This window comes from Xyrauchen texanus, chromosome 25 (assembly GCF_025860055.1).
Source record: "Xyrauchen texanus isolate HMW12.3.18 chromosome 25, RBS_HiC_50CHRs, whole genome shotgun sequence".
Lineage (NCBI taxonomy): Eukaryota > Metazoa > Chordata > Actinopteri > Cypriniformes > Catostomidae > Xyrauchen > Xyrauchen texanus.
Window position 1 is genome coordinate 36,265,641 of NC_068300.1, and position 144,179 is coordinate 36,409,819.

General features: G+C 40.3%; 2 protein-coding genes and 1 long non-coding RNA gene across 3 annotated transcripts in view; all 3 read left to right on the top strand.

Moving 5' to 3' along the window:
- Window positions 1–20,088: 20,088 nt before the first annotated feature.
- On the top strand, window positions 20,089–49,591 carry LOC127619094 (uncharacterized). Its single transcript, XR_007967524.1, has 3 exons — window positions 20,089–20,152; window positions 49,302–49,387; window positions 49,562–49,591. It is a non-coding gene; the product is annotated as an uncharacterized LOC127619094 (long non-coding RNA).
- An 8,299-nt stretch (window positions 49,592–57,890) lies between these two features.
- On the top strand, window positions 57,891–85,045 carry LOC127619132 (syntaxin-binding protein 3-like). The gene is made up of 19 exons (XM_052091903.1): window positions 57,891–58,031; window positions 58,818–58,867; window positions 59,340–59,421; window positions 62,114–62,190; window positions 62,286–62,358; window positions 68,476–68,576; window positions 68,660–68,805; window positions 68,913–69,006; window positions 69,260–69,384; window positions 69,692–69,790; window positions 71,459–71,516; window positions 71,633–71,698; window positions 71,873–71,953; window positions 73,201–73,336; window positions 73,880–73,986; window positions 75,470–75,571; window positions 76,192–76,277; window positions 80,180–80,328; window positions 84,076–85,045. The coding sequence occupies exons 1-19, from the start codon at window positions 57,944–57,946 to the stop codon at window positions 84,192–84,194; spliced, it is 1,839 nt and encodes a 612-aa protein (XP_051947863.1). The 5' UTR covers window positions 57,891–57,943; the 3' UTR covers window positions 84,195–85,045.
- A 41,792-nt stretch (window positions 85,046–126,837) lies between these two features.
- The window catches only part of LOC127618732 (protein-glutamine gamma-glutamyltransferase K-like), a 25,240-nt gene continuing 7,898 nt past the window's right edge, over window positions 126,838–144,179 (top strand). Inside the window, exons 1-10 of the mRNA XM_052091347.1 lie at window positions 126,838–126,968; window positions 129,418–129,647; window positions 130,843–131,034; window positions 131,707–131,958; window positions 132,245–132,363; window positions 133,761–133,868; window positions 137,891–138,068; window positions 138,170–138,308; window positions 140,714–140,906; window positions 142,799–142,952. Of these exons, the coding sequence (XP_051947307.1) occupies window positions 129,419–129,647; window positions 130,843–131,034; window positions 131,707–131,958; window positions 132,245–132,363; window positions 133,761–133,868; window positions 137,891–138,068; window positions 138,170–138,308; window positions 140,714–140,906; window positions 142,799–142,952 (1,564 nt within the window). The 5' untranslated portion in view covers window positions 126,838–126,968; window position 129,418. The remainder of the gene's footprint in view (window positions 126,969–129,417; window positions 129,648–130,842; window positions 131,035–131,706; window positions 131,959–132,244; window positions 132,364–133,760; window positions 133,869–137,890; window positions 138,069–138,169; window positions 138,309–140,713; window positions 140,907–142,798; window positions 142,953–144,179) is intronic.

Sequence of the window (144,179 nt, forward strand, 5' to 3'; positions counted from 1 at the left end):
CTCACAAACATTCAACAATAGACAAGGACTGAACCAAAAACCGGGGTATAAATACATGAACAAGGGACAAAGGGGCCAATGAACAAACAGAACTCAAAACAAGATAACAAGATGATAACAGAAGCAAATGGCAAACTAATCAGGACAGGTGAAAACAATGACAGAAAACACGAACGCTAACAAGACTGTGGAGCTACAAAAGGGACAACAGTGAAAACTATGGAATAACAAAAGGGACAAAAATGGAAAACAAAGGGGCAACGGTAAAACAAGACAAGGTAACCCTAACATATATATACTGTATATAATAAAAAAGCATTCTCACTGCTGTTTAACATTTTTTGGTCACTACATAATTCCCATACTTACAACTGTGTTATTTCATAGTTTTGATGAATTTTAAAATAGTAATAATAAAGAATGATTTAAGTGTTATATGTTGTATAATGTATAAAATGCTGACTGGTAGTGTGCATGTGTACAAATAATAAACACATGGAAGAGAAGAGGGTTCATTATTAGATATGCACTAGGATGTGTCAGTCAGTAAGGGAGCGGGGCAAAACACTGAGAAATGTGGAAAGAGCGAACTCAGCAGGCTAATAACTGCTGAAATAAATCAGCCTCTTTCCTCCCGCCCCCTCCAAACCTTCATTATCAAGCCATAAATATCCACAAACACAGACAGGCCTGCTGACACTGCAGCACATGAACACAGCTATGCACGATGAATGTGAGGTGACAGAGTGCACATATGCAAACACAACACACACACCTGTGGATAAACACAAAAAAACGTATGCCAATCAAAATACCACTATAATAAGTGGTAACCCTTTACATTAATGGTTTAAAAAGGGGCTCAATAATGACTATTAAGTCATTTACAAGTGCATTTTAGATCAATGATATGTGGTTATAACAACACAAAAAAAGGGTGACGTTCATGCAATACTGGCCTAACAATGAGTATTACTGTTTAACATACATGTTATAAATACTTTATAAATGCACTTCTATACTTATATTAATCAGAATTCTTTATTTATGTCACTGTGCAGTAAATATAGCTTATTTTAGCGAGATTAAAAGGAGGGATTATATAATTTAGCTATCGTCCACTTTGTGTTTATATTAATTACTGTAATGTTGTTATGTTCCCTGTTGTCTTTTGTTTTTGTACTGTCATCGTGAAGTTTAGTTTAATTCCTGTTTTGGTTTTGTAGTCTTTTTGTAGTTTCTTTTATTCTGTCATGTTCACTGTTGTCTTGTGTTCTATGTTTCTCTATTCACTTTCTTGTCTTGGTTCCTTGTCTGCTCCGTGTTTTCCTTTTCACCCGCCACCGTTCACACTCCATGTCACGTTTTCTTTGTTGTCCGCCCCGTGTTTCACTGTCCTTGTCTAAAACTACATTTCCCACAATTCCCGGCCTCCCTCACTGCCTGCACTCATCATTGTTTCCACCTGTGTCTCGTTCTGTCTCCACTTTGTCTGTGTATTTAAACCCTGGTTCTTTGTTGAGTCTCTGTCGATTGTCGTTCATTTCTTGTATGTTTCCTAGCCTGGTCCGTGTTCCCTACCCGAGTTCTTAGCTTTGTTTGCGTTTTGTTTCATCGTGTTTAATCTGTTTCATTGTGTTCAAGTTTCCAGTTTTTCCCATCGTGGACTTTCCTTTGTGTTTACCTTTTATTTCTTATGTGTTAAAGTCATTAAAAACCGCATTTGGATCCACACCTCTCGTCTGTCTTGTCCTGTTTCCTCACCCTTCATAACAAATGTCTTGATTCACTTGTGTTGTCACTTTCCTTGTCACGTTGGTATCAAAATAATTGTGCTACTCCGAATGGTTTTTCAACTTACTTAACTACACTTGTAAGAGTGTTTTATTAAACATACAACATCACAGTGCAGAATTAACACAAAGAGACACACAAGAACCAGTAGTGTTTGGTGAAAATTACATCAAACCTCAAGGGATGTGTTTTGATGTTTTAAAATGCATAAGTGTGAATGAAATACAGTATACAAAAATATCTAAATATAAAATGTTGTGCTGTACTTTTTTGGTCAACTATTCCTTTAAAAAAAGGTTTACAGTAAAATAACACGTTCTATACAAAACGCACAACAGACACGTCCAGAACACACTTGGGATTTGATGTGACCTTGTGATGTTCTGGTTGCCGTACTGCAACAAAACCATTTCAAAACATGAAAACCAACAATTCAAGGTAAATCTATTTCCTCAAAACATTCTCTGTAACCTTCAACTTGTGTGATCATGTTAAACAATCAGCAGCAGCCTCAGCAGTTAAAGGTAGAGTCCTCTAAGCCAGTGTTTTCTGGTGCGCTTTCCTTGTTCTTCAATATTTTGCGTGATGTGAATTAATGTTCTCACTGTAACCTCGATTTTAGCTTTTTGTTTTTTAAGAAAAGGTGAGACAAGTCTAAATAAATTGTTTAGATAATTAATATTATGCCACAAATGCTGTTGATTGAGCTTAACTTATATTGAACCCGGAACATTCCTTTAAATGTTGAGATGTGAGGATTGTATTTAGAATTTTTAAATGTGTACTTGACATGACAAGCCTACTCATAATTACACACGCAATATTAAATTATATAAAATAGGCTACTTGGAATTTGTAAATTAAAAAAAGCTCAAATGTGGTTAAATAGTGAAAAAATAATATAAATAAAATATACATTTTCACAAACTATATATTGCAGAAGTTTGCATAACCTTTTGGTTTTAGGCCTAAATGTTTTCACACCCCTTTCAGAATGTATGCAAATATAAGAGATAAAAGATTATATATTTTATGTAGTACTGCCCTTCAAAAGCAACATTACACAAAATGTATTGCAATATTCGCAAATCATCCTGTTCAAAAGTTTGCATCCCTTTGATTCTTGGGTTACACCTTTTGTAATAGTTGTGTATGTGTCCATCAATTGTTATAGTGTCAAAAGCTTGATGTCTATATCATATAGCCACTGTTGGGGAGAACTCAAATGTTCAGAATATACTGGCAAACCAAAGAATGTACAGTATTTTTCTTAAGAAAAGTGGCTCTAAAGCTCACATGCAGTCTGTCACCAAACCTTATTGTATTCCTTCAGAACAAGACTTGAGTCTCATGTGCTATTTTGTTAGACTTCTGAATGATACTTTTGTGTTCTTTTGAAGCATGCAGTTGTCACTATAAACTGCCTTTGAATGACATCACTGAACACAATTAGTTTTTTCACAATTTCTCCCTTTGTGTTAAGAAAAAGAAAGAAAGTCATATGGAGTTATAACAACACATGGGTGAGTAAGCAATGACTGATTTATAATTTTTAGGTGAACTAATCCTTTTCAGACAAGGCTGCATCCTGTCACCGTTCTTGTTCAACTTATACGCTGAAACAATCTTCAGAACAGCCAGACTGGATGAGGTCAAAGAAGGGATCAAAATTGGAGGCCGAAACGTGAACAATTTACGGTATGCGGACGACACTACCTTGATAGCGGGCATTGAAGAAGGAATGAAGAACCTACTGCGGACAGTTAAAAGAGCGAGTCAGGAAATGGGACTGTTGCTGAACTTCAAGAAGACCAAGGTGATGACCAATGAAAATTACGATCGACGAACCCTTGACCTGGATGGAGACAAAATTTAGGTTATCAACGACTTCAGGCTACATGGATCAATGATCAACACGAAGGCAACGACTCTCGAAGAAGTGAAACGAAGAATAGCCATGGGAAAATCAACGATGAAATCATTGGACAGAATTTTCAAATCGAAGGACATTTCTTGCCCACAAAGACACGACTCGTTCACAGTCTCATCTTCCCCATTGTAACATATGGCAGCGACAGCTGGACAGTCAAGAAACAAGAACAGAAAAGAATCGACGCCTTCGAAATGTGGTGCTGGAGACGAATCCTGTCGATACCATGGACAGCCAGACGGACAAACTGGAGCAAATAAAACCGGACATGTCTCTCGAAGCAAGGATCACCAAACTATGACTTGCCTACTTTGGACACATCGTACGAACATATAACTCACTGGAGAAGGACGTTATGATGGGATGCATCGAAGGAACAAGAAGAAGAGGAAGACCAGCAATCCGATGGCTCGACACTATCAAGACAACAAAAGACCTTGCCCAACTTATCCATATGGCACATGATCGATCTTCATACAGACTGTTCATCAATCAAGTCGCCTTGGCTCGGAATCGAGCATAGGGCCTTTAACTAACTAACTAATCATTTTAGAACCAAGGGAATGTAAACTTTAGAACAGGATAATTTGTTTAATTTAGTTACCATTTTGTCTTGTGGAATATACAGTATGTGAGTATCTGTTGTCAAATAGCTTCTTCAAGGTAGTTACTAAATACATTTTTATATTACCTCTTGTTTTTTAAAAACGATAACACCATGGTTTTAAGTGCACAAGCAGCGCGTAGAACTGCCCCACGTTTTCCGTGAATTAACAATCGTGTCCATGTTAAATGGCCCTTATATTATCAGTGGGCTTTACCAGTGTTTTCAGATGTAGCATTTGCAGTCAAGTCATGAGAAGTAACTTCTCAGCAAGTGCTAATTACTACTGGGTTGACTCATTATTTTCCCAAACCAGCCAGCAGATAGCGATAAAAAAGAAATCTCTGTACATATTATTTCTTTATATAGGGATAATTTTAGATAAAACTAAACTAAATTGAAAGGATTTTTTTTCATGTGCAGGAATATTCTAAATAGAAGTATTTACACCTCTATGGAGTATTTAAAAAATTTTTGGAATAAAGGATTAACTAGATAATTACCTTAATCACTAATGTTTATATAAATGTGATCAACTTACAGTCCAGCTACTCTATAAAATCATCACTTCTCTGGGCAGGATTTCAACAGCACTCAGGTTGGTTTACAAATCCTTACGTGTGAATTGTGTCAAACATTTGGAGTTAATGTGTTACAGATCAGACATTTCAAGAAGTGTGTATGATATAGTTCTCTTACTCTTTGAGTATTGACAAGCTTAGATTTGTAAGACGGGCACAATTAACGGAGACTGTTTGCAAGTCAAGAATGCGGCTATCAGATCTGAACTTGAAATCACATTGTGTGCATTTTCATTCAGGTTTACACTGTAGTAATATTGGCTTCACAGACTCATCGTTGCTTTGTAATTTTCTATATGTTAATTTAAAAAATCGCTTTATGCATGTGCTCATTGGATGATCATTCTTTCGAATATGTTTTTTATTATTCAAATTCATTTTTTATTCATTTTGAAGTCATTAGTTATGCCTTTCCGAATAATGTATTCGGCTTCGGGCACATCCCTCGTGTCTTTACCCTTGCCTTGGATCACATAATCCCACAGAGCTGGCTGCATGTCAAATAGACAATGTCAGTCACTGAATCTGCTGGAATAAATTGATGTAGCTGAATTGTCTTGGCATGCACCAGCACATTTATCATTTTGACAGCCATAATAAGACGATCAATAAACTGCATTATTTTGGGCCTGCTTGGCTAACCATGATTTTTACTATCTACAATTGCCCATATTTAGGGTTAGATATTTGAACGAACCTCTAAGCCTATTAATTCAACTTTGGCATGTTACTTGTCCTTCACCTTTTATGCGGCAGACATGAAAAAATGCCTAAAATTGTCTAGTTTTTGTGTTCTCGTGTTTCTAGCGATAAAATATTTTGTCTGGTGTATGATAACATAATAGATTTACACTGAAGGAAGGACATGAGCCATAAATAGACACCAGAATGTCATTGAGTCTTGATGTTGGGCTTCTTTGACTTGAGCCAGTAAGCAACCACCAACTAAATAACACAGAACACCTTGGTGCGATGCTGCAGAAACAGAAACCAAGTGATCAACAAAATGAATGTATAGGCCATTCTCATGATGAAGACATCACCGTAGTGACTTTTTTCCTGTATCATAAAAATATCATTGCACCAGCTAAAACAAGATTGTAGGTGGTTAGTGAATAAGATGCAGGTTTTTGTGCTGATATACCATGCACAAAAGTGTTGCAACAGTTTTTTTTTTTTTTTTTCAGTTTGGCATGCCCAATTCCCAATGTGCTCTAAGTCCTTGTGATGGCGTAGTAAGGTCTGGAGTAAGGTCACCTCAGTCTGTGTGGCAGTGGATGAATCTCAGTTGCCTCCACATCTGAGACCATCAATCCACACATCTTATCACATGGCTTGTTGAGGGCGTTACCGTGGAGACATAGCAAGTGTGGATTCATCCATGCTCAACTCACCACATGCCCCACCGAGAGCGAACCACATTATAGCGGCCACGAGGAGGTTACCCCATGTGACTCTACCCTCCCTAGCAACCGGGCCAATTTGGTTGCTTAGGAGACCTGGCTGAAGTCACTCAGCATGCCCTGGATTCAAACTCGTGACTCCAGGGGTGGTAGTCAGCATCGATACTCGCTGAGCTACCCACGCCCCTAGTGGTGCAACTGTTAAATTAATTTGTCCCCCAGGATTCCAACTCTGCCCAGTTTATCGCTTAGCTGAAACAACATGGAGCTACACTGTAAAAAATGTTATGATCAATAAATCATGTTAACTTATTTGTTTTCATTGCTTTTAAAAATAACTTGATTTTTTAAGTCAGTTTAATATAATTAAAATTTAAGGTGACCAAACAAAGTGTAATGAACTTAACAATTTAAGTTCTATCTTACTGGCATTAAAGCCACATTTTCACTGCATCCGACATGGAGTCGTGCGGGGGCTGCGTAGAGCTCAGACCATCTGCGGACAGTCATTTTCGGATCCGATTTGAAATATTTCAACTTGTGTGTCAACCATACACGACCGGCCGACCGGAGGCGGAGTATTCATACAAAACTATCAGTGCAAATGAGAAATATCAATGGATTTGACCTAATACAATCTTCACACAATCTAGACTTAAGACTAAAGTGGAGAGTTCCAAATGCAACACCAAACGAGGACCAACAGACAGACAAATGCGAACTAAACTAACTGGCGGACGAATACATAATTTTTCACGAACAACTCATGACACAGCAATCACCATGACACAGAGGACCTGCTTAGGGAAAAACGTGATTGAGGTGAGTGAATGCTTATCTTACATCAGTTTAGAGAGATATTCATTCATTTCCATTCAGTGACATTTTATCATTTGTATTGTGTGTTTTCCCTTTGAGTAATGTATTTTATTATAGTTTAACATATAAGACAGTGGTAGGTCTGTTTTGCTGCATTTACACTGCAAATCCTAATGCACAGATCACATATTTTGACACATTTATCGGTTGACCGTTAAACCGTGCATCCGCAGGGGTTCTACTGAGCATGCGCAAAGATTTTCGCACCCTATGAAAGAAGCCGTTGGTCAGTCAGACAGTGTGACTTGGATATTCGCAGAGGCAGCTCTTGCCCCGCTCCGAGAAGCCGGTATACACATACTCAATTACCTCGACGACTGGCTCATACTGGCCCACTCCCGAGAGTTACTATGCGCACACAGAGACCAGGTGCTCAGCCACCTCAGCCGTTTGGGGCTTCAGGTCAACTGGGAAAACAGCAAGCTCTCCCCGGTCCTCAACAGTCCCAGAGCATCTCTTTTCTCGGTCTGGAGTTAGACTCAGTCTCAATGACAGCACGTCTCTCCAACGAGCGTGCTCAGTCAGTGCTGAAATGCCTCGCTTCCTTCAAGCCAGGTGCCGTGGTCCCGCTAAAACGTTTACAACAGCTCCTGGGGCATATGGCATCCTCCGCAGCGGCCGCGCCGCTGGGGTTGATGCATATGAGACCACTTCAGCACTGGCTCCGGACTCGAGTCCCGAGACGAGCATGGCACCGCGGCACGCACAACGCAAAAGTTACCTCTGCCTGCCGCCAAACCTCTGCTCTTTAAGGGCAGGAGTACCCTTGCAGCAGGTGTCCCGACGCGTTCTGGTCACAACCGATGCCTCCAAATTGGGTTGGGGCGCCGTGTGCAATGGGTGCGGAGCCACAGGCCGGTGGAACCGAGGTCCGCTGCGCTGGCACATCAACTGCCTAGAGCTGCTGGCTATTTTTCTGGCCCTGCAGAAGTTTCTCCCATTAATTCGGAACAAACATGTCCTAGTCAGGACAGACAGCACCATGGTCGTAGCCTACATAAACCGCCAAGGCGGAGTACGCTCCCTCCACATGTCACAGCTCGCCCGTCATCTCCTCCTTTGGAGTCAGCAGCGACTCAAGTCACTATGCGCCACTCACATCCCCGGCAACCTCAATGTGATAGCGGACGCGCTGTCAAGACAAAGCTTGCCTGGCGGAGAGTGGAGGCTCCACCCCCAGTCGGTCCAGCTGATTTGGGACCGGTTCGGCAAGGCTCAGGTAGACCTGTTTGCCTCCCAAGAAACCTCCCACTGCCCGCTCTGGTATGCCCTGACAGAGGCTCCCCTTGGGGCAGACGCGTTGGCACACAGCTGGCCTACAGGGCTGCGCAAGTACGCATTTCCCCCAGTGAGCCTTCTTGCACAGGTGCTATGCAAGGTCAGGGAGGACGAGGAACAAGTCATTCTGGTAGCCCCTTACTGGCCCACCCGGACTTGGTTTTCGGACCTCATGCTCCTCACGACAGCCCCTCCTTGGCGAATTCCCCTGAGGAAGGACCTTCTTTCTCAGGGAAGGGGCACGCTCTGGCACCTGCACCCAGACCTCTGGAACCTCCACGTCTGGCCCTTGGACGGGATGCGGAAGATCTAGCCAGCCTACCATCGACCGTCATAGATACAATCAATCAAGCCAGAGCCCCCTCTACCAGGCATCTTTACGCTCTAAAGTGGCGACTGTTTGCGGACTGGTGTTCTTCCTGAGCCGAAGACCCGCAGAAGTGCGCAGTTAGGTCAGTGCTCGTGTTTCTTCAGGAGAGGCTGGAGAGGAGGCTGTCCCCCTCCACCCTCAAGGTGTACGTCTCCGCTATCGCGGCCCACCACGACACGGTAGATGGCAAGTCTCTTGGTAAGCACGACTTAATCGTCAGGTTCCTAAAAGGTGCCTGGAGGATAACTCCCTCCTGGCCTAACCTGTTCCTCTCCTGGGATCTCTCGGTCGTCCTTACGGGACTCCGCTTGACTCAGTTGGACTCAGGGCCCTCTCTCTCAAGACCGCCCTGCTTATCGTGCTCGCTTCCATCAAGAGGGTCGGGGACCTGCATGCGTTCTCTGTTAGCGACGCTTGCCTGGAGTTCGGTCCGGCTGACACTTTCGTGATCCTAAGACCGCGACCGGGCTATGTGCCCAAGGTTCCTACCACACCCTTCAGGGATCAGGTGGTGAACCTGCAAGCGCTGCCCCGGGAGGAGGCAGACCCAGCCCTTTCACTGCTGTGTCCACTACGTGCTTTACGTATGTATCTGGACCGCACACAGAGCACCAGACGCTCTGAGCAGCTCTTTGTCTGCTTTGGGGGACAGCAGAAAGGGAACGCTGTCTCCAAGCAGAGACTCTGGCTTATCACACCCAGGCCGTGCCCCCCCCTTGCGGGTCCGAGCTCACTCCACCAGGAGTGTTGCGTTCTCATGAGCACTGGCTAGGGGCACTGCCCTAGCAGACATTTGTAGAGCAGCAGGCTGGGCAACACCTAATACTTTTGAGAGATTCTACAATCTCCGAGTTGAGTCAGTATCGTCCCGTGTTTTCTCAGGTACCGAGCCCGTAGAACTCGGTAGCACGCCCACGATCTGACCGAGTGAATCGCTTGCACCTAGCGCCCTTCCCCCTAACCAGGGGAAACAGTGTGCCTTCATTCACAGGAGATCTCAGGTTTGGGACACTGGTTGATTCCTCCCTAGCCCTCGTGGGTCGCAGTTCAGCGGAGGAACTCGCCGACCCAAGCCACTGCGGGTACCGCAAGCTACCCTGTACTGGTATAGGTGCTCCACAGGTAAGGCCTCCTTCGGACTCCCCCTGTGTGTAACACCACGGTTCTGTCCCCTCTGGTGAGCGGACTCCCGTGTTTCCCTTAGGCAGTCACGGCTGCCTCGGCCGTGCTGTATGTTCCCCCCTCTATGAGGCTGGATCCATCACCGCACCAACTTTTCCACATAGGCCCTAAGTCAGGCCTCTGATGGTTTTGCCACTTAAACTTGCCTCCCCTCTCGGGTAGGCGTGGCCTCCGCAGGGTCTTCTCCGCCCTGAATAAGGGCTAAGACCCCCTTCCCTCAATGCGTGTAAGGGCCCCGGCCTTAGTTGCTCTATGCGAGAAACATAGAGAGAAAAGAGGCCCGGCCAGGCTTGGCCCATTCCCAGGTTGGCGGCCAGCACCTTGTTCCCCACTCCAGGGTAACGATAAGGAATCCTGATGGCTTAAATGGGGCATTGGGGAAGGGTACGTGCAGCCTGATACAGTTGGTCGTCCTGCACGTAAGAATACCTGCTCGCTCCTGTATCAGCAGTTCACGTACACGGCTCAGCGCATGGCACTTTTATAAGTGGACCCCTAGTGACGCTTCTCTGACACAACGTGGAGAGAGCGACAGAAGGGGAACGTCTGGGTTACGTATGTAACCTCCGTTCCTCCGTTGTGTCTCCCCTGCCACGTCGCTGAGCCGAGCCACTGTTGTGGCCGGACCATTTCCAGCTCCTCAGAAAAATCCTGAATGAACTCCCGTATTTGCGCCGCTTCAATAGCCGTATGTCCGGGGGCGGGACATGCAAATACTGGGTGCCAACTCTCATTGGCCTTTTTTCATAGTTCAGAGGTGAATATCGGCGCTCAAGAGAGACCCCTAGTGTCGCTTCTCTGACACAACGTCTCGTTCCCTCCATCGGGGAACGGAGGTTACATACGTAACCCGGACGTTTTTTTGTGTTTGTTTGTTTGGTTTTTCCTGATTTTGAAGGCTCATGGATTTGACGCTAGATGTGGCCATTAAGGGAATGCAAGTTGTCATCCTGATAGGCTATTAAGGTGCACCGGAGGATGCCCTTCCAGAGGATGTTTTCAATGTGGCAGTTGTGGTGGAGGCAGAGCCGGCCAAAGGCATAAGCGAACTAAGCGGCTGCTTAGGGCCCCGTGGCCACCAGGGGGCCCCCAAGAGCACATGAAATGACAGCTTGATTTTGTTTTTTGTTTTTGTGATATACTATGTCAATGGACAATGATAATTATACAAAAACGCAATATTTAAGTTAACGGGCTGCTGCAAGCACATTCAGACAGCAAAACAGCAATGTCACAAAAAAGGACATATCCTCTGGTGCAGAAAAAAGGAAAAAGAAGAAAACAGAGGAAGAGAAAAAACAGCATGATAAAGGTAGGTTTAGTAGCTGGCTATGTTACGAGCTAACATTAGCTGGCTAGTTAGTTAACATAGCCTATGTAGCATATCTTCTTTTTTAGGAAAGTTTGATTAATCATCCGTAAATAGCCTTGACATCTTAATATATTATAGTACAACATATTACTTTGCTAGTTTTAGATTAAAGTTTTTGTCTTCTGTGTAAAAATAACTTTCCTGGGTATATATTTTTTGTAATAAAAATAAGCTTCTGTTCCATGAACTTGGTACTGATAACAACTTAACATTATTTACATTAGTCTACCATTTTGGGGTCTTTGCTATTATATTCCAATATCATTATGCCTCAGTTAGCTAGTTATAGATTAAGAGTTGTTGTTTAGGTGTACAGATGACTTGCTGGTGTGTATAATAATTTATGTTATTAAAATAACATTCTGTTCTGTCAAATATGTTCTCTTATGAAACTTCCCTAGGAGCACTGTTTAAATATTTTGGTATTCAATATTTGAGGTGGGGCACAACCAATGCCACCTGCCCCAAGTGCCATTGCTACAGCTGATGATGATTTTTCAACAATCCCAGATCAATATATTTATATGGATAAACCATGCCTTTTGTGAGACCTTTTTTTGTTTTTGACAGACAGTTGCATTACCTTCTAATATGACATCTAACATGGCTAGCTTTTATTATTTTATATATCTTTCATCAGGTGCATCCACTGATCCTTCTGTTCCTTCCATGTCTGTTTCAACCTCAGCGGCTGTGGCAAGTTAATAGCACAGCAGCTTTTGTATTTGCTCAGTTACTGTAGAATATCCTGAGATTAATATTTCTAATTATAATTATTAATGTAATTTCCTTATATTTCCTTCTACTTCTGTGGTCATTGGGATCGATGTCACATCTACCCCTTAGCAACTTCCAGCCTACACCATGGATCAGCAGTTCCTCCAGTTGACCCAGCTGAGTTGTCATCTATCCTGTCCGACTCAGAAAGGACTGATCTGGTAAGCAGAAGGCCTACAGAAAATTAATTAATGGGGAAAAAATGTAAGTGGAACTGCTCACTTATTCAAAAAGACATGATGCAGTCAGCAGCTTCTTTAACGCTAGCTTTAACGCAGCAGCTTCTTTAACGCTAAGGAAGCGCTCTGTGAACTGTATGGGGCTATGAGCGAACTGCAGAACGCTCACCCCGACGGACTGTTTATTGTCGCCGGAGATTTCAACCATGCAAATCTCAAGACAGTGCTCCCTAAATTCCATCAGTATGTGGACTTTGCAACGAGAGGGCTGAACGGCTTGATCTTGTTTACACAAACATCCCAGGCGCTGCCGGGCGGAGCCCCGCCCCCACCTCGGCTACTCAGACCACATCTCTGTTATGTTAATTCCAGCATACAGACCGCTCGTCAGACGCACAAAACCGCTTCAGAAGCAGGTGAAAACCTGGCCAGCAGGAGCCATCTCTGCTCTTCAGGACTGTTTTGAGTGTACTGACTGGCACATGTTCAGGGAGGCTGCAACATATGGCGATTCTACCAACTTGGAGGAATACACAGCATCAGTGACCAGCTACATCAGCAAGTGTATTGATGATGTCACTTTCTCCAAGACCATCACCACATGCTCCAACCAGAAGCCGTGGATGACTGCGGAGGTGCGCACGCTGCTGAGGTCCCGAGACTCCGCCTTCAGAGCAGGCGATAAGGCAGCCCTAAGAACAGCTAGGGCCAAACTGTCACAGGCAATCAGAGAGGCAAAGCGCGCACGCCCAGAGAATCCACAGTCACTTCCAGGACAGCGGTGACACGCGGCATGTGGCAGGGCATCCAGGCCATCACCAACTACAGGACAACATCAGTTGCCTGTGACAAAGATGCCTCCCTTCCAGATGCGCTGAACGACTTCTACGCTCGGTTTGAAGTGCAGAACGACGTGATGGCGAGGAAGTCCACCCCTCCTCCCAACGACCAGGTGCTCTGTCTTACCACGGCAGATGTGAGGAAAACTCTACGTAGAGTCAACCCACGGAAGGCTGCTGGACCAGACAACATTCCTGGCAGAGTGCTCAGAGGATGTGCAGACCAGCTAGCAGATGTTCTTACCGACATCTTCAACATCTCTCTGAGCAGCGCCGTTGTTCCAACGTGCTTCAAGGCCACCACCATCATCCCCATGCCAAAGAAGTCTTCAGTGTCCTGCCTCAACGACTACCGTCCCGTCGCACTTACACCCATCATCATGAAGTGCTTCGAGAGGCTCGTCATGAGGCAGATTAAGACCCAGCTGCCCCCTCACTAGACCCACTGCAGTTTGCGTATCGTTCAAACCGTTCAACGGACGATGCCATCACCACAACCCTCCATCTGGCCCTCACCCACCTAGACAATAAGGACTCATACGTTCGAATGCTGTTCATAGATTTCAGCTCAGCATTCAACACAATCATTCCCCAGCACCTGATTGGAAAGCTGAACCTGCTGGGCCTGGACACCTCCCTCTGCAACTGGATCCTGGACTTCCTGACTGGGAGACCTCAGTCAGTCCGGATCGGGAACAGCATCTCCACCACCACCACACTGAGCACTGGGGCACCCAGGGCTGTGTGCTCAGTCCACTGCTGTTCACTCTGCTGACTCACGACTGTGCAGCAATGCACAGCTCGAATCACATCGTCAAGTTCGCCGATGACACGACCGTGGTGGGTCTCATCAGCAAGAACGACGAGTCAGCATACAGAGAGGAGGTGCAGCGGCTGACGAACTGGTGTAGAGCCAACAACCTGTCCCTGAATGTCGACAAAACAAAAGAGATGGTTGTTGACTTTAGGAGAGCACAAGGTGAACACACTCCGCTGAACATCGACGGCTCCTCTGTGGAGATCGTCAAGAGCACCAAATTCCTTGGTGTTCACCTGGCGGAGAACCTCACCTGGTCCCTCAACACCAGCTCTATCACCAAGAAAGCCCAGCAGCGTCTCTACTTTCTTCGAAGGCTGAGGAAAGCACATCTCCCAACCCCCATCCTCACTACATTCTATAGAGGGACTATTGAGAGCATCCTGAGCAGCTGCATCACTGCCTGGTTTGGGACTTGCACCGTTTCGGACCGCAAAGCCCTGCAGAGGATAGTGAGGACAGCTGAGAAGATCATTGGGGTCGCTCTTCCCTCCATCAAAGACATTTACAAAAAACACTGTATCCACAAAGCAACCAGCATTGTGGACGACCCCACACACCCCTCACACAAACTCTTTACCCTCCTCCCGTCTGGCAAGAGGTACCGAAGCATTCGGGCCCTCACGGCCAGACTGTGTAACAGCTTCTTCCCCAAGCCATCAGACTTCTCAATACTCAGAGACTGGTTTGACACACACGTGTCCTGAGTTGCACTTTAATAACTGTCACTTTATAACTGTCTGCTACCTCAATAACTGCTATGTGCATAGAACATTATCTCATAGTATGTTATGTTTACATTTTTAGAAACTGTCATCTTTTTGCACTACTGAGTACTGGTCGGCGCTGCACTGTTTATTGTCCTGTTCATTGTCAGTAATTTGTTGTACTGTCCTGTACTTTTTGCACATGTTTGCACGTGCACTTTATATAGGTATATATAGGTAGTTTATATAGGTATTATTTCGTTGTGTAGTCTCATGTGGTCCTATGTTGGTCCTTTGTTGTTTTTATGTAGCACCATGGTCCTGGAGGAACGTTGTCTCGTTTTGCTGTGTACTGTACTAACTGTATATGGTTGAAACGACAATAAAAAACACTTGACTTGACTTGACTTGACTTGTTCTCTAGGAAGTACACAAAACTGGTAACAGAGGGATAACAAGATTGGGTAAATATAGGTGTGCTACTGTTACAATTAAAATCGTGCCAGGCAGAAATTGGTATGTTGTAAGCAACACAGCTACAACTAATAAAATTGATAAGGGGTGTGTTAGATTTATAGTGTGCGAATAATCAAACATTGACAATATTCAATCATATTGGCGGCACCGAGGGGCCCCCAAATCAATTTCTGCTTAGGGCCCCATAAAGGCTTGGGCCGGCCCTGGGTGGAGGAGACCATTGTTTTACACAACCTCAATGATGCTTTGCCATGCTTATGGGCATCATCTATAATGCAGCTATGAAGAACTCTTTTGAGTTTTTACAGAGAGTGGTGATGAAAATCAAACCAGACCAAGCTTCTGCATGGGTACACAGTTTAAGAGTGTTACACCCCTCCCCGTCTAGGGTTGGGAAAGGGGTAATGAGGAAATAATAATAATGGAAATGTATATAAATATTAATTTAACAGGCAGCTAAAGAGTGTCTTCTCCTGTCCCAGCGCTGTCACAAAGATCACTCCAATCTTAAATCAATAAAACAAAAATCATATTTATTAAAAAGTTCACACATGAAAAAAGGAAGCTTTTTTTGGGGAGTACTTTCTAAACTTTACAAATAAAATGTAAATTAACAAAATTCTTCCCTTAATCCCTCTCTAAACCAAAAACAGCAGAAAACACGGTCAATAACAAAAATAGCGTCCTCCTCCCTACGGCTTCCAAAAAGAACAAAATAAACAATGAAATAAGAATTCTCTAGAAGTATAAATATCTTAAAATATGAAACAAAGAATTAACACTTAGGCTACCACCGTTACTTCAATAAGCAACAGGTTGTACAATAACAACTGGTAACAACGACATTAAGTTGAGGAAACACTTAGTATGATACAACAGTATACAACAACAACAACAACAACAACAACAACAACAACATTGCTAATTGTCTGGGGCAGGAGAAAAACCATCTCAGCAGCCTGGAAACAAAAGGCCTTCCCGAAGTTCACTCTCCAGCTTTATCTTCAAGCTCTCCATCCAGCAACCAATCAGAGCAAGGCAGCAATCAAAGGTATCCATTGTTAGCTGGTGTCCATTAACCTTTGCAATGAGGAGAGCAAGTGTGAAGGAAAGAGAAAGAGAGAGCAAAACACCACAAAACACTGCCACAATACAGACAACCAGGGCTGGACTGGTAATCTGGCATACCGGGCATTTTCCTATTGGGCCGACGCACTTTTGGCCAATCAGGGACGGAATGGCCATCGGTAGAACTGAGCGGGCCGGTGGGTCAGCCGCGAAACATGCAGAATGGGCCGCGATAAGCAAAAATGAGCTGCCGTGTTAACCACAAAACTGCGTTGCGATATGCAGAAAAGGACAGCGACAACCCTGCAGACATTACATACACATTAAGAAGTACAATTATCACTGCCCATGTATCAAACAAATAACACTAATAATTACGCCCTGGGACATAACAAAGATACAAACTCTTGAGGTACAACTCCTAGAACAAGCATGTACTGGAGTAGTAAATATGTCTTGGTATTGGGAATATTATGTTTCGAGCTTTTATTTTCGAATGTTATCAGGCCTATGTTGGCCTAAATTTGTTATTTCATATGTATTGTCAAACATAAAGCAAACACTCTCACACAAACTAACCCTAACCCTAACCCTCTGTCTATTATTATTATCGATATTATTATTCAGTTTCCCATCTTGGAATAGTTCCTGGTATGTAATAAGTTTTTAGATTTTCTCTATGCACTCAACACGTAAGCAAAACACACTTATTGCATTTACTCAAACACATACACATATTCTCACTCAAACACACACATTAACACTCACTTAATGGAATAATTCACCCAAAAATTAAAATTCTATATTATTTACTGACCCTCAAGCCATCCCAGATGTGAAGAATAGTTCAGCTCTGTAACTCCTTACAATGCAATGTGCCAAAACACAGAAAAGTAGCAGAAAAGTAATCCAAACAACTCCAGTGTAACTCCTATTTCACTGAACATCTTGCCATTGCATTCTACAAGCACAATCATGATCTAGCTTGATTACACTTCCTAGTTCTTGATGCATGCACTGAGTCTAGATGGTGCTAGGAAGTGTAATCAAGCTTGAAATCACGATCATGCCTGTAGAATGCAATAGCAAGATATTCAGTGAAATAGGAGTTACTTTTTGGTCTGTTCTCTCCCCAAACTGATTGGATCACTTCAGAAGAAGTTGTATTAAACCACTGGAGTTGTTTGTATTATTTTTCTGTTGCTTTTGTGTTTTTTTTACTTTTGGCAAAGTTTTGGCACCCATTCACTTGCATTGTAAGGAGCTAAATAGCTCAGATATTCTTCTTTGTTCTGTAGAAGAAAGAAAGTCAAACACATCTGAGATGGCATGAGGGTCAGTAAATAATACAGAATTGTCATTTTTGGGTGAACTATTAACCCAAACACTCATAAACATTCAAACATTTACATTGCCAGAAGGACCAAAGGACTCAAATCTAAAATTCCTAAATATTTTTAGCTTGTTTCCAATTTTCCATCAGGAATGTCTTCCTGGTATGTTTTGACAAATTTTATGACTGTTTCTTATGAAAATGTCTTATGTTGTACCTTCATTATCAACAATTATAAGGAGATACAGATATTGCACTAACTCAAATACATACACAAACACACATTTACACATTAAAATCTGCAAGAAAGATCATAGGACTAACACAGACATTTAAGAAATGTTTTTAACTTGTCTCCAGATTATTTTCCATGAAGGAAGTTTATGAACACGTTCAAACACATTTATGCCAAGTTTGTTATGAAACTTGCTACAGTTGTGCGGTTGATAACTCCTTTGAGTGTCTGCATGCATGTATAATTTAGTTTGGACAGTTGGATGGATTCTTTAGTGTCCGTAAATACTACAAGAGTGTGATAAAATGGCACTGAAGCTGCGCAGTGAATTTTGCGGGGCAGAGCAGAGTAAAAGTGCTACATGTGTTTAGTACAATAATTACATCTAACCATGGTGATCTTTATTTTTATAATTTTTAACCTGTGATTAACATGACCTCACTAATACCATAGTTAAACTCTGGATACTATGCATGAAAATTAAAACAAATATTAAAAATAAAATAATAAAATAAATTGTCAAAGCCGAATTTAACAAAAAAGCTTTAAAGCCTGGACACTCATGTATTAATTATGAAGTTATGACTTTTTCTCCTTTGTAAATATGTTTAGTTCTAGTGGACTTTAATCAAAAAAATGTGAATTAAAGGTAGCTACACTCAATAACTCTTTGTTCATGTCATCTTGCACTTCTAGTGGTGTGGATTCTGCATCATTAAAAATCAGCAGTTTTCAGTTACAGATGCCATTGTAGAAATTCACTATTCACAATCAGCCATGATTCATTTAATCAATAAGTGAAAGTGTTCAGTAACAAGATGGCTACTGAGATTAAGCGAGTAGTATTCAGCTGGTCATGTGATTCTAAAATGGCAGCCCCCATGAGGGCGCCCCTGTCCCATGTAGCATAAAACTGCTTTTATAAAGTTAATGACTCATATCATGTAGGTGGTCATGATTTTATACATATGTTTCAAAATTATAATTAATTTCTTCAGGAGTAAAACTTATTTAAAGAGGAAAAAATTTGCTGAGTTAACATAGTCCTAGATAAATAAGTTGTTAATGAACTTTTGCTGTTTTTCTGTAGTTAATATGAGTAAATTTTGCAGCCAAAATCAATGCTTTATTTTCAAATGTGCATTTCTATGTGACAAAAATTCAGTATTAATATTGTTAACTGCATTTGCGATAAACAAATATATATTTCAGTATTATTATTGGTTTCTGTCCTTTAATTTTTATACTTAATTTTGATGTAAAGGATATGTTGCATTTGTATGTGTAATTTTGGTAAAAGTCTTGACACCTCACTAATTTCCAAACCCTGGCCACGGCCCTGAAGTTGAAACCACTTATCAGGACAAGTTAACAGAATGCACATTACTAATTCTCTTTTTTAACTTGTTTGTCTAAGTTGAAACAGCGAACACTGTTAAATCATTTCCACTTACAAAGAGCATTCCAAAGCTTGACAAGACTTAAAATAATGAGTTGAAATGACTTGAACAGATCATTTGATTTGACTTACAAATTTTAAGGCAGCAGTTAAACTTAAATGTTTAAGTTGAAGTAGGTGATTTTTTTTTTTACAGTGTAGTTGTGAGAATAAAAAGTAAGCTGCCAGTGGAGATTGCATCAAGATCACAATTGTGGTAGTTTCTGAGTTCACTCTTGCAAAGATAGAACAAGATATGCAACAGCTAAGGAACTGTAATGACATGTGACAGAAAAATTCCTCCCAACGGCACAATGACAGCTACAGTATGTTCGGAAAATATGCAGTATATAGTACGTATACAATGCTTACACAATATGCAAATTTCCTATATGTGCTCTTCAAAGCACTGACAATAGTTAAAGATTACCACAGCCAATATTCAAAGTTATTGTATACTTTCAAAATAAATGAATTTAAAACGTTAATTTTAGGTTAAAAATAGACTAACTGAACCATTAAAAAGAAGTCAGAGAGTCTGTGAAATAATGAAGGCAAACAAGGAGAGTGGAGAAGCATGCTTATTGGTTAAGATAACAGGAGGGGTGTGCTTATGAGGTAATATGTGATAACAGAAGTGTATAAACAAGTAAACTTTGAATGAGAGGATCAGACACTGATGTCTCGGCTTTGTTGTTTTGCTCAATAAAATCTAACCTTTGAAACCTGGAACTCCTAAATTCGAGAGTTTTCTTACTGAGAGGTAAAAGAGTCCTCAATACTGCACAACATAACATTGGCGACCCAGATGGAATAGGTACGGGGCCAGGGAAGCCGCTGCGGGCTTGCTTGCACTGACTGCACAAAATCACTGGTGCCAAAAACTCAGGTAAGCAATTTTGCTTAAAATTGTGTTTTTGTGTAGTCTGCTGTAGGTTTGGCCCAGATGATGGTAACTCTATAGGCCTGTTCCAGGTTTCAAAAACTGTGCATGCAAATAAGTATTGTGAATAAGTTGAAGCGTGCAAAATCCTACAGATACCACACTTCTAGGCAGCGCAGAAGTGAGCGGCTCTGGTAGGTCATGCAAGAGGCGTGTACACCCAGAGAAGGGTGCATTGAAATCCTACGGATGTTGCTGGGTGCAGTGACACCAGTGGTGATTAGGAGCCTGGTTTTGAACGGTGGCCTTTGAACTGGCTGAGAAGCAATGAGCCCACAATTTGATGGTTGGCATTGCTTTACAAAATAGCACTGCATTATAGCTAAATTGGCAGGCGCCAATTTAGGGCCGAAGTCCTAGTTGGGTTTTAGAATTTAATTTTTTGAGAGCTCTGTGTTTATAAAGGCCTTGTGTATGTAAAAATTATCAAAGTTTCTGTGTTTGTGAGAGTGTTTGTATCGGTGTCTGAAAGTGTGTGTGAAGTGACTGTAGTGCAATTGTTTGTAAAAGTGTGAATGAAAGCAAAAGACTTTGAAAATTCAGCCTTGGACTGTTCTTTTCATGCCATGAAGGAAGCGTAGTATAAGATTAACTAAACTGAAAAAGAGCAAGTGGTATATGTGTGCTTAGAGTTAAAGATTGTATCACATTGTCTAGACAAACAATAAAGTTTTGAGTCCAGTGTGTTACTTTAAACTAAAGTCAACTAAATAATTGGATTTTAAACAGAAGATAAGATATGTGAAGATAAGAAGATATGTGTTGTTACATTACAATAAGGTATAATTGTGGCAAAACACTCCATTGGAATATATATCTATATACATCTAGAAATTCACTGTGTAAAATTTGATTGATAAGATCAAAAAAAAAATGGAAAAGAGGGGGGAAAAACCGACTAATAAGAAATGTTTTTTACAAAACCAAATTCTATTTTGTAACTTGAGTATTAGAAGCAAACCTTAAATGTGAAAACTTCACATTCATGTGTCTGTTTTACATTCTGTCTGGTCCAGTTTATGAAAGAATACAATTTTGAACAATTATTAAATTAAACACTGTAAAGTCTTGATATCTAAATGTAATAACCCATGATTATTTGTTTTGTTTTTGATTTCCTATGTGTTTAAGTATGTCTGGAGAACACATTTACATGTGAGTTGCAGCTTGTAAAATGGAAAATAAAGTCCCAACCTCCAATAAGGAGGCAGAACTAAGCAAACATTGTAAACTGTTTTAAGCAAATGCTCTGATATTTAATAAAATAGAAGTTTTCTTCTTTTGAAAGTAAATAGAATGTCAAATGTTATTCATGCTGGAAGTTCTGATTTTAAGAATTAAGAAATATCTTTGATGTATTAGATTGTAAAAAATCATTGAAAATACTAAGGAAAAATTGGTCTTTGGTGGCGGCTGAAACCCATGAAGAAACATTAAGATTAAATCGAACATCATAACTTCCTCAATTATGAACGTTAACAACTTCATATACATGCACCTATTCTGTGTGTGTTTTTGATGATCTATATTCTGTTTTACCTTTATTTTGTCATCACAATGTGTATGTTGTTTCACTAACTCATTCTGCAGATGGCTGGGCCAGATTATTTACTGAAGCTGCTAATATTGCAGGAGGAAATCCGGAGAAAAAGAAGACTGAAAATGATGTGGGCTATATCTGATTTGTCCTCTCGCTCTCATTACTGCTGGTAATCATTACTGATTTGCCATTTCTAATGTGGATTTAAACCTCTCGGGATAAGTTGATTTCAGTCTTATGATACCAACTGGATTTATGATTTTTCAGACTGCCATGCATGGGTTCAATACCCATGTCTAAATTGTTCTGAGGGTCTAAATTTAAATCCAGCAGCTAAAAACTGATATAGTGATTTGAATAAATAAATATTACAAACTTTATGGCAAAGTTAGAGTTACCTATTGGATTGGTTACTCCCCAAAATGTTCCAAAGAAGGATTGAGTGTATTTTTCCATTACTGCTATTTCTAGTTGCCATAGTTAATCCATGAAATTATTATTTTATAGGCTTACATTTTCTGCACTGTGAATTATGATTCTGCTATTTAACTGAATCGTTTGTCAAGAAATGCTGATAAGTATAAGAGAATAGTAACTGAAAAATCTTATTGTTAAATGATGCTGAAATATTTGGATATATTGGAGAGTCTTGAGAAATTAAAAGGACATGGTGTATTTTACTGAGCAATTATTTCAAAACACAAGAAAAGATATTTGTTTGAATTTCCATTTACATCTTGTTTAAACTTAACTTTTCTGTTAGTTTAAAAACTTGATTTATGCTATTTTATTAGATAGAATGGAAGTTCCTTGTCCTAAGAGAGATTAAGGAAAGGGAGAAAATAAACATAAGAGAGATATTATTACTATTTTCACTGTTGAAGAATAACTTAAATATATTATTGTGAGATACTAAAATTAAAAAAAGAAGGAATCGCCCCCCTCCCCCTAATTTCTCTCCTACCCTATTCTCTCTCACAGTCTAAGTTTGATAAGTGTCTGCTCGAAACAGAAACCCAAGAGCAGATTTTTAAGTGTGCTAAAGGCACATCTCTGGGTTGTTTGTTTTCTTTTGATTAGATTTTTTATGAAAAATGATGTGATTTGACAATAATGGTAGATACAGTGTTATGAAGGAGAGGTTCAAACAGCTTTCCTCATCATGATTAAAGATTTTATATATTCAGAGGGCATTTTGAAGTGAAAATGCCCTCTGAATGTTAAATGTTTATACTAAAGATAAGAGATTCAGTTCAATGTTCATCTGAAAGAATAAATGTAGTTTCTAATCAATCTAGAGTCTATTATTGAATTAAGGTGATGTTTTTAAATTAAGCTTGACAGAAGGCTAAGGCTAACGGCTAATGTCCTTACCAATGGCAAAAACCTAAGGCAGGGCATCACCACTCTGGAAACCTGCCCAACAATGTCTGATATGGGTTTAAGGAGGTGGATGAATGCTCTTAGGTCAGAAGCATCAAAAAGGGAGGTCTAGAAGAGACCAAAAATTGGGAGTTCCACTCAACCCAACTGCATTTTAATAACCGTTTTACTAAAGCAACTTATTACAGTGTTAAATACCAAGCATTCTGTCACTGTGCCATCATGGGATCACACCCTGTCAAGAAGATTATTTATAGATTGGATTTAGGCATAAAGATTTCAGAACCATTGCAGGCAAAGGAGTTGCCTGATTTATTAAAGAAGTATGAAATAAACCTGGGAATGATGTATGAAAATGAATTTAGATTGGAAGATGATTTATTACTTTTACTTATGCTTTTATTGAACTCATGTACATTATAATAGTAATGAAGAATGGAGAGAAAGAAAGAAAAAGACATGGTGGGGACTAAAGATTAAGATTGCTTGTCTTGTTTATAATAATCTAATTGTTTAAGAAATGGAGTGCATGGTTGGCTAAAATTGGTATAATGATTGAAGCAACAATTCTTGTTAGAGGAATAATATTCTGTTGTGTGTTACCATTGATCAAATCATTCTTGATCCGAGCGGCAACTAAGCAGATGACACTGATCATGTGAATGGTCCAATGCAATAAAATGACAATTACCCTGGATGGACAGAAAGACAAAATTGGGAGTAACTTGATTCCTCTAATTAAGAGATGTTTAAAATTTAAAAACAATAAATTAATTTAAGACTAACTGCCAGAATTCCACCATTAAAAAGAAGTCAGAGAGTCTGTGAAATAATGAAGGTGAACAAGGAGAGTGGATATCGGTTAAAGGGGTCATGACATGAGAAACCAAATTTGACTTGATCTTTTGGTATATAAGAGGTCTTTGTATCATTAAAACGTCCTGCAAGTTTAATATTTTAAGACGTCCTCCCAATTCTAAACGAATCATTTATTTAATCAAGCTCAAAATACATCTCGTTTTGGATTCATGGTTAGAAGTGACGTGACGGTTAGAAGTGACGTGACGGTTAGAAGTGACGTAACAGCGTTTGCATATGACCGCCTCCAGCACAAGATAACTACGCTTTAAGCGCAAGACAACTACGCTCATTTCGTATCGCCGTGCGCCTCACAAGTGTTCAGTCGATGGACAGCGAGCTCTGACAGAGACTACTTGTGCACAGGAAAATTACGATGCCACACAGATGTGCTGTTCCTGGCTGTGGTCAAACAAAACCTCTGAATAAGCTGCCGAAAGATCCAGACGTCAGGGAAAAATGGATGCAGTTTATTTTTTGCGGACGTCCCAGTCACGGCAGTGTTAACTTAAGCGTTTGTTCTGTACATTTTAAAGATGACTGTTTTGAGGACAAATCTCAATATGATGCTGGCTTTGCCAGAAAACTGTTGCTCAAAGATAAGTCCGTGCCGACTATTCTGGGAACAACGACGACGCAAACTGTAAGGAATCTATTTTAAACTTTAAACTACTTTTTAAAGCGCAATTTCATTCATTATGAATAATCACAGTGTTTTTACTTAGTTTACTTGCATATTGTTCTGGCTGGGGGCGTCAATAATTGATACATAGGCACTGACGTTAGCCAATCATAACAGTGGGCGTTAACACTGAAGTCTTAAATGGAAAACGCCCCCAAAACAGACTGTTTGAATCAGAGGATGAGAAACAGGGTGGGAAAAGGTCATAAATCACTAGATTTTAAAAGTTTTTCTTAAAAAAAAATATATTAATACTATAATTGCACCTAAGGGAACATAATAATACAATAAAAAAACCCATGTCATGACCCCTTTAAGATAACAGGAGGGGTGTGCTTATGTGTGATAACAGAAGTGTATAAAGAAGTAAGCTTTGAATGAAAGGATCAGACACAGATACAGCTGGCGTCTCGGCTTTGTTGTTTTGCTCAGTAAAGTCTAACCTTTGACACCTGGAACTCCTGACTTCGAGAGTTTTCTTACTGGTAAAAGAGTCCTAAATACTCCTGTTACAAATGCAGACAGCGAAGGCAGACGAGGAGAGCGGATCTAAGTGCAAGCTTTACTTTATTGAAACACAAAGGAAAACCCTCAATGGGAAAATAAACAACACAGAAAATACAGGCAGGGAACACACACACACACACACACACACACACACACACACACACACACACACACACGTTGTGTTTCCATGTTTTATGGGGACTTTCCATAGACATAATGGTTTTATACTGTACAAACTTTATATTCTATCCCTAAACCTAACCCTACCCCTAAACCTAACCCTCACAGAAAACTTTCTGCATTTTACATTTTCAAAAACATAATTTAGTATGATTTATAAGCTGTTTTCCTCATGGGGACCGACAAATGTCCCCACAAGGTCAAAAATTTCGGTTTTACTATCCTTATGGGGACATTTGGTCCCACAAAGTGATAAATACACACACACACACACACACACACACACACACACACACACACACACACACACACACACACACACACACACACACACACACACACACACACACACACACACACACACACACACACACACACACACACACACACACACACACACACACGGCTAACAACAGACAAGGACTGAACCAAAAACCAGGATATAAATACACAAGGACAGGATGATTACAAATGATACACAGGTGAGAACAATGAACAAAATGGCAGTGATGATGACAGGTGGATACTGGGATGTGCAGTTCTTTTAAACAATAGACTAGTGAGACAGTGGAGCTAAACAAGGGACAAAAGTAAACCTATGGAAAACAAAAGGGACGAAAATGGAAACCAAAGGGGCAATGGTAAAACAAGACAAGGTAACCCTAACAACTCCACAACAACTGCTAAAAGTAAAGATAGTTTTTACACTATATTACATTTAAAATGATAAATAACCATTTTTATTTCCAAGGTGATAAACGAACGGCACTCACGTGTAATAAGATAAGGCCATGTTAAAACTATGTAGCATACCACTGTTTTTCACTGCATGATGCTATTAGTAGACACTATACTGTGCAGTATTGAGTATGTAGCAAGCTAGTATTCCATTCTGAATATTTGCTGCATTCCATTCAACTCGGAAAGTCAGAATTTCCAATTTTGTACTAGAAAAAATGCAATTTAATGCCTCTAGAAGTTGGACTTCCAACTTGGAAACGCATGGGGCATTGCATTTTCTAATGATAAACATAATTTTTATTAAATACTATCCATCGGTGAGTCAACGTTTCTACATTACATGATAATAAAACCCATTTAGCAACGTTTGCAGTGGCTGGTGTTTAAAATATGGTAAATTATACTTAATTTTGATAATTGTACATCTGTACAAAAGAAGCTTGTCATGGTTCCTGCATGTGCTGGGTCTAACAGTTGTTTGTTTTTCACTCCCTCGTGTCTCACAGGTGGAGCTGGCATGCGTGATCAGTGTTTCCATGGGAGCCCTGATCGATCTTTTGGAGATGCTGATCACAGTGATGAGTTACATGCCCATTGCCACCTGCTTTCCTCTAATTGCACTCCCTTCTTATTTCTCGTGTTTTCCCTCGTTCTTCGCAAGTTTATTTTTCTCTGTTACTGTTGACATGTGTGCTGTTTATGATGAAGTCTAACTCTTCTCTTTTGTTTAGTTGCAACAAGTTTGAGTATCTGTTGGATTCCTTTCTATTGAGGTGTGGTTACCTTTCTCCTTGCATTCACTCTCACCAGTTTGTGCCCGACTGTGTAGGAGGATTCCTCAATTTATGCCCGTGTCTTGCGAGATTTATCTGGGCTTCGCTTGCACCTAACCAGCTTCTATGAACCCTCTTCACGAGCTTGTGTATCTGTGGTTGCTGGTCGATTGAGGTGCAGTTACCTGTCTGCTTGCATTCAATCTCACCAGTTGGTGCCCAGGACTGTTGTGGAAGATTCCTTGATTTCTGGCCACATCTCTTGGTCGTCTGGGCTTCGCTTACACCTCACTAGCTTCTACGGAGTTTCTACGGTGTAAGTGTAATATTGTGTTACGCGTGTTTGGGGGGGCTCGAGTGATATATCGTCGGGTGGGGGGACTGAACCTGGGGGGGACTGAAACTCTAGGACTGAACCTGTTCTTGACATGGCCATGTAATGATGAAACTTACATCAATAAACAAAAACAAAATATCAGCACCATATTTGCTGCCATAGATTAAGGCTAAAAATACCTCTTTAAGCTTCTGCTTTGCACATTTTTTAAGTATGTGGGCTGCTTTGTGTTTTATTATGCTTTATTTTAGTAGTTATAGGTATTTTATGTCTATGGTGTTTCCTGTTGCTGTTTTCCTTTCCAGGTGTTTCTTTTAACAAGTTTACTCAGTTTCTTGTATAATCATTTATTCTTTTCTGAATGTCTTAATTATTTAGCATTTGTTTAACCCCATGTCACCATGTGACGAGTGTACCAGTGAAACTGCTTCTTTAAAAAATCTCCTTGAGTCTTTTATAATTTTATAATGATAATTTAAGGCCAGGTACTACAGGCAAAAATTATGATTTTTGTTCAGTTTGTCAATTTTTATATTTTTTTTATAACTTGTAAACTTTCATAACGTGCACACAATTATTACCAAAAAACAACTATAAATAGTTTGTTTTTATGATATTATACAACCTTCGCCAGGTAAACAAAGCCTTAAATTAGCGACTGTTAGAATCTTTCATCGCAATTTGTCTCCGCAATTTAAGAAATAACCGAGTTGAATTGCATATCGTTGAAAAGCTTATTCTGTCAAGCCTATGGATAGCTTAGTCGTTTATGGCTTTTTACTTGCCTGTCATGGCAATGAGGGGGGTAACCCAATTATGACATTCAAATCTCATTGGCTACTGGCCTTTCTGGCATTGTGATTGGATAGAATGTCTCAGCTGACCTGTGTTCGCCTCCAAGCTTTTAAATTATTTGCAGAGAAAAGATACACTCAAGAGACTTATATAATACAATCGATCAAACTAATCGCTTCACAAAAATAATGAAACTCAAATTAAAATGCAGAAGTCAGTAGGAGTCTCAGCTATTTAGGGCTAGAGCAACGAGGCAAGGAAAATCCTCAGTTAGTCAAGCTGAGACTGCTAGCAATTTCCTCAGCACTCAAGAACCAGGGGTAACTAGCGCATCCCGACATAAACTTGTTGACATGTTAAGAAACACGACCATGCTGTCCTGTCATGCTGAAGAAAGCAAGCCAGCAACACAGCAGTAGCTTTTACTTAATTTAGACCAGCTAAACTCCCTTTTCAGAGAGCTAATTTGTCCCACCTGTCTAAATAGTTCAAGGTTGCAAGTGACGATTGATCCTGCAAACCAAGGCTTTTGTAGTTTGGTCATGCTTCAGTGTGCCCATTGCCATGAAGAAGATCGGTACAGAAAGAGTGTTTATACCTCCTCACGCCTGCAAGACAGCACAAGAGATGTTTCATTTGAGATCAATGTGAGGATGGTGCTTTTAGCTCATGAACATGGTCTAGGTATAGAACTCTAAAGAAAATTAGTAAAGTACTAGGAATCCCTTCCATGCAGCTGAAGTCATACCAGAGACATGACAGAAGAGTGACAGGTAAATACCAATATAGAAATGTCTTTGATTGTTAGTTAGTCAACCTTAAAATCACAATGTTTTTAATATGTATTTTGTAATTTCATATAAATAACATAAAATAAATATATTGCTTTATAATCATGTGCCTTTCTTGCACTTCTGTGTGGAGCAAGAAACATCTGTAGCCTATATGGGGATAGTAGAACAACCTTTCAAATGTTACTTCATATAAATATACCCATGGAAATATAACATCAACTGGTCATAAGAGTGCAAACTGACACTGTATAACAATACTGATTGTGATGTTATGCATGTCTAGTGGCTGAGGTTGAGTGAGGGTTGGAGTCTCTGGACAGTGCAGCAGATCAGATAAGAGCAGCCTATGCAGATGTAGATCCATATGTCGCAGAACTACTCAAGGAAGACAAGGAAGCTGTAATCAACATCCAGGTGTCTTTTGATGGTACATGGTAGAAACAAGGTTTCACCTCCAATTATGGAATAGGGGTCTGTATGGACTGGTGATTGACTATGAAGTCTTATCTTTGTATTGCCATGTTTATGTGCTAAAAGAGGGACAAAATAGAGCCAGTGAAATCACTCAGGATTTCTTGAGGTGGAAAGAACTGCATGCCACTGACTGTGCAAAGAATTTTCACGACGCTAGCAAAGCCATGGAGCAAGAGTCTGCCAAATGCATGTGGGCCAGGTCATTGAGTCATCATAATTTCAGATACACAGAGATGCTGTCCGATGGTGACAGCACAGCTTACAATGCTGTCATTGGTTTAGATCCCTTTCCAGGTATAGAGATTAGAAAATTTTAGTGCATCAATCATGCGCAACCATGTATGGGGACTGCATTACGCAAACTCAGTGCAGAAAAACATCTAGGGGTAAGGGTGTAGGGAAACTGATGGCACAGATGTGTAGAAGTTTACAAAACTATTACAGGGGAGCAATACTTAATAAAGACATGGTTACTGTTGTAACCTTCGTTCCCGAGGGAAGGAACGAGAAGTTGTGTCGAATTAACTGACACAAGGGGTCTTCCTGGGACGCCAAACGTACCTCTGAACCTGAGAAAAGGCCAATGTCAAGTTGGCAGACAGAATTTGCATGCCCCGCCCCGGACATAAAGGGAAGCGGGGCAGCGAGTGTGAGTCAGGATTTTGCACCGAGGAATAGGTGTACCGTAGGTGTAGTGCTGTGGCAGGAGGGAAACAATGTCTCATTCCTTCCCTCAGGGAACGGAGGTTACATCAGTAACCATGATTTTCCCCTTCTGTCACTCACTCAACTTTGTGTCGAATGAAGTGACACAAGGGGTCCCATCTAAAAACGGCACACACTGACTGTGTTACGTGAACTGTCGAGACAGGTGCAAGCAGGCTACCGCGTGCTAGAGGCAACTGTGTCGGCTGCACATAGCCCTCCCCAACGCAGACCTTATGTTCCCCGCACCCCTGAGGGGGGGAACAGGTGCTACATGACTAGCATGGGAGCAAGCCCAGCAGCCGCTGCCTTTTCTCTGACTTTGAAATACATCACTGGGAGTTTTCCTGAGAAGGGAACTAAGCCCGTGGACCCCGACCCTAGTACAGAGCTCCTGTGACTCGTAGTGGGTCTGGCAGTGAATTGCTCCGCTGTATTCACCGGCCAGAAGGCTAGGGATGAAAACATCCATGGAGCTACACTTAGTGGCTTGAGCTCAACTGAATCAAGCAGCTCGAAAGGGGGTCTCTGAAGGCCCGGTTAGGCCACAGAGAGATCCCAGGAGGGGAACAGGCTAGGCCAGGGAGTCTCTGGGCGCCTTTCAGGAACCTGATAATCAAGTCATGCTTACCTAGGGACTTGCCATCTACTGCGTCATGGTGGGCTGCGTTAGCAGCTACATACACCTTCAAGGTGGAGTGGGACAGCCTCCCCTCCAGCCTCTCCTGCAGGTCTTCGGCTCGAGAAGAACACCAATTTGCGAACAAGCACCACTTTAGGGCGTAAAGTTGCCAACTGCAAGTGGTATATCCACTAGATCTTCTGCATCCTATCCAGGGGCCAGACGTGGAGGTTCCAGAGGTCTGGGTGCGGGTGCCAGAGGGTGGCCCGTCCCTGAGACAGAAGGTCCTTCCTCAGGGGAATTTTCCACGGAGGTGCTGTCGCGAGGAGCGTAAGATCCGAGAACCAGGTCCGGGTGGGCCACCAGGATGACCTGTTCCTCGTCCTCCCTGATCTTGCACAGCACCAGTGCAAGAAGGCTCACTGGAAATGAATACTTGCGCAGCCCCTGGGGCCAGCTGTGTGCCAGCGTGTCTGTCCCGAGAGGAGCTCCTTTCAGGGAGTACCAGAGCAGGCAGTGGGAGTTGTCCTGGGAGGCAAAGAGATCTATCTCTGGCATCCCGAATCGATCCCAGATCAGCTGGACCACTAGGTGAAACCGGCCATGACAGCGCGGTTGCCAGGGATGTGAGTGGTGCGCAGCGACCTAAGTCGTGGCTGATTCAAAAGGAGGAGATGGCGGGTGAGTCGTGACATATGATGAGAGTGCACGCCGCCATGGCGATTTATGTACGCTACCATCACGATGCTGTCTGAATGGATCAAGACCTGCTTGCCCCGGATTAGTGGGAGAAACCTCCGTAGTCGCAGGGGGACGCCCTCGGCGAGCTGGTGGGCCTCTCTGGTTTGGCGGCGCCGCGGCAAAATGTGCAATCTGCTTCTTCACTGCCGAAAACTGCTGTGCGAAGTCATCGACGGTGTCACCGAAGAGGCCAAGCTGGAAGACGGGGGCATTGAGAAAGCGTGCCTTGTCAAATTTGCGCATCTCGACCATGTTCAGCCAGAGGTGAACCACGAGGTTGGCCATCGCACACCCAAGTGCCTGCGCTGTGACCTTCATGGCTCTGAGAGCAAGGTCGGTGACAGAGCGCAGTTCCTGAAGCACGTTGGTGCTGGAACTACCCAGGTGCAGATCTTTGAGTGTCTTGGCTTGGTGAACTTGCAGGAGAGCCATGGCATGCAGGGCAGAGGCGGCCTGTCCGAGGTCAGTGATGACGTCATTTTACTGTCTCTGGAGGGGAGTACCGGAGGGGTCAGCTCGTCATGCACTTCCGGGAAGAAAGGAACCAGGCTATTAGCGGCGCCCTGACCCGAGGAACCGATCAAGTAGCTGTGAGAGAGGGGGGTGGGTGGAGGTTTCCAGTCCAGCCTCGCACTCACGGTGGCACAGGAAAGCATAGCGGATATCTGTGCGTCAGCCTCAGACTGGGCGAGCAGACCCCAAGGTGGCAGCCCAGACGAGTCATCAGCATCAGACACCGCTGTGACTCTCTCCGATGCAGGCTGGCCGCGAGGTGAGCCGCACTCATCCCAAGCTCGGACAGAACAAGCAAGCGTGCCGGGGGGCGGGTGGTTCATGGGGATTTACCCGGCGAAACAGAGCGCGTCATCATCCCCAAATCGCATTCATTGCCAGCCGGGTCATCCTCAATCCTGTGGGAAAAAGGAAGCGGCTGAAGTGGCTTTCTCTCGTGAGAAAAGAAAGCCGCGCGCGCAACGTTGCCGCGACCGCAATGAACCATTCATAAAATGCTGCCTGCGTGTGATCGCACACGAGGCAGCTTTTATGACCGTCAGAAGTGGAAAGAAATCAACCGCATCGTGGAACTACACAGAGGCGGAAAGACATCTTTAAAAAGATGCGTCGTGAAAAGGACGTTATACGCCTGCTGTGTGTTGCTCTTTTATGAGTGGGAACTCAAACTCTTTTAGAGGAAATAAACTCTTTTTAGGAGCAGTTTCAGGTAATGAAAGAGCTGTCAAAGTGCCCAGGGGCATGGAATGCACATCGTGCAGAGAGAGAGAACGCCAGCTGGAAACGCGCCATAGATCCAACAGCAGTGCTTCTTGCCAACAGAGGTGAGTGAAACAGTGGAGAATTCAGCTTTGCTGTTGCACAACTGTTCGGCTCCGAAGAAAAATTCTGACTGACACTAGCTTCCCCGCTTCCCTTTATACCCGTATGTCCGGGGCGGGGCATGCAAATTCTGTCTGCCAACTTGACATTGGCCTTTTCTCAGGTTCAGAGGTACGTTTGGCATCCCAGGAAGACCTCTTGTGTCACTTCATTCGACACAACGTCGAGTGAGTGACAGAAGGGAAACCTGGGTGATTTAGACAGCATGAAGAACGCTATCTTCTAAAAGGTTACTGGCAAGTGCCGTTTACAGCACGAACACAAGAAGTAACAACATGCATAATGTCGTCAGGACTCCGATACGAGTTTTGGGTTACGAAATGCGTTGGCAACCTTTCAGCGATTACTTAACAGTGTTGTTTGGTCTGGAAGGTTGTGCAGTTTATCTTGATGACATTATTATTTTCAGTGACTCTTGGGAGCAACATTTTGCACGTCTTCGTGCTCTGTATGCACGTCTGGTTGATGCGCATCTCACAGTTAACCTGGCAATATGTGAGTTTGCCAGGGCGACGGTGAGGTATTTGTGAAAAGAGGTCAGGGTGAGGTGCGTCCACTCCAGGCTTAAGTATTTGCCATTGAACGGTTTCCTTCTCCTTCGATTAAAAAAAGAGCTGATACATGTCTTAGGAATGGTTGGCTATTATCTAAGTTTTTGCCCAAATCTTTCCACTGTCGTTTCTCCTTTAATTGATCTGTTGAAAGGGTTTTCGAATATTATTGGACTTTAAACTGTCAAAAGGCAACATCAATTTGTTACTGACAACTGCTCCTGTCCTGACTGCACCTCGGCTTGATCAGCTTTTTAAAATTCAGGTGGATGCTATCCAGGTCGGAGCAGGAACCGTATTGCTGCAGACGAACAAAGATGGGATAGATCACCCTGTGAGTTTTAATTCACAAAAATGATTCAGTGATCGAGAAAGAGGCTGTAGCTCTGATATGGGTGCTCCAACATTTTGATGTCTATGTTGGGGGAGGGGTACCTGTGGTCATTTATTCAGACCACAACCCTTTGACATTTTTACATTCATTACAAAGCCCAAGCCAGAATTTCATGCAATGGTTCTGTTCTTGCAGCCTTATAACCTAAATGTTAGAAAGGAGTAGACAATGTATTATACCATATCTCCTGCTCCTGATAGGACAATTAAATGTTTTGATGATCTTATGTTTGCCTTCCACTTTCTTCTTCTGTTCTCCTTACCCTCCTTTTTTATTACCTTAAATTGCTTTCAGGATTGCTGGTGATGTAGTGCAGCTTTAGTGAATGTGTAACACAGCAAATAAAGAAAGACTGGGCACTAAAATGAAGCTCACAGATCAGTTCCACGGCACAGCCCCCTACCTGCGAGGACACCGTTGCCAACAAAGAACTTGCCCGCCGCCTCGTGAACATATCTGAGGATATTTCAACCATTTAGCTTGTGAGCTAACTGGAGAAAACAAAACAGAGAAATGTATGCAGTCACTGTTTACTCACCCCGTGTTGTTAAACCCCCATATGACTTACTTTTTCTTAAAACAAAGGGAGAAATTGGGGAAAAAATATTGTGTAAGTAATGTCATACAATCAGTGCCGGTCCTACCCCATTTTAAACCCTAGGCGAGTCTCTCCATTTATTGTTTTTTCCAATATGGTGAGAATCGTAAAGCAGGCAAAAACATGCAATCATGTAAAGTGATACTGGATTCTGAAAAGAACTGGGTGTTGCAGTTTCATTTATTTTTTCATGTGTTTGCATGACACTCTTGACATTTCCCCCAACATTTAAACCAAGATTAATGGAATATGCAAATTCTTCCCATTGTAACCTCGCCAATGTTTAAGCCAAACCTACACCCTTGGGCTTGGTGGCTGTGAGAAACAATGACCTCTGCTGATCTCTATTTAAGCTGACATTTCACAGCTAGTACTCTGATAATACGGTTTTCATAGTGTATGTTTGTGTCATTAATGGAAATCATGTGGAAAGGGTTCGCTGAGTGTCTGAAGTTAAAAGTTGAACACTCCTCTATTCTAGAATATTTAGTTTCATTTACATTATTAATGCAGAATCTGTGTATGTCTTTTTCAAATAGGGTAATGACTGATCTCAATGGATAATGCAGTTAGTGTACTGCTTTTCCTGTTCTTACGAATATATATAATGCTGTGCTGAACAATAAAGTTCAAGAAATCTCTGATGCATACTTAAGTGTCTGTGTCATTCATTTCTCCCCTCATGAAGATCCGGATCAAGATCTGACTTGATACTTAGGGGCCAATCTTGAAAATTACTAACAGTGGGAAGCAGTAGCCTCACAGCAAGAAGGTCCTGTGTTTGCATCCCAGCTCAACTGGGGCCTTTCTGTGTGGAGTTTGCATGTTCTCCAAAAAAAAAGACATGCAGGTTAAATTAATTGGAGACAGTAAATTGTCCAGAGGTGTGAGTAAGAATGTCTGTGTGTGTTGCCCTGTGATGGACTGGCCACCTGTCCAGTGTTTCCCTGCTTTCGGCCGGAGACAGCTGGGATAGGCTCCAGCACTCATGACCCTGCATAGGACAAGTGGCTACAGAACATTGATGGATGGGTGTTTAGAAGTTAAACTTTTAATTGATATACAGGAATGTGATAAGACCAAAATCATAACACGGTCTACATTTAGCCTCTTATCTGTGAAATAATGTACCTAATCCATCGTATCTGCTTGATGAGATTATGTATTGTAACAACACCATTTTCTTCACATAATGATGAAAAGGATATGGAATAAAATGGTTGATGATAAAGGGATGACTTTGAATAAAATGTAAATAAAAGATTTTTTGGTTACACTATGTCCTGACAGTGCACCATGTGGAGACATTTTAAATAATTTAGAGTCATATAAATGATCTGTATGGTATTACATGGAATTATTTAATTATGTTTTGTTGTCAGAAGTAACATTATGAGACAGTGGATATATGTAAGTGTCTTGGAGTAGAATCATTCAATCTTTTACTTTCAATCGCTGGAGTGGAACAAACACTGGGGTAGAACAAACACTGGGGTAGAACAAACTAAAAATACAACGTAACACTTCTAGGATTGACAAAGGAGTGGGTAAAACTAGAGGATATTTATACAAAAAGGAACTAATGATGAAATGGAAGACAAGTGAGGAAGATAGGAAACAGATGGAAGTGATGAGGGCTGTGAATTATGGGAGATGTAGTCCAGTGGAAAACTTCAAAATAAGAGTCCCTGAAGACACATGAGGGAGGCAGACTGTGAAAATATAGCTCAAATATACAGTGATTTCACACATGCAGACAATTCAGAGAATATTGCAGTTGTCAAATGCTGAACAGTATTTTTTTTATTTTATCCAATTTTAAAGTTTTACATTTTTGTTACTATTATCTTAACATTCTATTTAAATTAGGCAAAAAGTTAGCTAGGATTCAATGGTGTTAGATTCTGTCATATAGCCTGATATGAGGCATAATACAATTGTTTAACAGTCTTGTTCCTTGCTGTTTTTTACATTTCTGACATCCATAAAATATATAGTAACTCACTTTCATGACATATATTAAAATAATAATAATATTAATTAATGTTTGTCCATCATCGCACAATGTGGCATCCAACATACCTAAAAATGTTTTTTTCTCTATATATACAGTGTATATACTGTAAAAAAAATTTTTTTATGAGGTCCATTTTTATTAAAGAAAGTTAAACTTTTTGTCTGCAATGGAGGGTTAAAAATGTGATATCTTTTTAAGTGGATCATTTGATTGGAATTGAACACTATATTGTCATCATTAGCATTCTAAACACAGAAAACTGAAAATGCCCATAATCTTTTTGAGATCATTATATGTCTTAGGTTGGGGTACATTCCAATCACCCAGTAGCGACCAGCAAAGTGGACTACACAGTGTGTTCATACACAAGTAAGATATGTGTTCTGTCCGATAAACACTGCAAATATATAAAGGGCAGGGATATTTAATCATTATTATTCACATCAGTCTGGCTAAAATGGTGAAACAAAAATTATATTAAGCTTAATTCACCTCAAGAGTGGTTATTAGGCAGTTGAGCATGAGCATTAAGCACACAGTGGGTTCCAAAAGTATGAGACTGCTAGAAAAATTATGTTATTTTTTGCATTCCCATTTACATTTATTCATTTAGCAGATGCTTTTATCCAAAGTGACTTACAAAACGAAAATAGCATCTATCACTATTTACACCTAGTGCAGTACACACACACACACACACACACACACACACACACACACACACACACACACACACACACACACACACACACACACACACACACACCTTTTCAATGTTGTCTCTACATATGTATGTATATGATTCTTGTGAACTGGAAAAAAGCTTTGGATAATCATACATTAAATACATCACGAACTTCTAGCTGATCACTGCCCTCTACTGTCCAAGAGCAGGTGTGGTGTTTAACAGATATTTCTACATTCCTATGGAGCCAGAACAATGATTACATTTGTTTAAAATGTCCCATTTAGAATTAAAATTCAGATTACAATATTTTAAAGGGTCAGTTCACCCATAAATGAAAATCCTCTTGTCATTTAAATCACCCTCATGCCATGTTTGACACATGCACAGAGCGCTAGATGGCACTATGGGAAGACAAATCAAGCTTAAAATCATGATTGCCAAGGAGACTGCTTTCAAGATATACAGTGAAAAAAGTGTTACGATTTGGTTTGTTCTCACATAAAACCAACTGGATCACTTCAGAAGAAACTGTTTGACTGAAGACATTGAATGAGTAATCACCATTCACTTGCATTTTGTTTGAGATATTCTAAATATATTAATTTGTGTTTTGCTGAAAAAAGAAATTCTTTCACATCTGGGATGGCATGAGGGTGAGTAAGAATTAAAATGTTTGGGTGGACTAACCCTTAAAGATTTTTGTGGACTATTTCATACATTTGAATGAATACATTTTTTAGTGGTGGAATTAGCTGTAAATAGTTTTAATAAAATTCAAGAAATACAAATACAAATCTCTCCCATTAAGAAGTTATCAGAATAGTCGAACTTTGTAATTTGCCCAATCACAGTACTACCATAATCTTCAGGCGCAATTTGATGTAATATAGGACTCTATGGGAGTGAAAAACCCCTAATCTTAGTAAATAACCCAGCTACTTACACCACTCATTACGCACAGACCTGTGGACCAAATGTATACCAGGAAATTCTGTAGACCTGCCGCTGGCAGTTGTTGTGCTGCAAGCAGGGCTTCCCCAGACAGCAAAGGGATGAGTCGGGCCATCCATTGAGCATGCGGCCAGCCCAGATTTCAGCGGTACACACAAACATGTTCAGGAAGGCTTCAGGGTCGTCTTCCACCCCCATCTTCAACAGCATGGGTGGGGGCAGGGGGCTGCTGTTGTCCGTTGTCACTGCCGGGGCTTTCTCCTAGGTGAGGAGGCCTCCATGGGGCGTGCAGTCTTCAAATCAGATCCTGGGTTTCGGCACCAGTGTAAAAAGGAAGGATACCAGGGGCTGGAGTTGATCCCCTCCAAGGCCTGTAGGACTACGTCGTCCCTGGGGTCCAAAGCCTACAGAGCCACCGGATAGGCCGCCTACGCTCTGCATGCCACAGCCCTCCTGCAAAACCCACAAGGCCAAAGCACTTAAAGAACTGCACTTGAGTAGTCCTGATCCCGATGTGCTGCAAGAACTGTGCTCAGCAACTGACCTCGCCCTCCGGGCAACAAAGGTTACATCGCAGGCACTCGGACAGGCGATGGCCATCCTCGTGGCCCAGGAACAACATCTGTGGCTGTACCTGGTCGAAATGCGGGATACTGACAAAGCCCACTTTCTCAACGCCCCCGTCTCAGACTGTTCAGACTATTCTCCGACTATTCGGCGACGCTACTGAGGACCTCGCCAAGCAGTTTTCAGTGGTGAAGAAACAGACAGAGGCAATTCAACACATCATGCCTCCTCGTCACTCAAGACCACGCACCCCATCTGTTTGCCGAGGGCATCCCCGCCCCAGCCGGATACACGGAGAAAGGTAAGTGCTTTTAGTTCTCCCTCAGCACAACTGTTTCGGGATGCAACTTTCCTCCCCGACATAATATTACCTGCTCCCCCACCCACCCACCCCACTGCGAAGCCCCACCAGGTATGTCCAACGCTCGGAGCTTGGACGTGTCGCTTACAATTTCCGACTCGACCTCCGACTCGGCTGCGCAATTCAGTTTGCTGGCATTCGCCCTGTTTCAGCGCCATCCACTTCATCTCCGGTGCACACCGGGAACGCCAACGCCCTGCGAGTGAAATCGAAACACAGTTCTAAACCGGGACTTACACAGACTCCCGTTAAAGATGCTCACGCAGAAACTTATTCTAACGCGCGTCTAGCATTGACCATGTTTCTTCAGGTCTGAGCACGTAAAACTTGGTAATACAGGACAGCTGACCGGGTGTACCACTTGTGCGTAGCGCCTTTCCCCTCTTCCGAGGCGAACCAGTGTGCTTTTACCCCCAGGTGAGTCCACAAAAGCTTGCACTCCCTAGATGTCTTTCCTCCATAGCCCTCTGGCTCGCAAATTCGGGGGAGGAATTCCTGACCAGACCCATTATGGGTACTAATTACTCTGTACTGGAATAGGTGCTCCACAGGAATCGGTCATCGCGATTACCCCCTGTGTTGTATTTTCCCCTGTCGGTGGACTTGCGTCTCCATTGGGCAGCTCCCTCTGCCCCGGTCGCTGTGTTTGTAGAGCTCGTCCCTCACCAGGTGGGACCTACCACCATGCCACATCTATGTGTCTTGTAAGCCCATGTGACGTATTTGCCACATGTGATCTCCCCAGTCTGGGCATGATGTGGTCTCCCCTGAAAGAATAGGATTGGAAAAGAACACCTTCCCCGATGCGTGTTATAGCGTTAGATGGCCCCAGCCACTTCTAACAGCCCTTTGGTGAACATAGAGAGAGAAAGCCTGCTCCCATGCTTGGCAAGTCGCTTGTTCCCCCCCTCAAGAGAAGAGGGATGCCAGGAACCTAAAAAGTGTATGACATTTTTATGGGGCATTGGGGAAGGTTATGTGCAGCCTGGCGCGGGCTGCTCCTTTGGCAAGCAACAGCTTGCTTGCACCCACATCAGCAGTTCACGTAACACGGTTCAGTGTCATGGCGTTATTGTATAGGGAGCCCTAGTGTCACTTCAGCAACACAACGTCGAGTGAGTGACAGAAAGGGAACGTCTAGGTTACTGTTGTAACCCCCGTTCCCTGATGGAGGGAACGAGACGTTGTGTCCCTCTTGCCACAACACCGTACCAAACACTGTAATGGCTATACCTTATTCTCGGCTCATCAGTGCAAAACCTGACTTAACAGATGCATGATTCCCTCCTTTTATACCCGTATGTCCAGGGGAGGGACATGCAAATTCTGTTCACCAATTCTCATTGGCCTTTTCTCAAAGCTCAGAGGCAACTGAGGCTCTCAAGAAAGACCCCTAGTGTCACTTCACCAACACAACTTCTTGTTCCCTCCATTAGGGAACAGGGGTTACAACATTAACCTAGACAATTTGTTTCCAAAGCGTCAACACAGAATAGCACTTACGTCTATCTGCCACCGACAGTGTTGAGTGTAATGCGATAAAAGTAAAACGTTACGTAATCAGATTACTTTTTCGAGTAACGAGTAAAGTAATACAATGTTTTTTATTTTAGACCATAAAATCTGAGTTGCTTTTGTACACCTCTACTGTCCCTGTATTGTGACAAATCAGGAATAAATGTTTGCAAACTTCGGGGAGGATACATAGTGCATGATTGCATTGTTGTTGTATAGAGTGTAAGGCCAAAGACTATTTAGCAGAGAGAGATGAGCCACTTCTATTTAAATTAATGGGAGAAATTGGAATGCCCAATCAAGAAGCTCTACCACCCAACAGTCAATGGATGTAGAAAGGAAGTCCCACATTGCAGGTAAAAGATCCAATTACCTTTAAGATACAGACATTGCCTGTCAATCAACTCACTAACGTGCATGCGCATTTCATGTTTTAAAGTAATATGAGGTCAACATTTGGCTGAGTGAATTGCAGTTGATTCATGTGTTAATACACACACTGCAATAATAAAAAAAAATCAGTAAACGCATTTAGGCAGAGGGATTATAGGACTAGTCTTCCACCGGACACAACATGATACACAGGGTGAAATACTTGCTCAATTCACAGACTTATGCAGCCAAACTTCCCCGTGTTAGAACTCCCTGTAACTGGTAAAAAAGGATGAGAAAAGCTGACTCTGGATCAGTTGCTTCAAGCAACGTTCTACATCGATTGTGTATGCAGAGAAAATGTCTTAGTTTCTAAAGAAATTCTACAGTTTTGTTTTATAATAAAAAAAGTGGTTTGATTCATGAAACAAACTCTTTATATGACGTTTTGGTAGCATTAGAAACAATTCCATTCAAGTTGTATCAACAGTTGCCTTTGAAGTTGTGGCATCTGTATGTGTAACACGGACTCAGGTTGAGAGGGATCCATATGCGGTTTATTTAACACAGCAAGTTCAGAGTACAGACAGTCAAGGGTCGAATAATCAGGGCAATCAACAATATCAGAGGCAGAGCAGAAACGAGGTAAACAGGCAGGGAATCGGGGCAGGCAGCAAACAGCAATAGAAGTAGTCCAGGCAAAGTCAATAATAGGTAGGCAGCAAACTATCGTAAAGAGGAAATCCAAGGCAAGGCGAAAACACGGGTAGTATAACACAAACATGACTTCATAATGAGTGAACAAACACACAGGGCTTAAATAGTTTGAGTAATGTGGAACAGGTGTGGCCACAGGCGGAAATCGCGGTGGTCAGGACCCCCTATCTGAGGGTTGTCCCCCTCTAAAATATCATTAAAATATGTGTATTGTAAATAATATAATGATATATTCTTAAAATAATTGTTTAAGAAATAAAACAATACAAATGCAAACGGGGCAACAACAAAAAAACCTTGGTGTCCCCTTCAAAAATTGATATTGAGAATTGTTATGTTTATTGTCCCCCCCCCAACATTTTGATGACATTTTCGCCCCTGGTTGTGGCGTAATCAGTCCAGGTATGCTGGCACTGGGAAATGTATTTCAATGTTAATACTCAGGCGAGGGAGACCTCCGGTGGCCGATTGAGGAATCTTCACAGGCGTTCGTGACAGTATTCACTGTGGATCAACTCAAAACTAGTGTGCACTGAGTGAAAAATATTTATTTATTCATCAGACTTATTGAACATGTTAGACTGGCATTCCCCACTGAATTTTACCCTGACTTTTGAAAAACATCTTAAGTTGACTCTGATATTGTCAATTGGCACAGCACATGATGAAAGATATGATGCAGGTTCAAGTGTTGGACTTTGCTACTTTAGGTAAGACAGTGGTTATACTTCATTATTCATGTTGGCTGCCATGTTGATGGAAAAAAAAATCATGCATATTCACATAACTGATTCTTCATTATAAATATGAAATTAAGACCTACTTTCCAACTATCTGTTTGCTTACTATGATGTTTTCACATGTGTGTTGTACAATAGCTAGCATGACCGGTAATGTCGCTTGTATGCAATGCATGGCTTATTTGTATGGAATGCATAGCAAAGCAGAAGAGAAAGTGGCTGTTAGGAAAAAAGTTATGGAAATGTAATACTTTACATAAAAAATTGCTTTTTAATTAATTACTTTGTAATGCAATATTCTAACAAGTAACTTTAAGTAAAATTTATGTTACCCAACACTAGCCACAAATGCATTGCAAAGGCCAAAAATGATGCAAGCTGCCTGAAGTCAGTTTCTGCGGAGGCAAGCTAAAATGAGAAATGCATTTATCTCACTGCTTGCAGAGTAAAATTCTTGAGCCATTCATTGTCTGTCCAGCTGGTGAACACATGTTCTCACCAAGCAGCAGGTAAATAATGAATCCAAACTCTGCTATGAACTAATAGGAAATAAATCATTCTGTTGCAAATCTGTGCAATGGTATTACTATTCTACAATTTTCTCAGTTGTTTAAAAAACCAATATCAATTATTCTATAAAACAGAGTTTTTAAACAACTGAGAAAAGTGTCGACACCAAGTCCTCCATCGTCACCCACACCATCTCTGCAAACAAGCGCAGACAGGAGCACTGATGTGGTAATGACGAATTTGGGTCATCAGGCTCATTGGGGATCAATAACTGCTGACAACCCTCTCAAGAGGCTATCATATACAGTTTTGCTGTTCAACCCCCTGTACATACGTGCATGAGACCCACAGTAGTTCACGATCCATGCCAGGTAGATGCCCTTGCACACAAAGTTAAGGTGTTGCTACGGTGTAGTGTAGAGGCAGAGGCGTTTGGATCCATTTGCAGTAGTTTATTCACACATGCGATCAAACAGAGAGAAGCAGACAGAAACAGAAACAGGCTCTGATAAAGGGACAATCCAGTACTCATAATCAGACACAGGCAAGGGTCAGGGCAGGCAGCAAAGTTTCACAGAGTCTAGAGTCCAGGCAGAGATCTAAGGTCCAGATAATAACGGGAATCAGGGAATAACGCTTGGTAATGTCTGCAGAGCAAAACAACACTTCGCAAAGTAACAATGAAAGGGGCAGTCCAGATACAGGGGAGATAATGATGAACAGGTGACGGTGATGAGGATAATTAGATAAACCAGGCAGGGATGGAGATAGATAATGACCAGAGGGAAAGATGGGAAGTGCAGTTCTAAAACTCTGGAGAGAGGGAGCGGATGAAACCAGAGGGAGGCGTAGCTGAGCGCTCTGTGACATTCGGGAAGGAGCCATAGAATTTGTTAACCCCCAAGTTCATCCCGGGCGATTCTTTTCCACTTATTTTCTGGTCACAAAGAAAGATGGCGGGTTTCGGATGATCTTAGATTTAATTAATTTAAATTGTTTTCTAAAGTTCCTGCCATTCTGAACAGAAGATGTATTACAGGCCGTTATGCCTCAAGATTTTTTTGTGACGATAGATTTAACGGACTCCTTCTTTCATATTCCAATTGTTCCGGAGCTCCTTTGGCCTTCCTCTGGCACCATGGGTGTTTTCAAAGTGCATCCAGGCTCAAAGGAAGGGCATGAGAGTGTTGTCATACCTGGATGATTGGCTGGTCTGTGCAGTATCACAACAGCAGACAATGGATCAAACTTGCCAGTTGCTGGACCATAATACGGCTTTGGGGTTCACAGTGAATTGGAACAAATGCAGACTTGTCCCAACTTCACCCATTTTGTAGGTCTGACACTCAACTCTCCCATGATACTGCCCTCCCCAACAGCGGAGTGGGTACATTCAACTCATTCTAACAGCGATGAAGCATCTTCAATGTCAATGTAAATTTTATTTAAATAGCACCTTTAAACTCAACCAGGGTTGACCAATGTGTTGCACAATAAAAACAGAACACTTAGACAATACAATATCATTACTAAAATAAAGTGCAATAAAACTTCCTCATTGATTATATGTCAAATCAAAGAGATAGGTTTTTAGCTTAGATTTAAAAACAGATAGTGATTGTGCAGATCTAATACAGAAGGACAGAGCATTCGACAATCTGGGTGCAGCAACTGAAAAGGTGCGGTCACACCTACAATTCAGCAGCGACTTCGGGATGCACAAATATCTCTGGTTGGACAACCGGAGGCAAAACCGGACGATGGTCAGTCAGTAATTCTGAATATAATATACTCAATATCGCTCAAGCAACCAATGCAAAGAACGTAAATCTGATGCAATATGATCTTGTTTTTTAGTAATAGTTAAAAGTCTTGCAGCCATATTTTGAACTATCTGCAAGCGGGATAAAACTGACTGGCTAATCCCAAAATACAGTGAGTTACAGTAATCCAGCCTAGATGTAATAAAGGCATGAATGACTGTTTCAAAAATGTTACTAAACAGAATAGATTTTACCTTTACTAATAGTCAATGCTGAAAGAAACATGATTTGACCACTGTATTTATCTGTTTGTCAAATTTCAAACCATCATCAAAAACCACACCCAGATTTTTAACCCAAGGCTTCACCGAAGATGATAAATCACAGATTTATTTTGGTAGTACTAAAAGAATCAGATGGACAAAACACAACTATTTCAGTTTTACTCTCATTAAAATTAAGAAAGAAAAATGTAAAGACAACCAAGTCTTCACATCAGACAAACAGGTCATAAGTGCTTCCAAGCCATCAGAACTCTTTTTTTAAGGGCAGATAGATTTGAGTATCATCTGCATAGCAATAGAACGACAGCCAATGCTTCCTAAAGATAGATCCCAATGGGAGCATATATAATGAAAAAAGAATGGGAGCTAAGTTAGAACCCAGGGGCACACCACACGAAAGAGGAGCTTCCTCAGATGAATGTTCACCAATGTTAACTTTAAAACTTCTATTAGAAAGATATGATTTAAACCATTTAAGAGCACTTCCTTTTATACCAGCACAGTGCTCCAAGCAACCAAGAAGGACAGTATGGTCCACTGTATCAAAAGCAATACTAAAATCTAGGAGCACAAGAACAGCAAAGTCCCCAGCCTCACCAGTTAGTAAAATAGAATTTAAAACCTTCAAAATTGCACTCTCTGTCGAGTGGTGTTTTCTGAAACCTCAAAGATCTTATTATCATCAAGAAAACTCTGCAGTTGTTGTAAAACTAAATTCTCCAAGATCTTAGTAATAAAAGACAGATTAGAAATAGGTCTAAAATGTGGCATGCTTTAACTCATCAGGAACAGTACTAGTTTCTAAACATCGATTTATCATAGTCAAAAGTAGGGACCTATTGAATCAAAAACTTGTTTCAGGAAAAATGGAGGAATACCATCAATGGTGAAGACTGATGCTTTATCAGACCCACTATTTCTTCTTGTTTAAATGAGATAGGTTCAAACTGACTAAACTCAGCAATACAAACAGTGGGAATGGAGGATCAAAAACAGGGGGAGATATCCCCAATCTGATATCATTGATCTTACTAACAAAAAATCTAAGAAAATCCTCACACACAGTTTTTGACACAGCTGGGTACTCACAAACATTTTGATTAACATCAACATTAAAAATAGTAAAAAGAGTTTTGGGTCTATTAATGTTAATGATGTTAATGATTTAATGATTTCTGCAAAATACCTGGTTTTTGATACTCTCACTGCCTTCTGGAATTTGGATAATGAATCACTAATTATTTCAAAGGAAATCTGGAGCCTGTCCTTTTTCCACTTATGCTCCGCTCTTCTACAGATCTGCCTCAAAGTGCGTACGCTATCATCAATCCAGGGCTCAGATCTAGGTTTAAGTTTTAAAGTCTTTACAGGACCCAGTGAGTCTAAAACATTTAAACTAATGGAATTGAGCCTTAATTGCTCCTCTACACTCAGATCACATTAACTGACATCCACTGATTGAATAGTATCACAAAAAATGAACTAAAAAGCTTTACTAGGTTGAGGTAATTAATCGACATTGACGGACATATTAGTAGCTTTAGAAGTATTAGATACCCAAGGAACAGAAAACATGACATATTTATGGTCAGAAAACCCATTATCAAATACCTCAAGATCATAAGGAGAAATGCCATATGATAACACCAGGTCAAGTGTGTGTCCAAGCAGATGAGTAGGGACATTCACATGATGTTCTAGATCAAATTCATTTATTAGAGTAATAAATTCTTTAGCTAATGTGCAGCACACATGAACATTGAAATCTCCAAGAATTAACAGTTTATCATATTTCAGTGTAGATTCCCCCAAGAAGTCTGCAAACTCATTTAAAAATTGAGATCCAACATATACAGCTGCAACTCAAAACTCCTATAGTCATTAAACATAATTGGGTGGCAAGAAAAATTATCCTTAAAAATAGAGACCAGTCCCCCACTGTGCCCCGTTGTACGAGGTGAATTAAAAAACAAACAATTCGAGGGTAGAAGCTCAGAGAACTGGCTTAAGTCCCCAGTAGTAAGCCAAGTTTCAGTAATGAATAAAAAATCCAACTCCCATGAAGAGAAAAAGTAATTAATAATACAATTATTATTTACCACTGATCTGGCATTAATCAACATCATCCTTAGCCGAGGTGGATTATCAGTCGACTCCTCAAACTGCTGTACCCCGGGAAGTGTACAGAGATGGCTCGAACACACTCCCCCACGGTGGACACGGGGCGAGCTGTATACAGGGAGCACAGCAGCTGCAGCTGGAATCAGTGAGATATTCCATTCACATACTGGATCCAGAGAGCGCCAGCAAATGAAGTAATCACCAACCATGCCCCTCACATGGAGACCCAGAGATGGGCAAGACTCATGTTGTTGAGCCAAATAGCACTTTAGCTTAATGGCATGGCCACCCCGTGATTTTTGCTACGCTTCCTCTACAGTAGAGGACACGGCCAGTGGCGCAGGTAACCAGGTATTGACAGCAGAAAAGGTGGTGGTGAGTGATTTGATCCTTTTTGCGCTTGATAAAGCACATCGTTTGCACTAGTGTGCAAGATTAAAAGAGTTGATTTGTCATAAACCAATATGGACGAAGTGCACTGTGTTAAAAAAAACAAAAAACAAAGTAAAACTAACAAACTAGGGACTAGACCATGAATCCGACGGCAAGCCACACACAACGGTGTCATCTTCATCCCATTCATCTTCAGGTGGGCCACACTCAACACTACATTACATTAATGAGGCTCTTAGGGAAGCTCACAGCGGCAACAACAGTGGTGCCACTGGGATTGCTAGGCTGAGATCATTCCAACGCTGGCTCATTCAGAAGCAACTGTGTCCAGTGCGGGACAAATACGCAAGGGTCAATGTCACACAGTGTTGCATTCAGTCCCTGGCTCCATGGTCACGAAAGCAGGTCCTCCTCTAAGGAGTTCCATTGAGTCTGGCTCCGGAGAGGAGTGAATGGCAGATGGAGTGGGGCTTTGTGCACAGCACATATATACGTTCTGGAATTGACTGCAGTATTTCTCACTCTATTCCATCCTCAGACAGTGCTCAGGGACAGACATATCTAGTTGCACACTGACAATGTGGCAAAACTTTTGTACATCAATCATCAGAGGGACACAAGCTCACAGAGCGCACTTCAAGTAGCTCACAATCTGCTGATATGGGCTCAAGCAAACCTTTTACCTATTCGAGCGGTTTACCTACCTGGTTGACTCATCCATGCGGCGGACACTCTCTCACATGGCAATGTGTTACTGGGAGATTGGAGATTACACCCAGAGGTGGTGCAGATGATGTGGCGGACTTATGGGACTGCAGTAGTCTATGTGTTTGCAGACAGTCAGAAAACTCACTGCCCTCGTTGGTTCCCTCTGACGGATGAGCCAGCATCGCTGGGCCTGGATGCATTGGCTCACGATTGGCTGGACGTAAAGATGTATGCTTTCCCCCGTTACCATTGATTTGGAGAACCCTGTGCTGTGTGCTTGCCTGTGGCCACTGTCTGCTGTTAGTTGCTCCTCAATGGAATGCAAGGCCATGGTTTAAGACCCTCCTGTTATTATTAGAAAGGCCACTTTGTCCTCTACCCAGCAGATTAGATCTGCTGGCTCAGTTGGAGGGGAGAGTTTGGCATCCTCACCTAGACTGGTTGAAATTGTGGGTATGGCCACTGTGTTCACCAGGTATTGGGGACACTGTTTTGAAGGCTTGTATATCATCTACATGAAAATTGTATGCTAGTAAGTGAAAGGGGTTCAGTGACTGGTGCACTGGCCGCTAATCCACTACATTGTTCTGTAGGATGGATTTTAGATTTTTTGCAAGATCTTTTGGAGCTTGGATGTTCTGCGTCTACACTCAAGGTGTATGTAGCAGATTTGGCAGCCAACCGTTCAGAGTTGAGCGGTGTCTTACTTGGAACTGACTAGTTAGTTGTGGCCTTTTTGAAAGGGTTTAATCATCTGTGCCCTCCACAGGGTGTGCGAAGCCCAAGAGTCTTATGAGCCTCCTGTTCCCTCATCTATTCACTGTCACTCAACTCATGCACTCGCAACATCTTGGGCAGCACTCAGATGTTGTGTATCGCTCTCTCAAATTTGTGCAGTGGCAACATGGGCTTCAGCCGGCACCTTTTCTCATTTCTGCAGACTGAATGTGACTCCCCAGCCAGCAGTATGTTCTGCGGTGCTTTCTACCAACAATGATGCATCGCAAGGGGATTCCTCATGACTGTGTAACCAAGGTTACCAAAGAGTAACAGAAAAAAAATATTGTCATTAATATAAGAATGTAATAATGGGAGAATAATTGAAAACTATTAAAATGAAGAAACTTTATAAAAGAAAATATTAATTTCATACGAACGTATATTTTCATTTGGGTATTAGTGTGACCAATGGTGATGAGTTTTGAACTTGAGATGAGCCAATGCGAGCGCAGAATGTGGCGCAGCGGAAAAATTGATTTCCGGGTTTCGCACAAGGTTTATGCGTGAAGTTAGAGGCATCTCTCTCTCTCTCGTGCAGGGATAGCTGATGAGCGCGGTGTCACGACGCTCCGGGAAACAAAGAAAGAAAATAATCTTCTAGATGAATTCTGTCGATGGATTGATGTGAGTGAAATGATGCGTTTTATTTCCTATTAAGTTATGAGTGATGTTGGTATTGTTATGAGAGTGAAACGGACATTCAGCTTGTTAATATAAAAGTGTATAGTGATATACATATACTTCAGTAGCATCAGAGTATTGCTGAAGTGTTTATGGAGTGTATTTTTGATTAAAAAGGGTAAAGAAAGGGGACGTGCTGTACCTGCACCATTCTGGAATTTTCTGTGAGTTAACGATCTCCTTGGTAAGTCAAATTGCTTTGTAATTGTTACAAATCAGGCTGTTATTGTTGTATAAGAGGAAAAGTAAGATAAATTAAATCTGTGAGTGATTTATGTGTATAAACAAAGAGTGTAATGCTGTATTTGGTAAATAACAGCTAACTGTGCTAGAATAGGTGACAGAAAAGTGGTTAATAATATATTAATGTATGCATTATGTTGGGAAAATAGTGACAAACCATACATGTGTAAGAGAAATATTCTTTATTTGAAAAATGCATATGTTCAAATTCTGTGTAAAATGTACAATGGTTTATTTTCTTTCATGCGTTAAAAAACTTTATTGTATGTTGTTACAATGAAGATATTCATGATATTCATGGTTTTTTTTTTGTTGTTCTATTTTTTCCAAGTCCGATTGATGTCCCCATGTCTGAGGTGACGATGTTCTGGTCCCTGTATTCCGGATTTGTCCCGGCCTTCCAGTGGTTCTGAGGAGGGTTTGGACTGGCGAGCCTCCCTTGAGTCTGTTCTTGGATCTTTCAGTTGAGGAAAGACAAGTCTTAGCACTGATATGAACTGCGAATAGTAGGAAAAGGAATAACTTTCATCATCTTTTGTTTTTTTCCTGGGATGGAGACCTTTTTTCCTCATCAACAGATAAAGGACAATTAACTTTTTCTACGGACTTCTCAAAGAACAATATTCAGAAAAGACTGAATGTTTTAAATATATTTAATTGAACAAATGTTGTTGTTCAATTAGGTGTCATATTGTTTATTTGGGGTTTTGATAATTGATACTGATTGATTACCAAAGAGACAAGTGTGTACAAGTACAACGAGTGAGTACATTTAACCTCAATAGAGTTGAGGGAACACTGCAGTAACCGTAGTGAGCTGACTTTACCTTGATGAAACCCAAAGAGAAAAATTGAGACCTAGAGAAACAAAGGAAACAACAGCAAGATTTTGGAAGCTGCATTCTTGTTGAAAAAAGAAATACACATTTATATATTTTTTTATTTTATTTTATTTGTTTATCAATTAATGTAATTTACCTGTTGCAGCGAGTCTATTTCTTCTGGAACGCTGGTCCATAGATTGACATATAACAAGTTATGTATTAGCCTAATCTACCTACAGGTTAATAGCCAAGTGCTACACAAAGCCCACTATGACCTGAAAGTCAAAGGTGTTGTGTTGAAGCCTGATTATAGAGTCCTCATCAAACATCTCAGTGAATGAGGGAAAACTCAGGTCCTGTAGGGAGAAAACTACCTATGTGGTCCAAGAACAGGTAGCAGACAATCAAGTTTACCTCATTAGTCCAGAGAGTGGATATACAAAAAGAACCAGAACCTACTTTGAAACCTGCTGCTACTAATAAATTACTTAACATGTGTGGCTGAACTCTGACATTATTCTTATGACATACTCCTCCTGGCATCCCAAAGGCAATATCAAACATAACACAAGGCCAAATTGAACAGGCACAAACACGGCACAGGACAGACAGAATATAGGGATGGGAGTTCGGGGAACCAGGTTGCTTGCAGGACCAACCGTGAGTGGGTGGGAGGGAGGGGTAAAACAGGATGGGGGATCTGAACCAAGGCCATAGTCTGGTGGCCAAGATGGAAGTTCTAAGTCCTGGTCTGGACAAAGCACCCAGGGAAGATGTTTCAGGAGTGGATCAGGGTCAGGTGGCCAAGGGGGAAGTCTCTTGAGTGGGAAAGTGTCCGACAGCCTGGAATGAGGCCTCAACAGGGATGACAGGACAGACACACTAACCTGGGTAGGTAGGGTAATGACCACTGGGGATAGTTCAGGAGCATCCACAGGGAATTGGACAGGCTTGTCAGCGACAGCGGGAAATTGAACAGATTTGTCGACAGCCTCAGGGAACTGTACATGCTCATCAACAGCCACAGGGAACAGAACAGGTTTTTCCGACAGTCTCAGCAAACTGGGCAGGCTCGTCGATGGTCACAGGGCACTGGATGGACTTGTCAGCAACGGCGGGTAACTGGACAGACTCCGGGACCATGGGAAACTGGACAGACTCATCGACAGTCACAGGAAACTGGGCAGACTGTGTGGCAACTATGATGGCTGGAAACACTGGCAGCAACTGGGAAACAGCCTCTGTGGCCGGAAACACTGATAGCAGCAGGGGAACATCCTTCATAGCTGGGAATGTTGGCAGCGACTGGAAAATGACCTCCATGAGCACTGACAGCAGTAGCCCCAACTTTTACATCTCCCCTGACTAAGAATCTGATCAAAGCAGATGTTAAATACTTAAGATCCTTCTCATAATACTACAGCTCATTCACTGCAATCCAAAAAATCTCAGGCAAAATCCCTAACATTAGTTTCCCTCTGACAGAACTCTGATGGACGAGCTGGATTATGTGCTGATGGATGAAAAATACCATGGGGGGAGATGGAAAAAGGAAGGTGCCCATTGTGCCTCTGCTGGATCCAGTAGTGGCTGGATTTTTTCTGTCAAGGATTGAGGTATTTGAAGGAAGAATCCAAGCATAGATAGCATCAATGAGCATTTATTTAATATAAACGAAAACAAGCATAACAAAATATCTTATTGCCCAGATAACAGGAGAACAGAAACAACCTAGAAAAAAATACAATCCTAAGATGTCTTACAGAGGGAAAAGTTCACTTGCAAATAGTTTTTCTTTTTCCCTCCAACAAAATGCATTTTCACCCCTACAAATATAACCAAAATGTTGCAAGGTTATAACAGTTCAATCTTTCACTCCAATTTAGTTTTGTTTGTTAGTTTTAGGTTTGTTCATTTGTTAGATTGTTTAGTTTTTCAGTATATTTAGTTTTTATTTTAGTTTTAGTATTTATATTATGGGATATTGGAGAATGGGGAAAACCGGTATTTGTATGATGTGGGTCATATAGCTGGACTCCCCAATGTCCAATTTGTAAATAATATTGTGGGTTGCCTCCAAGTATGATTTTGCTTAGGGCCTCCATATGCTTAGAAACGGCCCTGCTAATAGTACAGCATCAACTCGATTCTCTGGGACAGAAATATAATCTGTGCTAGGTTAGGGAGTAGACTATTGCCATATGGTAGTTATATAATGTTATGTATAGTAGTCAAAGAAAAGCCTCAATCTCCATCATCTACAGCAGGGATTCTCACACTTCTATGGAATGATATATACAATATGCACAATACCCTACGATAAACAATATACAGTTGAAGTCAGAAGTTTACATACACTTAGGTTGAAGTTATTAAAACATAAACACATTAAAAGTTTTTATCCACTCCACAGATTTCATATTAGTGCCACTAAAAGGGTGGCTGTGGCTCAGGTGGTAGAGCAGATTGGTTGCTAATCGCAGGGTTGGCAGTTAGATTCCCGGACCACACGACTCCACATGCAGAAGTTCTTTGGTAACCTCTAAGGTTAAAAAAGCACTATATAAGTGCGGAACATTTACCAAACTATAGTTTTGGCAAGATGTATGACAAGTAATTTTCCAACAATTGTTTACTGACAGATTGTTTCACTTTTAATTGAGTATATCACAAGAAGTTTCAGAAGTTTACATACACCAAGTTAACTGTGCCTTTAACAGCTAGGAAAATTACAGAAATTATGTCAAGCCTTTAGGCAATTAGTCAATTACCTTCTTTTTTACAGTATTTCTAAAAGTGAACTCTGCATTATACATATAGTTTTAATAGTCTCTTATATTTTCAGACAGAGTGAACACGAAGTGGATTTTTCTCATCCAGGAGCACGGAGCAGGAAATGGACAACCCGGAGTTGAGTTGGAGCGGAGTGATTAAAGAATGCTTTGAGCATAGAGAGCTCCTCTCCGCTCACATACTCTGATTCTGATCATTTGGTGTTCAGCCATATGCTCGAAGCAACATTTAAATAAATGTCTAAATTAAACACTCTGGACACTTTTGTCCATATCACGTGTAAATGCGAGATAACGGGTGTAACTTCTCCGGTTAGTTTGACAGAAAAGCTTTGCAATGGCAAAATAGGGGCAAGAACTACCTGTTCAATACAAAACCAGGGAGGGGCTCTCTCAGGTGGAAGCGACCAATGAGCCAAATGCATAATAATGAAACAAAATCTTGGGAAGACCTAGCCCAACTTCGTCAATCAGCCTATGTAACATTTTGAAGTGTAATCTGGGACGTTTACCATTCCAAATGAAAGACTTTGCTATGCTATCAAATTGCTTGAAATAAGAGAGGGGGACATTAATAAGGAGAGATTGTAGCAGGTAGTTGAATTTTGGTATACAATTCATTTTAATAACATTAACCTTCCCAGTCATAGATAAATATAATGAAGCCCACCTGCTCACATAGCTCAAAATTTTTTTATTAAAGGTCAAAATTAACTAAATCATACAAATTTGCTGTGAAGAAAATACTCAAATACTTAATGCCCTGTTTGGGCCACTGAAAGGCACCCAGCTGACAAGCCGTTACCAGGTAGCACGCTGTCAGAGCCAAAGCTTCGAATTTAGTCCAATTCACTCTATATCCCGAGAACTTAAAAAATAACTTAATATTTCTGTGGAGGCAACTGAAGGCATAGATTAGTAGGGTCACCAGACAAATAATGAAATATAATCTACGTAAAGCAAAATCTTATGTGCCACACCTCCCGCCACCACCCCTGGAAAATCATCCTCCTTTCTTATTGTGGCTGCTAAAGGATCCAGGGCAAGACAGAACAATAAGGTGGAAAGAGGGCAACCCTGCCGGGTGCCCCAATACAGAGTAAATTAATCTGAAATGTATCCATTTGTTTGTACCGCAACAAAATTGTATTATATCTGTATTTTAATCGGGTAAATTAAAGGCACTGCCTCTGCACTTTTAATATTCCCTTCCAATTCCACAAGTTCTTATGCTTTGGATTTTTTGGTGAATGCAGCATATTGTATGAATTCAGTATTTTGCAAAAGGGATACATTAAATTGCCAACTATATTAATTATTTTTCTCCATATGTGGCAACACCTCTAAACACACCAGGGCATGATCTGAGACTAAAATGTTTCCAATTGAGCAATCAGCAACTGATGAAATGACAGACTTATTTTTTACATATCCTTTGAATCATCAGTGTTGCTTCCTAATCTATCTTTAATCTGTTTGAGACATTTGAATTGTACATGTTTACTTGTCAGTGTAATGACTCCCCTGCTCTTACTCGAGCTAGCACTAAAGAAAACATGCCCACCCCAAATCCTCCCAAATTTTTCAGCTTCCTGCAGAGATAGATGCATTTCTTGAAGAAACACTATATCATATTTCTTATGCTTAAAAGAGAAATAACCTTCCTTCTTTTTATGGGGTGCCCCAACCCATTCACATTCCAAGTGGAGAGAGACAATCCACACATATTAACATTTGACATTTTGACATATAAAAAAAATAAAAAAGATTTTGTGTCTAAAACAAGATTATAAGGACCACATTCCAACATTAGTGCAACCATCAAAACCCGAACATCCCCCAGAACCAAACAAACACAAAAAAGAAAAACGTGCAAATTAACCCCACACATGACAGCGCCAATTGGCGTCCAACCCTCTAAACTCAATCAGTCCATGCACTCCTATGAGAACCCCCATGAAACTTTGCCCTCAGATTACTCAAGTCTGGTGTTTCTATACAAATTTTGTGAGACAGAATTACATGAGAAAATATAATCTACAAAATAAACTCCAGCCACTAGGCAGAACCAGCATATAAAAGCACACAGATTCGTCAAACAGTCATGCGAATGTTCAGTGAGCCGGTCCACTCGGCTGCAACATGAGTGCAAACAAAACACTTAATCAAAACAAACTCCAGCCGATAGAAGGAATAAGCACAGAGCATGTAGATTCATCCATAAAACTGTCCTGAAGGTGTGTCACTCCACAAAATAAACTCCAGTCTCTAGGCAGGACCAGCACAAAAAAAAGCGTGCAGTTTCCTCAAACGGTCATGCGAATGTTCAGTGAGCCGGTCCACTTTGCTGCAACATGAGTACAACAAGATGACTTACTCCATTGACTTTATGAAGGACATCGCTAGCTGTGGGAATGTGAATGTTTTACGGCCATCCTTAGCATCTATTCTCAATTTGGCCAGGAATATCGGTGCAAAAGCGACCTTCCATTGATGTAAATGTTTTTTGCATTCCTTGAATCTATCAAGTTTCTCTCTTGTCAATTTTGCAAATTCTGGGAATGAGAAAATGCTTGGGTTTTTCCAAGTATTTGCTTTAGCTTCTGCTTTACTGAAAGCTACCCTGCTTCAAAGCCTGTTTAGCCAGTGAGTCCGCTATCTCATTCCTCTCATTGCCCCTATGAGCTGGAATCCACATAAACCTGACTCCTGTTTCTCTGATGTAATCTGAATACATTCTAACTGAATGGGGAGCAAGTAAAAGAGCTTTGAGAGATGCTTTAATAAGACCAGTGATCGATTTTGGAAGTGTAGTATACAGATCAGCAGCAAAAACATTACTAAAGAAGCTGGAAGTGCACTGAAAAACACAAGCACTGAGAATAAGCTGTGGGGCCATTAAGACTTCTTCAGCTGTTGCAATCCAAGTGGAGATGGGAGAACTACTACTAAACCAAAGAAACAAGCAGCTGATGATTAATTACTGGGCAAACCTAAAAGGGCACATAGAAGGAAAACATACAACTGTGAAGGCTCTTAGCCCATATTGGGAAAGTTAGAAAGCTCTATTCTATATTCAAAGAATAGATTTGGTTATGTTTATGAACGACACGATGAAGGCAATGGAAAGTGTAAAAAAGAAGCTCAGAGAGCTGTGCCTAATGGCACTCCAGAACAGGATGGTCCTTGATCAGTTAACCACTGCCCAAGGAGGAGTATGTGTTATGGTAGGAGAAGCATGTTGTACATACATCCCGGAAGAGGATGGAGCAGGAGGAATCATAGAACAAGGTATTATAAATATTTCTGAGATTGTAAAAAATCACCAACGGAGATTATGATTTATTTTCATGGTTGTGGGTATTCATATATAAAATTGAACATGTAGCATTGATTATAATCATTATATTTGTTGTATTCCCTTTAATTGCTTGTTTGTTGCCCTGTATAATGGCAATGATTAGAAGGATGATCCGTACACATGTAACCACAGCTGTACGATACATTGCAATGAGAGAGTAAGATGGTTTCAAGCAACATTATCCATGTTATGAGATATTGTACGAGGGAAAACTTTTTAAATAAAGTAAGCAGGTGATCCCTTCATGATCAAAGTGGGCAATGTAAGATATAAAATCTTCATGTCTAATAATTTTCTGTGTGTACAACCTTTTTAGCTGAACACTGTTTACTTTAGGTCAATTGTCAGTTCCCTTGTGCAAACATATAGATGTGGACTGACCTTTGTAACTGACGACTCATCTGTCTTCTAGTACTTTGTTTTAAGATCACATCATATCTTTTCATTGACATAGGCACTGACTTACTTAGACTGTAATCCCTAGACTTAACAGAATAAAGCAAGAGAATGAACAGAAGCACTTAGTGTCTGTGATCCCTCTTCCCTCTAGGCTTAGAGGCGCAAGGAAACGCATGCAGACTGAAGCAAACAACTAATTAGGGGACCAGAGTAAACTTAATTCAAAACAGAATCAAAGATTTCTAACAGTAAGTTAAACTGTATTCAGATTACATCAGAGAAACAGGAGTCAGGTTTATGTGGATTCCAGCTCATAGGGGCAATGAGGGTAATGAGATGGCGGACTCACTGGCTAAACAGGCTTTGAAGCAGGGTAGCTTTTAGTAAATCAGAAGCTAAAGCAGAATTACGGAATAACATCATGAATACTTGGCAAAAGTAATGGGATGAAGGATTCAAAGGACGTCAAGATATAAAATAAAGAAAAAAGTGGGAAGAATGGAAACAAGCAATCATTTCAACGCTGAGGTTAGAACACAAAGAGTTAAATAAAACAATGCATTTAATAGGGAAACATCCATCAGAGTGTAGATTAGAAGAATCCGCAGAACATGTAATGTCACTGTGAGAAATATAGGAAAAAGATAAAGGAGGAATCAAAGAAATGTGAGGTGAGTGTATTAAACCTTAAAAATATATTTAATATTCATGATGGGAAGTATAAAGCCTTATTTTTTTTAAAAGAAACTGGATTAATTAAGAGAATTTAGAATCTAGTATTAATGGAAATACGGTACTCTGACCCACACTCCAGCATAGCAGGTGGCGGTAATGCACCCTAAACGTCAGTTGCCTGCCGCCATTAAACAGAAGAAGAAGAATGCGGATTGACGGGAACGCGCATTCGCCTCAACAAGTCAAAATGGCAGCTGGGTCAGAGCACGGCTTGAAAAAAATAGTTTGGCAAAGTAAGTTCATTCAGTAAGCTTCTGTTTTCAAGAACACTTCTTGCATGCACAGCAATGACCTTCATCATTTAAAGAAAGTTAACATGAAGAGCTGTCGGAAGTTTAGGTGTGAAGTAAAGGCAGATACACGATAGTTTAGAGCAGCTGGGCTTGGCCAGATGAGTTATTTTGATGTGTATTCAGGAAACCGTGCAGCATAGTTAGAATTTGTCTCTAACAGTTTTACGTTTGTCACTGAGTTTCCGTTAGCTGCTCTGCTAATGTTAGCACAAGACAGTTAAGTGTCATTTCACATATTTCACTGTTTACTGACCTTTACACTGCTGGACGATTTGTTTTTAATTGCATAGTGGAACAGGTTGATATTTATGGGGCCTTTGTGTCGTCATTTCGATGATGCGTGATGGCATAATAATGTAACTTAAGTTCTCCCGCGTGGGTGTGTCATTCAACACCTTATTAACTTTGTATGAATGACTTCCGGTCGTGTGTGTCTTGACAGGTGTATCTATGTCTTGTTTCCCTGTGGATGAGGAATAAACAGCATATGCTGTTAAAATGTCGTTGTCATTTTTCTAATTCAGAACAAAACTCAAAACAGGAAATGGTAGTTCTTGGATTTTGTTTCATTTCCATTATTTATTAGCCGACCAGTCACTGCACAGGGTTGCCAAAATCCCTACGGTCATGGAAAACCCGGATGCCCGTGGATTTTAAAATTGTGAACGTCATGAAAATGGTGTGGGAACCCTGATTGTATCTAGATTCATTTGTGTGATGTCACAGGAATCAAGGACACCATCATTGCCGACTGCAGAAAGTCAGAAGTATGGAAGGTCAGTGTGCTTTTGTTTTGGATTTTTTTTTTTTTTTGCACATGTGTTTACGTCACATCTAATACCTCATCGTGCTCCACTTGTTTGATTGACATCTCATTGAGCCAATGTGCTGTTTGCTTCTGTAATAATACTGTTTACTAAACACAGAGTCTGTGTGAGCAAAATCAAACGAGGACACCTACAGGATGTCTTGTAAAAACTTCCATACAGTGGTCCCAAAAATATTTTGACACTTAAGTCACACTAAAAAAAGGTTTGAATCTCATTGCATTAGATAAAATATAAAAGAAAGAGACATGTATTTAAAGTAAGATAACACTTTTCTAGCAAAACATTTCACAAAATGAAGTTTGCTAGGTTTTAAATGATAAAACAATAACAAGGTGGTTAAAAGTAATTGAAAACGTTTCTCTTGGACATCACATGGCATGGATTATGATTTCTGTTCCAAATCTTATTGTTCTCACAGATCCTCATACTGGACCACTTCACAACCCGCCTTCTCTCCTCCTGCTGCAAATTGTCTGATCTCATGTCGGAGGGCATCACGAGTAAGTGAGAATGGACTAAAAATGAAATGTTATTCCTGTGCAGAAACTGTTTTTTTTTTTTGTTCCGGTTCCAGGGGCCCACAGATCTGCAGTGTTGCCAGATCTCCCAAGAGAAGCAAACGATGTGGTCTGGAAAACACATTAGTTTTTTTCCTATGTGGGGGAGTGATTAGCATTGAAATCAAAACAAGCATAGTATACAGTTGCCTATATTCAATTATTCTTTTCAATAGGTTGTATTCTTAATAGTAAATATATACCCAAAAATATATCAAATAAATATATATATATATACACACACACACACACTCACTGAGCACTTTATTATGAACACCTGCACACCTACATATTCGTGTGATTATCTAATCAACCAATTGTGTTGCATAAGTGCAATGCATAAAATCATGCAGATATGGGTCAGGAGCTTCAGTTAATATTCACATCAACTATCAGAATGGGGAAAAGACCATAGTGTTCCTAATAATGTGCTCATTGAGTATATATCTGGCCATACAAAGGAAGTGATGTAATTTCAGAAACGTAGTGTGATAAAACCTTTGGTTTCATGAATAAACTATCGGAACGAAATTAAGTGCTTGTTCACTGTTTACCAGCATTTGAAAATAATGTTTTCACTTTGGAACAATTAAAATGGACTTCGTTCCCATTTACGATTACGTAAATGTTCCTTGAACCATTTTTAGTCCCCCAGTAAGAGAAGAGATTTTACTGCAGGTTCAGTTGAATATCCTGTTTGTTAGATGGAAAATAAACTGTCTGTGGATTCAGTCTTTGAGCTTCATTGTGAGAGCTGGACTTCCTTCCTTTGTTTTCCAGAGGGGAAGCATTCTCAGTTCCTCACTTATCAAGCAAAAGAATATTAATTGTCACAGTGTGTTGCCTCTCATTGTTGATGGAGGTCCTGACACTTGCACCCCAAAATAAAAATAAATCATATTTGCCTATAGAAAATAAAGCCTACTCTATTCTGAGAACCATTAACTATTTTTATGACAAACACCCCATTCCAAATCTCAGTTACATAACTGTAATGCAAAAACAATCAAAATATTATTTAAATTATGTATTTATACATCATGGTAGCAAATGTTACACTGCTTTTATGCTGATTTTATGTGTTTTTATTGTTATTATTAGTGGTTGACCGATATATCGCAGAAGATGATAAATCAGTCGATATTCTGAATTTTTTAATAATCTGCATTGGCCGATACATTTTCCCCTTTGGCCAATTTGTTTCTTTAGGGTGCTGAGAATTGACTACCTTCATGGGAAGATACTTAGACATGTAAACGGCCAGTCATGGTTCGTTTTGTTGTTACGTGCTATCGTGTTACTAAAATAAAAGACCGGTGTGCAACACCGTATCATTTAAATGAACCACATATCAGAGCCACGGCAGACGCGTTTGAGTTCATAATATTTAAGTGCTCACCTGTTTCATTCTCCCTATCCTCAACAGTTCCCTGTAACATTTAACTGTCTTTTCTAATGATAAAAAGGCAAATATCAATAAAACGTATCATATAGAGTCTGCAAATATGTGCACATCTCTTTTAAATAGATGTAATAAACCAACATCACAAACCTTCAGCAGATCCAGAATCCTGTGGAACGCACATAAATCTTCCTCTGAAGCACATATTCTAACAGTCACTCGTCAACAGTTCCCTGTAACTTTTCTAACGATAAAAGGTAGATATCAATAAAACTTCTATTATAAACCATCTGCAAATATGCAGATATCTGGTTTAAAAAGATGTAATTCACGAACACACCAAAATCCAGCATTTTCTTCCCGTTGAGCGCTCATCTAATATCTTCTTCTGAAGCGTGTATTCTATCAGCCAGAATCAAAAACATCAGGATCAAAAGTTCCTGTTATTCACAAATCATGATGGTCAGTCCGTGACAATCCAAGCAGGCGATCCAGGCTTATTAAATTGTCAGGGTATTGCTGGATCTGCATGAGCACATGAGTGAAACTTCAAAGTAAAAGTGCTTCACGTGTGCTATGAGTAAATGTCTTATTCACTATGCACTGTATGTGCAATTAGTTTTTTTTATTTGTAGAAAATTTGATTGCTAACGTGGAACCACTATGTGTACTGTTATTTCCTTCTAACTAATATATCAACAGTTTCTTCATGTTCACATAAATAAAATTTTTTTTTTGACTAAACAGAATAAACTGCTATCTATCATTTAAAATACAATATATATATTTTTTTTACAAAGTTAGTTTAGTGTGAAATTGATTAGAAATGGTGCTAAATTAGAATGTATAAATTTTTTGCAATTTTATGTTTGTTATTTACTATATAAAATTGTGTGATATATCAGCATTGTTTCGGCCACCCTGCTCTAAATATCGGCATCGGCCGTTAAAAACCCCATATCGATTGATTACAGTTATTATTATCATACTGTTTTTCAGTAATGAGAATCACCATTGAGAATAATGGGAAAATAATTGATAATGATAATGTTTAGTTTCCCAGAAAATGTCAATGCGACAGATAAATATATTTTTTATGGAAAACGTATGTTTTCTTTGTTTTGAGGTCCCAGTGTAAATTGAGTTTCACCGATAGAAATAATATTTGCTGCTGATTATGTACAAATATTGCCATGGCGATTTACAGTCATAATCTTGATGTTTTGTTTACAGTTGTGGAGGACCTTTTCAAAAGCAGAGAACCAGTTCCAGAGATGAAGGCCATCTACTTCATGAACCCCACTGCTAAGGTAAGAGCTTAAGAGACTCGCTCTCTAATAACAAACATAATGTCACTCATTTTACTGTACTGACCTCTTTATGGGCCTGTTGCTTTTGATTGCAGTGCGTTGATTCATTTATTAAGGACTTCAAAGGGAAACCCAAGTACAAAGCTGCATACGTCTACTTTACTGACTGTGAGTACTTTAACTCTTGATTAGTTTCTCCCAACTTTATCTGTATTTTTATATATATATATATATGTATGTATGTGTATGTGTGTGTACACTCACTGAGCACTTTATTAGGTACACCTGTACATCTACTTATTCATGCGAATATCTATTCAGCCAGTCATGTGGCAGCAGTGGTATGTATAAAACGGTGTTCACAATCATGCCAGGGTCTAAATCACTGACATCACATTTGTTTCCTCATTCTGATGTTTGATGTGAACATTAACTGAAGCTCCAGACCCATATCTGCTTGATTATATATATTATACTGCTGCCACACGATTGGCTTATTAGATAATTGCATGAATATGTGGATATACAGGTGTACCTAATAAAGTGGCCGTGTGTGTGTGTGTGTGTGTGTGTGTGTGTGTGTGTGTGTGTGTGTGTGTATATATATATATACACACACACACACACAGTTGAAGTTTACATATACTTGGTTTGAAGTCATTAAAACAGATTTAATATTAGCAAACTACCATGATGCATTTAATGTTTTGCAATGACAATTGTTTTTCCAACAATTGTTTACAGACAGATTGTTTCCTTTTTAATTTACTATATCACAATTCCAGTGGGTCAAAAATGTACATACACCAAGTTAAATGTGCCTTTAAGCAGCTTGGAAAATTCCAGAAAATTATGTCAAACCTTTAGACCATTTGTTTCTGATAGGTGTACTGAATTGCAGGCATACCTTAAAAGTCTGGTTCGTCCTTGGGATCAATTTCCAAATGCCTGAAGATACCACGCTCATCTGTACCCAAAATGGTACTCAAGGTTAAACACCATGGGACCATGCAGCCATCATACTGCTCAGGAAGCAGATGCATTCTGTCTCCTAGAAATGAACGTAGTTTGGTGTGAAAAGTGCAAATCAATCCCAGAACAACAGAAAAGTACCTTGTGAAGATGCTGGAGGAAATAGGTAGTCAAGTATCTATATCCACAGTAAAACAAGCCTTCTATCGACATAACCTGAAAGGCTGCTCAGAAAGGAAGAAGCCAATGCTCAAACTGCCATAAAAAAGCCTGACTACAGTTTGCAAGTGCACATGGGGACAAATATCTTTAATCCGATAGAAAATTTGTGGGCAGATCCGAAAAAGCTTGTGCGAGCAAGGAGAACTACAAACCTGACTCAGTTACAGCAGTTCTGTCTGGAGGAATGGACCAAAACTGCAGAAACTTATTGTGAGAAGCTTGTGTAAGGCTACCCAAAACATTTGATCCAAGTTAAACAATGTAAAGACAATGCTACCAAATACTAACAAAGTGTATGTAAACTTCTGACCCACTGGGAATGTATTGAAAGAAATAAAAGCTGAAATAAATAATTCTCCCTACTATTATTCTGACATTTCACATTCTTAAAATAAAGTAGTGATCCTAACTGACCTAAGACAGAGAATGTTTTCCATGATTAAATATCAGGAATGTTTTTGGCTAAGGTGAATGTAACTTCTGTTTTCAAATGTATGCGTGTGTGTGTGTGTGTATATATATATATATGAGCTGTTGAAATTAAGGTTTTGATACATTTGATTAATGTAAAATGTTTAACACCTTAATTTTTCTTAATCGTGATTAACGCATTTGCTAAATTTCACATTAGATTCTGACATTTTATTCAGCTCCGTGCTAAACTGTGGTTGAAATGGGGCGGAACCTTCGCACTTTTTCCGTGGCCATTATGCTGATGCACACACATAACAGTGATTCTGTGTCAGTGATTAAGTGATTGAGAAAGGACCTCTTAACTCTTAATTTTTTGTACAAAACAATCCCAAATGGGACTTGTGATGAGCTACATTCACATGACTCGTTCCAGGGAAGCATCAGCGTTTTCACGGTGTAAAGTTCCAGACAATTCTGATAAGGTATCATTACTGTGGCAGCGGTAAATGCAAAACAAGACATTCTTTGCAAGCATTTTTCATTTGAAGTTCAGATGAGCAGGGACCCTGGGCATCTTTCTTTTGGTGTTTTGGAGTCAGTAGAAAGGTCTCATTAGTGTCTTAAGTTTACACACCAAACACAAACTGAAACACATTCCCACACAGACAGAGAAAAAGAGCAAAACCACAATAGCAACAAAACAAACATTGGACATAACAAGTGTGTGTGTGTGTGTGTGTGTGTGTGTGTATATACAGGTCCTTCTCAAAAAATTAGCATATTGTGATAAAGGTCATTATTTTCCATAATGTAATGATAAAAATTAAACTTTCATATATTTTAGATTCATTGCAAACCAACTGAAATATTTCAGGTCTGTTATTGTTTTAATACTGATGATTTTGGCATACAGCTCATGAAAACCCAAAATTCCTATCTCAAAAAATTAGCATATTTCATCCGACCAATAAAAGAAGTGTTTTTAATACCAAAAAAAGTCAACCTTCAAATAATTATGTTCAGTTATGCACTCAATACTTGGTCAGGAATCCTTTTGCAGAAATGACTGCTTCAGTGCGGCGTGGCATGGAGGCAATCAGCCTGTGGCACTGCTGAGGTGTTATGGAGGCCCAGGATGCTTCGATAGCGGCCTTAAGCTCATCCAGAGTGTTGGGTCTTGCGTCTCTCAACTTTCTCTTCACAATATCCCACAGATTCTCTATGGGGTTCAGGTCAGGAGAGTTGGCAGGCCAATTGAGCACAGTAATACCATGGTCAGTAAACCATTTACCAGTGGTTTTGGCACTGTGAGCAGGTGCCAGGTCGTGCTGAAAAATGAAATCTTCATCTCCATAAAGCTTTTCAGCAGATGGAAGCATGAAGTGCTCCAAAATCTCCTGATAGCTAGCTGCATTGACCCTGCCCTTGATAAAACACAGTGGACCAACACCAGCAGCTGACATGGCACCCCAGACCATCACTGACTGTGGGTACTTGACACTGGACTTCAGGCATTTTGGCATTTCCTTCTCCCCAGTCTTCCTCCAGACTCTGGCACCTTGATTTCGAATGACATGCAAAATTTGCTTTCATCCGAAAAAAGTACTTTGGACCACTGAGCAACAGTCCAGTGCTGCTTCTCTGTAGCCCAGGTCAGGCGCTTCTGCCGCTGTTTCGGGTGCCTGTGCACATTGGTTCTGGATGTTTCTACTCCAGACTCAGTCCACTGCTTCCGCAGGTCCCCCAAGGTCTGGAATCGGTCCTTCTCCACAATCTTCCTCAGGGTCCGGTCACCTCTTCTCGTTGTGCAGCATTTTTTGCCACACTTTTTCCTTCCCACAGACTTCCCACTGAGGTGCCTTGATACAGCACTCTGGGAACAGCCTATTTGTTCAGAAATGTCTTTCTGTGTCTTACCCTCTTGCTTGAGGGTGTCAATGATGGCCTTCTGGACAGCAGTCAGGTCGGCAGTCTTACCCATGATTGCGGTTTTGAGTAATGAAACAGGCTGGGAGTTTTTAAAAGCCTCAGGATTCTTTTGCAGGTGTTTAGAGTTAATTAGTTGATTCAGATGATTAGGTTAATAGCTCGTTTAGAGCCCTTTTCATGATATGCTAATTTTTTGAGATAGGAATTTTGGGTTTTCATGAGCTGTATGCCAAAATCATCAGTATTAAAACAATAAAAGACCTGAAATATTTCATTTGGTGTGCAATGAATCTAAAATATATGAAAGTTTAATTTTTATCATTACATTATGGAAAATAATGACCTTTATCACAATATGCTAATTTTTTGAGAAGGACCTGTGTATATATATATATATATATATATATATATATATATATATATATTAGGGCTGCCCCGACCAAAGATTTTCCTAGTCGATTAGTAGGCGTTAGTTTAAGACATTAGTCAATAGTTGTCACACGTTTATGATATTAATAATTACTTAAACCATTTTCTTATGCCCCCCAAAAAATATATATTTAAGTTCCAGTGCTGAGAAAGAATGTTATAAGTAATATTGCTAACACTGTTCTACATTTAGAGAAATATTAAACCGTAATAATGAGCCTTTAAAATATACATTTGACAAGCGCGCGCACGCACAAAGCGAGACTCAGCAACAGCGGTAATTCAGAATGTGTTGAAAAAACCAGCAATAGAGAGAAATGCACATTCGTGTTGTGCCGACAGACTATGATAGCTGATGCCTTTGATGTCAAGATGATATTTGGGTCGTTTTCCCATTTAATGTATTCATTAATTATTATAATTATTTGGCTATTATTAGTTTCAAATTGATGTTACAAATAATTTGCCCGTTGACACACTTTATTATATTATTAAGAACAGATGACAGAAAAGCTGTCTATGCGCATGCATGACACTGTTTGTACGGAGGTATGCAGTCTCGTGGAACACATGCATGTAAAAGGTTCTCACAATTTCTTTGTTTCTGTCTTCTGATTTATTTATTTTTTTTATGCAAAAACAGTTTCATCTATAAGTGCTGCAAATGACCTCATACATCTCAGCTCAGGAGCTGCTCTGAGTTCAGTTCGCTTTATTTCAAAGAGCAGTTCATTGTTAACTCAACTCTGCAGCCTATTTATCTGTGAATAAAACATAAAATAATGATAAAACGTGTTCACCTCGAACCATGATTTATAATTCAGTGAATGTTATCATCATTATAATTATTATTTTTACATTTATAATTGTTTTCATGTCTTCATTTGTCTAAGAAATTTTCCACCTGCATGTTAAGCCGGATTCTTGCCTGCCGGTAAATGGAAGTTTACTTGTATATGTATATTAGTTTTTTATCACTTCATTATTTTAATTGCTTTTTCGATTAGTTTGGAGTGCAGTTTGAATGTAGAAATTTGTTTGATTTGAAGTTTTTAAAATAAATTAATAGATTTTTCAATGCAAAATCACTAAATCAAGAATATTCACCAATCCCTCAGCCTGGGGGTTGCGATGTAACTGGGCTGAGGGATCGGTATGTGTATGTGTGTGTGTGTGTGTGTGTATATGTATATATATATAGAGAGAGAGATCGTGAAAGAGGGAACAAAACAAATTTATTCACACATGTGATATATTTTCCTGGACAACAAATGACCTGACAGGTAGAGAATGCATGGATGATGTAGGTTCATTGCCAGAGAGATTTTGCCCTTCACAATTGTTGTGAAACCATCTTTCAAAATGTTTTTTTTTTTTTTTTTTTTTTCAGTTTCATTAAATTTTTGGTTCATAGATTGAAATCAATGTGTCTTGCTTTATTGTGTTGGCTTAACCCTAACCCTGCTTAACGAAAATGGCCCCATGGTACCACCTATCGTCCAACTAGTGATTAATGCTGGTGCTCATTGTTTTCCTGTGTGGAGTTCTGCGAAAAATCTTATCAAATCTTCTCAATCAGAATTTGGTCGACCAAGACTCTTCTCATCGACTAATGTTTGGTTGACTATTAGGGGGCAGCCCTAATGTATGCGTGTATAAAATATATATATATATAATACACCGATCATTCAAACCACCTGCCTTATATTGTGTCAGTCCCACTTTTGCCGCCAAAAGAGCACCAACCCGCATCTCAGTACAGCATTCCAAGATGCTATACTTCTCACCACAGTTGTACAGAGGGGTTATCTGAGTTACTGTCAAAACAGTCTGGCCATTCTATTTTGACCTCTCATCAACAACGTGTTTCCATCCTCAGAACTGCTGCTCATTGTATTTTTTTTATTTATTTTTTTTTTAATTTTTTTTGCAACATTCTGAGAAAATTCTAGAGACTGTTGTGTGAAAATCAGGAGATCAGCAGTTACAGAAATACTCAAACCAGCCCATCTGGCACCAACTATCATCCATGTGTCATAAAAGTAATGTCACAATGCAAAAATAATGATATGAATGATCCTTAAATACTCATCATTTTCTTTATGCAAAATATAATTTCTTATTTGTTCTTTTGAATTTCACTTCAGTTTTCATTAGATTCTCCCATCTGTCCATATGTATTCCTAAAGAACCTTAAGGATTTTTGGTTTAAATGACAACTTTTTAAAAAATTTTTTTTACTTTTGTTTTGAGCCGTTCATAAGTCATATTCAGTTTGAAGCAGTTTATAACATACCTTTTTTTTAACTCTCACCCCAGACTGTCCTGATGAGCTCTTCGACAAAATGAAGAAGAACTGTGCCAAGTACATTAAAGTGTGTAAGGAAATCAACATCTCATTTCTGCCACAGGAAGCACAAGTGAGTCTGTTCTAAAATACCAGTGTTCATGTACAAATTGACTGAATTTGTTCATAAGCTGTTAATTCATTGATCCTGTGCAGGTGTTCACTTGTGATAACACAGAAGCCTTCAATAACATCTACAGCCCTCACAGTCAGGACAGAGATCAAACTCTAGAACAACTCGCAGATCAGATCGTCACTCTCTGTGCCACGCTTGACGAGTATCCTGGAGTCAGATACAAGAAGTACAGTCAAACCAGATTACACCTGAACTCAGTGCATTAAAATAAGCCTTCATCTGTGAATGGAAATTGTATAGACATGTCGGCAATGACGTTTTCGTTCTGTGCAGAGATTCAGCTCTCGATTACGCCAAGAAGTTGGCTGAAGTTGTGGATAATAAACTGGCACGACATTATGAGTTGGATGACAACTCCAAAAAAAAGGTGAGATCTGTTGTGCACAAGACAACCATTACTCCACATTGATGGAGCAATAAAACTGGTTGGTTTAGTTTATTATAATATATAACTCCTGTGGCATTTTTGAACCTTTAAAGGAATAGTTCCTCTAAAAAGGAAACGTCTGTCATTTACTTCTGGGTGAACTATTCCTTAAATGTTTGTAGATTTGGTTGATGTTCTTATAATGTTATTTCTGTCAGAAATAACTTCATCAGAACCTGTCTTTCATCTTCAGGAAAAAACACAGGCTCAGCTTCTGATCGTGGATCGAGCGCTGGACCCCGTGAGCCCAATTCTGCATGAGCTGACCTACCAGGCCATGGCCTATGACCTCATACCAATGAAGGACAACACCTATGAGTAAATGACTCCTCAACTCCATTTCATCCCGAGTCATATGAGCTTAATTTAAAATTGAAATAACCTTGAAATTCGTACTTGAATTGTCAGTGATGTCCCTTGTTTTTTTTAATGACATCGATGTGGCCATTTTGTGGAACTATCAGATGTTCATTGTGATTGCACGGTGATCCTAACAGTTTTATCTAATGCAACGTACTTTATAATGTGTCTTCAGTGTCCAAATACGTTTTAAGGATTTATAAGATCAGATCTTTTCTGTTGTGTGTCATTTATTGGTGTTTTTATGTTATGTGATGTCTCTTAGTTATAAAGTAAAGGATGGTTCTAAGAAAGAGGCCTTGCTGAATGATGACGATGAATTATGGGTCAAACTGCGGCACATGCATATCGCTGAGGTCTCTGAGTGAGTAGAATTTCTTATTGTGTTGAGTTCATTATATGAACAATCAAACTTCCTGGGCAGCAAGATGTCTGTTCTGTATCTCTTGATTTTTGCTATTTAGCAATTATTCCTGGAAATCCTAGCAAACATATGTAATAGCTTCTCAACAACGTGAGCTGCCTTGCTGTCTACTCTCTGCATTGGCAGCTGCCGCTCCTCACACAGAATGGGTGATGCGACTTGACCACACGCACAGCCTAAATTTTCTTGACCAGTGGATGCATTCCTCGACTCTGTGTGTCATCTGCACATGTGCTGGCCATTGACTGTACTAAAAGATGTGTTGAACGCATTTCTATTTGTTTGCGGTCTGAAAAGTATGATCAGAAAGGCAACTCAGTTGGCCGGGCACGATTCGGTCGGAACACGGAAAAATGAAGTAACCCTGGCCTTAAGGGAGCATCGTAACTGATAACTGACCCAATAAGTGTCTGATTTTGAAGCTCTTCTTCCTACACACAAGGGGAAAGTCAGCACAGTTTTAACAAAATAAATAAAAAAATGCACTTAATGTCAAAAAGTTGCTTTCCCCTGCTCTAGTGTGTAGGCGCTCTTCGGCAACAACTCTGTATGGCACACAAAAAGCAATTGATTTCAGTGGCGTTTTATGCTAGCATGCTGCTAAGCTAAAACACAATTCTATAATAAGCATTCAAAATACATATCACACACATATATTGGGTGAAATACTCATGCCTGATGCAGCAACCCTCTTCCAAGCGAGTAATTCACTTGAATATGCAACAACATTTTGTTCTATATGAGTAAAAATGTCTATGATTCGCCTCCTAGCTAGTAAACTTTTTGATTTTAACTCACCAGTCATTGAGTAGAATAGTGGTGCAGAAGTTCAGCAGCGAGATTCTTCACTGTGTGTTTAGTAAAAGTTTGGTTTGACTCGTTACTTGAAACAACGTCCCAAGACGAGATCCACGCAATCCATTTGTCACTGAATAATATCTCTTTTAATATCCTTTCTATTCTTTACAGACAGTTATTGATCTAAAACTGCAAAAGAAACATTTAATTCTAATCACACATAGCATGAATACTCTAAAGAAACACTTCCTCCATCTCTGTGCTCACTGTCTGATGCCAGTAGTCTTAAAGAGACAGTAGCAATTTAGCACTTGATCTACATACCAATGTAAATGGTACAAATTGTGCATGTAACGAAAAATATAGATGCAATATAATATATATACAATTTTAAGATTTATTTTTTTGATGGAATAGACTGAATTAACTCAAATGTGACCAATATGATGGAAATTCTAATTTGTACAATTAATATTTTTTAATTGTACCTAGAATGGTTACCTAGAACTTTATAAGGCCCCTTGTAATGAACCGCATTAGCTGAGAGATTTATTTTATGTGTAAGCAAAATGGACATTTGTATCTGAAATATACCCATTTGAATCAAATTGAGATCTTGTGAATCAGAATCGATTCGGGAAATCTGTATCAATACCCAGAACTTGTGCTGATGTTCAATTAAATCTTGATTTGTAAGCAGAAGCAAAACCCAACAGCTCCTCACTTATCAAAAAAAGCCATAATAAAGCCAAAGTATCATAATAAAAATCTTTTTAATAATGTAACCGATTCTTGTGTTTTATTCCAAAGGAAAATTCCCAAACTGGTCAAGGAAATATCTTCTAGTAAGCAGCAAGCTGATGGGAAGGTACAGTTTGTCTTTTACAGTTAATTACATCGACCAGAAATTCTCAGCCTCCACTTACAGACTCTCTCGTATAAGTGTCATAGATGCCTCATGTGATATTTCACCTCTATTGGCAGATCACAATTGGAGCCTTATCACAACTCATGAAAAAGATGCCAGCCTTCCGCAAGCAGGTGGCTCAGGTAATCGAGCCGATTCTCATGTCCTGAGAGGCACAGTATCACATAATGTCTTTCACCACTGGAGATCATGTTTGTTCACTAGTGTTTGATCTTGTATAAAGGTAGAGATTGTCTAAAATTCTGTGGAAGGCAGTGCAATGATTGCAACTTTACATTTCCTTTTGTTTCTTACAGAAATACGTCCACTTAAATTTGGCAGAGGATTTGATGGGTCATTTCCAGAAGAATGTGGAAAGACTTTGCAAAGCTGAACAGGTAAAGCTTTGTTTCTGGGGCAATAAAAATTACGTGATGTCCCACGGCTTGTGTGAGAGATTTGGACCAAACTTTAACCAAATATTTTAAACAATGTATACTAGTAAATTACTTATTAATCTTTAATGTTTAATACATTTAAATAATTGTATGTTTAAAGATTAAACACCATGAGAAAACTGTCCTGAAAACCTGAGCTCCTGAAATAATAGCATATAATTTATATACCGAAGTGTTAGCTACTTTTTACATGTTACTCTGTTGTGAATTCCTCACAATTATAACATTAAAAACGCATAACACAATATACTAAACTGTCTAGTGACAATGAAAATTCGGTCATTGTTTACTCACCCCTGTGTTGTTATAACCCCATATTACTTTCATTCTTTTTCTTAACAGAAAGGGTAAAATTTTGCCCGTAATTTTTTTTTATCAGTGATGTCATACAATGGCAGTTTATGGTAACTACCTCTTCAAGCATCAAAAGGATGCAAAAATATTATTCCTGAGTATAAAATTATTGTATACGACTCATGCCTTGTTCTGAAGGCATACTTATAAGGTTTAGTGAGAGAAAACTAAATTTAATGTTATTTAGTGGAAATCTTTACTAACCATCGTTCTCCTGTGCGTTAATGAGTGCACAAGAACAGCGGTTACGATGTCCCCTCTTGCGAGATGGGGCGTTTAAGCACGAAATCACATTGTTTCGCTTCAACCAGACCACCAGCGATAATCATAACACAGCTGCACACAAACCAGAGGACAACTTACAAAACATGTCTGAAAAGCTTGAATTTGAAGAGGAGATGCATTTCTGTGCCCAGCCTTATTTGTATGAACCGGAGTCCTTACAAAAACACCACAAATAGAAACCAAGCAGCAGAATCTCCTGTCACATTTTTGCGGCTGGTTAGGAAAAAAAACTCTTAACGTAGAAAAGGTACCTTTTATTGTGTGTCATTTGGTGTCTGGTTAGGACACGGTGTGACTATAGCTGCCTTTTAGGCTCTTTTATCTCTCTCAGTTAGATTTTTGGTACTCCAGTTAAAATAAGGCTGGGCATAGAAATGCATCTATTATTTGACTTCAAACTCTTCAGATGTGTTTTGTAAATTTTTACACACCAAGTAAAACTCCTACTATGACTATATGCTTTATGACTTGAGAGAGAGCGTGCCCTCTTCTTGTCAGACTATGTCTCACATTGTCTCCTTATGTCTCTGATTGCTGATTTTATATAGGATCTGGCTGTAGGTGCAGATGCCGAAGGTCAGAAGGTTAAAGACCCCATGAGGACATTACTTCCAGTGCTGTTACACCCCCATGACACCCCTGATAAGATCCGGGCCGTTCTACTCTACATCTTCAGCGTTAATGGTAAATCTTTGTTCTTGTAATTTGGAGATTGCCAGACATCTTAAAGGTTCACTCAGTAATTTATTGTTTGTCATCTTGGACTTGCACTGACACTAAGAGGCATGGATTTCATTTAAACGCAATAGTTCCATTTACAGATGCTATTATAAAAATTCACTATTCGCAGTCAGTCATTAATATTGCAAGACATTAATCATTTTATCCATGAGTAAAAATTTCCAATAATTGGACGGTTACTGAGATTAAGTGAGTAGTATTCAGCTGGTCACGTGATTCTAGCATGGCAGCCCCCATGTGCGGACCCTCTTCATGTAGAATAAAACAGCTTTTATAAGGTTACTGATATTACTGGAGTCTTCAATTTTTAATGTGAGTGCTCATAATTTTATACATGTATTGCAAAATTACTCTTAATTGTTTAGTAGTTACACTTTTTTTTAATGAAGAAGAAAATACTGAGTACACCTTTTAAGCATCCAGTTTATTCTGTTTTTTGTTGTTGTTGATGATGTATATTTCATTGTGTTTGTGTGTGATGAGCAGGTACAACAGAGGAGAACCTGAATAAACTAATTCAGCATGTGAAGATTGAGGGTGAAAGCGAGTATATCCTGAACTGGAAACATCTGGGAGTCCCCATCATCTCCTCAGTGAGTCCACAGACTTTTTGATGCATATTGAAGTGCAGTTTTTGAAGGTTTTGTCTTTAGCAACAGGAAAGATGTTGTCCATCTTTTGAGTCACTATAGAAGTAGGTTTCTCACTATACCAAGATTTCATGATTCTCGATACCAATTTTCATACCAAAACAAAAGCTAATATGCTAACACACTTAAAAAAAAAAAAAAAAAGTTTAAATTGCAACAATGGCATGTAGCCTTCAGGTACTTCTCAATTAAGTTGCATTGTGAAAGAAAAGTGCTGCATGTTCAAGCATTCGCACAATTCTCAACACTAGTAACCAGTAAACACTACAAGTAATTACACAAATCTACAAACGTGGGACAGTATAACAGAGGAGGTGGTGCCAGCTTTTCACTAGATGCAGAACAGTGTAAACTACAAAATGTCATTTCACTGTCAAAATAGAAGCTCCAGGTGAAGGTGAACTAAATGGCACAGAAACATATTACATTCATATAAAGGAAATGTAGTCCTTAAAATAACAACGATAGTTCAGTATTGTATTAGAATAGTAAACTTGACTGGGTCCCACATTAATAATTTAGTATTATTCTATATTCAACTGGGATACCAAAAATAAGTTTAACACCTTGTTCATTTACAAAATGTTTTAGTAAAAAATATGAAGGGAAAAGCTTTTATTAAGCTACTCTATCATTTTAAATAAAATATCAATATAAAAGTGCATATCAATGACAATGATTAGATCGCATTCTCCCTTTATAGTTTTTTTAGTGAAAAACTGCAGGGAAACATGCCTTTTTATTTTTAAATAGATTTTTATTTAATGCCTTTAAAACATTGAATTTACTTTGCTACAATGACTGTTTAGATAAAATGTCACAATCACAAATAGTGAATAGGCTGAAAATATTGAGATATAATTTGTGTAGCCGTATCGCCCAGCCCCAGTCAGTAAAGAACAAACACATTTTAAACCAGCAAATCTTTATTGAAGATTATCAGGTGTTTTTCAGCAGTTTCAAGTAAACCTTCAGAAGAAAAAAAAAAGGTTTTGAGTTGTTCTCTTTGAAAATAAGGCCTTAAAGTCTTAAATTCACAATGCAATGATCTTAAATATTGTAAGAGAGAATACAGCTGTATTCTGAGATTTCTCATTGCATTTATGTTACATGATAATGCATTTCTGTTACTTTCAATGGCATTTTAGTCCGGTGCCCTAGTTTATTTCTGACCCTGGTTGGGGGTAAGCCATGTTATTTTGGGGAAAATAAATAAAAAATTAATGTTGTTGTTTGAAGGTTGATGTGACAATATTAACTGTGTTTGCGCTCTCTTGGAATTTAAACTTAAAAAATAACAATGATTACAAAATTCTGGACAAGTTTTAAATTTAAAGTCTGATAAACCTACTGAAACCCTGTAAATGTTTGTTTTTATTTCAAGAGTTAATCACTTAATTTTCATCATCTTCTCTACTCCCAATAGCCAAGTCTGTTTTCATTTCGTAAACCACCCCGGCGGGATCGTTCAGACGAGGAGACTTTTAAAGTGTCTCGGTGGACACCCGTCATCAAAGATGTGATGGAGGTGGGTTACACTCACTTATAAACATCAGACACCTGCAGTCAACATGTTTTACTTCGAGACGCTTACGTTTCTGGAATCCAGTAAATGGACCTCCTCTTTTATCAATCCATAAAATCTTCTAAATCTATTAAGAAGATCAGAAATTATGAACGCAGTAACACAAAAAATCTTGCTGAGCTAAAACCTCGAAACCCAGATTGGACAGATGATGTGTTACTCAAATCTCAGCCTCTATGTATATGTGCCAACATTCCTGTGATCTATGAGGTCAACTCATGTAATATGATGCTGATAGACATACATACACGCTATAGAAATGGATATTGGCTTACAAGTATAATGTGCTGGAATGAAACCCCATTGCATATGTGTTGCTCAGGGCCAAAGCCATTAACATTATGAGCTAAATTTTGATTTCATATTTACAGAAATCCAAAGAGGAGACTGGTTTACTACCCTGTTAGCTCCATTACTTGCATCATATTTCTTTGAATGACAGTTTTTGTTTGTTTGAATTGTTTAGCCCTGACTGACAATGAGCAAAAATTGATTCATAAATAAGCTTAAAGCTCATTTTAATAGATCAGCTGTGTGTGTGTGTGTGTTTGTTTGTGTGGTAGGATGCAATTGAGAACAAACTGGACGTCAAAGACTGGCCGTATCAGTCTGAATGCCCATCTGCATGGAACGGCTCACGTGCTGTAAGGTATGGCAAGAGAGTTTCATTTATCCAATTAATGTAATTTATAATTTACCCTGCTGTCGTAAATATCCTTATGATGAAGCGTGGTCCAATTAAACCATAGTTAAGCTGTTTTTTAAAGCCTACAGTAGTATAACTTAGTCCAGGGTTGATCCAAACTTGCTTTTGAGAGTCCAGTTGGCTACCATTGTAAACTTTCTGTTTTTAGTCAATCAATTAGATTAATTGTAATTTATTATAGTTTACATTAAAGGTGCTCTTTTAATGTTGCGCTGAAACCTTTTGGCATAGATGCAGCATAACACAAGAGAACATTTATTTATTGCCATTGTAGAAAGGTGCTATTTACAGTCATAATTGTTTTGTTTTTTTATGTTGCAATTAGCAAGAATATGACTTGGTGCACATTGAATGTTATTAATTATACAGTGGCTAGAGAAGGGATGCGTTTACACTGGAATAAACTGTATTTATGTACAGTCAGGTCCATAAATATTGGGACATCGACACAATTCTAATCTTTTTGGCTCTATACACCACCACAATGGATTTGAAATGAAACAAACTTTAACTGCAGACTTTCAGCTTTAATTTGAGGGTATTTACATCCAAATCAGGTGAACGGTGTAGGAATTACAACAGTTTGTATATGTGCCTCCCACTTTTTAAGGGACCAAAAGTAATGGGATAGATTAACAATCATAAATCAAACTTTCACTTTTTAATAATTGGTTGCAAATCCTTTGCAGTCAATTACAGCCTGAAGTCTGGAACGCATAGACATCACCAGACGCTGGGTGTCATCCCTGGTGATGCTCGCCAGGCCTCTACTGCAACTGTCTTCAGTTCCTGCTTGTTCTTGGGGCATTTTCCCTTCAGTTTTGTATTCAAGTGAAATACATGCTCAATCGGATTCAGGTCAGGTGATTGACTTGGCCATTGCATAACATTCCACTTCTTTCCCTTAAAAAACTCTTTGGTTGCTTTCGCAGTATGCTTTGGGTCATTGTCCATCTGTACTGTGAAGCGCCGTCCAATGAGTTCTGAAGCATTTGGCTGTATATGAGCAAATAATATTACCCGAAACACTTCAAAATTCATCCTGCTGCTTTTGTCAGCAGTCACATCATCAATAAATACAATAGAACCAGTTCCATTGGCAGCCATACATGCCCATGCCATGACACTACCACCACCATGCTTCACTGATGAGGTGGTATGCTTTGGTTCATGAGCAGTTCCTTTCCTTCTCCATACTCTTCTCTTCCCATCACTCTGGTACAAGTTGATCTTTGTCTCATTTGTCCATCGGATGTTGTTCCAGAACTGTGAAGGCTTTTTTAGATGTTGTTTGGCAAACTCTAATCTGGCCTTCCTGTTTTTGAGGCTCACCAATGGTTTACATCTTGTGGTGAACCCTCTGTATTCACTCTGGTGAAGTCTTCTCTTGATTGTTGACTTTGACACACATACACCTACCTGCTGGAGAGTGTTCTTGATCTGGCCAACTGTTGTGAAGGGTGTTTTCTTCACCAGGGAAAGAATTCTTCGGTCATCCACCACAGTTGTTTTCCGTGGTCTTCCGGGTCTTTTGGTGTTGCTGAGCTCAGCGTTCTTGGCCACACCTAATGTTTTTGCTATCTCTCTGATGGGTTTGTTTTGATTTTTCAGCCTAATGATGGCTTGCTTCACTGATAGTGACAGCTCTTTGGATCTCATATTGAGAGTTGACAGCAACAGGTTCCAAATGCAAATAGCACACTTGAAATGAACTCTGGACCTTTTATCTGCTCCTTGTAAATGGGATAATGAGAGAATAACACACACCTGGCCATGGAACAGCTGAGCGGCCAATTGTTCCATTACTTTTGGTCCCTTAAAAAGTGGGAGGCACATATACAAACTGTTGTAATTCCTACACCGTTAACCTGATTTGGATGTAAATACCCTCAAATGAAAGCTGAAAGTCTGCAGTTAAAGCACATCTTGTTCGTTTCATTTCAAATCCATTGTGGTGGTGTATAGAGCCAAAAAGATTAGAATTTTGTTGATGTCCCAATATTTATGGACCTGAGTGTATATCTTAATCTAGTTTGATTTTCATCTAAGATACAATAATAAACATACACAATCTTTTATGTAATAACAAACAAATTATTGTATTGTTCTTGTACATACTGAATACATAATTTAAACATTCACAGTGTGGGTTGGGAAAAAGTATGTGAATCCCTAGGCTAATGATGACAACAATGGCTAATTAGAGTCAGGAGTTGGCCAATCTGGCATCCAATTAATGATACCGGATTGGAGGTGTGGGCTAGAGCTACTTTGACTTATAAAAAGCACTCAAAAATTTTGAGTTTGCTATTCACAAGAAGCATCTGCAAAAAAGAGATCTCAGAAGACCTACGGTCAAGAATTGTTGCTTTGCATAAAGCTGGACAGGGTTCCAAAGTTATCTCGAAAAGCTTAAATATTCATCTGGTCACAATTAGACAAACTGTCTATAAATGGAGATGATTTAGGACTGTGGCTACTCCAGAAGTGGCTGTCCAGCCAAGATGACTCAAAGGGGACACCTCAGAATTCCCAATTTAGCTAGAGTGAAAGCTAAAGACTTGCATGAAGGAATCATTGGAACTGGTTAACATCTCTGTTGCACCACAAAAGAAGCAGCTGCTTTCCAACAAAAACATTCCTGCATGCCTAAAGTTTGCCAAAGTCCACCTTGACACTCCACAATGCTACTGGGTATGGCATAAAAATGGGATCGCACACCAACATTAAAATATCATCCAACGGTGGAGGTAGCATCATGATTTGGGACTACATTGCTGCTTCTAGGCCTGGACCACTTGCCATCATCGAGGGGAAATTTGAATTCCCAAGTTTATCAAGATATCCTACAGGATAATGTCAGGGTGGCTGTGTGCAAGCTGAAACTCAGTAGAAGTTGGATGATGCAGCAGGACAATGAATCCACACAGAATGGGTTCATAAAATAAAATTCTCCTCGCAGCTCCCGGAAACGCTTGGTTGAGGTTATTGCTGCCAAACCAGGATTGACCAGTTAATAAATATCTAAGGGTTCACTTACATTTTCCACAGCACTGTGAATGTTAAATGGGATGTGTTCATTAAATACATGGACGATTATAATTTTTTGTGTGTTGTTAGCTTAAGCACATTGTGTTTGTCTATACTTGTGACTTTGATGAAGTTGAGATCAAATTTTATAACAAATGAATGCAGAAAACCAGCTATTTCCAAAGGGTTCACATACATTTCCCTGAAACGGTATACAATTAATATGTTTAACTTGCATGTTTAAATTATTTTTTATTATTATAAATTTTGGTCATTCTGTTTTTTTCTATTCTGCTGGTCCCTCAGAGTGGTAAGGTAAGAAAAGGGTAAAGATTTGGCCTTTCAGGCATTGTTTTTTATTATTTTATTTTCTGCTGTGTGCAAATTCTAAAGGTCTACAATGGCATTTATGTTGAGCTGGAACTGTCATAATATACTAATTCACACACAGCAGCAATTGGTGAAACATCAAAACTGAGAAGTGTTCAACTTTATGCAAATGAGCAGCAATTCGATGCTGTGACTACCAATGGGAGTACTGTGCAGTCAGTCATGTCATGTGCATCAATGCACAGTTTGTCATGCAATACTGTGCATGAAAAGTGACGTTTTATTGGGTTCCATTGTGTTCAAAGCAGACCTCTAGCACATAATATGTGACGTAGCCTTCTGTGGTGTTTCCTTACAATTTTTCTAAACATATACACCAACTTGATGATATAATTGCACAAGATGATGGCATCATGGCAAACAGTCATTTCTCTTGTACCAGTTGATAAATGTGTCTCTTTTTTTTAATTGTTTCTCTGTGTCAGTGCCCGGCAAAAGCACAAGGGCAGCTCTCCAGATGATCTCAGGAGCAGTTCGCGCCTCATCATCTTTGTTCTGGGTGGAGTCAGTTACTCAGAAATGCGCTGTGCTTATGAAGTCACACAGGCTACGAAATCATGTGAGGTCATCATTGGTAAGTGTCCAAGTGTCAGTGGTCATGGAGTTGAATTATTGAGACATCCCAGCTGAAATGGAACCGCTTAAGCTACTGATTTGGAAGCTTCTACATAGGCAGCGTGTTATACAAGGGTGACTTGCGTGAAATGCAACAAAAACTAGTCTTGCAGTTTTTTTTCTATGTTTGGCTTTAGCATGTTTATGCTGTAGCAATGAACAAAAATAAAGAAAGTTTTAATACAAGTGAATCTCAATCGATAGCATTTCTGGCATAATGTTGATTACCACAGAACGTATTTCTGACTTGTCCCTCATAAAAACAAAGCAAAAACTGCGGTTTCAGTAAAGCACTTTCAATGGAAGTGAATGGGGCCATTCCATAAACTTTAAAAAAACACACTGTTTTAAAAGTATAGCCACAAGACCTAAATGTTAAGCATGTCAATGGGATTTTAGTGTGATAAAAGCTCTGTTCTACATTATTTTAGTGTGATAAAATTGGTTGATTTTTGTACAGTAAACAAATAAATAAAAAATGCCTCTAATTTACATGATTTAATCGTGCGCATCGGTTCCACATGACTGAAATAAGTTACATCAGCATATTTTTTTTGGTTTGTTTCATAAATTCTTTTTGTTCACATAATTTTAACATGGAAGAATATAGTTATTTTGACTGTCGTGCACCTACAGTATATGTTAACTGTTAATAATCATAGGGCGTTACTTTAAAAGCTCACACAGCTGATGTTATTTTTCATTTAGTAGTTCATTTAAAATGTAAACTAACATGCTTTAGTTAAATAACATATTATAGTTACATGCAATTTTTTTTTATCAGGTTTCTAATTCAGTTTATTATAATTCTGTTAGCTTTCTTATTTAATTTTTTTTAATTTTATTTCTTTATTTTTTTTATACACATAATTCCATTTGGAGATATTTGATACACTGCTTGGCCAAAAAAAATAATAAGTTGCCATTTGGATTTAAATAAGGAGATACTTAATGATTGTATCATTATTGCAGAGACCCTACTAAGCTGTTACAAAATGGTCAACACCTTGGCTGTTTGCAGTCATTTTTGACTGGATACAATAAAGATGTACCCTCTTTTTTATTATTATTATTTATTTTTTTTCATGTTATAGCACTAACTTCCCTGAAGTAGTAACAATAAAATGATGCCCTTCTTTTGGGATTTTGGGTTAATATTTACATCTAAATATATCATAATAATTTGCATATGCAAATAAGCAACTTCACCATAGCAAACATCTTCTATAAGGTTAAACATAAAGAAAATATGAGACAATATGAGAATGTGTCATGTATTATGGCAGATTGCTGCCATCTGGTGAGAAAAAGAAAAATAACATGACTTGAAATTCTTGTGACTATGATAGCCAGTAGTGCAGCTGCAGTGTTCTATGCAGCCACCTGCTGTGTAAGAATTCTAGATTTATGCATTTCTAGGAGTTATGCATTGGATATACACAGGCGAACAAAAGTTTGGAATAATGTACAGATTTTGTTTCGGATGAAAATTGGTACCAAAGTGGCATTCAACTGATCACAATGTATAGTCAGGACATTACTGATGTAAAAAAAAATAGCACCATCATTATTTGGAAAGTCATTTTTGATCAAATCTAGACAGGCCCCATTTCCATCAGCCATCACTCCAATCACTTATCCTTGAGTAATCATGCTAAATTGATCATTTGGTACTAGAAAATCACTTCCATTTATATCAAACACAGTTGAAAGCTATTTGGTTCATTAAATTAAGCTTAACATCTTTGTCTTTGTGTTTGTTTTTGAGTTGCCACAGTATGCAATAGACTGGCATGTCTTATGGTCAATAGTAGATTAGAAACTCATCAGTCAATCATTGAGGAATGAAGGGTATACAATGCTTGAAATTGCCAAAAAACTGAAGGTTTCATTCAAAGGTGTGCACTACAGTCTTCAAAGACAAAGGACAACTGTCTCTAACAAGGACAGAATGAGATGTGGAAGACCCAGATGTACAACTAAACAAGAGGATAAGTACATCAGAGTCTCTAGTTTGAGAAATAGACCCCTCACATGTCCTCAGCTGACAGCTTCATTGAATTCTACCCGCTCAACACCAGTTTCATGTACAACAGTAAAGAGAAGACTCAGTGATGCAGGCCTTATGGGAAGAATTACAAAGAAAAAGACACTTTTGAAACAGAAAAACAAAAAGAAAAGGTTTGAGTGAGCAAAGAAACACAGACATTGGACAACAGATAACTGGAAAAGAGTGTTACGGATCTTAACCCCATTGAGCTTTTGGTGGGATCAGCTAGACTGTAAAGTGCGTGAGAAGTGCCCAACAAGACAGTCACATCTATAGCAAGTGCTACAGGAAGTGTGGGGTGAAATGAGTATCTGCACAACCTGACAGCTAGAATGTCAATGATCTGCAAAGCTGTCATTGCTGCACATGGAGGATTTTTTGATGAGAACTGAAGTAGTTTAAGAAGATATTAAATTTCTTTTCAAATTATAATAGTAATTTTTCTTGCAAAATCTGTATATTATTCCAAACTTTTGGCCGCCAGTGTATATTTTGATATTAACTATTATTTGTCAAAGATTGTTTTTTTTAAGTGAATCTTTTGCTCTCTGGATGTTTAATAGTCTCACCCCTTCATTTCTGTATGTGGTTATTCAGCATTGTGGTTGAGATACACATATATATATATATATATAGTATTCAACACATAAAAAGATTTGCTCTGTGTTGGGGTCACTCCTATTCAGTTCATATAGTTTGTCAATTTTGACCGCTAGCAGTCAGTGTCGCAATTGTTTTATTTTTTTTATTATTTTTTTGATGACCACTTAGACTAATCGAATAAAGACTTTTTTTCTTTCTCCGATTGCTATCTAAATAAAGTCACCAATTTTATTAACCACTCAGATAGAGGAAACAAAAATGAAATTGATCTCATGTTTCAGCTGGTAACTATTCTTTTAACCCAAACTCACGCAGTGTGTAGCTTCTCATTTGTTAAACCTCATTCCTGACCTTAGTTCGACTCTCCCGTCACCAATACAAGATCTCGGCCAAAAATTTATTCAACTCTGGATGGAAATAAATGTTGTGATGCTGTATAAGGTTGCCGAAACTATGCCATGATGAATGCATGCTGTAATCAAAGCTTAAGGCGGTCCAATTAAATATTAGAGTATGCAACTTTTTTTTTTTTTATGGCCAGGCAGTGTATTTTGGGGATTTTAAGTTGTATCTCCCAGGATACGTTGCCCTATTAAGGTATTAAAAAGTAAGGTACAAATACTTCTGTTTAATTTGATGCAAAAAGTGATGAGTTTCTCAGTTCCCCTCTTATATTTCAAACATTGTGTGGGGGTGTGTGTGGCAAAACTGAGAAAAGTTTAGTTTTAAGGTTGCATGTATGACATGATTTTAATTATATCTAACTTCAAATACTCAAAAGTATAGATTAAATGTATTTTAGTTATAATTCATATTTTCCTCGCTTCTTCCACCAGCTTGAAAAGATGTTTTCACTGAGCTTGTCACAATGCATAAAACTATTGCCTTTTCTGCAAAAATCGACCCCAACGAGGTACCTCAGAAGGCAGCATATTTATCTAGAACATAGGAAACAGTCTTTGTGTCTTTGCCTTAAATTGCTGCCCACATAGGCAGCTCATTAGGTTTTGGAACAGAGCCAGATTCAAACAATGGCTTTTTAATTCTTTTCAGGCTCTTCGCACATTCTCACTCCACGTGGCCTGCTGGATGACATATATAACCTGAGCAAACAACCCATGGAAAAATTCACCATCGAGGAAGACAGACCCAGAGCAGCCCCTTCCCCATAACCCTGAAAACCTGAGAACTCCCCCTCCCACTTCCAGGGCACTCAACATCTCAGGGCTGAAGGGAACAGATCTGAACTTATGTATTAATTCTCAAGCATTTAAATATTTACTAAAAAAAAACAGGCATACAAAAAGTAGTGTGGTCCAAAAAGTTTTTCCACACATGGTCCAAAATGTCAGAATTCATGTTTTTTTTTTATGCTCCAGTTGGTTTGAATTACTCTGATTAAGGTGAGGGAGAAAAAAAACTGACTTCACAAATGGTTGTTTCATGAAGCAGATTTGGGCCTGAGTGGGTTTTCTTGTTTTGTAAGCCATGTGATCATTAAGACCCAACTGTGTCACACAATTCTTTTATAAAACAGCATTAAAATAAAAGTATGGGCCATTAATATGCAACATAGTAGTGGGTAACACCCAACCCAATGTGTGACAAACACTATAATACGGATGTGTGATAACTACAACTAAAACAGTCTCAAAAATTATACATTATCAGACATACTGGTGCCTTAATTAGTGTTAAATTTACTAGTGTAAGCTAAAGGCTAACGCTGGATTTTCTGTAACACTTTTCGCTTGCCTTCTATTTATATATCTCACATTAAGCTTAGTTATTTGTAAAACCTAATGACTGTCAGTTTAAATATGTTTCTGTTTTTCATTTCAAAATTCTGTGCCTATTCATTCTTAAACAATGATGATATGCACATATGTATTCATTGCTTGCTTGCAATAGTTTGATGTTTTGACATACACCGATACATGCCACATCATTAAAACACCTGCCTAATATTGTGTCAGTCCCCCTCGTGCTGCCAAAACAGCACCAGTATAGCATTCTGAGATTCTATTCTTCTCACCACAAGTGTACGGAGTGGTTATCTGAGTTACCGTAGACTTTGTCAGTTTGAACATTCTCTGTTGACCTCTCTCATCAACAAGGCATTTCCATCCACAGAACTGCCCCTCCCTGGATGTTTTTTTTTGTTTTTGGCACCATTCTGAGTAAATTCAAGAGACTGTTGTGTGTGAAAATCCCAGGAGATCAGCAGTTACAGGAATACTTAAACCAGCCCATCTGGCACCAACAAACATGCCATGCTCGAAACCACAGTGTTAAAATTTTCCCCCCATGCTGAAGGTTGATGTGAACATTAACTGAAGCTCCTGACCCGTATCTGGATGATTTTATGCACTGCAGTGCTGCCACACGATTGGCTGATTAGATAATCACATGGATGATTGTTGGTGCCAGACGGGCTGGTTTGAGTATTTCTGTAACTGATGATCTCCTGGGATTTTCACACACAACAGTCTCTAGAGTTTACTCAGAATGGTGCCAAAAACATCAAGTGAGCGGCAGTTCTGTGGATGGAAACTCCTTGCTGATGAGAGAGGTCAACCGAGAATGTCGGTTTGAACCAGTCTTGCCAAAGTCTACAGTAACTCCGATAACCACTCTGTACAATTGTGGTGAGAAGAATAGCATCTCAGAATACTATACTGGTGCTGTTTTGGCAGCACGAGGGGGACCTACGCAATATTAGGCAGGTGGTTTTAATGTTGTGGCTGATCGGTGTACATTCATCAATGAACATAGAAGGGTTTTAACAAATAATGTATACACGTAACATGCAATTGAACAATTGACATACATGAATGATGTGGTTCAATTTTCTGGATTGTTTTGTAATGTTCATGTAATGTTTGTGTAATGTGTTCTGTGTCTAATTCTTTTTAACCTCTAAAAGCATAAATACACATTATATTGCCTATCTGTATTTCTCATACAACTCTCCCTTAATAGAACTTTATCATGAACACAATTTGCACAAAGGTAACCTGATAGTCCTCATTTTCCACCGGAAATCATGTTCTGGAAACAGCTCTCACATAAATCAGAGGGAGGATATTCTGATGAAGAGATATGATTACTTCAGAATTATACTCTTTAAGCACAAAGGTTCATATATTCTCTCAGAAGTCTTGATATGGAGTAAGATAACCATTAAATCTGTCCTATTTTGGGGCTTCTACTATAATGAGTAATGTGATATGTAAAGCTATGACTGAATGCATGCTGTACATGCAGGCTGTATACATTTACACATCTATTTGACAGAAAATCTGATATGATCTGTGTGGGAAGGTTAAAATACTGTATTATTTCAGGAAGCCCCAGTGAGCGTATTCCAAAAACATTTGCAAAACATGTATGATACACCAGTTTCCATTTGTCATTATTAATAATTTTTTCTATTGCTTGTTTGCAGCTTATGGTTTGATTAAAACATTTTCCCACAGAAATCCAATGCCATTGGCCTCTGTCATCTGACATGTTACAGCTCCAGTGCTCCAAACCCTCTGTCAGATGAAATGATCAGTAGACTCAGAAAAGTCAGATTTATACAGATTTAATGATTTGCAACATGTTTTAGGAATGTCCTTTGAAAACTAGTGACCATTATTACAGTTACGGGCTATTGTTTTAGTTTTTTAACCTCCTGAGACCGCATCCATATACATGGACATAATGTTTTGGCTTTACTATAGGCTGTGCATAATTCCATTTCAATTAAACCACCAGATCTCAGTTCAGGAGACTCTAGGCTGTCAGTAAACTGTAAATCTTTCGACATGTGACAAAACAAAATAGTGCTTATCTCGTCTTTGGGGAAAAAATGGCAACAAAACTCCATCTGGTTAGAATCCTCATTTAGGGTTGACATAAAAACCTGTTTGAGTCAAAAGATTAGTCTCTAGTTTCATTAGAGATGCCATTTTATAAATGTCATTGATTAATTAAGTGGACTATAGGCTTATTTTCCTTAAAATGTTTAATATTCACTGTGCATTGCTATATTGTGAATCAATGTTATTTTCAAAGGCTTTATATGAAGTTAGGATGAAAATAACATGCATTTCAAACTGTTCTGAGACCAGTGCAGACAGACAGCACACTAGAGGTTAAGTCTTTCACTAATTAGTGAGCAAGGCCACATTCATTCCTAACATTCAGTCAAAAGTTCAGTTTCAGGCTGCAGATGATGTTTGGACCACTCGACATGTTTGCTGGACATGGGACAATGGTAATCAGTACATAGATTCCTATTTTACAATGTATAATTTTATTTTAACATGGTTGGCAGTGATTGGATGATGCTGGCTATTTTAATCAGAATTAATTATGCAAATTTTGTGTAACGTTTCAAAAACATGAATTACAAACACTCCTGAAAACAAGCAATTTTATGTAAAAATTCGGACTTTCTATAGCTTGGTATTATTAAAATTACACAACTTATTCTCAATGTCCATATATATGAACATGCATTTTTAGGAAAACTAGTAACAAATGAAAAAGGGGAATGGAAAATGCACACATCAGTCACACTCGTGACTCAGGAGGTTATTTTTTAAAAAAATGTTTTAGTTCTTAAAAACATCTTTACAATAAAAAGTATAAAGAATATTAAGATCTATTAATACAATGATTTGTTCAAAAAGCATCAATCAGAATTTGATTTGTCCAGCCCAACTAGCGCTGAGAAAAGTGTCATATACCACGTGATAACACTGCCTGCATAATTAACATCGAATTTATACAGTAAATAATCAAATATAATTATTATTTAGACATTTATTAATGATTTTTCAGTGTTTTACATTTCAATACATTTCTAAATATTATAAATAGTAGGGTGGTTTGACAACCCTTAATTTATTGACGAAGCACCAAAGCAGAAGCCTACCGAGGTCATTCCTGGTATTCGGTGCCGTTTGGACATCATAACAAACCGTTTTTAAAATCACTTCTAGTGTAATCATGAAAGGGGAAAGTACAGGTAATTACATTTACATTTATGAAACAAAATAAATGAAATGGAAGACCAAAAATATCCACCCTGTCAGGGACAATTTAACAACAATTTGAAAGGCTTATGATTTAAACGTATGGACATTATGTGTATTATCGTAGAAAACCCATGTCCCTTTGTCCTCTTAAAAGCTTATCAGTTAATAGATTATTTAAAATAAAAAATGTTGTATTTTTCCGATGCATTATTTAAAAAAAGGGGAAAAATCGTTCTTAACGGAGTGGACACACACAATAATAACAGGGTGAACAATGTGGTTACAGAGTGGACAAAATCTGAATCCAAAAATGATTTTGTGACTTTATTATGGACAATATATGAAGTTCACATGAACACTAATTCTTCAACTTTAAACATAAATTTCACTGTCACTCTAACTGTCCACTCTGTTAGGTCTTCTGAATTAATGTAAATTAACAAAGAAGGTTTATCAAATAAAGAACTGAGTGGATTTTAAAATGTTAATTTAAAAAAGATGAACTTCTACTGACTTTTTTAATGTTTTACTCAACAGAGTGTATTTACTAATGTTGACCACGTCACGACGGAAGGGTGTTTTGTAGTTCCCTGCATATCTAGCACATCCTGAAGTCAAATATCGAGGTGAAACAAACAAACAGACCATCTTAACGTATTTATTAAATATAATATCAATCCTGAATCTCCATCTGCGGATTTAAAGCAAAGATCACAAAGAATCTCATTAGGTTTAATGCATGGATTATATCATTTATATTTATATATATGCACAGAAATCATTTATTCTGCTGGATTATATCACATCAGTTTGACATCACAGACATTTCAGAGACACTATAAAGCTCTGAGATCACTTTGGAGGGCTGTGTTATGCTATATTGTGTTTTAATGGCTAATGTGACATCATAAATTTGCAATGACATGGATTGGGTGGGACTCACTGATACAAATACCACAATATAGAAATAATTGAATGATGCAGATATATCATCTGTATCAAATATGTATTTGCACATGTATTTTCAATATTTAAGAGCTCATTTTCTTTTAGTTTTATTAACCCTTCACAAAAAAAAAAAAAAGAAAAGCAAAGATTCACGTGCACAGCATCTCTGTTCATCGGGTTAGAAAAATTAGTCAAGATAATTTTTATTCACTGTTTAAAGATCTTCATCCAGTGGTGAATTATGGTGAGTTTTCTGCCTATAACATACCACATCCCTCATCAAGTGTCATTTATTCAAGTGCATGCTTAGTATATGTGATGAGGAGGCTTTGCAGCTGACACAGCAGCTCCTGTCCGTGAACCCACACTATGTGAGACCACTTAAACTTTAGCAGCCTCACATTGTGTCTTAACCAGCTCCCAGATGAATAACCGTGACAAACCTTAATTTAAAGCAAAAAACAAACAAAACTATATTCAAATCTGAAAAAAGTGGGTATAAGCGAATTAACTACTCATTTCATGAAGCCTTTCGATTGATGTAATTGAATCACAAAACAATGGTATAAAATGATTGAGTGTTAATAATTGATTATAAATGCAAAAAAAAAAGCAGTTTATGTAACAATATTGTTTATTGTAGATTTATACAAAAATGCAAGGTATTACATGTTACATCTGTTTATTTATTTATTTATTTTGAAGTGACTCTGTATTGTAAAAAAGTGACCGCAACATGTCTTAAAGCGACATATTTAAATATATGCGCAAATGGGATTCCAGAGCTATGGCAGAGAGCAAGATTATCAGTGAATAATGGCTTGAATTTCATTCAGTTATCGTAAGACTTCAGAAGATTTTGAATATAGCGCACGAGTCTTATGGAATACTTTAATGATGTTAAAGATGTTAGATCTTTAACTGTCTACATCAGCTGTGTGATCTTTCTCCTGGCTCTATCAGTGACATGAATAATGAACGCAACCGGACCGATCACTGGATTGAGAAACACACTCACAGAGACTGTGCCCTGTACACATGATTGTAGCAGGGGTCACAGTGGAGGACAAACAGTTGAGGTGGACACAAATAATCCAAAACATGACTAGACACAAATAATCCAAAACATTATGACCACGCACAGATGAAGTGAATAATGTTGATAATCTCCTAACAAGGTCACATGTCAAGGTTGGGTAGATTAGATTGTAAGCGAACTATCAGTTCTCACAGTCAACGTGTTGGACACTCAACTGTGCTTCTTCCACAGCTCCAATGTTCAGTTACGACTCTCGCGTGCCATTGTAGATGCTTTCAACTTTGGACAGGGGTCATCGTGGGCACTCTGACCACCACATGACACCTTTAGGGGTCTTGTAGAGTCCATGCCTCGGCGGGTTGTGGTGGCACATGGAGGACCAACATCATTTTGGCTCATCAGTGTATGTTGACATTAATGAAGATTAATAAATGCTATAAAAGGTATTGTTCATTGTTTGTTCATGTTAACTTATGTAGTTAATGAAAACAACCTTACTGTAAAGTGTTACCAATATTTCAATTACATTTTTTTTAATAAAATGTCACGCAGACATAAAAAAACTGTAATGTAGATTTTTGTCACACAACACCACAACTCATTGGGAAATAGTAGGATGTTAAAGGAAATGTTACACTATTTTGAAAACAAAACTTATGTCACACTATTGAAGAATGCAGTTAAGCTAGTAGTGTCACACCCTTTAGTATCTTTTAATTGCTGTCCATTTGTGTGTGTAGGAGTGAGTTATTAGTTGAGAAAAGCTCAGTACTACAGGCTGAACTTCAGTCCTGCATGAATCAGCTACTGGAGCTTGAACCTTAGAACAAATGTAAGTGTATGTGTGTGTCTGTATGTACTACATTTTTCAAAATTGTCCCCAAAAAGATCTAAATCTGACAAAACATTCAGGGATGCCCTCATTTGGGAATCGATTCATAAATAAAACATGTACAGTTTTATAAGTAAAATTGTTTTGAGTTTACTTTCAGGAGTAGGTTTAGGGTGTGGGTTAAGGTTAGCCCATGGTAATTATAATTAACTGTATATTAAAACAATAGAAGTCTATGGCATGCCCACTAGATAGCTATGTAAACATGCATGCATGACCAGTGGGATTTTATTTGGGTGTGTTTTTGTTGTGCATGCATACTTAACATTGCAAAAGTTGTTTGTCTTTGTCTGTTGACAATCATTCTCTTAATGAGAGCTCTGGGTCCTCTGGGTCATGACAAAGAGACTCATTTCCAAACCCTTAAAGTGAGAACATACTCCTGTAACCTAAAGCAAGTTTTGTGGTATTGACAATAAATTGATATTGATAAAGCGGAATAAACAGTATCACATATTGTAAATAATAGAGCTCAACCGTAAAGATCTGGAAGTGAAAATTGGCATTCGAAATGTCAAAATTGACACATAATTATCCAATCAGAGACATGGCCGTTACCATTCACACTTGATGTTGTATTTTTTATTTATCCCAGTGACTTTAATATTTTGAATTTGTTCATAAAAAAACTCATTCAGGTTTGTTCAGTGGTACTTTATGAAGGTTATACCACTAGGTGCTTTTTTTCCTTGAATTTGGTCTTTTCCACTGAAATGGCGATGGTTCTCGTGCCAGAGCCTGTACTCGGCTGGTTCTTGGCTGGGGGAATTTGGAGCCTATTACAAACCGGCTCACTTTTTCACTTACTTGAGGACCGAGCAGTGACATAACAGGTCACATGGCATGGTAGTTTTACATGACTACCTCACCTGCCCCAGAACAAGCATGATGCATCGTGTTTGTCTAGAGCAGAGGTTCCCAAAAACAAAGGAGCCTTTGTTCCTTGGGACCCCTATTTTAAAATTAAAAATCCCAGATGAACCTCCTGACGGTAGCAACATGAATTAATTCACCATCAGCTCAATGAAAACTACTAACAATATGAATTTGTTCACAAGAATATCTTTTCCTTGAAACATTATCACAACTAAATCTAGGAATATGAATATCAATGCATCAGAGGAGAAATCACCCTAAAGTTCTCAACAAATGTTTCCATTTTATACATAACCTATGAAACTTGCAAATATAAAACTGAAAATGTAAGAGATTAATATTGTGGGATAGGATATTTACCTAATATTGAAGTTATGTGGATGCATGCATTTTTTATGTTTTATTATTTATTTTTGTATTACTACAAAAACTTTGAACAGATATTTAAAGTGTGATTTTAATTTGTGCTCTCTGAAGATATGGGGTCTATTCTGATAGTATGAAGTTTTCCAAAGGAAAATCTCCCTGAGTTTGCCCACCATCTGATGTGTTTGGTGCTCAGATGTCTCTTGAGAACGATATGGAGGAAAGAACGGTATGATTTAAAGTGGCTGGATAATATGATATGCCCAGCTATAATCTTTTTTTTGTTTGTTTATTTTTATCTCCTTTTTCTCCCAATTTGGAATGCCCAATTCCCACTACTTAGTAGGTCCTCGTGGTGGCGCGTTACCTCAATCTGGGTGGCTTAGAGACCATCAATCTGCACATGTTGTCATGTGGCTTGTTGTGCATGACACCGCGGAGATGGTGAAATGATACTAATGAAAACGGGAATTACAACAAGCAGAATCATGTAGGCTAGCAGGTTAATGTTAGCTAAGATTAGCTTGGTAGAGCATAAAAGACATTTAAAAGATAAATGATAAAAAAAAACCTAGGCTGATTGATTTTGTCGGTAGCACTTGACCATAAAGTTTTATTTGTTAACATTGGTTAATGCAATATTAAGCAATTAACTAACAATTAACAACAGCATTTCTGAATCTTGGTTAATGTTGATATCTACATATTGTTGGATCAGAGTGAGAATCCTAGTTAGAATCAGAATTAGAATGAGCTTTATTACCAAGTATGCTTCCACATACAATAATTATTCTTGGTGACAGAAGCTTCCAGTGCACAAAACAATACAACAACAAGACAGAGATAATAATAAAAAATAGATTAAAATAAAAAGCAAATAGAAATAGAAATATATATAAAAATACCCAATAAGACTGGAAGTGTACAGTGCTTGAAGTGAGGGCAAGGGGCAACCAATAATCTGCTCAGCATTTAGAACTGTCCTTTGTAGTCTTCTGATGTCCAATTTCGTCGCTGAACCAAACCAGACAGTTATTGAAGTGCTGAAATGAAGGTTAGAGCGTGTGTGGAGTGTGAGACTGAACTTTTCAAATCTACAGTAAAACACTGTTGGTCCCCTACAATGTTGGAGGGGCTGGGAGATATGACAATATATATTGTGGTGACGATATAAAGTGTCAACCGATAGAGATTTTGCTGTATTGTGCATATAAATATGCTTCTCATCTGACTCGCGAATGTGCATGCTTTCTCTGGCGCTTCAAAGTGCGCCTGATTTCAGCAGGCTTTCTGATATTTGTGCTCCAGCGCAGGGAGAGCTCATTGCAGGGTCACTTGTGCTACTCAGTCATTTTTGACCCAGGAAACCCCCAAATGGAGAAATAAATCTCCACAGAATGGGATGACTCCCAAACAGGTCAAGAAAATTAAGAGGAGCTTGTTAAGCCAAAAGAAGCACTTCTCATTAATTCGGTCCTCAATTATTTTCTTTGTCGCATTGTTTTGAGGAAGTTTCTTGAGGAAAGTTTATAATAATAATTAGAGGTCGACCGATTAATCGGCCGGCCGATTAATCGGCCGATTTGTTTTGCATTTTTTACATAATCGGCATCGGCCAATATCCACGCATATCAAGCCGATTATTAGGCAGGCGCATCTGTGGGCAGCCTAGTGTTGTTGTGGAACACGTGTTCGACGCACACTGCCCCTAGAGTCATTTTCCAGCAGAGTGAGCAGACCTCATCCAGTGCCTAAGGAAGGAGCTAAGTTCCTTGGAGAAAACAGTAAGGGTTAAATTTGTATAACTTCTTTAGATTTAATTAAAAACTTTTGATATGTTACTGCCGACTTCAAGAAAAAACGTGACAAACGCGATTGTTGACATGACGTTCGGCTACTTTGGATATTGATAGCGTAGTTGAAGTTGCATTATCACAGCAGAAGGGTTGCTATCATGTCACAATAAGCAAGCAAGAATTTAGCAATTACAGACAGTGAATCTGAGACTTTTATTTGTTCTGTTTGTGTGTCTTATATTTGAGAGGGTTGTCACTCAATGCAGATAAATAAGTAATAAAAATATACCAACGCAGTATATGCTATTGAAGGACTGGCTTTGGTAAGCTCGGACCTTATCGGTTCTGCTGTCGGTAGGCCTACTGGAGAAATTAAGAAAATACATTCTTTATTGCTATAAAGAGAAAGTTATTTTATATCGCCAGCCATTTCTATGTATAATAATATGAAACCATTTGTCTATGATGCAATTTAGCTATTCAGTCAGAGAGAGAGATGACGAGAGAGAGAGAGAGAGAGAGAGAGAGAGAGAGAGAGAGAGAGAGAGAGAGAGAGAGAGAGAGAGAGCAGAGAGAGATCGCTCACGCGGTGCCACAGCGAGCACAAAACGAGCCCAACACGAGCCCAGCTAATGAGTGACAGAACTAAACATTCAAACGTAGCCTGGTTTAGATCTGTGATTATTAGTCTGATTTTATTTTAGATTTCGCCTTCCAAAGATTATAAAAAGAATATTTATACATAAGCCGCATTCTGTCTAGCACAACTTCCTTCCCTTCACAGCAGTGCACTGACATTTCTCCCTAAAACTCAAACTTAACGTCAGAATCAGCACGATCGGTGATTGTTGTAAAATGCAGTCTAGCTACTGTTGCTAAATTGTGGGACGCGTTTAATAATAAAAAGAGCGCAAGAGATACCGTTCCCAAGGCGGCGCGCGCTCCGAAACACACCGCAAAGAGACAAGCAAACTATAGGCTACTTTGGGTTTCATGTGCGCGTCTAAACGATCAAATATACACAAAAATATGTCAAAACGACCGGCTTGGAGATTCACTTAAACACAGTTTATGTCTTAAATGGACGTAGTTATGGAAATAGTTGGGGAGAAAATATGCTGCATCAGGAGCTTATTAGATCTGAACTCGGTCTTAAAGGGGAGCGGTCTAATAAACATGCTGACGATTGAGTCATTACTGCGAATCAAACAACAAAAGGCAAAGAGAAAATCACTTACAGCTCTTGAATGAATAACTTCTGCATTAATAAGCATTAATCTATCTATGATAAACTCTGCAGTGTTATTTTACAATTGATTACTTTATTAGATTTCTTTTTAGACCACACCTGAACAGTAATGTTAGTAGACCTTCCTGAAATAAAATGTATATATATATATATAACAAAAAGAACCGTTAAGAATACAGTTAAAGTACCGGATCGATAAGCAGTATCGGTAAGATAGTAATACCATTAAAACCTTAACGATACCCATCCCTAGTTATGCCTGTGCTTCTCTTGGATGCTCTGAATATTGGATTACGTGTCTGGATTGCCCCTTAATTAAAGCTGCATTTGGATCTCAACCTTCGTGTCTCGGAGCAGTTCGTAACACCTGCTTTGTTTATTTAATATATTTGTTATACATTATTTATACAATATGTTTTTACATTATAGGCCTACATTTTTAATTTAAGTGTACAAGTGCAGATTGGTCAAGTGTTCAATAAATGTATTTGTTGAGAAATATTGTCTATCTTAAGTAATTATGTGTGTTACATTTTATCTTTCAAATAAAAGGTTCAAATAAGTAGTTAAAATCCAAACACATATCGGCCAAATATCGGCCAAAATAAATCGGCAGCATTAATCGGATTTCAAAAGATCGGCATCGGCCTGAAAAAAATCAATATCGGTCGACCTCTAATAATAATATTGGTCAGCAACATTTCAAACTGAAATGTGGCACACTGTGAAATTTAGCAATTTGGTAAAATAGATTTGTATTTATTTATTTTCTTACTTTGACACTGTTTGTCTTGTTCCAAATAAAGAGGAAGTGGTTTTCATTTATAAAGTATTTAATTCACTGACTGAGTTAAAAAAAAATGGGCATTACAATATGGTTATTTAATATATAAACCATTTTTTATTCATTTTCCTGAAAACTTTTACTATAGTGTGATATGTCTCATATAAGATATAAGATTTTGATCATATCGCACACCTCTAATATTATCAACAACTACTAAAATAAGTGTCAAGAAAAAGTATGTGAACCCTTTGGAATTAGCTGTTTTTCTGCATTATTTGCTTAAGCTATCTACACAAGCAATAATAGTTCATGTCTTTACTGAACACATCCCATTAAACATTCACATTTCTGTGGAAAATGTAAATAAACCCTTGGATTTAATAACTGGTCTACACTCTTTTGCCAATAATAATCGGTAGCTGCTTATTAGACCTGCACAACGTTCAGAAGGAATTTTGGACCATTCTTCCTTACAGAACTGCTCATCTCAGCCATTTTCTTAGGATGTCTGGTGTGAACGGCTTTCTTGAGGTCATTTCATGGCATCTCTATTGGGTTAACGTCTGTGCTCTGACTGGGCAACTCCAAAAGGTGAATTTTCTTCCAATTCACTCCATTCTGTAGTGGATTTATTTCTGTGTGTAGCGTCATTGTCCTGCTGCATCACCCAACTTCTACTGAGATTCAGCTGGCGCACAGCCACCCTGACATTATCCTGTAGGACAGGGTTTCCCAAACGGGGGTTCGTGAGAGAGTGTAGAGATTGCATACGAAAATATGTTGATTTTTTAAAACGGATGATTCCAAATGTTGTCTGCCATTTAACAAATAAAAATAAAGAAAACAACTTAAACCAAGTGCGTCAATTTTCCTTTAAAGCAAACCTGTGTCTGTGGCTTCAGTGCAGTTGTCTTACCTCAATTAGATGAGAGCGCGTACTCTCTCTCTCTCTCTCTCTCTCTCTCTCTCTCTCTCTCTCTCTCTCCCTCTCTCCCTTTTGCATGTGGCATGTGTGTGTGAGAGAGAGAGTGAGAGTTTGTGCTCTCATGCAATGGACTGATGGTGAGAAATGGAAATTGTTTTTAATGCAAAAGTAAATTACGTGCTTCGCTCCATACAAAGTTGTGATGTAGCATAAATACTTTCATTATCAATCATGTTTTAAAAGTAAAAAAAACCTTCAATAAACTGATATTGTTTGCTCTGTAGTCCTGAAAAGCAATAGGCAGTGACTGTACCTCCTTGCATGAACTGTTAACCGCTTGTGCACTGGTTCTGTTCACTGCCGAACCAACCGGTTGATATAGGCTTCTGATGGGTCTTAAAGGTACCAATTAGGCAACCGCCTACGATTTCCTCCTTGCACGGCAGCCGAAACTTAAATATAGGCTAAAAAGATATAATTTCCTAAAAAATAAATAATGTGAAAATATTATTTATTATAAAATAAAAAATAAAAATGTATTTGTGTGTGTGCGTGTGTGTGTTGTGTTTTAAGACTTCAATTGATGATTTTAAGCATAACATCATTTTCAGAGCACTGGAAGAGATACAGTTGCCACAGGTGTTTATTTATAATGTGAAAGACATTTATAAGGACTCATATATACAAGTCATTTGTGGTAAACAACTTACAGACCCAATTCCTCTTCGCATAGTCATAAAGACAGGATGTCCAAGAACTGCAGCTAATTTTATGCTGGCTACTAATCAGTGGCTGAAGTGGATGCATCAGTGTGTGCCACCTGACGTGACGATGATGTACAGCTCTCCTCCGTCAGGAGAGTTTCATAAAGAACATGTTTTGCAAGCTGGAATGGTCTGGCTGTCACAGTCTGTCTCCGTGTTTCCCCTCTTATTTTAAAGTTTTATTCCAGACAACATTTCCCATAGTGCACTGCCCCATCACTTCCATCCATTCCACATCACCCTCACCTGTCTTCCATTGCCTCATTAGTTCCTCCTGTGTATAAATACCCTCCAGTTTTGTTCATTCCTTTGTCAGTTCTCTTCGGTTTAACACTTTGTTAGTTGTTGATTTGGTTTAGGGCACTACACAGTGTTTTATATCTTCATCTTCTTCATTAAAAAGCCTACAAATTGATCCATCACATCTCCATCATCATCATCACTACCACAATACGTGACACTGCCCTGCAAGTGAAAGAGTCTAAATGTGTTGTATTTTATGAGAGGAGGAGTGGGCGCAATAGATGGTATCACTCAAAGTCTGACAAACCTCCCATCTTCACACTCAATAATCAACCTGTTCGAGTTTACTCTAGACATGAGACAAATACATACCTAGGATACAAATTTAACGTGGCTGGTGAATGGAAGGAGCAGATTGATGAAATAATAACAGAATATTCTATGTGATTAGACCTGATCAATTCTTCCCGCTGCCACTCACAATGAAGCTTGAAGCAATAAGTCAGGTAGCTCTGTCAGAAATATGCCATCTCTTTGCAAATGTCCACATTCCAAGAAAACAGCTCCATGCTATGAATGATAAGACTGTGCAGGTAGTAAGAATGTGGATTGGCCTGAACAGACATACTACAGGTGGGTGACATCATTTTTCACAGTCCACAGAAGGTGGTTTGGGAGTACATAATTTTGAATGGCGTTACATCACAACAAGGCTTTCGCATCTGCTGAATATGCTAAACAGTGATGACAAAACTTTACATGAACTTGCAAGAGCATCACTGTTTTTAGACCTTAAGCGGTGTAAAGTCCCACTTGCTAGGGAACCTGATTCCACCTTTTTGGAGTTTAAGAAGACACCAAGTGGTAAACTAGACACACAATCTGCTGGCTTTGGAGTCTGGTCTGATTGGCTTGACCTGAATGATCTTTGCTGCTGGACAGATATAAGTTTGGAGTGGAAACAGTCCTCCTCTAAGACATTGAAAGTTTCAGAGGACTTGATAACTGATCCATTGGCTTCTATCAGGGCAACAGTGAGCCATAATGGAACATTGTACCAGCTTCCAGAGACTTATGCACGCAGACATCTTTTAGACTTGTACAAAGAGCAGCAAAAGCTCCATTGGACTGGATTGAAATTGCAGGGGAAACTGGCATGTCTCTCTTTAGCTGATCATTCAGTTTCTCATTCAATATTGAGAAATTCTGCAATTGATGAGGACATTATTAAATTAACAATAAAATCAAGACTTCAAGTCTTGCCAACAAGGTCGAATCTTTCTATATAGTTTCAAGATAGACATGTCTTCTCCAGCTGTTTACACCACAATAATGAAGTAATTGAATTCTTGAGTCATGTATTAAACGGGTGTCTTGCATATAAGGGCCTTTACATTGCCAGACATGACAGAATTGTAGATTTGTTAACTGAAAATGTACATTGTGCTACCTCTGCTTCTGGGATATTTAAACACTCTACTGTGAAATCTGACATGTTTAAAATGTGTATAAATCCTGATATATTCTCAAACTTAACAGCAAACACCCCAGACGTCATCGTTGTAAATGAGATGCAACAGAGAGTGTTTGTGCTGGAACTGGGGTGTGCATTTGACCATAGTCTAGAGGAGGTCTTTTACACTAAAATGTGTAAACCGCGTGTTTGGTGTATTATCAACATTGGGTGTATAAGTGTCTAAATCTTTATTTTTGCAAGTCTAGGTCATGTACACAGGCTTGTAGTGAGGGGTTACAGGTTACAGCTGTGTCCAAAAGGAAGACAAAACAGCTGCCGAGATACTGTTCTGTATCAGCCATTATTGGTAGTCACAGTGTGTGGAAGCGGCATTGTTATTTGTATTCTTGATGCTAATGATTGAATGCTAACGTGTGATCTGCATGTTCAGCTCCTCCAGCATTTGTTCCGAGCTCCTCACAGCCCAGAAAGTGCGTGAGAGAGTCGTGACCAAAATGACTCTTTTTTCATAAATCACCCGAAAAGAACTGAGGGTGTGAAGTGAACTCAGGAGCCAGTTTCTGAGTCAGTTTCTCTGCGAATCATCCATCAGTGTAACCCGAACACACACACACACAAGACGAGACAGTCACAATGCAAGTCAAAACTGCTTTATTAGATAAAAAGCAGGTGAAGGTACAGTGGGGGAAATCCAGAGGGAGAATGGTCGAGGTAAGCGTAGGGTCGAGAGCCGGGAAAATCAGGATATTACAAAAGGGCAAATCTACAATAGAGTGGTCAAGGAAAGCAAGGGGTCAAAGCCGGGGTAATCAGAATAAACGCAGCAATCTAACAAGTAGAATAAACAGGGGGAGCTAGGGGAACACTAGTGCTGGCAAAGTGAAGGGGTAACTAAACAATAACCAACCCGAGTGAGACGAAAGGGTTGTGATATATATAGGGGAACAAACGAGCGGTGCAGGTGAAACGAATAACAGGTGACTGGGACGAGTACAGGTGAAACTAATGATCCCGTGATTGGGTGCGAGCATAGAGCCAGAGGGGTGTGTGTGGGAGTGAGCGAGTGAGCTCGATCGAGGGGTGTGAGCGTGTAAGCTCGGCGGAGTGAGCGGCGTGAAGCTCGAGCTGGAGGGAAGCGAGCGTGTAAGCTCGCGGAGTGAGTGTGTGAGCTCGAAGGAGGGAAGCGGCGTGTAAGCTCGCGGAGTGAGTGTGTGAGTTCGAGCGGGGAGCGAGCGTGTAAGCTCGCGTAGTGAGTGTGCGTGTGTGCCCGGCGAGCGGGGAGAAGCAGAGGAGCGGAGTGCGTGACAGTACCCCCCCTGTAACAGACGGCTCCTGACGGCCGCGCTCGGCTGCGAGGAGCGCGACCTCTGGGAAGCGGTGCAGGATGATCGGGATGCTGGCGATTCCAACAAACAGAAACCCCACACAACACAAAAAACAAAAATGAGGGCAGTCCAAGGGGCACAGAGGGCACAAAGGGAAATGAAACAGTCCATGGGGGTCAATGGGCAGTTCAAGGCAAGGTCAGGGGGAACATAGCGGACAGGCGGGTGGTCGGGAGATCTGGGGGGGGCAGCCATAGGGCAGAGACTGGGTCAGGGGGTCTGGAAGGCAACTGGAGGACAGGGACTGGGTCCGGGGGCCTAGAAGGTGACCACCGGACAGGGACGGGACTAGGGGACCTGGGATGAGGCAACAGGGCCGGGACAGGGTCAGGAGGCCACCAGACAGGGTTAGGAGGCCAGGGAAGAGGCCACAGGATAGGGTCAGGAGGCCAGGGAAAAGGCCACAGGGCAGGAAGAGGGTCAGGAGGCCACCGGACATTGTCAGGAGGCCAGGGAAGAGGCCACAGGACAGGGAGAGGGTCAGGAGGCCTGGGAGGAGCCGTGAAAGGCAGAGCCGTGGAGGACTTGGGAGACGGAGCCTTGGAAGACGGAGCTGTGAGAGACTCGGCAGGCGGGGCACTGAGAGACTGAGGAGGCGGCGCCATAGGGAGCCCAAGAGACAGGGCAGAGGGAGGTGGTGCTGCAGGAGGCTCAAGAGGCGGAGGCCTGGAAGGCTCTGGAGGTGGAGCCGAAGGAGGCTTTAGGGGTGAAGGCCTGGAAGGCTCAGGAGGTGGAGCCAATGACGGTGGCGCCATGGGAGGCTCTAGCGAGGTAGGCCTGGAAGGCTCTGGAGGTGGAGCCATGGGGGGCTCTGGAGGCGGAGCCGTAGGAGGCTCTAGTGGCCTGGAAGGCTCGAGAGGCTTGGGGGGTGGAGCCCTGAGAGGCTCGAGAGGAGGAGGAGCCCTGAGAGACTCGAGAGGGGAAGCCCTGAGAGACTGAGAGCCAGTGGAGAGGCTTGAGGGATGGAGCCATGAAAGACTCGAGGGGCGGAGCCCTGAGAGGCTCGAGAGGGGAGGAGGAGCCCTGAAAGACTCGAGAGGGGAAGCCCTGAGAGGCTTGAGAGGGGGAGGAGCCCTGAGAGACTCGAGAGGCGAAGCCGTGAGAGGCTTGAGGGGTGGAGCCATGAAAGACTCGAGGGACGGAGCCCTGAGAGGCTCGAGGGGAGGAGGCGCCCTGAAAGACTCGAGAGGGGAAGCCCTGAGAGGCTTGAGAGGGGGAGGAGCCCTGAGAGACTCGAGAGGCAAAGCCGTGAGAGGCTTGAGGGGTGGAGCCATGAAAGACTCGAGGGGTAGAGCTCTGGGAGGCTCGAGAGACTTGAAAGGCAGAACCCTGGGGGGCTTGGGAGGTAGAGCTCTGGGAGGCTCGAGAAACGGAGCCCTAGGAGGCTCGAGAGGAGGAGCCCTGGGAGGCTCGAGAGGAGGAGCCCTGGGAGGCTTGGGAGGAGGAGCCTTGGGAGGCTCGTGAGGTGGAGGCTGCGAGGGCTCTGAGGGGCGAGCAGAGGCTGGCAGAGCCGTGGAAGACTCTGAGAGCGGAGCAGAGGCTGGCAGAGCCGTGGAAGACTCTGAGAGCGGAGCAGAGGCTGGCAGAGCCGTGGAAGACTCTGAGGGCGGAGCAGAACCCGGCAGAGCCGTGGAAGACTCTGAGGGCAGAGCAGAACCCGGCAGAGCCGTGGAAGACTCTGAGGGTGGAGCAGAGGTCGGTAGAGCTGTGGAAGACTCTGAGGGAACCTCTGCGGTCTTGAGCACAAGACGAGACTGGGGAGAAGGGGCCCTCTTCCTTCTCTTACGTCTTCGGCCAACCGGGGACGTGGCCATGGGGACAGTCGAGGCTATAGGCGCTGGCTCTGGGGCGGCCAAGGCTACAGGCGCTGGCTCGCTGACCATGGCAGACATGGGCGCTGGCTCGCCGGCCGTGGCAGGCATGGGCGCTGGCTCGTTGGCCGTGGCGGGCATGGGCGCTGGCTCGTTGGCCGTGGCGGGCATGGGCACTGGCTCGTTGGCTGTGGCGGGCATGGGCGCTGGCTCTCTGGCCGTGCCAGGCTTCAGGACTGGGGCCGTGACCGGCTTCGGGACTGGGGCCGTGTCAGGCTTCGGGACTGGGGCCGTGTCAGGCTTCGGGACTGGGGCCGTGTCAGGCTTCGGGACGGGGGCCGTGACAGGCTTCGGGACTGGGGCCGTGACAGGCTTCAAGACGGAGGCCGTGGTAGGCTTCAGGACGGGGGCTGTGGTAGGCTTCGAGACGGGGCCGTGTTAGGCTTCGAGACGGGGGCCATGGTAGGCTTCCAGACGGGGGCCGTGGTAGGCTTCAAGACGGGGGCTGTGGTAGGCTTCGAGACGGGGGCCGTGGTAGGCTTCGAGACGGGGGCCGTGGTAGGGAACGCTGGTTCAGTTTCTGCCTCCCCCACAGTAAACGAAGAACCAGCGTACAGTAGGGCGAGGTCAATAAAATGAGCCAGGTTGAGGGAGCAGCGACCACCAGGCATAACTGATGAGGTTGGCTCATTCAGCCCACATTGAAAAATGTCTTTCAGAGCCACCTCATCAAAGTTCACCTGGTTAGCCAGGGCACAAAAGTCAACCACGTAAGCCTCCAAGGGTTGACTCCCCTGACGCAAAGCCAAGAGTCGGGCCGCTGGCTCCAAAAAGTTAAGGGCAGGGTTTACCGTTCTATAACCGCTGCCCTGCTTAAACAACCCTTGGCAAACGTCCGAAGAGCCATCAAACCTCTCAGGGGGTTGAAGGCTTACGGCGCTCGGGGATGGGTTGGGAGCATAAACGGGCTCAGGGACAGACACAGGTAGAACAGGGTGACAAAAATCGCACGTACCTGCTGTCCCTGGGCCGTGAGCGCTCGATCATGTCTCCCAACCATAGGTCCTCGCGCAGAACGTGCCGTGAACATCCGCTCTAGTGAGCTGCGAAAATCCACCGGGGAATACAATGTGACTGCCTTCTGTATGGGTTGGTTATTCTGTAACCCGAACACACACACACACAAGACGAGACAGTCACAATGCATGTCAAAACTGCTTTATTAGATAAAAAGCAGGTGAAGGTACAGTGGGGGAAATCCAGAGGGAGAATGGTCGAGGTAAGCGTAGGGTCGAGGGCCGGGAAAATCAGGATATTACAAAAGGGCAAATCTACAATAGAGTGGTCAAGGAAAGCAAGGGGTCAAAGCCGGGGTAATCAGAATAAACGCAGCAATCTAACAAGTAGAATAAACAGGGGGAGCTAGGGGAACACTAGTGCTGGCAAAGTGAAGGGGTAACTAAACAATAACCAACCCGAGTGAGACGAAAGGGTTGTGATATATATAGGGGAACAAACGAGCGGTGCAGGTGAAACGAATAACAGGTGATTGGGACGAGTACAGGTGAAACTAATGATCCCGTGATTGGGTGCGAGCATAGAGCCAGAGGGGGGTGTGTGGGAGTGAGCAAGTGAGCTCGATCGAGAAGCGTGAGCGTGGGAGCTCGATGGAGGGAAGCGAGCGTGTAAGCTCACGGAGTGAGTGTGTGAGCTCGAAGGAGTGAAGCGAGCGTGTAAGCTCGTGGAGTGAGTGTGTGAGTTCGAAGGCGGGGAGCGAGCGTGTAAGCTCGCGGAGTGAGTGTGCGTGTGTGCTTGATGAAGCGGGGAGAAGCAGAGGAGCGGGGTACGTGACAATCAGTTTGTTCACAACATTTCAAATGTCTGTGCGTGTGTATTTCGGGCTTCTTTATAATAAAAAGTCCTGCACCACTAATTTATATATTGTATATATATATATTTATATATGATCCAGCTTTTGACACTTTGGACAATTGAGGGACACAACTATTACACAAGGTGCAAACATTCATTGATGCTCGAGAAGGAAACACACTACTATATTAATGCTATACTTTATGTAAATATCTGCTTGTTTAATTTCTGAAAGGCAGTACTAAATAAAACACATCTTTTATCTCTTATATTTGTATACATTATGAAAGGGGTGTGAACATTGATGAGACAAAAGGTGAATGCAAACTTGCATATCTTATCAACTATATGTACTGTTTATTAAACCTCTGATTAATGGTGCAATTATATGATTTGGCAACTAAAAACAACCATTTGGCTCCTTAATGTTTCAGTAAAGGAGCCAATGGCTCCTAAGTAATTTGTTTTAGTCTGGAGCCCTGCTTAGTTTTATCAGCCCACAAAATATTTTTCCAGTAGTGTTGTGGAGTCTCAAGGTGGTTTAGGCATGCAGCAATGTTATTGTAGGGAAACAGTGGTCACCATCGTGGACACCATGCCTGTTCAGTGTTCAGTACATAGAGTAGACTCATGAACAGAGATGTTAACCAGTTCCAATGATTCATTCAATTCTTTAGCTGTCACTATTACTTAACTCACTGAGCATTCTGCAGTGTGCCCTTTGAGGCATCTTGGCTGGACAGCCAATTCTATGGAGTAGCAACAGTACTAAATTATCTCCATTTATAGATCATTTATATAACAGTGGACAGATGAATATATCGTTTTTTGAGATAACTTTGTAACCCTTTCCAACTTTTATGCAAAGCAACAATTCTTGATCGTAGGTCTTCTGATCGATCTCTTTTTGCAAAACATAGTTCATGTCAGTAGATGAGCAAACTCCAAATGTTTGAGTTGTTTTTTTAAGTCAAAGTAGTGCTGACCCACACCTCCAGTCTCATTTTATTAATTGGATGCCAGGTTTGCCAACTCCTGACTCTAGTTAGATTTTGTTGACCTCATTAGCCTAGGGGTTCACATGCTTTTTCCAAAGCACTGTGAATGTTTAATGGGATGTGTTCAATAAATACATAAAATAGTATATTTGTTTGTGTGTTGTTAGCTTAAGCACATTGTGTTTGTCTATACTTGTGTAGGTGCCACTGGTTGTCAAAAAATAATTAATCATTAATGTTTTTTAATTGTATTGTATTAATATTTAAATTAAATAATAGTATTTAACTCATTAAATTCTATCCTTGGGGCACCACTCTTTGAGAAGAAAATGATAGCAAGTTACTGATCGAATTTCATAGAAATCTACCCTGAATGTTGAGTATTTTAATTATTAATAAAAATAATCAAAAAGGGAGGAACTAGTTAAATTATTGCCATACAATTCTAATAGTAATCTAATTACTGTTAGTTTCTAACACCAATAAAATAACAGTATGCTGAGGTAATTTGGGAGTTCTTGACATGGCAGAGGCTGGCTTCAACATAATATTTACAGTTTCTAGGTTTCTAAACTAAATCTGCCCAGATATAAAGCCTTACTTGGGAAATCCTGTGTGATTTCAGTAGAGTTGTCCGTTAGAATTCCTGTGGCATTGAGCGGTCAGGAGAAATGGTCTGGATGGTCCCTTGTCTTACTTTCGTCAATGAAAAGACGTGTCTCCCTGGGCGGACGTGTCTCCCTGGGCTTTTCACAGATACCAAATGTTTGAGAGTTTGGCCATGACAACTTCCTGTCTTTGGTCTAGAAATATGGATTGAAATGTATCAGTTCATTTCAGCACATCAAATACAATTAAAATACAATATTGTTTAAAAAAAAAATACTATACACTCCAAACACTATTTTGACTTTTAAAAAAGGGAAATTATAAAACTCTTTTTCAGTGGGTCTCAGGAACTTATGGTAAGATGACAACATAATAGTTTGTAATGTAGAATAATGAGATCTTAATAATGACAGAGAATATCTGTTTATGAAAATATACAGAAATATTAGTTCACACTTTAAATATATATAATAATTTTGTATTTTTTTTGTGTGGTGGGGATGAATGTAATGTAATGGTGATTGAGAGATATGCCTTAAAAGCCTATATCATTCATTTTGATAAATGGATTTCAAGGGGCTTTTCAATAAAATAATATAAAACAAATTTAAATAAAAAAAATACAGTTTCTTTATTGTCACTCAACAATATACACAAGTGCAACAGTGGGTGAAATTTTTGGGTGCAGTTCCGAGCAACATAGCAATATGACAACTACAATAAACATCTGATTTATGCTAAACATCATGGTTACTGTTGTAACCTCCATTCCCCGATGGAAGGAAGGAGACATTGTGTCGATTGTAGTGACACAAGGGGTCTCTTGAGCCTCGCGTACCTCTGAACTTGAGAAAAAGCCAATGTGAAATTGGCAGACAGAATTTGCATGTTCCGCCCCTGGACATACGGGTATAAAGGGCAGCGGGCGAGCATCTGTCAGACAGGTTTTTGCACTGATGAGCCGAGAATAAGGTTACAGAACATTACAGTGGTAGGGATAGTGACGTGGCAAGGGGAACACAAAGTCTCGTTCCTTCCATCGGGGAATGGAGGTTACAACCATAACCATGACGTTCACCTTCTGTCACTCACTCGACGTTGTGTTGCCATGCTTTAACCCGTGTTATGTGACTGCTGAGCCAGGTGCAAGCAAGCTGTTGCATGCTAGATGCAGCTGGGTCGGCTGCACATAACCCTCCCCAACGCCCCCAATAAAAGGTGTGATATACCGCTCTTAGGTTCCCAGTACCCGTACGGAAACAGGCGACATGACTTGCATGGGAGCCAACCGTCAAGCCGCAGCCTTTTCTCTCTCTCTATGTTTCTCGTCATAGAGTTAAAAAGTGGCTGTGGCTATCTTAACGCTATAGATGCGTCGGGGAAGGTGTCCTTTTCCGTTCCTATTCTTTCAGGGGGAAAAGGCTCTGTGGAGGCCACAACCTGCCCAGACTGAGGGGAGGTAACTTGTGGCCAATACACACGGGGTTTGACAAGCCACACGTGGACATAGTGCGGAGGTAGATCCTGCCTGACAAGGGAGGAGTTGCTACAAACACGGCTACCGGGCAGCAGGGGGACCTTACCGCTGAAAATACTGCACAGGGAGTTGCCTGAAGCGAGAACTTTGCCTGTGGAGCATGGAGTGTTGCTGACAGGGTGCTTACAGGTCCCCAACCCTCTTGATAGAAGTGAGCGCAATTAGGAGGGCTGTCTTCAAGTAAAGGGCTTTGAGCTCGAATGAATCAAGCGGCTCGAAGGGGGGTCTCTGAAGGCCTGAGAGGACCACTGAGAGATCCCAGGAGGGGAACAGGCTTGGCCGGGAAGAGTTCAACCTCTGGGCGCCTCTAAGGAATCTGATAATCAAGTCGTGCTTACCAAGGGACTTGCCATCTACTGCGTCGTGGTGGGCTGTGATAGCAGTGACATAAACCTTCAAGGTGGAGGGGGACAGCCTCTCCTGCAGGAATGAAAGCACTGACCGAACTGCGCATCTCTGCGGGTCTTCAGCTCTGGAAAAACACCAATTTTTGAACAGATGCCACTTGAGGGCATAAAGCTGCCTAGTAGAGGGAGCTCTGGCTTGGTTGATCGTGTCTACGACTGCAGGTGGTATTCCGTGTCCTGTCCAGGGGCCAGACATGGAGGTTCCAGAGGTCTGGGGGTGGGTGCCAGAGGGTGCCTCGTCCCTGAGAAAGAAGGTCCTTCCTCAGGGGAATTTGCCAGGGAGGTGCTGTCGTGAGGAGCGTGAGATACGAGAAGCAGGTCCGGGTGGGCCAGAAAGGAGCCACTAAGGTGACCTGTTCAACATAGTACCAGAGTACCAGAGCAGGCAGTAGGAGTTGTCTTGGGAGGCAAAGAGATCTATCTCGGTCCCAGATCAGCTGGACCACCTGGGGGTGGAGCCTACACTCTCCATTGAGCGAGATCTGTCACGACAGCGCGTTCACCGTCGTGTTGCTGTCACCCGGGATGTGAGTGGCGAGCAGTGACCTGAGTCGTGGCTGTCTCCAAAGGAGGAGATGGCGGGCGAGTTGTGACATATGAAGGGAGTGCACGCTGCCTTGGCGATTTATGTACGCTACTATAGCGGGGCTGTCTGAATGGCGCATAGTAACTCTCGAGAGTGTGCTAGGATGAGCCAGTCGCCGAGGTAATTGAGTATGCGGATGCCCACTTCCCATAGCTTGGCAAGGGCTGCTTATGCAACCTTGGTGAAGACACAAGGGGACACGGACAGGCCGAAGGGGAGGACCTTGTACTGATACGCCTGGCCGTCGAACACAAACCGTAAGAAGGGTCGGTGTCGAGGCAGAATGGAGACGTGGAAGTATGTGTCCTTCAGGTCTACCGCCGCAAACCAATCTTGATGCCAAACGTAGGTTAAAATTCACCTTTACATGAGCATTTTGAACGGGAGTCTGTGTAAAGTCCGGTTGAGAACTCGCAAGTCCAAGATTGGTCGCACCCTACCGCCTTTTTTGGGTTGTAGAAACCCTTCATCTTGGCTGGAGAGACAGGCTCTATCGCAACCTTGAGTAGCAGAGTGGCAATTTCTGCTCGTAAAGTGTTGGCAAAATCACGATGGGCTGGGAAGCGCAAGCCATGCGTCTAAGCTCTGTGCGATGGGCACTAATGGGACGATCGTTTTGGACGTACCGGGTGGGACTTCGTGGCGGGAGGTAGCAGGTAATAATGCGTTGGGAGGAAAAAGTGCCTCCCGAGGCTTTGGTGCTGAGAAAAAACTCAAAGCACTTACCTTGCTCCGTGAACCCGGCAGGGGGCGGGTTATAGACAGAGGAGAAGATCCTGCAGGGATGTCTTCGAGACTCGTCAGCCCTGGCCTTCTGGGGCTGGGCAGTCGTGGGTCCGGAGGCGAGATGGCCGCGTCCAGGGAGCTGGGACTGCAAGGTTTTGGTGCTGGTTGCCGTGAGAACAGCACACAATGGACTGATGACCCAGGAAGTGAGGAAATTGCTCTTTTATTGACAATTTGGGTTTGGTGAAAGATTTTTGGAGTGGTCTTGCTACCATCTCCGGAGCAAACCTCTGGCTTCCTGGGTGAGGGCCCTAGAATAGGTCCTGGAGACAGGGGGTGTACACCGCCTGCAGGGTGCTCGATGCTGGTGCTGAGAGCTGGGCCCGGGTTGAGGTGGAGCTGCCAGTGGTTTCTTCACAGAGGGACACCCACAGCGAGTAGTTGGGGGACGGCCTGTGGTGCGACGGCACGGCATGATGTCGGAGATTGCCTCCGTCTGCTTCTTCTGCTGGGTGAAGTCATCGTCGGTGTCGCCGAAGAGACCGAGCTGAGAGACGGGGGCATTGAGAAAGTGGGCTTTGTGAACGTCGCGCATCTCGACCAAGTTCAGCCATGGGTGCCATTCCTGGACCACGAGGGTGGCCATCGCCCTCTCGAGTGCTTTCGCTGTGACCTTTATAGCTCTGAAAGCAAGGTCGGTGGTAGAGCGCAGTTCCTGCAGCACGTTGGGATCGGGACTACCCATGTGCAGATCTTTGAGTGCCTTGGCTTGGTGTACCTTTAGGAGAGCCATGGCATGCAAGGCGGAGGCGGCCTGTCCAGTGGGGCTGTAGGCTTTCGCAGTCAGTGACGACGTTGTCCTACAGGCCTTGGAGGGGAGTACCGGACGGTCCCGCCAGGTGGCGGCGTTCTCGGGACACAGGTGGATCGCAACCGCCCTGTCCACCTGAGGGACCTTTGTGTACCCGTGGACCGCCCCACCGTCCAGGGTAGTGAGAGTGGACGAGCGAGGAGGTCGGTTCCGGGCAGTAAAAGGTGCCCTTCATGAACTCGTCAGCCACGAGGGTTGGGGGAAGATGGAGAGTTCCAGTCCAGCCAACACTCACAGCGGCCCTTATGAGCATGTTGGCCATTTGCGTGTCAGACTCTGACTGGGCGGGCTGGCCCGAGGATGGGAGTCCGGTCAGGTCTTAAGCGTCAGACACCTGAACGCTCTCCGATGCAGCGCCGATGTCATCATCCAAACCTGGCTCCAGGGATGAAGCAAACTGGCCGTGAAGCGCGCCGCCGTCGTCCCGAGCACAGACGGAAGAAAACAAACGTGCCGGAGGACGGGTGGTTCGTGGGGCTGTGCCCAGCGAAACGGAGCGCGCTGCCATCCCCAAATCGCCTCCATCGCCAGCCGGGTTGTCCCCAATCCCGTGGGAAGAAGGAGCGACACGGGGGGCGACTGGAGTGGTGTTCGTTTTAAGGAACGAAAGTCACGACCACTACATCGCCATGGTGATGTCCTCGCAGTAAGAACATTAACCATCCACAAACGCTGCCTCAGTGTGATAGCGACCCAGGCACACGAGGCAGCGTCTATTACTGTCGGATCCAGGAACTTTTTTCTTTTCTTCTACGGAAGAAAGAAAGTCATACGTACATTTGATGACTCAACTATTATTATTACTGGAAAATAGCAATATTAAAGAATGAGCAGGTGTGTCCAAACTTTTAGGTAACTTTAACTTTAGTTAACAACCTTAGGATCTAAAATACAGTATTCCCAGAAAACAGGATTTGAGTAGTTGACACATAATTTATCAACATCAAGATTTGTTGATTATGTTAACGAATATCTTTAGTCCTATCCTGTATGTTTTTTCCTGTAAAAATGCTTTTATTGCAGTTTATATCACCTTTTTGCCATCACTAGTTCATTGAAAATGGTCCTGCATTTTTTTAAAGTACAAATATTCCATTTATCTCAAATAAAACAAGGACATGAAAGCTGCATGCATAATTCATATAAAAGAATTAGCTAAAAGAACATGTCAGCTACCCATGTGCATCATTTGCTTTTAAAAGATTGCATCTTAATTTGCCTTTGTACTGAGTGTGACTGTGCTGCATTATTTGAAGATGTCTCGTGAGAAGAGATGATTAACATGAATGTCATCACACAAGCTTGAGTAATATACAATAGTCTTACTCAAACATCGCCAGGTACGAGGTAATATTACTCTATATAATCTGTTAAAAAAACATATATGTGATTTTTCACTCCTCCATCACATGAAAACACCCTTCAAAAAATGTGGGTGTTCTGCATGAAACTTGATGACACCTTAATTAGAAAAAAATACACAAATCTCTTCCTTGTATCTACCAGCTTAGTGACAACAAATGTCACACCCTGTTCATCAAACCACACAGATTACATCTGTACATTTACCGTTATTGCATCAAGTCTTCCTACTTCCTAATTTAAAAGGAACATCATTACATTCATACAGTAGTTCAATCATCATTGGAGTTTTTAAGACTTTTTCCAGAAAAAAACAAATCGATGTTAAAATACTTTGTACCATCCAACCTTAATTTGCAAAGACAACTTTAATTAGGCTATTTTTAGGGTGGAAAAAAAGTCATTATATTTGCCATTTCTTTTAGGGCAGTTTGTGCCACAGAAATATGGGTCAGAAAATGAAGACAAATTTGACATTTTTGGGTGAACCTTTAAACAGCTTGGTGATGTTCGCCTTATTTGGATAATGTTCTTTGGAATAACATGCACTGATTAGTTATGCCCAATAAGACAAGGACAATGTGTGCTCCTATTAAAGAAAGTATGGTCAATTTTGATTTTATGTCAACTTTGAACATCATTCTTTGCCTTTTTCAGGCATATATCAAAGAACTTGACAACCCTGTGACACCTTAATCAGCTTCTCCTGGTGACTCATATCAACCTCTCCTCTCAAGCAACTTGAGGCTCAGTGTCTTTCCCAAGGACATTTCGAAATGTGGAGTCATGTGGGCCAGGAATCGAAACACCAAAACTGTGATTAGTGGCCAACCTGCTCTACCACCTGAGCCATAGCTGCCCCCAAAAAATCTTGGGGGCGTTTGCCATGCTGCGATGCCTTGAGGTGAACCAGAGCTCTATTCCTGATCATTCTTACAAAGCACTGTTTATCATTGTTTTAGTGAAGCACATATGTATACATATACATATCAGACTTGCATAGTGAAAAAGTGCGGTGTGTAGGTTAAAAACAGACCAGCGAACAAACGTTTCTTCAGTGCTTACCATACAAACAACACTTCCCTTTTATAGACACATGATTAGAGATTGAGAAAAGCTGAGCTTAATGAGGAAACTCTTAAAAGTAGCAACACTTAATTAAAGACACTTCAAAGATTCAACAAAAGAAGTACAGAAAATACCTGGAGCTTACATAGAAACCAATGCTGATGACATAACGGAAATGCTCATACAGTATATACTGTAAGTCTGCGCACTCTGAACACGGAATCTGCAGGAATGAACAAATGGTGAAATTTGGCTTTCTATAAAATGCGCTCTGTCCCTGTTCAGATATTTAACACACATACCGGTCTGATAAGCTTCCGAGTTTCTTGTACTGCTTCTCATTTCCTGTCCACCATAAAAGCAAATCCTTGTCCATTTGTATGTAAGGACTCCAAAAAGAATTCAATACCAATAGAATCAAATTCAACAAGAATAAAAATATCAAAAGTATTTCCACAAAGTTGACATCATGTCTCATTTTCTCATCCAACACCTCAAAAACACACATTCACAGTGCCCCCCAGTGGACTCAAGTGTAACTGTGAGAGATCTAGAGCAAAAGTACAGGTTTATTCAGTGTTGCCCACGGCAGGCAAATGCTCAAAGGAAAATCAGTTTGCGAAATGTAAGTAATATTTTTAATAGTCAACTAGCTGGTGCAGAATGATTGCTTGATTAGTTCATTACTCGTGCACATCCCTAGAATGGATGAAAATTTTAAACGCTACACAAGCCAATAGGATTTGATGTAATTGATGTAGATATTTGATTTGGGCATATTCGAATTGATTGAAGATTTGGTTTGATTTGAGAAAGTAATTACTTACATTTTGGTCTGTTCGTTATACAAAGTAATCATGTTTTTTAAGAAGACTTAGAAAACCCTGCAGTAGTCATATCAATTAATTAATTAAGTATATATTATTTATATGTATTTTTTACTGGTTGTGTCCTTTCGAAGGGTTTAATTGTGTTATTGTTACCAAAGCAGAATAAGGGTTCTTCTTAATGCATTTTCTAGAAATCTGTTAGCTGTCTGATTTTGAGCCCTTGGCGTCCTGTCCCAAACTAACCAGACTGGATCAGCACAAATGCTAACATACTAGTAACATATTGTTACTTCCCTGTCTCTGTGATGTGCATTATTAACTGCTGCATGTGTGTGGGTCAGTGGAGTGTTTCTACGTGCTGGTCATAATACCGGTCCTACTTTAGAGTTAATATTTAGTCCTAATTAGAACTCAACCAACATGTGCTGGAATATTTCACAGAAAAATGACAATTATTTACACACCTTCATGCCATTCTGCTCTTTTTCACACAATGACATTTTTTAAAGAACCATAAAAGTAGTCATATGACACTATATTACATTATATTGCACTACATTCCAAGTCCTCCTAAACCAAACAATAGCAACAGATGGAAATGATCATATTTGTATAGGCTTGTTGCTTCAAGTGACAACACTCTCGAGAATCAAAGGTTTTGGCAACAATAGCTTCAAACTAGGCGTGACACGTTAATGCACCATTTTTTTTATTGAGATTTGAGTACTTTATTTTTAAGTGAATATTGACTCTTTGGATTTCAGTCTGCTCCTCACACAAAGCTGTTATATGGCTTCAGAAGACTTAGAATATATCACACAAATCACATGGACTACTTTTATGGTACTTTTTTCTTTCTTTTTTGAGCTTGATAGCCATGATCACCATGAACTGTCAGGTGAAAAAAAATACTGTGAAGATTATTCAGAATTTGTTCAGCATACAGGTTTGCAAGAACAGGAGGGATGAGTAATTTGGGTGAACTCCTTTTCAAAAGATTAACATACTGACTGTACTGTGTAATGTGTGCGTGTCTGCCTGTTTACATGTCCTTTTGTGATAAACGAGGGTTCACATTTCAGATAAAGTTCACCAAAAGGCATGCTGATAGATACATGGTTAGCCACATCTACTTTTACTTTTAGCCCTTAAAGTGTAATTATTACATTCCATAGTAGAAATATTGTTTTTGCAGTGTATCTATGATGATGCAGATATTTGTCTCTGGGTTTCTTGTACTTGTGAATTTTACACCTGTATTGGCTCTACAAATATCAACCATTAGCGGTTTATATGCTGCAGGTATGAGAATTACTGAATCATGTAATGCATTTCCATGACAATAAAGCAAGTTGTGTTGCTGCCTCCTTTGTCCAGCTTATTTTTATTTTAATTGCTTTCTATGACTCATAAAAAGAGTATTTATGGGTCTGATTACATAGTTTAATATAAATGATAGAGGTTGACCGATAGTGGATTTTGCAGAGACCATTATATAGTGTGAAAGGCCGATTGATTGGCTAATAGCTTTTAAAATCAATTTTAAGAATGTAAAAAAAAAAAAAAAAATTTTTCTTTACTATGGCAGGCAAAGACATAAGAGTACAAAATGAATAAAATCCCAGATGCAGTTTTTTGTTCAACCAAAATCCCAATAATAACCAGAAAAGAAATCAGATTTGGTGCATAATGCAGAACTTTTAAGTATAAACAAGCCCGGAACACACCAGGGACTCTTATTTTGAAATAACGAATGACTATCGGCAACTATTGGCATTAACTTTTGCCGATTAACGATAATTCCAAAAAGCAACTATCAGCAGTCAAACCGATGTATCTTACAATAAATAAAGATGGAAAATGCCAAGATGTTGTATGCAAATGTAGATACATTTATAGTGCCAATCACACTACTGACAAGACTGAGTAGATTTGGTCATAGAATAGTTAAAAAAGGTTATGAGCAGATGAACCATTATTTTAACTTTTGATGACTAGGTCAAATAAATTCATGTGGTATTGTATCAATGATATCTATGCTTCTTGTTTGCCTTTTTGTAAACAAATTCAAGTGCAGTGTTTGGGTAAATTACTTCTGAAATGTAATGATTACAAGTTACACAACTAAAATTGTAATCAGTAATGTAATATTTTATATTATACTTTTCAGGTCATCCAGTGTTTTGGATTGCTTTTGATTTACTTATTGCTTTTGATGAAAATGTTATTTAATTATTATTTTATTTCATATGAAACCAAACAACAGTTTCTCAGTACCTGTGAATACTGATACTCTATAATCTATAAGTAATAATTTAATCCATAATAATTAACTACTCTAAATACGCACATTTAAAATGTATACATAATAATATAATCAGATTACATTATAAAGAGTGCTGTTAAATAAATTTAATTTGTAATTGTGATTAATAAAAAAATTTGTAATCACGATTAATTGCAGATTTCAAATGTGCTGAAATTTGACACTATACTGTATACTTCTTTCATTGTCAAAATTCATTTATATCCATCTTAAGAAAAAACAAAACAAAATGTAGCAATACTACAATTACAATTACTAAAATTTTCCAAACAAAGCCTTTCACAGTATAAAGATAGAAATGCGCTAAAATAGCACCAATTCAAGTAACATTAGCTAAACATTTCCAAAAGTCTAAGTGGGTTGACTTATTGAAAGAACGAGTCCCAACATAGGTTGCATATTCATTGCAATGTGCATTAAATACCTTAAACTCTCATCCTCCACAATATTAATCTGCCGGTAGATCTGCTTTGCTACAGCAATCGTGAAGCTGCGTTCATGATTCTCATCAGAGCGTCAATGCTAGCATCTAGCGCTGCTTTGAACTCCACATGAAAAGCAAACAAAGATATCTCTTTCAGCGGTTTTGTGATTGTTAAGACTTGACGTGCTTCTGTGTTCATTAAAATAGGTCCTACATAGGCTGAAAAATACTTGATTTCTGTCACAAGTCCCATCTGGGCTTGTTTTGTACATCAAATAGAGCTAAGAGCTCCTTTCTCCGCCAATTTATCACTGACAGGGAAATGCTGCATTTACTGAGATAACCCATGGCTCTATCATAGGAGAGACCAAAATGGTCAACTAGCATGTTACGACATACGTATACTGCCTATAGAATGTCTATGGGACCACCACATTATGCTATTTATGCTAAGCTTGTAGGCTCATCTTGGTAGAAGGTGTGTATCAGTGTTATGACTCCAGGTGGACACATTACATTCACATCAGTGTTTATGCTGTATTAAGAGTAAATTTGTTAGTCACAATTAAGAAATTATGAAATCCAAATAACATGCAATGACAATCCGACTGTTCAAGTTTTTCTGGAGGATTGCCAAGGAGTTCTAAAACACCTAGAGAAAGCTATCTGTTAGCATTCGTATTCATCTCAAGGGAAGTTGCACGGCCGCCGGAGTTGAGTCAGAAGTACTCAACCAGGATGCGGCCATCTTTATTCATGGGCTATCAGATATGGAAGCTTTTATTAGAGCACATTTGCAGCCTACTGGGGAAGAATTCTTCAGATTTATTAGCTTATACCTCAAATTAACTTTAGCTGTCATAATAATATAAGCACTTCTGACACATGCATTAATAGTAGTATAGCTTGGTAACTGACAGGAAATGTTCTGTTATACACAAATATTCTAACTTTAACCCTTACAAGTCACACAATTTTGAATGCAATATACCTCTATAAAATCTGTATAAAACACGGAGCATATTATGCTTGTGTAACGTGAAGCAGCTGGTACAAGACTGATGTGTGGTATGTGTAAACCTCACTCCCTTGGCCTCAAGAGGCACACTAGTGACTGACGCTAGGGGCCGTAGCCTTTAGCCTCCTCATTAGCACCCACCTTCCATGCCAGCTGACAGTCAAACAGGACTGGTTACAGTGGTGCCATGACCCGGATGGGAGTGAGGTTTACGGGGGTGAGTGTAATGTGAGTGGGTCAAGCAGGAACAGTTACACTTGTGTAACATTGATGAATGCAGACACAAACAATAAAAGACTGTCAAACTATTTAATAGACACATAAAAAATTTGTTTTTCCAGCAATATCTGGAATAGACAGCTGCCTCATCAAAGCTATTTGTGAATTATATAGCCAGTATCTCTCTTTCTGTGCCAGTGGTGTGGAAGCACATATGAATCTCTTTAGTTAGATTACATTAACATTTGAACTATGTATTTAGATAACTAGTCAGTCACTGTAATGTTTACAATCTTGGAAGCTGGTCTGATATAAATTGGCCATACTGACTGCGGAATGTTGTTGTGATGATGCCACAACCAGCCCCCACTTCAAAACTCATCGGTGTTTCTAAGCCATGAACCAAAGCAACCAGCTCTGAGGTGAATCACAACATTACAAACTTTGATGTGACAAAAAGACAAAGGTAAAAGACAATCCCATGAAGCATTGCAAATGACGTAATCATAATAAAACAATGGTAATAGATCAAACTATTCATTGGTTGTTGGTTGTAAGAATAGAAACTTTAAATAGAAAAGAAAAATAGACTAAGTTTACTGCAAAATATTACGATATATACAAATATGCAGTATACAGTATCTAGTTTGAGGGTGAAGTTAGACCAATTCGGTTGCGTCATTCTCAGTGTGTCAGAGTGGACTTATTTGGCAGACTTTGTTGGCCATGATTCTCTGATTGGTGGATCTTTCTCTGCTGGACCATGGGTATTGTAGTTGTTCAACAGGAAAAGGTGAACATACTCTACAGACTCCCCTCATAAACAGCTACTTCATGTTTGGCACACATGTAGCAGAACTGTGGCTGACATGTTTACCTCAGTGCGGTTATGGACTGCGGTCCATTCTGACAATTATTTTCACGCTCAGAATCGAATGACGTATTAGTTCCTTATATTTTGTGATGTTGCCTCAACTTTCATTTTAAAACTGGAAGAACGAAATGGATCAATAAAACTTATAAATAAACACTTTCCCTTTAACAAAAAAACATCATGGTTAATGTTGTAACCTCCATTCCCTGATGGAAGTAACGAGACGTTGTGTCGAATGTAGTGACACAAGGGGTCTTTCTTGAGAGCCTTGCGTACCTCTGAAAAGAGATAAGGCCGACAGAATTTGCATGTCCTGCCCCCGGACATACGGTATAAAGGGAAGCGGGCGTGCATCTGTCAGTCAGGTTTTTGCACTGAGGAGCCGAGTATAAGGTACAGCCGTTTACAGTGGTAGGTCTAGTGTCGTGGCAAGGGGGACACAAGGAACGTAGGTTACAACAGTAACCATGACGTTCCCCTTCGTTCACTCACTCAACGTTGTGTTGAATGTAGTGACACAAGGGGTCACATTTAAAAATGGCATGCACTAGACCGTGTTAGGTGAACTGCTGACACAGGTGCAAGCAAGCTACTGTGTGCTAGAAGCAACTGTATCGGCCGCACGTAACCCTCCCCCAATGCCCCGCGAAAAAGGTGTCATATACAGACCTTAGGTTCCCAGCACCCCTAAGGGGGAAACAGGCGACATGACTATCATTTGAGCAAGCCAGCTAGCCGTGGCCTTTTCTCTCTCTATGTTTCTCATCATTGAGCATAAAGTGGGTGGGGCAATCTTAACGCTATGAAATGCATCGGGGAAGGCGCAGGAGAGCCATGGCATGCAGGGCGGAGGGGGCCAGTCCAGTGGCGCTGTAGAATCTTTTCCATTCCTATTCTTTCAGGGGAAAAAGACCCTGTGGAGACCACATCCTGCCCAGACGGGAGGTAACATGTGGCCAATACGTCATATGGGTTGTCAAGCCACATGTGGAAGGGGCGTGGTGGAAGGTCCTACCTAGTGAGGGAGGAGCTCTACAAACAGAGCAACCGGTGGCAGAGGTACTGCCCAAGGGAGGTTCGGGTCCGCCGACAGGGGGACCGTACCCTGGAAAAGACCCCTTGTGTCACTACATTCGTCACAACGTTGAGTGAGTGACAGAAGGGGAACATAACATATCATTGGTTTCACTGATGTCTAACCTCTAAAATTAGTTTTGGGGTTTCATGACCTTTTAAAAACCTTAAAAGGTGAAACATGGTCTTTGCCCACATAAGAGTTACGGCATCTACCAGCAGGTGGTTACAATATTTTGTGTAGCTAAACAGATGAATCTCGACTCCTTGGACTAGTTCAAATGTTGAGAAAAAACATTGTGAAACTTTTAACTGTTGGTGGTGCTAGAGGGTTTTAGAGGCTGACCCCAAAATTGACATCAGGAATATTGAGACCATTTCCAATCAGTGTGCCAACTTTTCCAATACAATACTAGGGGCTGTCATAGACTCATTGCCAGGAGATAAAGAATATTAATAAGTAGAAAATGAACAGATATTATAGGTGCCTGCTGTAGGTATTGTGAAACATTTCAAAAGTGTCAATAGGCATGGGTGGAGGCTTCTCTGGGGGTTTTTCCCTCCAACAATTACACCATAAGAACTTCCCTGATGTGATTTCAGAAATTGGAATGCATTTTTATGCAAGTATTTTTTAACATATTTAAGTAGTTTAATATAGACAAGTGACGTGGAACACCCCTCTACATCCCTTGGGCCCACCACCCATTGGAGGAACCGCAGGAGTCGGGTGCGCTGTCATATGGGCGGCAGTGAAGGCCGTGGGCCACGACGGACCAGACCCGGGCAGCAAAGGCTTGCTCTGGGGACGTGGAATGTCACCTCACTGGGGGGGAAGGAGCCGGAACTAGTGAGGGAGGTGGAGCATTACCAGTTGGATCTGGTGGGGCTTACATCGACGCACAGTTTTGGCTCTGGATCCGTACTCCTGGATAGGGGATGGACTCTATTCTTCTCTGGAGTTTCCCAGGGTGTGAGGCGACGGGCGGGTGTGGGGATACTCACGAGTCCCCGGCTGAGCGCCACTACGTTGGAGTTTACCCCGGTGGACGAGAGGGTCGCCTCCCTACGCCTACGGGTTGTGGGGGGGAAAACTCTGACCATTGTCTGTGCATATGCACCGAACAGCAGTTCAGCGTATTCGGCCTTCTTGGAGACCCTGAATGGAGTCCTGAATAGGGCCCCAGTAGGGGACTCCATAGTGATGCTGGGTGACTTCAACGCACACTTTGGGAAATGACAGGGACACCTGGAAAGGCGTGATTGGGAGGAACGGCCTCCCTGATCTGAACTCAAGTGGATGTTTGTTATTAGACTTCTGTGCTAGTCATGGATTATCTATAACAAACACCATGTTCGAACATAAGGATGCTCATAAGTGTACGTGGTACCAGAGCACCCTAGGCCGAAGGTCGATGATCGATTTTGTAATCGTGTCGTCGGATCTGAGGCCATATGTTTTGGACACTCGGGTAAAGAGAGGGGCAGAGCTGTCAACCGATCACCATCTGGTGGTGAGTTGGGTCAGGGGGTGGGGAAAGACTCTGGACAGACCTGGGAAGCCCAAGCGAGTAGTGCGGGTGAACTGGGAAAGTTTGGAGGAGGTCCCTGTCCGCGAGATCTTCAACTCACACCTCCGGCGGAGCTTTTCAGGCATCCCTGCGGAGGTAGGGGACATTGAACCGGAGTGGGCAATGTTCAAAGCTTCCATTGCCGAAGCCGCGGTGGAAAGCTGCGGCCTCAAGGTTTTAGGTGTCGCAAGGGGTGGTAACCCTCGAACACCGTGGTGGACACTGGTGGTCAGGGAAGCCGTCCGACTGAAGAAAGAGGCCTTCCGGGATTTGTTGTCCCGGAGGTCTCTGGAGGCAGTTGCAAGGTACCGACAGGCCCAAAGGGCTGCGGCCTCAGCCGTGAGGGAGACAAAGCAGTGGGTGTGGGAAAAGTTCGGAGAAGCCATGGAGAAAGACTTTCGGTCCGCACCAAAGTGCTTCTGGAAAACCGTCCGCCACCTTAGGAGGGGGAAACGGGGAACCATTCAAGCTGTATACAGCAAAGATGGGACGCTGTTGACCTCAACTGAGGAGGTTATTGGGCGGTGGAAGGAACACTTTGAAGAACTCCTAAATCCCAACACGCCCTCTATGGTAGAGGCAGAGCCGGAGGATGATGGGGATCAGATTCTATTTCCTGGGGAGGTCACTGAGGTAGTCAAACAACTCCGCAGTGGCAAAGCCCCGGGATTGATGAGATCCGACCAGAAATGCTGAAAGCTTTGGATGTGGAGGGGTGTCATGGATGACACGCCTCTTCAACATTAGCGTGGAAATCTGGGACAGTGCCTAAGGAGTGGCAGAACGGGTGGTGGTTCCCTCTTCAAAAGGGGGATCAGAGAGTGTGTGCCAACTACAGGGGTATCACACTTCTCAGCCTCCCTGGTAAAGTTTACTCCAAGGTGCTGGAGAGGAGGGTTCGGCCGATTGTCGAACCTCGGATTGAAGAGGAACAATGCGGGTTTCGTCCTGGCCGTGGAACGATGGACCAGATCTTTACTCTCGCAAGGATCCTAAAGGGGGCCTGGGAGTATGCCCATCCGGTCTACATGTGTTTTGTGGATCTGGAGAAGGCGTATGACCGGGTCCCCCGGGAGATACTGTGGGAGGTGCTGCGGGAGTACGGGGTGGGGGATCCCTTCTTAGGGCGATCCAATCCCTGTACGTCCAAAGCGAGAGCTGTGTCCGGGTCCTCGCACGAAGTCGAAGTTCATTCCATGTGGGGTTGGTCTCCGCCAAGGCTGCGCTTTGTCACCAATCCTGTTTGTGATATTCATGGACAGGATATCGAGGCGTAGTCGGGGTGGGGAAGGTGTGCGGTTCGGTGGGCTGGGGATCTCATCGCTGCTTTTTGCAGATGATGTTGTCTTCATGTCATCATCGGTCCGTGACCTTCAGCTCTCACTGGATCAGCTTGGCAGTCGAGTGTGAAGCAGCTGGGATGAGGATTAGCACCTCTAAATCTGAGGCCATGGTTCTCAGCAGGAAACCGATGGAGTGCGTACTCCAGGTAGGGAATGAGGTTTTGCCCCAAGTGAAGGAGTTCAAGTACCTCGGGGTCTTGTTCACGAGTGAGGGACAATGGAGCGGGAGGTTGGCCGGAGAATCGGGGCAGCGGGGCGGTATTGCACTCGCTCTATCGCACCGTTGATCACGAAAAGAGAGCTGAGCCGAAAGGCAAAGCTCTCGATCTACCGGTCAATTTTTGTTCCTACACTCACCTATGGTCATGAAGGTTGGGTCATGACCGAAAGAACTAGGTCACGAGTACAAGCGGCCGAAATGGGCTTCCTCAGAAGGGTGGCGGGCTTCTCCCTTAGAGATAGGGTGAGGAGCTCAGTCATCCGTGAGGAGCTCGGAGTAGAGCTGCTGCTCCTTTGCGTTGAAAGGAGTCAGTTGAGGTGGTTTGGGCATCTGGTAAGGATGCCCCCTGGCCGCCTCCCTAGGGAGGTGTTTCAGGCACGTCCAGCTGGGAGGAGGCCTCGGGGAAGACCCAGGACTAGGTGGAGAGATTACACCTCCACACTGGCCTGGGAACGCCTCTGGGTCCCCCAGTCAGAGTTGGTTAATGTGGCTCGGGATAGGGAAGTTTGGGGCCCCCTGCTGGAGCAGCTGCCCCCGCGACCCGACTTCGGATAAGCGGTTGAAGATGGATGGATGGATGGATTTAAGTAGTTATTTTTGCTGAAGATTATAAGTAAAAGTAATGGTTATTATCAACATCCAGTAATCCACAATGTTTGTTTGAGCACGTTTCTTCATGTGAATGTGTGTAGGAAAGGATTTCAGGAATGTTTTCAAGTAATGTTGTGACATTGTGTTTAGCGTTCACTGAAGCAGTGATTCTCAACCAGTTTTGCTTCAGGAGCAAGATTTGACATTGGGAATCAAGTGGTGATCAAACAATCAGTATTTCTTTTTTACTGAAAAAGTGTAAAATTTTCCATAAAATCAAAGTTGACTGTTTAGTTTCTAAATTTGTATTAATTCACAGTGGTTTCAAGCTGTAGTCAATGTTCAACAAACAAAGCACGAACACTGTTCATCCTCTTAATAAGTGAACCCATAATTAATATAGACTGTTCTTTGCTTTTGAGGGGTGCCATCTACCTAATCTACATAACCCTTTTAAAAACTTTTATTCCCCTGCCAGTATACCTACAGTACAATAACTATTTTGCTGTATAGATTATTAAAACTATTGTGTTTAACATTTTAGATGTTAAAATAAAAATTTTCCTCAGCTTATGGAACGTCAACTATAAGTCATGCGTAAATTGATTTCACTGAAATGTCTAACTGTCAATCAAATTTAATACAAAATGTCAGAGTGTTACAATTGCCATTTTACAACTCTTTCTGGTCACCCCAATCATGTACAAAGTAGTCAAATACTGTAATCAAAGTAAGCCATTTGTTTTCAAATAGACGGAATTGAGCACACTCAGCTGTCAATTACTGTATGTAATGAAGCTGAAAGATATTCCTCAGGTTGATGCTCTGTGTTGTGTGTTATTCTGTGCCCTACCCTGCTGTTACCACCAAACACTTGCTATACAGACATGACATCATCATAACTACCACTTGGCAATCTCTGCATTCTTCCATTTTTTTCATTGACTATGCCATTTGTAGTATGTCACTATAATGAACAAAAGACTTCCTCTAAAATATAAAAACTGAACATGTGCAGCTATTATAATGAGATATTTCTAACAGATCTGATTCTTAAAATTACTTGCATTGGTCTAATCCAAAGCAGTCAGATAAATTCATTTCTTAGGCAATTATTAGGAAATGTGAAGTGCTAATTGACAACATATATACAGAATACTTTACAGAGTTTAAAGACATTTGAGCATTTCTCCACTTAGTAACATATTAGTCTAAAATAACTTTATAAAGTGGAAGTTTATAATGTGGTAATACACAATAGTATTTACTTAGTTATGAAAAAAGTTGATCATGTTGGTTTTAGTAGTTTTACTGAAAAATATTTAGGCCTATACCATTGTCAAATTTTGATATTATGACTAAAAATGACAAGTGAAACAGCCATCATGTTAAAAGTAAAAAAATGTCCTGTTCCACTGAATGCATACTATTATTATTATTATTATTATTTATTAACCTTTATTTAACCAAGAAGTCCCTTGAGATTTAATCTCTTTTCCGATGGAGACCTGGCTACAAAAGCACACCATACAAGGTAAAAAAAAACACAACAAAAACAGACATAAGACAAAAGTAAACACATTAATAAAAACATTGGACTACAATTACAGAATCCAGCTTATGCATAACAATTGCCCTCTTCAGTCATACAATTTATATCAAAGATTTGAAATCACCCAAGTTAACAAAGTGATTAAGATGTAATGTGTTCTGGAGGGAATTCCATGACCAAGGTGCAAAATAAAAAAACTGTTTTACCAAGATCAGAGCAAATCCTGGGTACCCTGTAGAGTAGCCATCTAGAGGAGCGAGAATTGTAACAGCTATTGTTGAGTGCCACAAGATTGCACAAATAAGGAGGTAGTTTTCACTGTATGGCTTTAAAATTCAAAATAAATACCAGTGATGCTGTCTCGTTAAGCTTAATGAAGGCCACAAGACCAAATTATAAAGTAGACAATGATGTGAACTAGACAAAGTATTGCTTATAAAATGAAGAAAACAATCATGCACAGATTCTAGATGGCGAAATATAGAGAACCACCATGCATGTAAATAATATCTCCATAATCTAGAACACTTAAGAATGTAGCCTGTACAAGCTTTTTCCTGTCTGATAAATTAAGGCAGGCCCATTTTTGATGATAAAAAGTCAGCCTAACCTTCAGCTTCTTCACTAGGTGTTCAATATGCACAAATAATAAAAAAAAAAGAGCCTATCATTCACCTAGATACCCAAGTACCGATACTTTTCAATTGAGTCAATATCTGAGGTCTGGGAGTGGGCTCTAGAAAATATCATAACTTGGTTTCCTTAGCATTAAGTACCAGCTGAAGATCAACAACAGCCTGGTTCAGAGAAGAGGCAACGGAGTAGACTATCGTATCGTCTGCAGAAAGATGCACTTTATCTGTAGACATGTCCCTCCCAATGTTGTTTATAAAAATAGAAAATTGAACCTTGGGGGACACCCTTAGAGATTTCCAAAAAGCTTGACTTATGTCCATCTATGTATACACACTGGATTCTATCTACAAGGCAGTTCTTAAGAGTAGACCCTGCTGAAATAAAATGCTCATTAAAATGTCTTACAATTTCATCTTTACACTTATTTTCAGTTGAATTCACCAAAATGTGCTCAGGGATGCCTAGAGTGTATTTGAGCCATGACAATGAATTTATCTGTTTCCAGAATTTAGCAGGATTGGTTACATTTTCAGAAATAGATTTTAAGTAATATTCTGACTTTGATGTTTTCAGACTTGTACATTTCTTTCTCAGGACTCTAAAGGAAGTCCAAGTCCAGCAAGAGAGTTAGTGGTTCTAGTCTTGGGCCATGAGATGTTAATTTCCCTGATCAGGTTAGATAATTCAACTGTGAACCAAGGGTTGTCCCTCCCAGAGGTACTAAATAGCTTTATAGGGGCATGCTTATTACAAATCGACATGAAAGAATTGTAAAAATTTTCCCATGCACACTCCACATCATGGATTAAACTGACTCTACCAAAATCACTATTGTATAAATCATGCAGAAATGCTTGTTCTTCAAAACATTTAACATACCTTTAAAAACATAACGAGGATTTAACTTGGGTCATTTTACATTTCTTACACAGGAAATGGCACAATTTAAATACATCATTACAGAATCCTGCTGTTGAGGTATATTTGTGAGGCACATTTGTAATAATGAGATATAACGTAAAATAATAATGACAGTACTAACCACTGAGCCACTGATTTTTATTTCGATTTCTTTATTATTTTTTGGTTTACTAAATTGACACAAAAAATGTAAGTTAGTTATGTGGGTAGGTAGGTAGTCATCATCCATACATCAATCTTCTAGAGCCGTTTGTCCTATGTAGTGTCACGGGTAGTGCTGGAGCCTATCCCAGATGTCTTGGGCGGATGGCTGGGAAACACCCTGGACAGTTTGCCAGTACATCACAGGGAAACACACACACAGATATACACATTCACACTCTCTATCACACCTCAGGCAATTTTTAGGGTCGGTAGTATCATCAGGTGTGCTTAACTGTATTGTATCCATCAATGATTATCATCAAATTACAGGCTTTTACTCATCTAGTTAATCACGTTCACAAGTCATCCTGTTTAACCAGTTCTCCTTCACATCTTCAATCTTCACATCTGTTCTTAGCCCAACCTCCGCCTTACCCTACATATAGGTGACTGCTAGAAGCAATCTGGAGTGAGTCGCAGTGTTTTCAATCATTCACGAGACGTGATTACTACTACGGGTATTTTTCTGAAGCGGAACATAAACGGGGCTGGCATTTAACAAACAAGGACTGCAAGCAAGTAAGAAAGCATTTTATCACTATTTCAAAGGAAAGGAAAGAGATACCAGTGACAGCAAGGGAGTTTCCACTAAAATACCACAGTTGTTACAGCATTACTTCTACTATGTTATTGTTGGAGAAACTCTGTTTATCATAGTACATTTGTCTGTCCTTTATTGTGGGATTTTGGAAATGAATCTTAATCTGGACAATCCAGACATACTTTGTTTCTCTCTAGGTAACTGTTATCATACAGAAATGTCTTGTGATAGGGTGGTAATTAGTTTAAGGAAAAGCAATGACAATTTGAAATAGAATTAACAGTGTAAAGGGGCCCAGTTTATGTTGGGATTAAACATTTTAAAGGTTGGTATATTAATAGTAAATCTAATCTGTTTCCATGCAAAAGAGTAAAGATCAATGCATTCAACTTGTCACAGATCTTGCAGAATTACAGTGGTGTCCCTTAAAGAGAGAAAGAGCATCAGGTTATGCATGACTACAGGACAACAACAGTACTATGATCTCTGATAACTGCAGACTGTGTTGGGCAAGCTATTTAAAAAATGCATCTAAGCTACGTTGAAAGCTACCCTTTAAAGAAAGTAGCTAGTTACCCTCCAAGTTACATGCCAAAAGTATTTTACAATTAAGCTATTTTTTCATCAGTGTGTCTGTGTATGTTAATGAGGAGGGAAAGGAAGTGTTTAAAAATAATGAACCAGATGCAAGGTGCATATTGTCGAATACAATGCATCTTAAAAAAGCATATACTGTAAGTAACCCAGTGTGGCATTACCATGGTACCATGATGCAGGGGTGGGGCCAGAAGGGTGGCATGGGTTGGAAGCTGCCACCCTAAAAATTAGCTTTGCCACCCCACTTGCCACTCCATCTTGGATCCTGCTCACATCCTGAGATGGTGCGTGAAGACTTAACCCATCCCTGTTCCGCATGGTCCATAACAACGTTCTGCCCATGTCTGGCAGGACACAGCATTCCGCATCAGTAGACAAACCCCCCTACATGATTACCATATTCATGTGGTACCCCAAGTTACTTCCACCACCATTGTACTGTATATGTCCAAAAATATGGTACTGACGTGGTATTTTTACTACTTTTGCGTACTGTTTTGATATTCTTTTGTTTAATTTTCCCGAACAATCCGAAAGAACTCTTGAAAGAAGAATTTGTTATTTCAACAGATCAATTTACAAGAACTATCCAAATTAACCAATTCACCTAAATGATTTGGTTTTCCCAGCATGAAATGCAAGAGAGAGGACGGTTTGTCATGTTATGTGATGTTACAGTGCTACTCGTTTTTTGAGAGTTTCTTTACTGGAAAAGCTACAGTATTGTGAATATAGTTTAACTAATGTCACACTACTGAAAAATCTAGTCAAGTTAGTAGCATTGCTACCTTTAGTTAAAGCTGAAGTCTGTATCTTTTCAGTGTTAAAATACTTTAATCTATCCCAGCTTATTGTGCAGAGACAACTAAGCAAGCCATTCATAGGTTACTTTTCTCAAAAACTGTCAACACTGTGTCTCTGTGGCGCTATGAAAATTCCTGTGTTTGTTTTAAAAGACCCACTTAGACCTGCCCGAATCACACGTAGCCAGACCTATGACTAAACCATAGGTCTGGGGTCCATAACTGCTTCAATTGACCAAGAACCACCCATTTAGATAGGAAAAGCCATCTAACTGACTTGTTAAGCAACCAATTACCTGTCATATTTTTCATTATGGTGTGTTTAGGGGCAGGGTTTTCAGAGATTTATCATATCAGAGCTGGCATGTAAGGCACTTGTCTGCCATTGGGAGCAACTTAGGGTTCAGTGTCTTGCCCAAGGAGACTTCGGCATGTGGAGTCGTGTGGGCCAGGAATCGAACCGCCAACCCTGTGATTAGTGGATAAAGCATCCTGTGTGCATCTAATTCTAGAAGTTCCATTGAACCAGCCAATCATATTTGCTCTGATGGTTTAAGAAAGGGTTTTCCAGTTTTGTATGCTATAAGCATCAGACGGTTTGAGAACAGCATGCCATCTGAGGCTGAGACTAGACCATCCCCAACAATGTTACTTAACCAATGGCGTCAGTTGGGGTGATCCTATTTGACTGGTTGAACATCTGCAGGCGAGGGGCGTATTCAGAAAGCTGTTTTGAAAACACTGTTTATTTTTGCAATTCCATTCAACCTACTCAAAAGAGTGCTTCGTTTGCAAATTGACATTAATTAAAAACAATAATATAAAAAAAAAAACTATGTAAAAACTATTTCTGAATCGTTTTTACAATTGAGAGTGTCCCTAGATGTCTCCTAAGTGATATTTTGACAGGTTTAGTTAACTTCTGGACAGGTAACAGTTTTGTCCTCAAATTTTTAAAATTGTAATGTTGTGATTCATCTTGAAGTTGGTTTGATTCAAGGCTTAAAACTCTTTTACATTTTTGCAGAATGCGTAGGGACAGATTATCGATCAGAAACAGTTCTGCCATTGGCCGCTTCCCATCTGGTACACTTGCGCTGGACAAGCCAGTGAAGCCAAAGAAGACAGAATCGGCATGCAGCAGATGGTTCCGCCAGTTCTGCTGTTGCTGCCGCAAAAAAACTGAGGATAACATCACGGACACTGTTGTCACAGATGTCTCTCCAGATGGATCAAAAGAAAACCTTGAAATGAAAGGTAGCCTAAATGACATGTAGTGTCTCTGCTTCAAAAATTAAAGGAATAGTTTACCCCAAAAAGTTATGAAAAATAGTGGTCAGTCTTTTCCAAGCCATGACAATAAGTAAAAGTGGTAAAAGTCATCATAAAAGTCTTCTGAAGGCAAACGATAGCTTTGGGTGAGAAACACAGACAAAATATAAATCAAGATTAAGTTAAGATGAGTTCTGTGAACCGTATCAAACTCATGAATCATCAAGAAGAACTAATGAGGATGTCAAGATTTTTAGTGGATAACGATTTTTGGTCTGTTTCTTACATAAAGCCAACGTATAACTTCAGAAGAGTTGGAATATTGCGCATGTCATATGGACCACATTTATGGTACTTCTACAGTGTTTTTGTGACCTTTTAATAAGCTACAGTCTGTATTAATTGTAATGAGTTTGAGTAATGATTACTAAAAGAAATCTGAAATGATAAGATTACTTTATTACCCTACTAACTACTGTACTTTACCTTTAAAGTACTTTCTAAAAGACTTTCAACTGAAAAGCTTGTGTTTTTCCACTGAATGGATTAAAAAATAAGGTTAAAAAATGTCTTCTTTACTCGTCGCACGCAAGTCAAACACTCAGCATGACACATTTCTCCCTTACAATGAATCGTTAGGGGGCGTGCACTACAGAAGTACATATAACATACTATACATATAGACCTACATATAAACATAATTCATGTTTTCAATGTATTCTACATAAATAATAATATTTTGAAATATGCGTAACCCAAGTGATGTACTTAAAAGTAATTAACTTAACTGAAAGTCAGTAACTGTAATCTAATTACAAGAATCTAAAATGTAATGTTACACTACTTTTTGAATTATAAAGTTATTAGATTATAGTAACTAAGTACTTTGTAACCAGATTACATCCAACACTGATTGTAATTGCCAGGAAAAGGCTATCGGATTCATTTTTATAAATGTCTCCATTTGCATTCCATGAAAGATATACTGTAGATATAGAAAGAAATGCAAGAAAGAAACATATACAGGTTTGGAATGACGTGAGGGTGAGTAAATGATGACAGCATTTTCATTTTTGGTTGAACTATTCCTTATAGATCTGATAAAAAATTTAGAGATCATTATAGTAATAGTAATCAAAATGTAAATTTAATCCAAGCTCTTTTTCTGTCTCTCTCTCAGGTATTTTATTGGAGGTATGTTCCATAGACCTTCTCAAATCCAAGAAAGGACAGAACCGAGTGGAGCATCATACAGACTGCTACCAAAGTGAACAACTTATCATCCGCAGAGGCCAGACTTTTCAGATGTGGATTGAGTTATCACGAACTTTTAACCCGAAGACAGACAAACTTCACTTAGAGCTGAGACTAGGTCAGTATGCCATCTCTTCTAACAAGCTGATGAGTTATACCAGGTGTGTGGGATTGAGTAGACATCGAAAACGTGTACAGGAACAAGGTTGGGGATTGCATTAAGTGATGAGAGGTTTCTTCACAAAACCAATATGACCAGGTATTTGCACTGAAATACCATGCCAAAAGGTGACAACTGTATAGTGAATCTGCCCCCTAGTTTAAATGACGAAATTGTCTAAATCAATTTTTTTCCCCCATTCTGATGGTTGATGTGAACATTAACGGAAGCTCCTGACCTGTATCTGCATGATTTTATGCACTGCACTGCTGCCACACAATTGGCTGATTCGATAATCACATGAATAATTAGGTGTACAGATGTTCCTAATAAAGTTCTCATTAAGTTTAGAGTGACAACATGACCTCCTATGGGGGCATGTTGTCACAAAAGGTGCTAAACGTGTTTATTGAACTACTATATGCCTTTTTTCTTGGACAATAATGATGGAAACTTCAAGGTTTAAGCCTATATAGGAATTGACTCTCCAAAATAAACCTACTCTGAGAGTACTTCAGTAATAGAGCCATCGCTCTTAGACCTGAGTTTTTCTTCCCTACTTGTGGGCTAAAAAGGATTTATCACTTCAATGTATCTCTGTATCTTAATGTGTAAATGTGTGTCTTTCAGGTAATCTCCCAGATGTATCAAAACGCACACTTGTGATTGTTCCTTTGGTTGAGGAACTGCAGGACAATTGCTGGGAGGCCAAGATTACTGAACAGATTGGCAGTAAAATCAAACTGACTGTGAACTCTCAGTCAACTGCTGCTATTGGCAAATACAAACTCACTGTTGCAACACACACCCAGATGGGCGAGGCCATGTCACCTTACAACGCTGACAATGACATATACTTGCTGTTCAATCCCTGGTGTGAAGGTACGGACAAGGGTGGGGCAAGAGAGATGAGAGAGGGCATGATAAAAACAAAAACTTGCTGTGAAATCACTATGACATATATACTGTAGAATACAATTGGATCCTTTTCTTTCAGCACACTCCGAATATATGTATTTAATTTCAAGACATGCTGAAAATATGTAAACCATGTCCTCTTTTTTTATGGTTTAATGCAAATTTACAAAACAACTGAAGTTTGATTATTTTATTTTTTAAAAACCATCTGAAAAGTCTAACTTATCACAGCGCCATCTCTCTCTTCTAGATGACACTGTGTACATGGATAATGAGGAAGAGAGGAAAGAGTATGTTCTGAATGACATGGGCATCATTTATTATGGAACTGAGCTCCAGATCGGAGACAAACCATGGAATTTTGGCCAGGTAAGAGCAACTTATCCATATAAATTAGGCTTGGGATCGATGCCTTTTTCACACATCGATAATCAGAAGATTTTCCAGATGATTATCGATATATATCTTTATGTTTTCAGATATAAATAGGGCATCATTATCTAATCGTTGCATAAATAGTCTTTGTCTCTTCAGACATATTTCTCAACACAACTTTGGTAAAGTGTCTGGCAGATGACGTGGCACGCTCTAAAATTAAAAACAATTATTTATTTTCTACAAAGGTAGAAACGCACGCCAAAACTCAGTGTCAACATTCTGAAGTGCCACGGAGCATAACTCACATAGTTTTCCATTAAATTCAACCCAAATCATTATCAAAGGACAACGAATTGTTTACTCTAGACATCGCTGGATGATCTATTGTGAACATGTATCTTTCATAAAGCCTACGCAATGTATTTTAATTTAAAAGAATGTCGTTTTGTGGTTTGACATCTTAAATTAAAGACCTATTAAAGGCTTCATACAGAGAAATTGCATAATAAACATCGCCATTTCTAATCGTTCAGTTTGTGCAGTTTCACACTAGCCTGCAAAATCAACTTCATTTTGTTCATTCTTGAAGAAGTACCAAAACTTTCCTAACTCTGAGTGCCATCTCCAGCCCCACTTCAGCTCATCCTGTTTGTGTGTGTTTGTGTTTGTGTGTGAGATACATGTTATATCACCCTCTTGTGGTCTCCCAATGCTATTACGGCAGACTGTTAAACAGAGGCCAACTGAGTGAATTGGAAAGCACGCAAATTGGGTTTCTTATTTAAATTTCAGCCATTTTTAATATATCGATGCCTCAAATATATATAGCTATTTTTATATAAATTACTTGCCGATCAATAATCAGTATATCGATATTTTATGACATACCTAAAATGAATGCATGAAATGTATTTACAAAATGTACGGTATTGTCAGTCTGTCTCCCTCATGTTCTTAAAGGACTCTTATTTTGAAGTTTTCCTCCAGACTACATCTCCCATAGTGCACTGCCCTCATCATCCTCACCTGTATTCCATTCCCTCATTTAGCTCCTTGTGTATATATACCCTCTAGTTTTGTTCATTCAATGTTCAGTGCTTAAAGTGTTATGTTTAATGATTATGTTGTCATGTTAGCGTTATAGTTTGTTATACTCCAACTTTTGTTCCAATCCTGCGTGAATTATTAAATCATTGAAAGTATCTACTCCTGTGTCTCCTCTCTTCCTCTTCCAGCCATTTACTTTGTATGTATGTGTGTATATATATATATATATATATATATACACACATACATACAAAGTAAATGGCTCCTTACACATAATGTATGGCAGAAAATCCCACAAGGAAAATTCACTAATGTGATTTCTTCCTTCATCTGTTTCTTAGTTTGAAAAATCCGTCCTGGCTGCTTGTCTGTTTTTGCTGGAACAAAGTAGTGTTCCTGCATCCGGATGGGGAGATCCAGTTAATGTGGTCAGGATTGTGTCTGCATTGGTGAGTCTTAATTCTCCTTTGAAAGGCATCATATTATACTTTTTTCCTCCGGTTCCACTTATAATGTTAGTCAAAATATCTTGCTCTAAAACCAGCATAATTCCATTTTTAATGACCATGCACCCTCTTTTGGCCCTTTTTAATTAAAGGGGCTATTTTTGTTACTGTAAAGCTTCTATATGTAAATGACCTCTAATGTGACTGTAACCGTGCTGGGTAGTTTACTTCTGAAATGTATTCGTGTAGTGCTTACAAATGACACAATTTTATATAATCATTTAAATTGTATACATTACTTAATCTTTTAGATTACATTTTTAGCTATACCCATTTCATATTTTTATTAAAATCTAATAATTTAGTATAAATGTATTATGTACCAATTAACACTCCTTTCATTAAACATTAGTAAACACAAAATCAAATGAAAACTTGCTGTTTGTCAGTTGCTGAGTGAAAAAGATGCTGAAAGGGTCATAGAAAATTAATGTTACTAAAAAAACATTATAGTGAGAACATGCTTGTATTTTTAGTACATTTTTGTATTTTAAATTAACTTTATTATTTAGGAAATTAGGAATAAGGATTAGACTTTTTATTATCCAGCTTTGAAATCAATGAGAAAGTGTCTTCTTTAATCTAAGAGAGTGAGTTATATTTGCATGTTGCAAAAGCAGAAAGAATGTAACCACAATATGTGTGTGTGTTTTTTTTTTTTTTTTTTTTGAAGAGTGTCTATAAATATGGACAAGGGCTTGTTTGAAGTAAATATTTATTTTATGCAGGGTGTAAATACAGACAGTATGGTATTTATTTGGGCATTCATTTAGAGCTAAATTTAAAACCAAATGCCATGTGTTATGCAGTGCATCAATTTCTGTATCTACATGTACACATGTACAGATGTTACATAAAATATTTGAAATAGATTCAGATTATATTAAATTAGATTAGATTAAACTTTTTTGTCAATGTGCAGAGTACAGTACAGATCCAATGAAATGCAGAAGCATCTAACCAGAAGTGCAAATAGCTATATATATATATATATATATATATATATATATTGTTGGGTACTGAATGAAGTAGAAATTTCAAAGGACTGTTACAGCGAAAGATAATACAAAGTGCAAATAGCATGTTAAAGAGACAGGTGCTTTGATTCAAGTATAACAGGAGAAGTACAGTATGAAGTGAACAGTTTAAAGTTATGTCCAACTGGTATGATATTTTTTTGAAGGGTTACATATTGTTTTTGAGTTCTGTGTTCAGCCGGCTGCTGGTTTGGCAGTGGAGACTCCTGTAGCATTTTCCAGATGAAAGAGGAGTAAACAGTTTGTGGTTGGGGTGAGAGGTGTCTCTGATGATACTTCTCAACCTTAGTAAGCAGTGTTTATGATGAATGTACCTGATGGATGGGAGTTGTGCTCCAGTGATGTGTTGGGTGGTTTTCACTACTCGCAGGAGGGTTTTCTGATCTGAAACAGTACTGTTACCATACCATTTGATGCAGTTTGTGAGGATGCTTTCAGTGGTGCAACAGTAAAAGTTTGCCAGGATCTGAACAGACGGGTGCACTTTCCTTAGTCTCGTACGGAAGTAAAGGAGCTGATGTGCTTTCATGATGAGAGTGGATGTGTTGAGGGCCCAGGATCTTGAAGCTGGACATGTACTCTACTTTGGCCCCATTGATGTAGATGGGGGTGTGTGCGCTGCCTCTCCTTGTTCGCCGGTGGTCCACAATGAGCTCCTTGGTCATTTGAGTGTTGAGAGCCAAGTTGTTGTCAGCGCACCACTCTGCGAGGTGTTGAACCTCTTCCCTGTAGGCTGTTTCATCGTCACCCCTGATCAGGCCTGCTTCGTGGTTTCATCTGCAAACTTTATTATGGAGTTAGACCCATGCACTGGTTTGCAGTCATAGGTGAAGATGGAGTAGAGAAGAGGGCTCAGCACACAACCCTTTGGTACACCAGTGTTCAGTGTGAGGATAGAGGAGGTGTGGTTATGGAGCCTAACAGACTGTGGTCTGTTAGTCAGAAAGTCCAAAGTCAAAATTGCATAGTGAGGTGCTGATGCCAAGATAAGTGAGTTTGGAAATCAGCTTGGATGGGATGACAGTGTTGAAGGCAGAACTGAAATCAATAAATAGCATCCTAACATAGGAGTTGCTATTGTCCAGGTGAGTCAGGGCAGAGTTGAGAACTGTGGTGATGGCATCCTCTGTTGGCCTGTTGTGAAAATAGGCAAACTGATTTGGGTCCAATGTTGGGGGCTGGCAGGATTTCAGATGAGAATGGACCAGCTTCTCGAAACACTTTGTAATTATGGGAGTAAAAGTGACCCCAGACTTCTTTTATATAGACGACTTTTCAAATTTAGGAGCATAATTAGTAAATTATGCACTAGTTATTGCCTTTGGCTGATTGCGATGTAATCAAGAATGCAATCATGTAATCCATAAAATGTAACTATAATCTGATTATACACATACAATGTAATCTAATTACTTGAGTTAGATAATCACATGGATGATTGTTGGTGCCAGACAGGCTGGTTTGAGTGTTTCTGAAACTGCTGATCTCCTGGGATTTTCACACACAACAGTCTCTAAAATTTACTCCGAATGGTGCCAAAAACAACAAACATCCAGTGAGCGGCAGTTCTGTGGATAGAAACACCTTGTTGATGAGAGAGGTCAGAAGAGAACAGCCAGACTGGTTTGAACTGACAAAGTCTATAGTAACTCAGATAACCACTCTGTACAATTGTGGTGAGAAGAAGAATAGCATCTCAGATGCTATTCTGAGATGCAGGGTGGCTGCATCACAATATTAGGCAGGTGGTTTTAATGTTGTGACTGATCTGTGTATATATAAAATCAAGCTTTTGACACTTAGGATAATTGAGAGACTTGCACACAACTATTACACAAGGCGAAAACATTAATTGATGCTCAAGAAGACAACACACTACTATTTGCATACTATACTTTATGTAAATATCTGCAATGTAGATTCTGAAGAGCAGTACTAAATAAAACATATATTTGATCACTTATATTTGTATAAATTATGAAAGGGGTGTGAGCATTTATGACACAAAAGGGAATGCAAACGTATCTTCTCAACAATATATCCCATTTATTAAACTTTGATTAACGGGTTATCAGCTGTCTTCCTTATCTTTGGCTTTATTTTATCTTGTTTCTGAACAGCAATCTAAATCGAGAAAATCTGTGATTTGGCGACTAAAACAGCCATTTGGCTCCTCAATGTTTCAGTTTAGTTTTTTTTAGTCTGGAGCCGTGTGTTAACATGATTTTAGTGTGATAAAATTGCTTGCTAACCTTTTCTGTGTGAAGTTATATTTACAATGTTGTTGTCATAATGATGTAACACTGTAAAAAATATGCTATAACAACTATACCAATTAAATAAGTTTTAACAGAAGAATTAATTTAAGTTATTTTATAAAATTATAAGCTTCACATTTCTGCCTTTAAATCTTACAAAAATGTACCTCATTGACTTCCATTGTAAGTGCTTCACTACAACCTCGATTTTTGGACGGACAAGTTTAAATTATTTGTGTGTTAATCAACATAATTTCACAAATGCTGTCAACTAAGCTTTACTTGTATTGAACCAAAAATATGTCTTTAAGTTAGCAATAAAAATAGCTAAAAAGTGTTTATAATTTAGTCAAGATCTGTGGTTGAATTTATTAAAGGTCAACTTGTCCAAGTTTAAAGCACTGTGGTTTGGTGTGGATCTCTTGTAATCTGAACTTGAGGATGCTTGTTACCTTCTACTACATGATGATAGAGTTAATAAATTAATAGTGTTTTATTATTGACCTGGTCGTATAAACCATGTTAAAGGGCCGGATCCGGTCTTTTGGCCATAGTTTGCTTTAAACACTTGATTTATTTTATTATTTGAAAGTGTAATAAATGTAATATTTTTTTTTAAACGTAGCCAGATGCAAAAGAAACTGATATGTTTTGCTATGTTTTACAACAGATTAACTCCCCTGATGACAGTGGTGTGTTGACCGGTAATTGGTCAGGTAATTATGAGGATGGAACATCACCCACAGTCTGGAGTGGTAGCAGTGACATCCTTAGACAGTACTATGAAAGTGGAGGTATACCAGTTAAATACGGACAATGCTGGGTCTTCTCAGGAGTCACCACCTCAGGTAAGAATGTATATAAGCAAGTGAGACACTGAGAATATGTCCATATGTCATTTGTGCATAACCTCTCTCTGTCTCTTGTTTTTCTATATTTCATCTCACAGTGTTGAGGTGTCTAGGAATTCCCACCCGTAGCGTTACAAACTTCAGCTCTGCTCATGACACTGATGTTTCCTTGACAACTGATTTTTATTTAGATGAGAACTATGAACCAATTGAAGAGCTTAATCGAGATTCTATCTGGTAGGCCCAAATTTCATTTATTATATTTTGAACAGCTGTCAAAATGGCACTATTTCTGTATGTTTATTGATTGCATTTGTAATGTCAACCTTGATTGTTTATATATATATATATATATATATATATACAGTGGGTACGGAAAGTATTCAGACCCCCTTACATTTTTCACTCTTTGTTATATTGCAGCCATTTGCTAAAATCATTTAAGTTCATTTTTTCCCTCATTATTGTACACACACAGCACCCCATATTGACAGAAAAACACAGAATTGTTGACATTTTTGCACATTTATTAAAAAAGAAAACTGAAATATCACATGGTCCTAAGTATCCAGACCCTTTGTTCTGTATTTAGTAGAAGCACCCTTTTGATCTAATACAGCCATGAGTCTTTTGGGAAAGATGCAACAAGTTTTTCACATCTGGATTTGGGTATCCTCTGCCATTCCTCCTCTGCAGATCCTCTCCAGTGCTGTCAGGTTGGATGGTAAACGCTGGTGGACAGCCATTTTCAGGTCTCTCCAGAGATGCTCAATTGGGTTTAAGTCAGGGCTCTGGCTGGGCCATTCAAGAACAGTCACGGAGTTGTTGTGAAGCCACTCCTTCGTTATTTTAGCGGTGTGCTTAGGGTCATTGTCTTGTTGGAAGGTGAACCTTCGGCCCAGTCTGAGGTCCAGAGCACTCTGGAGAAGGTTTTTGTCCAGGATATCCCTGTACTTGGTCGCATTCATCTTTCCCTCGATTGCAACCAGTCGTCCTGTCCCTGCAGCTGAAAAACACCCCCACAGCATGATGCTGCCACCACCATGCTTCACTGTTGAGACTGTATTGGACAGGTGATGAGCAGTGCCTGGTTTTCTCCACACATACCGCTTAGAATTAAGGCCAAAAGTTCTATCTTGGTCTCATCAGACCAGAGAATCTTATTTATCACCATCTTGGAGTCCTTCAGGTGTATTTTAGCAAACTCCATGCAGGCTTTCATGTGTCTTGCACTGAGGAGAGGCTTCCGTCGGGCCACTCTGCCATAAAGCCCCGACTGGTGGATGGCTGCACTGATGGTTGACTTACTACAACTTTCTCCCATCTCCCGACTGCATCTCTGGAGCTCAGCCACAGTGATCTTTGGGTTCTTCTTTACCTCTCTCACCAAGGCTCTTCTCCCCCGATAGCTCAGTTTGGCCGGACGGCCAGCTCTAGGAAGGGTTCTGGTCGTCCCAAACGTCTTCCATTTAAGGATTATGGAGGCCACTGTGCTCTTATGAACCTTAAGGGCAGCAGACATTTTTTTGTAACCTTGGCCAGGTCTGTGCCTTGCCACAATTCTGTCTCTGAGCTCTTCAGGCAGTTCCTTTGACCTCATGATTCTCATTTGCTCTGACATGCACTGTGAGCTGTAAGGTCTTATATAGACAGGTGTGTGGCCTTCCTAATCAAGTCCAATCAGTATAATCAAACACAGCTGGACTCAATTGAAGGTGTAGAACCATCTCAAGGATGATCAGAAGAAATGGACAGCACCTGAGTTAAATATATGAGTGTCACAGCAAAGGGTCTGAATACTTAGGACCATGTGATATTTCAGTTTTTCTTTTTTAATAAATGTGCAAAAATTTCAACAATTCTGTGTTTTTCTGTCAATATGGGGTGCTGTGTGTACAATAATGAGGAAAAAAATGAACTTAAATGATTTTAGCAAATGGCTGCAATATAACAAAGAGTGAAAAATTTAAGGGGTCTGAATACTTTCCGTACCCACTGTATATATATATATATATATATATATATATATATATATAAAATTTAGGCTGTTTTGAGAGCAAAGGGAGGCCCTGCCCAGTATTAGTACAGTGCTCCTAATAAAGTGTCCGTGAGTGTGTGTGTGTGTGTGTAAAAAGGCTGTTGTAGCCCATTCACCTTGTGTTTCGACTTGAGGTGGATGGTATAGAGGCTGTTATAAGTAGAGATATTTTTCTGCAATTATACAACTACAATTGTACAAAGTGGTTATCTGAGTTACACAACCAGAAATACTCAAACCAGCCCATCTGGCAACATTAAATGTGTCACTGACCTTCCTCACACTCTTTCACTCAAACTAAAAAGTTACTTTGAAGGGTTCTAGTTCCAACCTAGATAGCAATATTGGCCAATTTTGGTTCCTTGGTATGGCTCGGGTTCTTCAATGGCTATGGGCTTAACTTAAATCTGATCGCTCAGAAAAGTAATAGCACATTGTGGCTCAACAACCAACATGATTAGAGATATTATTCAAGTCCACAAAAATAAATCTCTCTGCTCACTCCTGGACAAAGCAATTTGTCTTTGAATGGGAAAACAATGAGCACAAGATAAAACATGATATTAAATATACAAATGTGCACCCACTGTTCCTGTCTCTGCAGGAACTTTCATGTGTGGAATGACTGTTGGATGGCCCGTCCAGACCTTCCCGTAGGTATGGGGGGCTGGCAGGCTGTAGATGCGACTCCTCAGGAGTCCAGCCAAGGTGTTTTCTGCTGTGGCCCTGCCTCTCTCACAGCTGTCCGGACGGGACAAGTTTTCCTCAAGCATGACACACCGTTTGTATTTGCAGAGGTATCTCTCAACCTCCAAACTAATATTTCATTTTATTTAATTTCTGGAGCCAGACAAATTTCTTAAAGGTGAAGCATGTTATTTCTGTGGCACTGAGCAGAATTGCAAAAATTACAAGTTAAAAAAATTCACCTGTCTGCAATTGTTTGGACCAAGGAGCTATAATATTCGTTAGCATTCCCATTCATCTCAACAGCAGATGTCTGGCGCATGATGCCATACTCCTTGTCAAATGGGCTCTCATGCCAAGCTGGCAAGGAACAACATTTGCTTCTCATGCCAGTACGATTGCCTCTACAACCCAATTGGAAGAATCTTTTTTTGGTAATAGTCAAACCCCACAAGACCCAGGTCAACAGCTGCCAGATAAACTTTTAGTGTAGATGTAGAAAGTCCATGGTCCAACACTTCAGAAGGAAGTGCAATACTTATGCACAGGGCACACAATGAGTTGAACAGCTGGCACTTAAAATCAAAATAGTATCAATGACAGGTAGCATTATCCCTAGGCCCTCTAATGAGAACCATTCAGGATCCAAACAAAGAGCCTTCACTTCTCTGGCTGTGGATGCCTGACCATCCCACAAGCATGAGAAAAGAATTATACTCCCTGCAGGATCCTTGAAAAGGGAAACCATCCAACAGTGTAATTAGGTCCTGGAATAGAAACTTGTGCCAAATAGGTGCAAAAAACAGAACAGACTCCCTGTCCTCCTTCACTTTGCACAGTACTTGGTGCAGCAACTTCACAGGAGGGAAGGCGTATTTTTGACCTGGAGGCAATTATTGCACCACAGCATTAATCCCCAAGAGAACCGGAGCAACCAGAGAAACAAAGCTAGCAGTGTGTTGTTTTAGGGCATCTTTGGGAGGTAAAGAGGACTACCTCTGTCCTCCCAAAGATGCCACAAACCCTCTGAACTGTCTGAGGGTGCAGTCACCACTATCCGGGTAAAATGCCTATAGTGCAGCTCTAGATAATTTAAATGCCAAAACAGATCCGGACCTGTCCAGATTCCAAATACAGGACATCCATCATATAGGGCTCCGCAGCCTGTGAGCGATGCATCCGTTCTATTGAAACTACCTTTCAATAGTCGTAGAAGCAACAGCGCTTCCATACAGTGGCACATGACTTGTTGCTGATTTGCCTCTGCCACATAAACCTGGGCACTCTGACATTCACACAGCACTGAAGGGATCTCATGTGAAGCACCCCCAAATATGTGACTCAAGGGGCAGGAGAGACTGCGGCGAGCACTGCCTCTGTGCTATCTGATGCTTTCACAGAGAGCATGTCTTTTGGATCATCCTCACAGCCAAACGAGACAGACCATTTGACTCTTGGTTTGGAAACAGATTGTCCTAGTGTACTGTACTTAAGAATTGGGGCATGCTTGAATGGATAAGAATGAGAAATGCGAGGACAGACCCAGAGTTAAATCATTCTCTAAATACCTGTTCTCTGACTCCTGCTCCCACGTCCCTCCACCGCAAAAGTCGATAAACAAAGGCACACTAGATGACAACAAAGTGAAGTGACCATAATGAAAAGGAACCTTGACCTTGATGAAACATATTGCAACTCCACTAAAGGCTGGCTGAAGCACAGAAATAACACACTTCACCTTTCAGTTTCCTCACATGCTATCATTTGCATTAGCATTAGTTCCTTTTTCGAAATTAGCTTTGTACAAATTTGCAGCAGTCAAGATCCTCTCTTTGCTTTTTTCTGATTCAATTCAGTGTAACAATATGTCTCTGTAACAATAAGATCTGTTTACAATCGATTTACATAAAAATGAGCTCTGCTTGTGTTTTACTAATGAGGCCCAAAGTGTCTTTCTTTTAGGCGTTTTGTTGGTACTGAATGTTTTTCTTTTTTCTTCTAGGTAAACAGTGATAAAATCTACTGGCAACGGAATGCTGATGGGACCTTCACTCAGGTCAAAGTTGAGAAGAAAGTAGTAGGTCACTTTATTAGCACTAAAGCTGTGGGCTCTGATGAACGTGAGGACATCACACACCTCTACAAACACCCAGAAGGTACAAAAAGCTATAGTACACACTCATGCACACACATACTCAAATATATCCCAATCAAACCTTAAGAAAACCTCAAGAGGTTGCAGTTGTGAGGTCCACAACTTTAGGGCCAGGACAAAGTTCCTAGCTATTGGAAGCTAACAGGCATGAGCTACACATGTGACAATTTAGAAAAACTGATAATGAATGTGGCAGCAGAAAATTGGGTGCACTTCATAGGTCATATGATGAAGTATTGAACTGCAATAGTCTAGTGGAGAGATGGACAAAGAGACGATGGGTGGTTAAGGTGTTTAAGAAGGAATGCATGTTACTGGTGTTATACATTCGCTTGGTTAATCTTTTTGCACATGAGTTTCTCCTGTAATGATTGAGCCCCCAGCGTGAGTTCTTCAATGCACGCTGTATTTAAAAAGAATCTTACCTTACACTTCACAGTAGATGCACTGAAGGTTTGATTATATATTATCAAGCATATAATGTGGTTTTTAGATGTTTAAAATGATTGATTTTGATAGATAAGATGCTATCGTGTATGCACTTGTCGGTTATGTGCACTGCCATATTTTTTACATGCAATGCAGCATGGGATTTTGAGTTTGCCATAGAAGTATAGAAGGTTCTAAAAGCGTAGCCCTTCCACTCTCCCAACACAAGAAGTGGTTAGAATGAGTGACGGACAGAATGGGTGAAGGCTCAAGTGGACAGACTAGTTTTTATATTCTATGTTAAACGTCAGAAAACATGGCTGCATAGAAAGAGTACACTCCGATGGTAACAGCTTTAAACTTATTTAGTTATTGTTTGAATGTTTGTAAGATATTATGATGTTGAAAATACATTATGACAACTGCTTCAATCCCTCTTTGCTGGTAAACGGCAGCAGGAATGGAGATTTATTTCATGGAATAATGTGCAGAAAATATTTCTTCTCCCTAATAAAAATCACTGAAATAAGTCTCCTGAGATATCTCGCTGTTCTCTGTGACAGCACTAGACTGTGTAAGCAAAAATATGACCATGGGCTGCGGACACATTCTTTCATCAGCCAATCAGAAGACTATTATTTGCTTTCTGCCTGTCAATCATTTTGCACTTTCTCATTGTGTAGTAGTTGAAGTGTAGCATTTAATTTGAATGTCATATTCAGATTGATAAAATCTGTCAACTGAGGGTGGTATTTTTATACTATTGTGTATGACAAACATGAGAAGAGGCACTGCTGCT

Bases quoted from the DNA above. Each gene is read 5' to 3' on its own strand.
- LOC127619132 (XM_052091903.1), top strand. From the start codon at position 57,944: ATGCGGATTGACGGGAACGCGCATTCGCCTCAACAAGTCAAAATGGCA. The intron at 68,577-68,659 runs GTGAGTCTGTTC...GATCCTGTGCAG, and splicing joins TTCTGCCACAGGAAGCACAA to GTGTTCACTTGTGATAACAC. The intron at 68,806-68,912 runs GTACAGTCAAAC...CGTTCTGTGCAG, and splicing joins CCTGGAGTCAGATACAAGAA to AGATTCAGCTCTCGATTACG.